Here is a 144,179-nt window from a genome sequence, read left to right on the forward strand (position 1 = left end):
AATTGACATCAGACTCAGAGAGAGGCCCTTTTCAAGGAGCGCTTGTGGAAGCCTATTGTTCCGTTGTCTCTTATGAGTTCGTTCCCACCAATGCCTCCCTCTCCTCCCATGCCTCCTGGTCCCGAGTCACCAGGTACTGCTGAGCCGATGCAGTTGGGATTCACGTGTCTCTCCACGGCGGAGAGGGCCTTTAGGAGGAGGGAGGGGCTCTGCCTCTATTGTGGGTTACAGGGCCACCTTTTGAAGTCTTGTCCTACACGGCTTGGAAATGCTCACAAATAAGGTCCTGTCGGGGGCAGAGTTAAGACCATGCATCAATTATAGTGGTCTTAATCGTCTTACCATTAAGAATGCTTACCCTATTCCGCTCATTACGGAACTCTTTGACCGCCTCAAGGGAGCTACGGTCTTTACTAAACTTGATTTGAGAGGAGCGTACAATCTTGTTAGGATTCAGGAGGGCCACGAATGGAAAACGGCATTTAACACCAGGAGTGGGCATTATGAGTATCTTGTAATGGCCTTTGGCCTATGTAATGCTCCTGCTGTTTTTCAGGAATTTATTAATGATGTCCTACAAGATATGTTGCAACAGTGTGTTGTGGTGTACTTAGATGACATCCTCAAACACTCACCCACACTTGAGGCTCATCGTTCTGATGTTACACGGGTTCTTCAGAGACTATGTGAGAACGGCCTGTTTGTAAACTCAAGAAATGTGAGTTCCATCAGACTCAAGTAACCTTCCTAGGTTATGTTATCTCCATTGCAGGGTTCTCCATGGATCCTGACAAGTTATCTGCAGTTCTGCAGTGGCCTCGCCCAGTTGGTCTTCGGTCTATTCAACGTTTTTTGGGGTTCGCCAATTACTATAGAAAGTTTATTAAAAACATTTCTTCCTTGGTCAAACCTATCACAGACATGACCCGTAAAGAGAATGATCCACTCCATTGGTCACCTACTGCCATTAAGGCCTTTGATAGTCTTAAGACTGCCTTTGCCTCTGCTCCAGTTCTGGCTCATCCTAACCGTGTCCTGCCTTTCGTTCTTGAGGTCGATGCGTCTGAGACTGGAGTAAGTGCCCTCTTGTCTCAATGCCTGACGGTTCCTTGCATCCGTGTGGTTTCTTCTCTAAGAAATTGTCTCCAGTGGAGTGCAATTATGAAATTTACGACAGGGAATTACTGGCCATAATTTTGGCACTCAAGGAATGGAGGCATCTTCTCAAGGGTACTAGCGTGCCAGTGCTCATTCTTACTGACCACAAGAATTTAACTTATCTATCTGAAGCAAAACGTTTGTCGCCCCGACAGGCCAGATGGGCACTATTTTTGTCTCAGTTTAATTATGTGGTCTCCTACCTGCCTGGTAGAAAGAATGTTAGGGCTGATGCCCTCTCTCGACAATTTTCGCCTCTGTCCAAGGAGGAGTCTGTACCTACTCCTGTTATACCTCCTGACCATATTTTGGCTACCATACATAATAATTTGTCTTCTCCCTTGGGGGAAAAGATCCTGGCTGCCAAACCAATGCACCTGCTGAGAAACCTAGTGGTAAGTGTTTTGTTCCTGAGAATCTTCGAACTAAACTTTTGCACACTTACCACTATCCTAAAGCCGCAGGTCACACAGGCAAGAACCAAATGTTTTGGTCTGTTACTCGACAATTCTGGTGGCCAGGTCTTCATTCTGATGTTGCTGCGTATGTTGCCTCCTGCTCAGTTTGTGCACAGAATAAGACTCCTCAAAATCCTCCTGTGGGTCTTCTTCAACCTATCGCTAATGGTGAGTGTCCTTGGACACATCTTTCCATGGATTTCATTGTCGAGCTCCCTGTTTCCAATGGCAATACTGTTATCCTTATGGTGGTTGAACGTTTTTCTAAAATGTCACATTGCATTCCCTTGATGAAACTGCCTACCGCTCAGGAGCTTGCTTCAATTTCTGCCCGGGAGTTCTTCCGTTTACATGGGTTACCCAAGGAGATAGCGTCGGACCGGGGTAGCCAGTTTGTCTCTAGATTTTGGCGTCTCTTTTGTGCTCAAATGGGGATCCAGCTTTCCTTCTCCTCGGCATATCACCCTCAATCCAATGGGGCTGCGGAACGGTCTAATCAAGCTCTGGAACAGTTCCTCCGTTGCTATGTCTCAGATCACCACAATAATTGGTCTGAACTGTTACCTTGGGCAGAGTTTGCTTGTAATAGGGCTATTAATGCTTCGTCCAAGTTTTCCCCGTGCATGGCGAATTATGGGTTTCAACCATCCTTGTTGCCTGATTCATTCATGTCTCAGGGTATTCTGGCTTTGGAGGAGCATCTCCAGCAACTCCGTTCCACGTGGGTGCAGATTCAGGATTGCCTTCATCGTTCTATGCAGCGCCAAAAGTTCCAGGCTGATTATAGGCGTCTGCCCGCACCTTCCTACCAGGTTGGTGAGAGAGTTTGGCTGTTCTCACGCAACTGGAACCTTCGTGTGCCTTCCAATAAATTGGCTCCCTGTTATGTTCGTCCTTTTCGAATACTCAGACGGGTTAATCCTGTGGCCTACGCTCTTGACCTTCCTCCTGCTATGCGCATCTCCAATGTTTTTCATGTCTCCCGCTTGAAACCATTGGTTTGTAATCAGTTTACCACTATGTTGCCTCGTCCCCATCCTATCTTTGCTGACAACCATGAGGAGTATGAGGTCAGCAGCATTATTGACTCTCGTATGTCCAGGGGCCGTGTACAATATTTGGTTCACTGGAGGGGCTACGGTCCATAGGAGCGTTCTTGGGTTCCCTCCTCTGATGTTCATGTTCCCGCCCTCCTCCTTGCCTTCCATGCCCATTTCCCCAATAAGCCTTTTGTCCTCCCTTGGGGGAGGGGTCGTTGAGGGTAGGGTACTGTCAGGGTTTTTTCCCTGTTTTGTTTGCCATGTGCTGCTGGCAGTCATTTTACTCACCTCTCTTGCTGCCTATGGTGCATTGTGGGGGATGCTGCTCATTTCCTGCACTTCCTTTTATGGCCAGACTGGTGTGCATCATCCGTGTGAGACAGGATGCAGTCTCAGAATTGTGATGTCATCACTTATTATTTAAGGGGCCTCTGTTCAGTATGTTTTGCCTTTGCATTGTCTCAGACCTGTTTGTGAGAGTTCCTGTGTATTACCTGGCTGCCTGACGTCCTTTCTGGTTCCTGATCCCTGGCTTGTTCCTGACTCTGCTGTTTTCCTTATTCCTGATTCCGGCTCGTCTGACTATTCGCTTTGGCTCCTGACTCGGCTCGTCTGACAACCAGCTCTGGTTTTGACTCCTGGCTTGTTATATGACTTGTGGACTTTTTATTATTTTTTGCTATTAATAAAGGTGTGATTGTTTTTGCACTTCTCATCTCAGTCTGATTCCTGGCACCCTGACACTTCTATATTCAGATCAAGAAAAACAATTTTTTTCTGTAATGATTGTATATGTGAAGTTTACACCTATGTCATTGATAATCATATTGGACAGAAAGCAATCGAGATCCGTAAGATTCCCCTTCCAGATAAAGAAAATGTCATCAATATATCTTCTATATAGTACAAGTACCCAGTCTATGTGGGAGGATAGATTCCTCCTCCCATTTCCCCAGGAATAGATTCACATAGCTGGACAATGCACTGCACAATGAATAGAAGAAACAATTTGAGTTTGAATTCAAGAAAGGTTGCACTGAGATCCATATAAGTCCACCTTAAACTAGAATATGTACTAACCTTTTATATGTATATTAATGTATTTGCACTTTTTGTTATTAAGGAATAACTTGTATTATGAATCTATCTATACCTGGAAAGTATATAATGCACTACATAAACAACAGAAGATATCAACTGAGACTAAATTTGTGAAAGGTTGCATTAAGATCAACATAACTCCACCTTAAATAATAAGAGGCTTGCTAACCAATGAGGAAGAGAAAAGAGCTATTTAAAAGCAAGATAAATGGAAATTTATTATGTCTTGATAAAGCCCATGACGTGGCGAAACACGTTAACAATGCTATAATTTCCCTGCTGACATTTGCTACAACCCTGTGTAGTTCATACAGTGAACTAAGGGTAAAAAGAACTATTACTACAACGGTCATTGTAATTGTGTATCTTTCACACGCTTGATGCGTGCAACTGAGTAGTCGATCAGTACTCTCGGCACGTAGTGACATCACGAGTCACACTTGATTGCCCATTGCGATCGAGTAACCGTCACGGACGGAGCACATCAGATAGACCCCAGTGTGATCTGGTAAATACAAGGCTACAAAATTTAACTGGACCCTACCAAAGTAGCGGTGGAGCTTTAGAGATATAAGGAAGACATTTTAAAAGGAGCTGGTAACCATAAGTCTGATGATACTTTAAGATACAAAAGAAACAGCTGGTAAGCTACCTGTTTTTCCTAATTTATATGGTGAAGTGTGGCTATATCTCCTACAATCTACTCTATCTAAGTGCTTTGAAGTGACACACACTACCGCATTTAAGGTGCAAACAAAGCAGAAACTGCTATTCCGTGGATATGCTATACACTCATGACTCACCTGTGTATTTTATTTACAGAAATTAAGACTTGACTTTTATTTGTGGATATCTGGAATCTGTAGTTTATTCAAATCCACTATATTATTTAAAGGGAGGCATCCCTATATGCATCTTTAAAGGGTTTTATTTTTAAACTTGTGTATGCAAATTGTATATTCATTTTTTATTTTTTTTACTTGATTCATTCTCCCGGTATTCGTGCTGTTTTAGCGCTCCATCTCACCTCCTTTCATTTGCTCGTACAATGCTGCCCCTGCTCACTGGTGACCAATTGGCTGCATGCAAGGGTCTTATGACCCCTGCTTCTTAACTTTCTTTTCAGATGGCCTCTGAAGCAGCATACGCTGCTTGATAAATGGACCCCAATAGGTCAGAAATAAATAGACATTTATTGAGAAATTCTCCACAAACCACTTTAAATTTTCTAAAAATGTGTGAACATATATTAAACATGATCAAACTGTTCACAAATAATGACCATCAAACATGAATATTTAATAGACATCATTAACTTAGATCAACATTTAACACAATAAAATAAGGTTTAATAAAATTAATAAGAAACTGTATAAAGGATTAGTATTTTGTTCAAACACCTGTGAAATAATCATACTTAAGCTTCCAACTGAGATAATTTATTGCTTCCTAATTTTAATTGGTAAATCAATAAATGCAGTTTGGGTTTTTAATTGCAATTACAACTTGTTATAATTTAATAAAGGGGATTTAAAGGTACTAAGGGCTTTAAAAATAATGTTTGCAACAGAAAATAGATTGTCTTTGAAGCTGAGAAATTAAATTAAAAAAATGCTCTATAGTTAACATAGTTGTGCATATGATCGTAATTAAATTGTTAACTTTTCAACATTGCTATTAACTTGAAAACCATTAAAAAAAGAGATAAAAAACACAATATTGGGAAAATTAGTGTAAATATTGGAAATTTTTAATATTTTTTTTCTTTTGATTTCAAATTAAGTTTACATACCAGTGGTATGAGGGTGAGAGATACAGTATGGCAGACGCTAGGAAGAGGGCAAGAGACACCGTAGAGGTGTAGAGTGGGAATAAAAGAGAGTTTTGTAAAGAACACTGATGAACAAAATATCTAAACATTTTTGTGCAGAAACACATCTAACACTCCGTCCCACATATAAATTATATTTACCATCTGTTCCTATTTTTTTTAGATAGTCACAGTTTTTGGCCTCCAGACCTATGTTATAATTGTCCCAGGAATCTGCCCCACTTTTTACAAATCTGTTCTGATGTGTAGGCTTGGCCTCAAGGTCAGATTGTGGGAATCAGACATAAACTCTTTGTTAGGCTTTTGTACATATTTGTTTCAAGGGACATTATACAAAAGATTTTTCTTTGCATACATGTTTTGTAGATGATCCATTTAAATAGCCCATCTGGAAGTGTTTATGTAAAAATGTATAGTTTTGCTTATTTTTTAGATAACATTGTGCTGATTTTCAGACTCCTAACCAAGCTCTACAGGTTTTAGATGTATACTGATGTCTACAGATTCCTGAGGCTCCTGTTTGTATAATCTGGGGAGGGGGGAGGTGGAAGTGTCTGCTGTTCCTGTTTCCCCAGTCCATTTTACTGGGTGTCACAGCCTTACCTCATAAGCAGTGCTATACTGGGAGCTTCCAAATAAGTTTTTAAAAGGTTTTATACTGGACTTTTAGTTCAGTTTCTGTGCATATTCTTCTTTATAGTAGTGTCTATTACATGCATATATATATGATAATTGGTGTATGCTGTCCCTTTAAATATAGAGGCATCTGGGTCCCCAGTATTTTAGAACAGCAAACAGGCATAAGTAAATCCAAAATAAACATAATACAATATGTCATATATTTCTGCATATTGTGAACAATTGTTTCTTTAGGCTAAACGTGTGAAAGCAGGGCTTGTCAATTATCCCAGCCAGATCTGACCAGGATTATTTAAATCCTCCACCCTTCAGGGGCTTTTTACTTCTTAAGACCATTGCTACATAACTAACGTAGCAGGCTCGCGCTTTAAAGCTGCGTCTGTATCTTCATAAATGGAGCCCTATCAGTTTAGGTGATAAAGGTATATGAAGCATATGTATATATGCCATGGAAATCCCAGGAGGGAAACGCAAGAGTTTGCTCCTTAAATCTAAACATGAACATCCACTTGAGTCACTTTTTTATGTCAATGAGCCAACATTTTTTTGAATGATTGGTAACAAGCAACTTTTTCTCACTGCACATGTTGCCACTGATATTTTATATTCAGGCATCTTATTTTTCCCACTCGTGACACATCCCCCTGAAAATTGTGTCCTTTGAAATGAAATAAAATTTAACATTGTAAACAGGCTTCTTAAATCAGTTCAAGAGCTTGTTTACATCTGGCCAATGATTGGACCCAGCAAAAAAAAAAAAAAAAACTATTTAACATCTGGACTGCTCTTAAATAACAAAAACTTGATTTTTTTCCTAATAAAGTGACAGTTTTTTATGTTCATAAACCAAATACTTTTAACACATATCTGTTGTAATATAGTGCTTAATTATTGATATATGTTATGCAAAGGGACAGTCTAGTCAAAAAATGTAACTTTCATGATTCAGATAGAGCATGCAATTTTAAACCACTTTTCAATTTACTTGTATCATCAAATGTGATTTGTTCCCTTGGTATTCTTTGTTGAAAGCTAAACGTTGGTAGGCCTATATGCTAATTTCTAAGTACTTGAAGGCCACCAGTTTACAGGTGCGCGATAAAAAAAACAGCTATTACAAGTGGCTGGTTATTGCTACTGCAAGCTCGCTGTACCAATTAGCGTTCCGAAAATTAAACAGAGATCAGATTTCTGGTTAATTTTCTAAATGTGCCCCAATTGCCACAAAATTTAAGTGTAAGGTTTGTTTTAAATAAATAAAAAATTTAGCTTTTTTTGTTTAAATAACTGCACAAAGCAGTTTTTAAGACTTAAAGGACCAGTAAAAACAGTAGATTTGCAACAAATGCAAGATAACAAGAAAATGCAATAGCACTTAGTCTGAACTTCAAATGAGTAGTAGACTTTTTTCTGACAATTTTAAAAGTGATGTCTATTTCCACTCCCCCTGTACCATGTGACAGCCATCAGCCAATCACAAATGCATACACGTACCATATGAAAGCCATCAGCCAATCACAAATATATATACGTTTATTCTGTGAATTCTTGCACATGCCCAGTAGGAGCTGATTACTAAAAAAGTTTAAATATAAAAAGACTGTGCACATTCTGTTAATGGAAGTAAATTTAAAAGTTGCTTACAATTGCTACTCTATCTGAATCATGAACGTTTAATTTTGACTTGAGTGTCCCTTTAAAGTGAGTAGGTGTGGTGTGTTAAAAAAACGGCACTGCCTTTACATTGTGGTCTATTTGGATCTGTGTGTTCTCTATAAATATATATGTATATACTTATATACATATATATGTATATGTTAATATCTGCATATACACATATAAATACATATATATATATATTTATATATTCATATACATATATATTTTAATTTGCTGCCCATCACTGCGCGACTTACCCCCTTCGCTGTGCTAGGTTCTCATGCCGTGTCTCACGGATTGAGAACGAGGCTCCCATTGAAGCCTATGAAAATGAGCTCTTGTGAGTGCAATAGCTTTTATGCAATGCAAACACAAGGCCGCGTTCGCATTGCGGCTAACTTGTAATACCAGCGCACCAGCATGCTCTGGTATTAATAAGTAGAGCACAAATATCGCCCTTGTGAAAGTAATATTTTGCACTCCACTTGTAATCTAGTCAGCACTGATTGGCTAAAATGCATGTCTTTCAAAAGAACTGAAATAAGGTGGCAGTGTGCAGAGACTTAGATATAAGGTAATCACACAGGTAAAAAGTGTATTGATATAACTGTGTTGTCATGAGATTTTTTGGTTAACTACATTTGGGAATTATAAAACATACTCAATGGTCTGTGCTGAAAAATACTTTTCAGGCAAAAATATTCAGCCTGATAATCCAACTGGCAGATTCTACGAAAAGGGAATTCTGATTAGTACAGTAAGTCTCCATAATTATTAAACCCAAACAAGCTGTAGATATGCAAGGGCCAAGAAATCATAATAGAACATCTGGTAAATTATGGTAAATAATATTTTATGTGGGTCTAAATGTATTTTTTTTTTAGTTCAGCAGGTTTTTGAAGTACTAGAATAACCTATTTGTCTTTCTGATATAAAAAAAATATAATATTGTATGTTTACAAAGTACTGACATATAGAAAGGAAACTTAATCTGATCTTTTAAAATGTTATGTATGCCCTGAAACAAATTCACAACAATTTATGGCAGTTTGCTTGCTTATGTATTTTTTCTAGATATGTTCAGCCTTAGGGAAAATGCTGATGCTTTATGAATAATAATTACAAATGATTTTAAGTAATATTAATAAAAAAATATTTATAAAAATATTGTTAAAATTGGTGAGTAGGGAAAAATGTGATCTTGAGTCAGTGGCAGCGGGACACTTATCAAAAAAGCAATGTTGAAATTTTTTGCAAAATTTGTAAGAATCTGAATATTTCTTAAAGGGATAGTAAACACCAAAAAAATTTATTGTTTAAAAAGATAGATAATCCTTTTATTTACCAATTTCTAGTTTTGCATAACCAACACAGTTATATTAAAATACGTTTTACCTCTGTAAATACCTTGTATCTAAGCTTCTGCAGACTGCCCCCTTATCTCAGATCTTTTGACAGACTTGCATTTCAGGCAGTTAGTGCTGACTCTTAAATAACTGCGTGCGTGAGCACAATAATATCTATATGAAACACATGAACTAATGCCCTCTATCTGTGAAAAATGTAAAATGCATTCATTTAAGAGGTGGCCTTCAAGGACAGAAATTAGTATATGAGCCTACCTAGGTTTAGCTTTCAACTAAGAAAAACAAGAGAACAAAGCAAATTTGATTATAAAAGTAAATTAGAAAGTTGATTAAAATTACATGCCCTATCTGAATCATGAAAGTTTAATTTGGACTTTACTATCTCTTTAACATTAAAGTAACAGCACCCATATTATAGGGTGTAAATGACCCATACGACACTAACCTAGATAAAAATAAAAAAAAACTTCATAAATATATTTGGGAAATTCTACAATTAGGATTGTTTTTTCTGGTGCAAGTATTTTACTGAGTATGAACAGGGGAAGGGTTGCACATTCATAGTAAAAATCTAAAATGTTTTTGGTTAGTTTTTTTTCTGTTTATCATTTTTTATTGAAAATCATAGGTATATAATACTTTAGTACTACGGATATTGGGACTGCACTATCTCCTTCTCCCCATAGACTTCTATGTTGCGCTCTTAGAAATTGCCTATTAGTTGAAGTTTGTGATATAACCCCACACTGCGCTAGAGCAGCTCTGCTAAAACAGAAGGTGTGTTAGGAATATTTCACATTCTTTATATTGTTAAATAAAAATTAAAAAAAAACAATATATATTTGTATATATATATATATATATATATATGATTATTTTTTGTAAAATGTATATCTATATGAATATTTATATATATATATATATATATATATAAACCTGTATATATATATATATATATATCACTGGGGGATTACACTCCAAGCAAACGAACAATCCAGTGCCCTGGGTGCAGCAAACAAACAGGCATATGGAAAGAAGCGCACTCCAAGGGATCCTTAAACAGGCACTTTTATTTAGTGAACGTTTTCGGACATAATATAATCCGTCCTCAGACCAAAAAGTGTTACAAATTACTTACCAAACACCCCTTAAATACAGCAAACCACCAAGTGAACTGGCCGGGCATCCCCGCTCTCCCGGGTAGCTCCGCCCCCTACAGGTGACGTCATCATCCCGGGCAACGTCCGGTCAGCAAAAGATAATTATGTGCACGCTAGAAATAAAAACAAACAAACATGGCCAAATAAAGCAGATGCTCAGAAGCAGGACATTTAAACAAAGGAAAAGCAAAGATCGCTGTAATAATGTATCGTATGAGCCACACTAAGTTGCCATAGCAACCAATACAAACAATAGAGCGTGCAGGTCATGTGGTACAAAAACAGCCAATAAGAGGAGACCAAAACAGAAAAAGCAAATATACGCTGAATCTAAGTATCGCACGAACCACACTCAGTTGTTATAGCAACATATGCGTGTAGCTCATGCGGTACTAGACCAATCAAGAAAAGACCTAAGTCGGGAAGACTGTTGATGACTTGCGTACCTGGATGGCAAACCATCGCTCAGCCATTAGGTTGGCATTAAAGAATGGAGGTTCAGAACAACCTGTCGCCAGATATTTCCAGCTTCTACAGCACAAGGTGTCTGACTTAAAATACACAATTATCGACCATATTCCCCCTCTTTCCAGGGGGGGAGACCACAATAAAGCACTCCTACAGAAGGAGGCCAGATGGACATATCATCTGCAGACATTAGTACCAAAGGGTCTGAACACCCATCTGGATTGGCAGGCTTTCCTTTAAACAAATCTTCCACTGGATTAACTCTAGCAGTTTTTTCTGTGGGCATAATACCCCAAATGTATTTTAGTTGATGAGAGTCATTTGATCTAGATACTGTGAGGGTCCTGATCCATTTGCTTATGCTTTGCTCATGGTTTATGAAGTTTATTTTGCACTATTTTTGTGTTTGATCATTTCCTCTTTTTTTGCTTGCTTTTTTTGCTTTCATTTACTTTTTTTGTGAATTGATTAATATTTATTTTTATCATGTTTTGTCACCATTGATGTGTGCCACTTGATTTAGCCTGTTTGCCTTTTGCAGCTTTTGATATGCAGGTTGTCATTCAATGCCACTATCTATTTTTGTGACATACTCACCTTTCGTGACAATTTTATGATTTTAAGATTTATATTATTACACTTCAAATTATCTTTATTGTTTCTATTTTGCATTTTTCTATTCTGTATCATTGTTGAGAGGCTTCCATTTGACAGATACTGCTCAATGCTGCGATGGCTATATAGCCTTTTGCGTCATTTCTTTATGGCTATTTTTGTCCGTATTGGGTGATATAGGTACAATGGTAACACCACTAATGTTTTGTACTTATTTATGGACTTAATACCTATGCAGCTTGTATATTATGCCTTTGTGCCTCTTGCTAGGTCTTTTCTTGATTGGTCTAGTACCGCATGAGCTACACGCTTTTTTGTTTGCATATGTTGCTATGGCAACTGAGTGTGGTTTGTGCAATACATAGATTCAGCGTATATTTGCTTTTTCTGTTTTGGTCTCCTCTTATTGGCTGTTTTGGTACCACATGACCTGCACGCTCTATTGTTTGTATTGGTTGCTATGGCAACTTAGTGTGGCTCATACGATACATTATTACAGCGATCTTTGCTTTTCCTTTGTTTAAATGTCCTGCTTCTGAGCATCTGCTTTATTTGGCCATGTTTGTTTGTTTTTATTTCTAGTGTGCACATAATTGTCTTTTGCTGACCGGACTCATGTTGCCCGGGATGATGACGTCAGCTGTAGGGGGCGGAGCTACCCGGGAGAGCGTGGATGCCCGGCCAGTTCACTTGGTGGTTTGCTGTATTTAAGGGGTGTTTGGTAAGTAATTTGTAACACTTTTTGGTCTGAGGACGGACTATATTATGTCCGAAAACGTTCACTAAATAAAAGTGCCTGTTTAAGGATCCCTTGGACTGCGCTTCTTTCCATATATATATATATATATATATATATATATATATATAAGATATCCAAAAAGAGGAGTAGCAAAAAACCGGAGACAGGAAACTTTTCAATGCTTGTGTTTATTCAGCAATGTTGCCAAGTATCAGGTGAATAGGCAAACTGAAGATTCAAAGTACAAAGAGGCTAAAGATTCAAAGTACAAGAAAGCCTATATACGGACCAGCAGCTAATCAACTACTCAAAAGACTAATGTATGAAAACCACAGAAGTCAGGTAACCAAGGGGCAGGCTGTTCGTTCGTACATAGGTTTATAAATCCTATATTCATATGCAGCTAAATACAGCATTATGAGCAACATGTGCAATAGAAATGTATAAACTTATATTAATGTGAATCCAAAAACATAAAACAATAAATACATAATGCAAATTTCCTTTATAGTGAATAGGGCACTTAAACTAATAGGTAAGTATCATAACAGCCTAAATGAAATATAGTTTATAAATACTCTAACTCTTAAAATTAAGGATGAAATTATAGTTTGACTAGTGTATACGCCCTACTTCTAAAAAAGGAACATTCCACAAAAGAAATTTTATAACACAAATGTATAGCCAGGAAGGCACCCACCTTAGGAGATATCACTAGAAAGAACTTTACAGGGAAGCCTACACCTAAAACAAATTGGTTGAATTAAAAAATGGGCTTTTTCTTTTTTTCCTTTATTTTTAGATATTTAATTTTTAATAAATAAATTCATTTTATAATAAGCTTAGGAGAATTAAATTTTAAGACTCAGAGGAAGGCTGCAAGGTCAATATCTGTGTTTATACCCTTTGGTCTTAGAGCCTTTAGTTTATGGATCCAGAAAGGTTCTCTTCTTCTGAGTTCTTTTAACCTATCAGGTCATTGGAAGCTGGTATTTGTTCCACTGTTTTAATTGTAAAGTCCTTTGGATTTTTGTTATGTACTTCAAGGAAATATCTGGATACTCCATATTATGTTAATGTGCTCCAAACATCTGTTTTTTAAAATTATTTTCGTACGATCCACATAGATCAAATTACATGTACATTGGAGAATGTATATGACAAGATCAGATTTGCAGTTTAAAAAGGGTGATGGGCAACCTTTCATCCCCAATATTTGTGATTATTTTATTGTGTTCTTTATTCTTATCTGTGTGTTCGCAGCACACGCAACTTTTTCTCCCACACTTATAGAAGCCTTTAACTGAAAGGAATTCTCTATTGGTTTCCTCCTGAGTTTAGTTAGGGCTAGGATATTTTTCATATTGATTGATTTTAAATTTGACCATAGGCTTGTTGTTTAGTTCCTTGCCCAATAGGGTCTCTTTCTGTAATACTCCCCAGTGTTTTTCTACTATTTTCCTTATTTTGTTCGCTTCACAGTTGTAGGTAGTAATGAATCTGTTGTTTATCTTTCTTTCTTGATTTTCTGTTTCTCTTTGGTTTTCTATTTTTACTTGTATTAAGTCCTTCCTGTTGCTTTATTTAGCTCTTGTGTTTGATTGTTCAATGACATGTTTGGAGAAATTCTTCTCTCTAAATCTGTCTTTTAGGATGTCCGCCGCAGCTTCAAAGTCTCTTTCCTTCATGCAGTTTTTTTTTCAACCTCTGAAATTGGCCAAACAGTTTTTAATCTATCTGGGATGATGATTACTTGCTGCGTGAAGGTATCCGTTGGTGTCCATTGTTTTCATATAGTTCTTAGTGCATACTTTATTGTCCTTTATAAAGACAGTAATGCCTAGAAAATGAATGTTCATTTTGTTCCATTCATAAGTACATTTTAGGTTGTTTTATCATTAAGAAGATTGACGAACTCTAATAACTGGTTCTCAGTCCCTTTCCAGATTAGAAACATGTTGTCTATAAATCTTTTCCAAAGTACTATATTGTTCTGATTTATATTGTCTCTCCATACTTTTTCATCTTCAAAAATCCCCATGTATATATTGGCAAAGATGGGGGCGAATTCCGTGCCCATGGCTGTCCCCCACTTCTGCAGATACATTTTCTTTTCAAATGAAAAATAATTTCTAGTTAGAACAAACATGATACAATTTTTCATGAATTCAACTTGATCTTTACACATGTTGGGGTTTTTGTTCATTACTCTTTCCCAGTCTTCCACCCCCTTTGTATGGGGAATCGAGGTGTAAAGTGCGGTAACGTCTAAAGTGACTAGCATATATGAGGGATCCCACTTTTCATCATCCAGGATGTTCAGAAGATGTAGTGTGTCTTGTAGGTAGAAAGAGAGATCAATTACTATTGGTTGCAGGAAGCTATCTATATAATCAGATAGGTTACTAGTTAAACATTTAATCCCAGATATTATGGGTCTCCCTGGGGGTCTTTTATCATCTTTATGAATCTTGGGAAGATGATAAAATATAGCAGTCTTTGGTTGGTCTTTGTGAAGAACTGTATATTCATTGTTGTTTAGCAAGTTGTTATTTTTGGCTTGTCTTAGAAGATCCAAGTATTCATTGGTAAAGGAATTAGTAGGGTCTTTGCTCATAACCTCGTATGTGTCTTTGTCCTTCAATAGGTTGTAAGCTTCTTGTAGATAATCCACTTTATTCTGTATGACAATTGCCCCACCTTTGTCCGCTTCTCTGAACACAAGGTCATAATTTTTACTTAATTCTTTTAAAGCCTCCTTTTCTTTCAGACTCAAATTGTGTTTAGTTTATTTGTAGTTACTGCATAGGTTATCCACATACCTATTACGTTTTTTGCTTTTGTGTTTGTTTCTTCTGCTAACTTACCTTTTCTGCCTCACACTGACTACAGGAACTTTGTGAGTTCAGGATCTCAAAACGTACCTATCATTGCCTATAACTTTGTGTGCCCATCATTACGTTTTTTGCTTTTATGTGTTTTAAGCTACACCATTTTTAAACCTAGACTTTATTTTTATACAGACTACAGGAACATTGTGGGTTCAGGATAATTTATCGAACCCCCCACACACACACACTACTTACAACTCTCTTTTTTATGTTTTTGGGATTGCAAACACGGTTTTGAACTTGTGTGTTTCAAATCATACATTTTAAATATTATATTTTCTTTACCATAATCTTTGCAGTGTTTATAGTGCTACTTTTCAACACTTCACCACACAGGTGTCTTGGTTTGAATACTTCAGAGCTGGAATATCAACTTCTGATTCATTGTAATCTATTATTTGCATGCAGCATAAAGGATACAATTCATCATATCCATTGTTTATTAGGATCTACAGATGAAATAATTTACTGACACCTTTAAATTTACTATGGAGACATTCCCCTTACAGGCTTTGATTATACCTCATATTTTCTGAGGGTTGGCAAGGTGAGCATAACCACTCACATTTTTTCTCATACGTATCTTTTATCAGATTACTCTATGTTGTTTTGTCTTTTTGTTTTGCTATTTCTTTCCTTTACTTTTAATCCTCTGGCTATTGGCGAACATCTTGAGAGCGCTGTCTAATCTTCCTTTTTAGCATTGTTTTTTGTATAGACTTCCTTTATTGCAGTGACCTTAAAGGTTCAGTCTTTTTTTCTGATAGCAGCACTTGAGCATTGTTTTGCAAGTTTGTCACTTTCTAGCTTATTATATTCTTGTCCCTGACCTTCTTTTTATGTTATTGCAGCATAAGGGTATTATAGCGCTTACATATATCCATATCCCTTTGTTATATATATATATATATATATATATATATATATATATATATACTGTATATATATATATATATATATATATATATATATATATATATGTATATATATATATATATATATATATGTATATATATATATATATATGTGGGGTAGCCGGTGGCCCAGCACTCCTTCCACATCAATGTTTCCAGTGCCTGGGTGCAATCCTCAAGTGGTATGCATAGAATAATAGTAGAGACGGAGGGCACTCACAGGACTTCATACATAAGATAACCTTTTATTGTAGTAGTAACATAAATACAGTGTCGACGTTTCGGCCTTTTCTTAGGCCTTCTTCAAGACAAATTTCATAGTGTAAAAGCATAAACAAAAAGAATATGATAAAAAACATTACCTAAATGCAATGTCCAAGTATACACCAAAGTGTGACCCTCCACCAGAAGAGACCATAATAGCCCAAGTCTTGAAGAAGGCCTAAGAAAAGGCCGAAACGTTGACACTGTATTTATGTTACTACTACAATAAAAGGTTATCTTATGTATGAAGTCCTGTGAGTGCCCTCCGTCTCTACTATTATTCTATATATATATATATATATATATATATATATATATATATATATATATATAAACAATATTGAATTATGGGAAGAGACCTATAATCTTTATATATTATATTGAATACACCCCTAAAGTAAATTCCCAGTTAAGGAAAATACTGCTGCAGACCCTTAAAATAATTATGAATAAGACCTTGAAAGAAAGATATGGATAAAACAGATAATCTTCTTTATATCCAAAAGTAAGGAAATTCAGCACTCTTTTTATTTGAAAAAAGAGGGCTTTTTATTTTGTGATTTAAATATCAAGCCTGTTTGCAAGATAGCCTCCTGACAGAGGTTACTACAAACCCATCACAACATAAAAGTCAGAATATTCAACATTTGTTACATAATCATCATACCATAACATCCTAAAATAATCTAAACTGCTAACAAACCTAATGCCCTTAAAAAGTGTATGCATATTGATACTAAAAAAATCTACTTTGTTGCAAGCAATATTAGCATACTGTCACTTTAAGGAAAGAAAATTTTTTAATATATATATATATTTATATATATACCTATACCTGCATATCTATTCCTATTTTTAGTTGTTTTTATTTTTTTATTCATGAAACTTTGGCCACAGTGACAAATCTTATTAAATTCATATTTAATTGATTTTAACAGGTTGATTTCAACTTTTTCTCGGGAAACTCTACTTATGGAGTAAGTACTTTGGATCTATTTGAGTTAGTGATTGCAGTTATTGATGATTGATAGAAAGAAGCAGCCTTGCAGCCAAATCAGTATTGGACCCCATGACATAATTGTCCAATACTTTTACAAATACAGTATTTATCAAATTAAATACTAGACTGTCTGGTTAAAAATGGGAGCCTGGATACCTTTAATGGGTGGGACTGAGATTTAATATTGGTAATAGCCCTTTCTATGTCAACAACTTTGCAGAGGCCAAGGGACCTATCTATCAAGCTCCGTATGGAGCTTGACGGTTCGTGTTTCTGGCGAGTCTTCAGACTCGCCAGAAACGCAAGTTATGGAGCAGCGGTCTAAAGCTCTGAGCAGGCGGACAGAAATTGCCGGAATTCAACCCGATCGAGTACGATCGGGTTGATTGACACCTCTCTTCTGGCGATTGGCCGCGAGTCTGTAGGGGGTGGCGTTGCACCAGCAGCTCTTGTGAGCTGCTGGTGCAATGCTGAATATGGAGAGCGTATTGCTCTATTCATTCAGCGATGTCTTGCGGACCTGTTCCGCACTGTCGGATCAGGTCCGCAAGACATTTGTTAAATAGGCCCCAAATTGTAGCCACATGGGCAACATTCTGGGCGAACTTATGTTTTCCAAACAGGATACATTTCTCTCTCTTGAAACAATATTACCTTTCATGTGGTGTTCTATAAAATCCTGATTCCTAATTATTTTTTAATAGAGCAGAGGTGAATGTGATTATCTTCTAATGACCCACAACTACGTAATCTATTCTAAGCCTTTTCCACCCTAGGCTGGAGCTCTAATTAAGCTTTATTTTAGTTTATAAATATATAAATTTAGAAATGACTTCCTCAAGTGAATGTATAAATAAAATCATAACACTGAGTTGTACATAACTAATTATTTCTTTCATGATTTGCTTTGTTTGGACCAACATAAATGATGCAATTTTTGTGTGCCTAAGGCTTTAAGGTTTCAGAGGTCCCCTCTCCTGATACAGCTTTAAAACTGGAAACAACAATAAGGGAATTCTCTTTAAACTCTAGCTGCAACTTATTGTTGTATTGTTCTCATTTTAAACATCAGAAGCATATAGTTCATTTAAAAGTGCAGGTCAAATGGACTCAACTAATGACTAACCAATTATTAAACCATTGCAAAACCAAGTAGCTGGGGAAAAGAATGAAAACAAATTAGCAATTAGCAGTAGGATTACAAGCCTGATTAAAAACTGGATGCTGCCTAAGGAAAACAAAATATCTTAGCTGCTAAATATTTCAATATTTATTATCCTTGTGTCAACTGCTGTATCTGTGTTAGTGAGAAATGGAATACACAGGAATAAGGGTGTTATGTGCACTTAGAAGAAGGCTGAGGTTGGAGGTATAAAAGGACATTATGGCCCATTTCTGAGGGTGTGTCAACAATTATGCTTAAGAAATATATTACACTAAATATTTATTAAAAAAGGCAATAGTATGTGTTTTGAGCATACAAAACACTCAAAGATTTTTATCCCATGTTTTATATTATGGATCAGCACCTATGCAGAGCAGCTAACTGTATTGTGTGATTGTAATTGTTTGGGAGCGCAGCCTCACTGTCCCTCACGTAACCCACTGCTACATTGCCAATGGTCCACCAAAACCATGCACAAAACACCTGCAAAAAATTCTGACCCCACACGTCATGGCTCCACACACAGAACACCATGATTCTCTTACTCAGTCTAGGCCTCCCAGTCCCAGAACCTAACTGACAAATGTTGGTGAGTATCTATATTTCTTCCTCTCATCCAATATGGAATCTGGGTGCCTGTGCAATAGGTGCTGTTTAGAAAGAGTTTTCATTCATACTTTTAAATGAAATTGACTATCACTAAAAAGACAGCATTCTGAAATCAATGCAAACAACTTCTTGTTAAAAAAAACTTTTCCTCCTATTACTAGTGATGTCGCGAACTGTTCGCCGGAGAACAGTTCCCGGCGAACATGACTTGTTCGCGTTCGCCGCTGCGGGCGAACATATGCGATGTTCGATCCGCCCCCTATATGTCATCATTGAGGAAACTTTGACTCTGTATCTCACAGCCTTCTGACACATTTGAGCCAATCAGCAGCAGACACTCCCTCACAGACCCTCCCAGCGCAGCCATTTTAGATTCATTACGATCTTGCTTTCTTAGTGAGAGGAGCTTTATTGTTGCTGCTGCTGACATTATAGGGAAATAGATAGCTAGGCTAGTGTATTTTGTGTCCACTACAGTCCTGAAGGACTCTAATCTCTGCTGTAAGGACAGCACCCCAAAAAGCCCTTTTTAGGGCTATAACTTCAGTCTTTTTTTTTTTTTTTATTTGTAATTTTATTTGCATTTGCCTGGCTTTCAGCCTGTGTGTTAGGCTCACAGCATATACTCTGATTAGTGCCACCACTGATATCTGCTTAACATTAGTGTAAATTTAACCAACAAAACTTTTAAATCATTTTGCTAGTGTAATCTAATTTCATTTTCTATCAGGCCTGTGTCTCATGCTCACACAGCATATACTGTAGTTAATTGCTCTGTGCCAGCCACCACTCATATCTGCTTAACATTAGTGTAAATTTAAACAACAAAACTTTTAAATCATTTTGCTAGTGTAATCTAATTTCATTTTCTATCAGGCCTGTGTGTCAGGCTTACACAGCATATACTTTGGTTAATTGCTGTGCCAGCCACCACTCATATCTGCTTAACATTATTGTAATTTTTTTTAAAAAAACTTTTAAATCATTTTGCTAGTGTAATCTAATTTCCTTTTCCATCAGGCCTGTGTGCCAGGCCCACATCATATAGTGTGATTAATAGCTCTTTTTTTCCACCACTTATATCTGGTGTAACATTAGTGTAAATTTAAAAAAAAAAAATTTTTTACATCAGTCTTCTAGTGTTATTTAATTTTAGTTGCCAGGCCAGCCTGCCACTAGTGCCAGCCTGTGTGTCAGGCTGCCAGCACATACTGTGCCTACTTCTATCCTGAGTGCCATCACTCCTATTTGTTGTAACATTAGTGTAACTTTAAAAAAAAAAAAACTTTTAAATCAGTCTGCTATTGTTATTTAATTGCAGTTGCCTGTCTGCTAGCGTGTGTGCCAGGCCCACTTTCCAACTAGTGCCACAAATCATATTTGTTATAACAGTAGTGTAAATATTTTAAATAAAAACTTTTTTGACTGTGAATCATCAGTCTGCTAGTGCAATTGAATTGCAGTTGCCTGCCTGCCAGCGTGTGTTTCAGGCCCACTTGCCAACTAGTGCCACCAATCATATTTGTTATAACAGTATTGTAAATATTTAAAATAAAAACTTTTTTGACTGAGAAACATCAGTCATCTAGTGTAATCTAATTGCAGTTGCCTGCCTGCCAGAGTGTGTGCCAGGCCCACTTGCCAACTAGTGCCACCAATCATATTTGTTATAACAGTATTGTAAATATTTAAAATAAAAACTTTTTTGACTGAGAAACATCAGTCATCTAGTGTAATCTAATTGCAGTTGCCTTCCTCCCAGCGTGTGTGCCAGGCCCACTTGCCAACTAGTGCCACCAATCATATTTGTTATAACAGTAGTGTAAATATTTAAAAAAAATATTTTTTGACTGTGAAACATCAGTCTGCTAGTGTAATCTAATTGAAGTTGCCTTCAATGTATCTATCTATCTATCTATCTATCAAATCTATCTATCTCGTGGTTGTGCAAATGGACTGTTTGCGGTTGTTTGCGGTGCGTTACACGGGGAGTTTGGTCTGTCACTGTGAAGCGGGCGTAACCCTTACACTACCTGATCGATACAACATCATACCTGATGTTTTAAAGCATGTTATTCCAAACAATTTAGGAATGTTAGGTGATTTAGGCCCTTTATGGGTTAAAACCAGACTCTGCATCAACTATGTAATTTTCCGCGGGAGTTTTGCCATGGATCCCCCTCCGGCATGCCACAGTCCAGGTGTTAGTCCCCTTGAAACAACTTTTCCATCACTATTGTGGCCAGAAAGAGTCCTTGTGGGTTTTAAAGTTCGCCTGCCTATTGAAGTCAATGGCGGTTCGCCCGGTTCGCGAACATTTGCGGAAGTTCGAGTCCGCCGTTCGCAAACCTAAATTTTTAGGTTCGCGACATCACTACCTATTACTACAATCCACTTGCACCAGTTTTGGAAGAGATGACAGAGCATGGATTTGGTATATACTTCTCTTTTTCATCTGCAAGATTACATTACCTCTTAACATAATATCATACACAAGTTTGTTGCCTTCAGTTCAAAAGGTCAAATCAAGTTCAACCAAATCTTCTCCCTCAGAAAAGCACTATACAACAGATATGTGCATTTGCATTTAGACAAATACAAAAAAGTCACTAATTTGGAGATATTCTTTGGATTTATTTAAAAATGCAGTTAAAACAATTCAGGTGGGAAAAGTTAAAAAAGTTCAGAATTACAATATATAATAATTATATTTAGCAATTTCCTTGTCAGTTAAATAATCCCTGTGTCAGTCAACAAGCATATTAATTTCACTTTTTGTTCTTGGCCAGTCCTGACCCTTAAAAAACTACTGGGCCAGATTACAAGTGGTGTGCTATTTAGCACTTTTGCTTGAGCGTAAACTTCATTAGAAGTAAGCTTTGTGTGTGCATAGGGTTGCGTGCAAATTATAAATTCAAAGTAAAAGGTTTGTGCGTGAGCTAAACCGGTCACACGCTAACCAAATATCTCCACAATGTTAATGTATTCTACCCACAGAAGTCAAAGGAGAGTGAAGAAGAAAAAACACATATCGCTTGCGCTTTAACCCAACAGGAGTTAGGAATAATTCACATTCCAATGTTCTTCACATACAGGATAATGTTATTTTTATTGCAAATACATTTCTCTATATACGGTATATATATATATATATATATATATATATATATATATATATATGTATGTACATCTATTCCGATAGGTATATAGGTATAGATATCTTTTTTACATTATCAGAAATATATGGAAATACATACAGCTAGATTTAGAGTTTTGTCGGTAAAGACCCGCGTAGCTAACGCAGCTTTTTTTCCCAACGCACCTTTCCAACAACGCTGGTATTTAGAGTTGTCTGAGGGGCTGCGTTAGGCTCAAAAAAGGGTGCGTTGAGCCTAACTTAGCTCCACTTCAACTCTCAATACCAGCGTTGCCTATGGTAGCGGTAAGCTGGGAAAAAGTGCTCGTGCACGATATCCCCATAGGGAACAATGGGGCTGAGCTGGCTGAAAAAAAACCTAACACCTGCAAACGCAGCCCCATTGTTTGAGTCTAAACACCCCTAACCTTACACTTATTAACCCCTAATCTGCCGCCCCCGCTATCACTGACCCCTGCATATTATTATTAACCCCTAATCTTCCTCTCCAGACACCGCCGCAACCTACATTATCCCTATGAACCCCTAATCTGTTGCCCCTAACACCGCTGACCCCTATATTATATTTATTAACCCCTAATCTGCCCCCCCCAACATCGCCACTACCTTACCTACACTTATTAACCCCTAATCTGCCGACCGGACCTCGCCGCCATTATAATAAATGTATTAACCCCTTAAACCGCCACACTCCTGCCTCGCAAACACTATAATAAATTGTATTAACCCCTAATCTGCCCTCCCTAACATCGCCGCCACCTACCTACAATTATTAACCCCTAATCTCCCGCCCGCACAGTTGCCGCTACTATAATAAAGTTATTAACCCCTAAACATAACTCTAACCCTAACCCTAACACCCCTCTAACATAAATATAATTTATATTAAACTAAATAATATTTCTAAAATTAACTAAATTATTCCTATTTAAAACTAAATACTTACCTATGAAATAAACCCTAATATAGCTACAATATAATTAATAATTACATTGTAGCTATTTTTGGATTTATATTTATTTTACAGGCAACTTTGTATTTATTTTAACTAGGTACAAAAGCTATTAAATAGTTAATAACTATTTAATAGCTACCTAGTTAAAATAAATACAAAATGAAATGTAAAATAAATCCTAACCTAAGTTACAATTAAACCTAACACTACACTATCATTAAATTCATTAAATAAATTACCTACAATTAAATACAATTAAATAAACTATTCTAAAATACAAAAAAACCCCACTAAATTACAAAAAATAAAAAAGAATTACAAGCAGTTTAAACTAATTACACCTAATCTAAGCCCCCTAATAAAATAAAAAAGCCCCCCAAAATAAAAAATTCCCTACCCTATTCTAAAATACAAAAGTAATCAGCTCTTTTACCAGCTCTTAAAAGGGCTTTTTGCGGGACATGCCCTAAAGTAATCAGCTCTTTTGCCTGTAAAAAAAAATACAACCCCCCCAACATTAAAACCCACCACCCACATACCCCTACTCTAACCCACCCAAACCCCCCTTAAATAAACCTAACACTATCCCCCTGAAGATCTCCCTACCTTGAGTCATCTTCACCCAGCCGGGCCGAAGTCTTCATCCGATGGGGCAGAAGAGGACATCCAGACCGGCAGACAGCCAATAGAATGATCGGAACAGCCAACAGAATGCGAGTTCAACACGATTGGCTTATTCGATCAGCCAATCGGAATTCGAGGGACACCATCTTGGATGACGTCATTTAAAGGAACCTTCATTCGGCAAGTAGGCGTCGGTTGAAGAGGATGGATCCGCGTCGGCTGGGAAGAAGATGGCTCCGCTCCGGATGGATGAAGATAGAAGATGCCGCTTGGATGAAGATGTCTGCCGGTCCGGATGTCCTCTTCTGCCTGGATAGGATGAAGTCTTCTGCCGGTCTGGATGTCCTCTTCTGCCCCATCAGATGAAGACTTCGGCCCGGCTGGGTGAAGACGACTTAAGGTAGGGAAGTCTTCAGGGGGGTAGTGTTAGATTTATTTAAGGGGGGTTTGGGTGGGTTAGAGTAGGGGTATGTGGGTGGTGGGTTTTAATGTTGGGGGGGTGGTATTTTTTTTTACAGGCAAAAGAGCTGATTACTTTGGGGCATGCCCCGCAAAAAGTCCTTTTAAGGGCTGGTAAAAGAGCTGATTACTTTTGTATTTTAGAATAGGGTAGGGAATTTTTTTTATTTTGGGGGGCTTTTTTATTTTATTAGGGGGCTTAGATTAGGTGTAATTAGTTTAAACTGCTTGTAATTCTTTTTTATTTTTTGTAATTTAGTGTTTGTTTTTTTTGTATTATAGAATAGTTTATTTAATTGTATTTAATTGTAGGTAATTTATTTAATTAATTTAATGATAGTGTAGTGTTAGGTTTAATTGTAACTTAGGTTAGGATTTATTTTACATGTAATTTTGTATTTATTTTAACTAGGTAGCTATTAAATAGTTATTAACTATTTAATAGCTTTTGTACATAGTTAAAATAAATACAAAGTTGGCTGTAAAATAAATATAAATCCTAAAATAGCTACAATGTAATTATTAATTATATTGTAGCTATATTAGGGTTTATTTCATAGGTAAGTATTTAGTTTTAAATAGGAAAAATTTAGTTAATTTTAGAAATATTATTTAGTTTAATACAAATTATATTTATGTTAGAGGGGTGTTAGGGTTAGGGTTAGAGTTATGTTTAGGGGTTAATAGGTATTATAGTAGCGGCGACGGTGCGGGCGGGAGATTAGGGGTTAATAGATTTATTATAGTGGCGGCGAGGTCCAGTCGGCAGATTAGGGGTTAATAAGTGTAGGTAAGGTAGCGGCGATGTTGGGGGGGCAGATTAGGGGTTAATAAATATAATATAGGGGTCGGCGGTGTTAGGGGCAGCAGATTAGGGGTTCATAGGTATAACGTAGGTGGCGGCGATGTCCGGTCGGCAGATTAGGGGTTAAAAAATGTATTAGAGTGGCGGCGATGTGGGGGGGCCTCGGTTTAGGGGTACATAGGTAGTTTATGGGTGTTAGTATACTTTAGAGCACAGTAGTTAGGAGCTTTATATTCCGGCGTTAGCCCATAAAGCTCTTAACTACTGACTTTCTTTTGCGGCTGGAGTCTTGTCGGTAGAGGCTCTACCGCACACTTCTCCCAAGACTCCAAATACCCGCGTTAGGCAAATCCCATAGAAAAGATAGGATACGCAATTGGCGTAAGGGGATCTGCGGTAGCCTGGAATCGCGGTAGGGAAGTGAGCGTTAGACCCTTTCCTGCCTGACTCTAAATACCAGCGGGCAGCCAAAAGCAGCGTTAGGACCCCTAAACGCTGCTTTTGACGGCTAACGCAGAACTCTAAATCTAGGCAATATTTAATAAAAAAATCAATTTTTTTTATGTGAAGAACATAGTAATATAAAATATGGATATCATGCTTCGTGTTTTGCGATTTAGGTCTAAAGTGGTGTCGGGTTAGCGCACATAAAGTAATGCTAACCTTAATGTTTGTTATTGAAACATTTAACATAAAATATTAAAAATATTAATGAAAATTATGAAAAATGATTATGCATGCTGTAAAAATTCTAAATAATCCATAGAATATATATATATATATATATATATATATATATTATATATATATATATATATATATATATATATATATATATATATTGTGACCTGTGATCTTGGAAACACACAGTCCTCAAAGCTGGAAACACCACACAAGGTTGTAGCTTTATAAAATACAGTCTGTTTATTATCAGGTCTGGCAAAAACAGTCAAAATAAACATAAACAAAACAAAAGAGGCTTGCTCCACTGAGCACTTACTTACAAGTACAACTGTCTGCACTAAGTAGCTTTTCACAAAAGTAATAATGCACAGACCTTTCAAACTTTGTTTGTCCTTTAGAGATAAATCCTCTCAGTCTCTCAGGAGAGTTGCAGTTTCCCTTTACTACTGGCTAATCTACCTCTCAAACCGTGACTGGGGATTTTATTAGCACCTGCTGTCAATTACCAGATGCAGGTGAGTAGCTAGCTGAGTCAGACAGAATTCCTGGACTGGACTTTTTGACATGATGTGCTACCTGCAAACTGCGGGGTGAAGCACTGGCCCGCCCTACTCTCCAAATGCTGCACCCCAAGGACCCAGAAATAAATCACATATTTTCTCTATGTGGTAAACAAACATAACAATTCTCCCTGGGGTTGTCAGACGATACCCCGCACTGCAGCACTTTTGAGGGAATATAGACACCTTCCATTACTATGCCTTGGGTTGGGTTCTGTCACACATCCTCTCCCCCAGCTAAGACCTAGTGGGGTGAGTGATCATTGCCAAAAGCGTATGCATACGCCCTGTGTTCTACTGAGAAGTGATAGGGTTGCGAACTAAGGAACCTTTTGTAGTAGCCAACAAGCCCAAGAAATGTTCTGATCTGTTTCTTCATCATAGGTCGTGGCCAATTCCTTATGACTTCAACTTTAGCAAGTTGTGGCTTCACTATTCCTCTTCCAATGGAATAGCCAAGATACTTGGCCTGTTCCAAGAAAATGATACATTTACTAGGATTTGCTGTCAGACCGGCATTTCTTATGGAATTAAGGAGAGCTTGCACTTTTGGCAAGTGAGACTCCCAATCTTCGCTATGTATAACCACGTCATTTAAGTAAGCTGCGGCATAATGAGCATGTGGACTTAAAATCCAGTCCATCATTCTTTGAAATGTTGGAGCACCATGTAGGCCAAAAGGTAACACCTTGTATTGGAAGAACCCATCTGGAGTAGAGAAGGCAGTCTTTTCCTTTGCCCGTCCTGTAAGTGGCACTTGCCAATAACCCTTGGTCAAATCCAATGTAGTAAGGTACCTGGCTCTCCTGAGTTTCTCCACAAGTTCATCAACCCTTGGCATGGGGTATGCATCAAACTTAGATATTGCATTCAGCTTCTGGTAATCATTATAAAACCTGATTGTGCCATCAGGCTTTGGTACAAGCACAATTGGGCTACTCCAGTCACTTTGGGATTCTTCGATTACCAAGGTCCAGTATTTTCTTTACTTTCGATTTGATTGCTTCCCTCTGGGCTTCAGGTATTCTATATGGCTTTAGATTTATCCTTTTTCCTGGTTCAGTGACAATGTCCTGCTCTATTATCGTAGTTCTTCCTGGGACTGAGGAGAAAACATCTTTATTTTATCTGATGAAGTCTTTTACCTCCCTCTTCTGGTGGATAGTGAGGGTTTCTAGATATTGACTACGGGTTCATTATTCTCCATTGTAGGGAGGTCTGCTGTTTTTATAGCCACAAGTGTTTCTCTTTCTTTCGACGGTTTAAGTAAATTCACATAGTAAATCTGTACCTCCTTTTGCCTCCCAGGCTGTCTTACTTTGCAATTTACTTCCCCAACTCTGTCAATGACTTCATATGGCCCATGCCATGTTGCCAAAAAATTTTCTCTACAGTGGGAACCAGGATTTGTACTCTGTCTCCTGGGTTAAACACACAAACCCTGGCATTTCTATTATAACTGTTCTGCTGGTGCTGTTGGGCATTTTCCATGTGTTCTCTAACTATGGGCATAATGGCTGTCATCCGATCCTGCATCTGAGTTATATGCTCTATCACACTTCTGTGAGGGGTTGACTCCTGTTCCCAAGTCTCCTTAGCTATGTCTAGCAATCCTCTGGGGTGTCTTCCATACAAATGTTCAAAGGGCGAAAACCCAGTAGAAGCTTGAGGGACCTCTCGGATAAAAAAAACATTAAATAAGGCAAAAGGAAGTCCCAGTTTTTCCCATATTTACCATTTACTTTTTTTGAGCATAGCCTTTAGTGTTTTATTAAATCGTTCTACCAGACCATCAGTTTGTGGGTGATATACTGATGTTTTCAGATGCTTTATATGAAGGAGATTACACAGCTCCTTTGTAATTCTCGACATAAATGGAGTGCCTTGGTCCGTTAATATTTCTTTGGGAATCCCAACATGGCTTAACATTAACATTAACTCCTTAGCAATTGCTTTTGCTGAAGTAGTACGCATGGTTATTGCCTCAGGATAATGTGTAGCATAGTCTACTATTACCAATATATACTGGTGTCCCCTTGCCGACTTTACAAGAGGACCCACAAAATCCATAGCAATGCGTTCAAATGGGACCTCAATTATGGGTAAGGGCACCATGGGGCTACGGTTGTAAGAGGGGCAGTTAATTGGCAAGAAGAACAATAATTTGTGATAGATGCCATTACACCTGGCCAATAAAACCTCCTAAGAATTCTCTCTCTGTTTTTTTCAGTCCCCAAGTGTCCCGCAAGTATGTGGCTATGTGCCAGGTTTAATACAGTGTGTCTATATGCCTGGGGTACTAACAGCTGTTTGACAGACTCCTTTTTCCCAACTCTGTACAATAAATAATTTTCCACTTGAAAGTATGGATAGGTGAGGGCTTTATCAGTATTAATGGGGGTACCATTTTTTATGGAAATATAGTTTCTAGCCACAGCTAAAGTTGGATCCTCCCATTGTGCAGCCCTAAAGTTACTTGGGCTAACCTCTAGGTCAGTTATTTCTGCATCATGTTCAGATCTATTAGATTGACCTGTATTTTCCTGTTCAGTGTTACTTCCAACTAGGGTTTCCATAGGGGTTGAGTGTTTCCCTCTAGCAGGAGTTATTTTGTCTAAGTCATCCCCCAAAAAAATCAGAAAAGGGAAAGTCACAAACAGCACCCTCTACTGAATCTGGTGAATTTTCCTCAGCAGCATCCCATAGATTCAAAAAATGTGGAAAATCTCTGACTATTATCATTTCATGGACTAATTAATCCACTAAACCAACTCTATGATTTATAGGGCCATTTTGTGTTTCAGTAAGTACTTTAGCAGTTGGATACTTGTGTCTGTCCCGATGGACACAAGTAATATCTAGGTTCTGGTAATTATCAATAGGAGTATTTCTCAACAGACCCCTGTCTATAAGCGTAACCATGCTACCAGAGTCCAGCAAAGCTTTAATTTAATTTCCCTCCACCCTTACAGTGCACCAAGGGTGGCCATTTAAACAATCATTTTTGGTAATTACATATACTGAGCGAGAGTATAATGAATAATTGTTTCTCATATTGCCAACATTCCATTCCATAGCAACATCATTCTCAGGGCAGTCCTTGGCAAAATGTCCATACTCTTTACATTGAAAACATTTAATATTAGCATTAGACAACATCTTTGAGGCTATTGTGGACTCTTCCTGCCTCACAAAACTCTTGCCTCTTGCTGTAATGTCCCTCGGGTTGTAAAAACCATTTAAACAATCATTTTTGGTAATTACATATACTGAACGAGAGTATAATGAATAATTGTCTCTCATATTGCCAACATTACATTCCATAGCAACATCATTCTCAGGGCAGTCCTTGGCAAAATGTCCATACTCTTTACATTGAAAACATTTAATATTAGCATTAGACATCTTTGAGGCTATTGTGGACTCTTCCTGCCTCCCAAAACTCTTGCCTCTTGCTGTAATGTACCTCAGGTTGTAAAAACCCATCTGCTCCTCCTGATACCCCCTTTTCCTTGGAACAGTCTTACCCAATTTATTGGTACTCTGGATATTCAGGGTTCTAGGTCTTTCCTGGTTGGTGATTTGTAGAAACTCTCCAGCAGTCAAAAAGCATTCCACCAGGGCAACTAGACCGTCAGCAGTTTTAGGTTCACACTGGCTGACCCACCGCCGCAGGGAAACAGGCAATCCTCGCAGGAACCGGTCCATCATGAGCTGTTCCACAATGTGACTAGCTGAGTTGACCTCTGAATGTAGCCATTTCCTGGCAAGATGTATCAAGTCAAACATCTGTGACCACACTGCTTTGCCTTGACTGTAAGTCCAGGAGTGAAATTGCTGGGCCCCCACTGCTGTCGTTAATCCCAGGCAGGCCAAGATTTCTGTTTTTAACTTTTTTATAGTCACTGTCCTGCTCAGGCTCCAAATCATAATATGCCTTCTGAGGTTCTCCACTCAGAAATGGTGCAAGGAGGCTTGCCCATTCAGGCGCAAGCTACCCTTCTCTTTCGGCTGTCCTTTCAAAAGCCATCAGGTAAGCCTCCACATCATCTGTAGCCACCATCTTTTGCAAATAGTTACTCACTCTCAGTCTTAGAACTGTGTGGTATTTCTGCAGCACACCTGCCCAGTCTTTCAGATAGGCCTTGAATCTCCTGCTGCATGGTACGTGTGATATTCTGCTGTTCCTCTCTTTGTGTTAATACCACTTGTTGTAGTACTGCAATATTTTCTTGCTGGCTGGCAGTAGCTTGCTGCTGTGTGGCAGTGGCCTGTTGCTGTGAGGCCGTAGCCTGTAGTAAAGCCTTTTCAACTTCCTCCATTTTGTGTGGTATTGTTCCCTTAACAGACTATCATTGTGTTCGACCACTGCCTCCACCATATGTGACCTGGGATCTTGGAAACACACAGTCCTCAAAGCTGAAAACACCACACAAGGTTGTAGCTTTATAAAATACAGTCTGTTTATTATCAGGTCTGGCAAAAACAGGCAAAATAAACATAAACAAAACAAAAAGAGGCTTGCTCCACTGAGCACTTACTAACAAGTACAACTGTCTGCACTAAGTAGCTTTTCACAAAAGTAATAATGCACAGACCTTTCAAACTTTGTCCTTTAGAGATAAATCCTCTCAGTCTCTCAGGAGAGTGTTTGCAGTTTCCCTTTACTGCTGGCAAATCTACCTCTCAACCCCTAACTGGGGATTTTATTAGCACCTGCTGTCAATTACCAGATGCAGGTGAGTAGCTAGCTGAGTCAGACAGAATTCCTGGACTGGACTTTTTGACATTATGTGCTACCTGCAAACTGCGGGGTGAAGCACTGGCCTGCCCTACTCTCAAAATGCTCCACCCCAGAGACCCAGAAATAAATCACATATTTTCTCTATGTGGTAAACAAACATAACAATTCTCCCTGGGGTTGTCAGACCATACCCCGCACTGCATCACTTTTGAGGGAATATAGACACCTTCCATTACTATGCCTTGGGTTCTGTCACAATATATATATATATATATATATATATATATATATATATATACATACATACAGTATACAACAGAAGTGAGTACACCCCAGTGCAATAACACTTAAATGTCAAATGATTCAAAATTATATAACCTAACAATAACTGCATTACGTCTAAGTTTTACAGTAGGGTATTTGCTCTTATGTAAAATTAAAAACTAGCATTTTAGATTTATTTATCACCCCCAAAGCAGAAAATCAATTGGGTTGTGTTGCTCTACCATTCTCTTTAAAATACCCCAAAGGTGTTCTACTGGATTCAAGTCAGGTGACATACTTGGCCAGGCCATAGTTTTCACTTGTTTCTCCTTTAGAAACTCCTTTGTGATTTTGGCAGTGCGCTTTGTATCGTTATCATGCTGGAATATTCATCCTCTGCCAATATTCTGGAGAGTGGGAGTCATCGTGTCAGCCAGTATTTTGGTATATTGCAGGCATTCATGGTGCCATCTATAAATGACACCTTTTGCAGTCATGCAGCCCCATATCGTCACAATCCCACCTCCATGATTCACAGTTGGGACTATTACTGTGATAATCCTGATCAGGTTCACACCAAACATGCTGCACTCCATCTGAGTCGAAAAATTGTATCTTGGTCTTGGCCATCTTACCAAATAATGTGCTCCAAGTATTCATCAGGCTTTTCATGTTTAGCAAAGTTTAATCTTGCAGTTTTGTGCCGAAGAGCAAGCAAGAGTTTTTTCCTTGGATGCTGTCCATAGAAGTTGACATTATGCAATGTCTTTAGTACTGTCTAAGCTGTCACAGAAACTCCAATTTCTAATAATCCCTGAGCTAAATCTGAAGCACTTGCCTTGATGTAAATCTGAAGCACTTGCCTGTTGCCTGTTTTTCAAAGTTATATTGTGCAAGTAGCGCACTGTCCATGGCGTCATTTTAGGAAGACAGCCACTGCGGCTCTGATTTTTGGCACTGTGTATCGATCTACACCTCCTGATTACTGCTGCAACTGCGTTTTGACTGATTTTCAGATGGTCACCAATCTTCCTGTATCCTTTTCCATCTTTGTGAAGTCTCACAATCAGATTTTTCAATTCCTCTGGCAATTCTTTTCCATGTGGAGACATGATGCAAACTTGCAGATAGACACAGCCCATTGGTCAAAAAAAATAGACTGTTCTGGTAACTATGCTCATGCAATTAGGCATATTAACGCATATAACACATATAACACATATTTTACATTCTTTCACATACAAAATTTATTTTTTATTATTAAATATAAATTTATATACATAACTGAAAATGTTAATGTAAAATAGATATCAACCCAAAACGTCTGTTCTCCAATTTCAATACTCTTCTCCGCCCTCCCCCACCTCCTAATACAACTTCTCTGTCAGCTCAAGACTTTGCCAGCCAATTCCTTTACAAAATCGACTCCATCAGAAACAAAATCAGCTCTCAACATAATTCCATGCTCTCACCCCCTCAAATGCTCTCAATCAACCACAACCCACATAACCTTAAACTTAGCTCATTCTCCCCTGTTACTGAGGAAGAAGTTTCGGCACTTATACTGCACTCTCACCTCACTACCTGTCGCCTTGACCCTATCCCCTCACAGCTACTACCCTCCCTCTCTGCTACCATTACCCCTATACTCACACACATTTTCAACTTCTCCCTCAGCACCAGTATATTTCCCTCATCTCTGAAACATGCACTAGTCACACTTATCCTCAAAAAATCCTACCCTTGATCCTACCTCCTCATCCAACTACCACCCTATTTCCCTCCTCCCTCTTGCCTCAAAGCTTCTCAAAAAACTAGCATATCTCATTTTCTTACATCAAACTCCCTCCTTGACCCACTGCAATCTAGATTTCGTACCTATCACTCCACAGAGACAGCAATTGTTAAGGTTACCAACGACCTACTTACAGCAAAATCAAAAGGCCACTCCGGTTATACTCCTTGATCTGTCCACAGCCTTTGACACTGTTGACCACCCTCTTTTGCTCCAAACCCTCCAATCCTTCGGCATCTGTGACACAGCCCTCTCGTGGCTCTCTTCCTACCTGTCAAACCGTTCTTTTAATGTACCCTTCTCTGGGGCCTCCTCTGCCCCGTCACCACTTTCTGTCAAAATACCGCAAGGCTCTGTCCTCGGTCCCCTTCTCTTCTCAATCTACACGTCATCACTAGGTTCCCTAATAAAGTCCCACTGTTTCCAATATCATTTGTATGCCGATGACACCCAAATCTACTTCTCTGCACCTGAACTATCTCCTTCCTTGCTAACCCGTGTCACTAACTGTCTTTCTCACATCTCTTCCTGGATGTCCTCTCACTACATCAAGCTAAATCTCTCCAAAACTGAGCTCCTTATCCCCCCCCCCTTCTTCCAAAATCTCCACCCCCAATCTCTCTATAACTGTTGACAACTCCATCATTACCCCTACCCCGCATGCCCGATGTCTCTAGGTCACATTTGACACATATCTTTCTGTCACTCCTCACATTCAGTCCTTGGCTAAAGCCTGCCACTTCCACCTTAAAAACCTTAAAATTAGCCACTTCCTTACACAAGACACAACTAAGATTTTAATCCACTCTCTCATCCTTTCCCACCTTGATTACTGCAACTTTGTCCTCTCTGGTCTCCCCACCTGCGCCTAGCTCCTTTACAATCCATAATGAATGCCTCTGCTAGGCTCATCTTCCTTACACGTCACTCTTCATCTGCTGCACATTTCTGCCCTCAACTGCACTGCTCCCCCCTATATCCCAGACCTTGTCTCCAGATACTCTCCCCCCCCCATCCCCTTCGCTCTGCTCATGACCTCCTACTCTCCTCCTCTCTTGTTACCTCATCACACTCCTGTTTACAGGACTTCTCCAGACTGGCTCCCATCTTGTGGAACTCTTTGCCTCGCTCCAAAAGATTCTCCCCTAGTTTTGAAAGCTTCAAGCGCTCCCTAAAGACTCTACTGTTCAGGGATGCATACAATCTATGCTAACTTTTCTTTATACCAGTTCCTCTCCTCCATTGCTATCCCCTGAACCCCCTTAGCATGTAAGCGTAAGAGTCCAGCTGTTTGTAGATCACCTTCTTAAGAGCTGACTACAACAGTGAAACTCTTGGCAGGGCCCTCTACCCATTTGATCCATATAATTGTTTTGTTGTACACCGCATTTGTTTATAGTGCTGCGGAATCTGTTGGCGCTCTACAAATAACCGATAATAATAATAATAAATAATAAATAGATATCTATACCTATATATCTATATGAATAGATATACAGGTATAGTTATATATATATATAGTTATATATATTTTTACAATAAAAATTACATTATCATGCCTGTGAAGAACATTGGAATGTTAAACATGTACAGTATACCTACAGTTAAACACATAAACACATAACTACATATATACACACATCTATACAGCCAAAAAATGTTAATAAATTTCCATTAACAAAAGAATACTGTTTTCAAAATGCAGGTACCCCATGAGCAAATCTAAACTAAACAAATGTGGGGGGGGGGGGGGTTTCAGCAAAAGTAAATAGCCATGGAAGAATGGGAAATCTTATATTTACTATGGGGCCTAATTCTCTCTGGTGAGATTCTATAAGATTCCTTTTTAGTATTACAAGGCCACACAGGGATCGTTTTAAAGGCAATTTTGCCCTTTGGATCTGTGAATCTCATTAAAGGGAGATCACTATTTTGCTTTATATTAAGGAGAAATACTGATTTCACAATATGGTAAATAAATGGATGATTTTTCTCCATGCCAGTAAGTTTTTGAGAATCATGTCTTGCAATAGAAGTATAGAGAATCAGAGGAGTCGATGTTGAGGAAAGGCGTAGAAAGAGAGGCAGGGCTTCCACCCCATGAGAAAGGCCACCAATGGGACACGGGTGAGGCTAGCGTATGTTGTTTGTAGAAGGGATAGTAAGACCAAGGCAACATTGAAAAACAAGGAGGATAGAAAGAAGTCACAGGTTGGAGGACAAGGTACTGCTTGATGCTCCCTTGAGAATGGTAGGAATCAGAGATAAGAGAAACTTCAGTTAGGACAGGCTTATGTAGAGAAAGTACCTCAATTAAATGATATAAAAAGAGAGGCCCTAGGAAAACTGTTTGTGAAGAAATCATGCAGTTTGTACTATCTTATTGCAAGTATGAAGGTTTGGTATAATGTATTCACACAAGGAGTAGAGAGGCAGGTTACATGCAAGAAATAAATGATGGACCTGACACATCATTGTTCTGCAGATAAAATAAACTAATAAGGGACAGGACATCATCCCTTACTCTAAAGCTGATATTCAATACAGCTGCTACAAAATCACCTCAGCAACAAAGCCAATACTGTTATAAATGACCTAAAATGCTATACTTTTTCCTCTATGCTACTGGCTGTTCATGGCCTATTCAACAGACATTTCATACACCTCCATGACACATCTGTTGCCCAGTTAGCTCCTGCCAACATCAGCACCTATGCTAGATCCAGGGCAGTGCTAGTCATCTGCCAGTGTTATGTATGCTAGCACAGCTATTGGTTTAGAGGTGGAAATGTCACCTCATTGAAAAAGAGCTGACAGAAAGGGGGAGTTAAGCACCTTCTTTTACAAACTCATCACTGAAAGTCTAGTTTATTTTTAGTGATGGTAAATTCTAGCATTTTTTTAAACGCTTGGATTTACCATCAGACTCTTTGTTTTCATTTGCCTTAATACATACTTTTGAGCTGAACTGCATTCTGCAGTTGAATAGCAATGCATGCTTGTGATCTGTAAAGCAAGGAATAATCTAAATATTTAATAGTTTTTTAAGAACCTTACATTTAGGTAGATTACGAGTTGTGCGTTCATGTTTTAATGCTGAAAAAATGGTACTTTCAGCGTTAAAACAGCAACGCAGCCATTACAAGTCTTGTCGGTATAGCTGTACCGCAAGCATTTTAGCCTATAACGCAACGTCAGTGCCGCACTCGTAAAAATTACGTTTTTTTTCATTGGACTTCCATAGCACAGCCATTACGAGTTTTGCGGTAAGGTTAAAAAGCTTGCGTTCCAGCCTATACCGACAAGATCCGTACCGCCATCTGAGAGCAGTAGTTATGAGTTTTACGCAACAAAACTGTTACATAAAACTCATAATTAAAGTGTTACAAAGTACACTAACACCCATAAACTACCTATTAACCCCTAAATCCAGGTCCTCCCGCATCACAAACTCTATATTAAATTTATTAACCCCTAATTTGCCACTTCCGACATCTCCACTACTAATAAAATGAATTAACCCCTATTTCTCCACTCCCTGACATCGTCACCACTATAATAAAGTTATTAACCCCTAAACCGCCACCCTCCTACATCATAAACACTATTTAAATATTATTAACCCCTAATCTGCCGTCTGCCCACATCACCCCCACACTATACTAACCCCTATTCCACAGCTCCCCGACACCGCCGCCACTATAATAAACCTATTAACTCCTTAACCACAAGCCCCCACAACAAAATATACTAAATTAAATTATAACCCCTAAACCGAAAGCCCCCACATCGCAATAAACTAATTTAAACTAGTAACCCCTAAACCTAACGCACCCTAATTTTATATTAAAATTACAATTTCCCTATCATAAATTAAATTAAAACTTACCTGTCAAATTAAAAGTTTAAACTAACAATTAAACTAATATAACTATTAAACTAAAATTAAGCTAACTACCAATTAAAAAAAAACTAAAATACACATTAAAAAAATCCTAACACTACTATAAAAATTACAAAGTATCTAATTACAAAAAAATACTAAAATCCAAAAAATAACAAACACTAAATTATGAAAAATAACAAACGAAATTATCAAAAATAAAAAACAATTACACCTAATCTTATAGCCCTATGAAAATAAAATATCAGCCAATAGGATGAGAGCTACTGAAATTCTATTGGCTGTTTATAGGATTTCAGTAGCTCTCATCCTATTGGCTGATTTGAATTTCCAAAATCAAATCAGCCAATAGGAATGCAAGGGACGACATTTTGAAAAGGCTCCCTTGCATTGGAGATTCAGTGTACGGCGGCGACCGAATGATTAGGATGCTCCGCGCTGGATGTCTTCAGGATGGACCCACTCCGCGCCGCCAAGATGAAGATAGAAGATTCCGTCTGGATGAAGATGGAGCTGCCGGGATGAAGATCCTTCAAGTGGGACTTCAGCAACTGTGAGTACCTAAAGAGGGGTTAGTGTTAGTTTTTTTTTAAGGTTTTTTGGGTGGTTTTTTTTAGATTAGGGGTTGTGCATTTCTTAAAAGAGCTAAATGCAAGGGCAATGCAAAAGAGCTTTTAGATAGTTTTTTTTATTTTGTGGGTTGGGGGGTGGGGGTTTGTAATGTTAGTGGGTCTTTGTATTTTTTTTTTCAGGTAAAAGAGCTGTTTAACTTAGGGCAATGCCCTACAAAAGGCCCTTTTAAGGGTTATTGGTAGTATATTATAGATTAGGTTTATTTTATTTTGTGGTGTTTTTTTGTTTTTTTTTAAATGGGTGTTAGAATAGGAATAATTGTTATTATTTTGGATAATTAATTTGTTATTTTGTGTAATTTTTTGTTTTTTTGTTTTGGGTTGGGTTTTTCTTTTTAGAATAGCCATTTAAGGGCCCTTGGTAGTTTATTATAGATTAGGGTTTTTTTATTTTGGGGTGGTATTTTAAAAAAATTTTTTGAAGGGTATTAGAATAGGAATCATTTTTATTGTTTTGGATAATTTTGTTTGTTATTTTTTTGTAATGATAGTTTTTATTTTTTTATTTTAGTGTTTTTTATTTTTTGTAATGTTAGGTTTTAGTGTAAGGCAGCTTAGGTTTTATTTCACAGGTAAGCTTGTATTTATTTTAACTAGGTAGTTAGTAAATAGTTAATAACTATTTACTAACTAGTCTACCTAGTTAAAATGAATACAAACTTACCTGTGAAATAAAAATAAAACCTAAGCTAGCTACAATATAACTATTAGTAATATTGTAGCTAGCTTAGGTTTTATTTCACAGGTAAGTATGTATTTAGTTTTAAATAGGTATTATTTAGTTAATAATTGTAACTTTAATTTAGCTCTATTTAATTATGTTAAAGTTAGGGGGTGTTAGGGTTAGAGTTACGTTAGGGTTGGGTTTAGAGGTTAATATAGTTTATTTTAGGTTGTTGCGATGTGGGGGCTGGCGGTTTAGGGGTTAATATGTTTATTTTGCGGTAGTGATGTGGGAGGCCAGAGGTTTAGGGTTTAATAACTTTATTTAGTGGTGGCTATGTCGGGGAGCGGCGGAATAAGGGTTAATAGATTTATTATAGTGTGGGCGATGTTGGGGAATAGGAGTTAATAACTTTAGTATAGTGGCGGCGATATCGGGAGCAGCAGATTAGGGGTTAATAGTTTTATTTTGGTGGCGGCAATATCGGGATTCAGAGTTAATAACATTATGTAGGTGTCGGTGATGTCAGGGGCAGCAGATAAGGGGTGTTTAGACATGGGGTTTATATTAGGGTGTTAGGTTTAAAAATAACTTTTTTTTCCCCATAGACATCAATGGGGCTGCGTTACAGAGCTTTTCATTCCGCGATTGCAGGTGTTGGGTTTTTTTCTATCCCGCTCTTCACATTGATGTATATGGGGAAAGCGTGCACGAACACGTCAAAACAGCGCTTGCATTTTGTGCGGTATGGAGCTCATCGCCACCATATCGCATGCACAAGCCGGCTGTTTCAAAACTTGTAATGGCAGCGCTATAGAGGGTGAAATAACGCAACTCGTAATCTATCTGTATATTAATAAATGTACAAAAGACACCGGATTTATCTATACATACTCAGGAATATTCATACTGAATATGCTCTTCTTTAAAGAAAATAACATCTAAAACATATTTTGCTAATCAATAAATTAGGTTTCAAATGTAATAAAAATCGTTTTTTTTTTTCAAACTTCACATTTAAAGAAAACATTACATGAACTGTATGAATCCTCGCTTTTACTATGCAGATATATTTTTATATTTTTATAGATTTTTATAGATTTTTTATAGATTGGTATAAGATTTATAGATTTATATATCGTAATATATTTGCAAATCACTATTGTGTGATTTTAATAATTTTATAACACATACTGTGTACTTGACCTATTGTTGTTTATTATTATTATTATTATTATTAAATTGTCTACACACTATACTTTGCGCCAATCCACAAACCTCTTGAACTCACACACAGTAAATGGATTTTGGCAGCATATTTTAGATTTAGAGCAGTCACTTCTCAGCGCCTTGGCCACACTACTTTCTTTATATATATATACAGGGAGTGCAGAATTATTAGGCAAGTTGTATTTTTGAGGATTAATTTTATTATTGAACAACAACCATGTTCTCAATGAACCCAAAAAACTCATTAATATCAAAGCTGAATATTTTTGGAAGTAGTTTTTAGTTTGTTTTTAGTTATAGCTATTTTAGGGGGATATCTGTGTGTGCAGGTGACTATTACTGTGCATAATTATTAGGCAACTTAACAAAAAACAAATATATACCCATTTCAATTATTTATTTTTACCAGTGAAACCAATATAACATCTCAACATTCACAAATATACATTTCTGACATTCAAAAACAAAACAAAAACAAATCAGTGACCAATATAGCCACCTTTCTTTGCAAGGACACTCAAAAGCCTGCCATCCATGGATTCTGTCAGTGTTTTGATCTGTTCACCATCAACATTGCGTGCAGCAGCAACCACAGCCTCCCAGACACTGTTCAGACAGGTGTACTGTTTTCCCTCCTTGTAAATCTCACATTTGATGATGGACCACAGGTTCTCAATGGGGTTCAGATCAGGTGAACAAGGAGGCCATGTCATTAGATTTTCTTCTTTTATACCCTTTCTTGCCAGCCACGCTGTGGAGTACTTGGACGCGTGTGATGGAGCATTGTCCTGCATGAAAATCATGTTTTTCTTGAAGGATGCAGACTTCTTCCTGTACCACTGCTTGAAGAAGGTGTCTTCCAGAACCTGTCAGTAGGACTGGGAGTTGAGCTTGACTCCATCCTCAACCCGAAAAGGCCCCACAAGCTCATCTTTGATGATACCAGCCCAAACCAGTACTCCACCTCCACCTTGCTGGCGTCTGAGTCGGACTGGAGCTCTCTGCCCTTTACCAATCCAGCCACGGGCCCATCCATCTGGCCCATCAAGACTCACTCTCATTTCATCAGTCCATAAAACCTTAGAAAAATCAGTCTTGAGATATTTCTTGGCCCAGTCTTGACGTTTCAGCTTGTATGTCTTGTTCAGTGGTGGTCGTCTTTCAGCCTTTCTTACCTTGGCCATGTCTCTGAGTATTGCACACCTTGTGCTTTTTGGCACTCCAGTGATGTTGCAGCTCTGAAATATGGCCAAACTAGTGGCAAGTGGCATCTTGGCAGCTGCACGCTTGACTTTTCTCAGTTCATGGGCAGTTATTTTGCGCCTTGGTTTTTCCACACGTTTCTTGCGACCCTGTTGACTATTTTGAATGAAACGCTTGATTGTTCGATGATCACGCTTCAGAAGCTTTGCAATTTTAAGAGTGCTGCATCCCTCTGCAAGATATCTCACTATTTTTTACTTTTCTGAGCCTGTCAAGTCCTTCTTTTGACCCATTTTGCTAAAGGAAAGGAAGTTGCCTAATAATTATGCACACCTGATATAGGGTGTTGATGTCATTAGACCACACCCCTTCTCATTACAGAGATGCACATCACCTAATATGCTTAATTGGTAGTAGGCTTTTGAGCCTATACAGCTTGGAGTAAGACAACATGCATAAAGAGGATGATGTGGTCAAAATACTCATTTGCCTAATAATTCTGCACTCCCTGTACATACATACTGTACATATACACCTTTTAGCCCTTCCCAGTACAGTACCTTGTCATAAAACATATCCCATGAAATCAGCGTTAAAACATTTTTTCCACAAAAAAACCCCCACTTTATTTTACATTTAATATATAAAAATAAGTTAAATTCTTTTATATATTTATGTGTTTTGTTATGTATATTGTGCACTATTCTGTGTGCAAAGTTGTGAAATTGATAACACATCCTCAAGTATTGATTGTGCTTGACTTGTAATGTAGGACTAAATGGTTTAAAACCATGATATACATTTGGCACATTGCAATGCATTTAGCATAAGTGTTCATAATATTCATGGTAAGTTTATATATAATAGCAAACGTAGAAAATATACCATAATCTACAAAGCTCTTCATGCTAATAACTCTTTAATTTTGGCACTTTACAAATTATTATTTTAGTTTAATCAAAAATTGTTCAAAGCTCAATATTCCAATTAAGAAAAAAGAATTTTGATTTATATAAGCAATGACAAAGTACAATAACTTTATTGTATTACTTTTGTGATGCAGAATTAATCTTTTTATTCATCCAGCTTATTGAAGGGCTCAAATGAATAAACATCCTACTGTTTCAAATGGTTACTTGGTTTATATACTCTGAATACTCCTAAATATGACACAGGCAAATATACATGAAAACAAAGTAAATTTTTTGTGCAATTTGCACTGCCTTCAAACTCAATGAATTTCAAAGTAAGAAATCTTAATTTAAAGAAAGTAGCCAACTTTTATTTATGGAAATTATTTTTATTTAGAAGTCTTTATTATGTTTTATATATGCGGGGAACAGTGGAAAGCTGTAAGTAATTTTCTGATACCATGGGTCATGCCACAAGGCCGGAAGATTACAGCCTCTACTAAGTGGAAGCTTGAGGGTGGTAACTCCACTTACCCAGTTCCTCCTAGCAGAGAGGTTAATCGTAATAAGTGAACTTTTGCTGCTACTCAAGACCTGATTGCAGCTAGTCTCTAGAAAATTCTAGAATGCCTGAGGTTCTGTCTAGGTCTTCCCATACATCAAAGAATGGCCATCTAAGCTCTTCAAACTGAGCTAATGAGCTTTCAACGATATTTCAAGAAATACAGCCCTAGCTGCAGCTCAGCTCCATCAATGCAATCTCTGCACCTGATCTGTTCTCACTTTTTCCATCATGCAAAAATAATTAATAAGCATTTTTTTTTGTGTGTGTGGGGATATATATATATATATATATATATATATATTCATATATATATATATATATGTAGATCTGGGGTCCAAGCACTCACTGTGTGTATTGCCTGGGTGCACTCTATGGTAGATAGGTAGAAACTTCAAGGAAAGAAGAGGCACTCACAGGACTTGGTAAACATAAATTTTATTAGTTTTTCCTCAATAAGGGTTCAGTCAACATTTCGGTCCTCACAGGGACCTTTGCCAAGACTGTTTCTCAATACAAGCGTGTTTGATACACATACAAACACGCTTGTATTGAGAAACAGTCTTGACAAAGGTCCCTGTGAGGACCGAAACGTTAACTGAACCCTTATTGATGAAAAACTAATAAAATTTATGTTAACCAAGTCCTGTGAGTGCCTCTTCTTTCCTTGAAGTTTCTATATACAGATGAAACTCGAAAAATTAGAATATCGTGCAAAAGTTAATTTATTTCACTAATGCAACTTAAAAGGTGAAACTAATATATGAGATAGACTCATTACATGCAAAGCAAGATAGTTCAAGCTGTGATTTGTCATAATTGTGATGATTATGGCTTACAGCTCATGAAAACCCCAAATCCACAATCTCAGAAAATTAGAATATTGTGAAAAGGTCCCACTCTAATCAGCTAATTAAGCCATAACACCTGCAAAGGGTTCCTGAGCCTTTAAATGGTCTCTCAGTCTGTTTCAGTAGGAATCACAATCATGGGAAAGACTGCTGACCTGACAGTTGTGCAGAAAACCATCATTTGACACCCTGCATAAGGAGGGAAAGCCTCAAAAGGTAATAAGTTGGATGTTCCCAAAGTGCTGTATCAATGCACATTAATAGAAAGTTATGTGGAAGGAAAAAGTGTGGAAGAAAAAGGTGCACAAGCAGCAGGGATAATCGCAGCCTGGAGAGGATTGTCAGGAAAAGGCCATTCAAAAGTGTTGGGGACTTTCACAAGAGCCACCACACACAGACGGATCCTGGACATTGGCTTCAAATGTCCTATTCCTCTTGTCAAGCCACTCCTGAACAACAAACAACAACAGAAGCGTCTTACCTGGGCTAAAGAAAAACAGACCTGGTCTGTTTCTCAGTGGTCCAAAGTCCTCTTTTCTGATGAGAGCAAATTTTGAATCTCATTTGGAAACCAAGGACCCAGAGTATGGAGGAAGAATGGAGAGGCACACACTGCAAGATGCTTAAGTCCAGTGTGAAGTTTCCACAGTCTGTGTTGATTTGGGGAGCCATGTCATCTGCTGGTGTTGGTCCACTGTGCTTCATTAAGTCCAGGGTCAACACAGCCGTCTACCAGGAGATTTTGGAGCACTTCATGCTTCCTTCTGCAGACGAGCTCTATGGGGATGCTGACTTCATTTTCCAGCAGGACTTGGCACCTGCCCACACTGCCAAAAGCAACAAAACCTGGTTCAATGACCGTGGAATTACTGTGCTTGATTGGCCAGCAAACTTGCCTGACCTGAACCCCATAGAAAATCTATGGGGCATTGCCAAGAGAAAGATGAGAGACATGAGACCGGACAATGCAGAAGAGCTGAAGGCCGCTATTGAAGCATCCTCGTCTTCCATAACACCTCAGCAGTGCCACAGGCTGAAAGCTTCCATGCCATGCCGCATTGAGACAGTAAATGCTGCAAAAGGGGCCCAAACCAAGTATGTACAATCCTTGTTTTATTGATTGCATGTAATATTCTAATTTTCTGAGATTGTGGATTTGGGGTTTTCATGAGCTGTAAGCCATAATCATCACAATTATGACAAATCACGGCTTGAACTATCTTGCTTTGCATGTAATGAGTCTATCTCATATATTAGTTTCACCTTTTAAGTTGCATTAGTGAAATAAATTAACTTTTGCACGATATTCTAATTTTTTGAGTTTCACCTGTATATATATATACAGGTAGCCCTCAGTTCACGCTGGGGTTAGGTTCCAGGAGGAATGGTTGTAAATCGAAACCGTTGTAAATTGAAACACCTAATACATTATTTTTAAAGCTTTGAAATGAAGACTTTAAATGCTAAACAGCATTATAAACCTAATAATATAGATTGTATCATCATCAAACTAAGTTTAATGAACAAAATCATTTGCTAAACATCACCTAATAAAATAATTACACAACAGATTGCATCATCATCAATCTAAGTTTAATAAACAAAAAGTTTTTTTACTTGCATTTTCCTGCAATCAATTCTCTACATTGTTAGCATGTTAGATAATATTGGGTCTGCACCTATTCTATGCATTTCAATCTGGACTGATTAAGCAGTTAGGCACCCTCACCTCAAGCTGCTGGACAGGAAGATAATAGGGAAGTGGCTGCTAAATCTTCTTGCTCGATAGATAATTTCTGCTCTGTGTACACAGATAATTTTCAGGCTGTTAAGTTGCATAACTTTGCTGCAAAACAAGTGGACAGCTCCACCTACTGGCTATTTTAATTAGTGCACTTTGCTTTCCAAAGCTTTTCAATAGCAGTCACATGACTGAAAAAAAAGGTTGTTATTCTGAAACGGCGTAAACCGAGGGCCACCTGTATATATATATATATATATATATATATATATATATATATATATATATATATATATATATATATATAGCCCAAACATTTGCACCCAAGCGATAAGGGATTTATCGCAGGGTTTTGCATGCGTTGGCTTAACACTGGTATTACAAGTTTACATTTGCATTTAAATTCTTGGACAAAAGCCATACTTTCACATGCTTGCCTCAAGGATTTCATAATTCACTCTCCCTGTTCCATGCAAAAATGAGAGACATTCTGACTAATTTTTCTTCACCTAAGAATCTCTTGCAGTATGTAGATGATTTGCTAACAAGCACTAAGGAGCAGCACCTATAGCTACTATAGGAACTCTTGAGCATCCTCAAAGACAAAGGTAATCCATCAAAGGCACAGATACTCAGGGAATGAGTTTCCTTCATGGGAATGAAGGTCACCTGTGACGGGAGAACCATAGCAGCAGATAAGGTAACAACCATCCTTCGAATACCCCTCCCAGTCAGTGTATCGACTCTGAGGTCCTTCCTAGGACTGGTAAATTACTCAAGGAATTTCATTCCCCAGTTCGCTAAGATAGCTGCACCCATTTATGATCTCTTCAAAAAGGATGTTGTTTGGGAATGGAAAAAAAATCACACAACTGCAGTACACACACTAAAGGAATCAATCACTAAAGCACCAGCACTAGCCAATCCCAACCCTCTGTTACCATACCATATAGAGACAACATTATCAAAAACCTTGATGTCTGTTGTTTTGTCTCAGGAAGTACATGGACATCAGAGGCCCATTGCATATGCCTCCCAAGTCCCTGTCTCCTGTTGAACAAATATATTCTGTTCTTGAAAAACACCTTTTGGGCAGTTAAAAACTTCACATACATCATAGGGCTAAATACAATAATTTTATATTCTACCCACACACCAACCAGATTCCTTCTGACAGATAGAATCAAAGATGGTAATGTGTCTAATGCCAGACTAGCACATTGGGCCCTATTACTGCAGGATAGGGATATAACTGTAAAAGCAAGCACAAACCCATCAGTCCCTGCCCATGGTCTTCTTTACCAGGGTGTGCCATGTGAATGTGACATTATTCCCATTACTGCCTCAGAATATTTTTTTAAACTATTCTCCCTAGATGCCTCTGTCCCAACACAAGCCACCCAAGCATTCACTGACGGCTCATGTTTCTATGATCAGGGGTCCCCAGTTGCTGGCTTTTGTATATACATTATTGGGGAGGAGCTGACACAGTCTGTGTACAGGTCATGTAATGTTAAATCAGCACCATATGCTGAACTAGCAGCAATCGCACATACTCTACCTTGGTTTGCAATCCTTTAACTGAATTTCTGCCCTTCTGGCATACATATCACTACATGTCCTCTGATGCAACCCCTCTAAAATATGTGCACCTCCTACAATACATTGTTTATTTAACCAAGAGTGTAGCACAACAACCATGGGTATGTACACTAAAAAGTTATTCACCTCACTCACCTTATTATGAATACAATTATTCTGCAGACCAGTTAGTTAAACAAGGGACACAAGGTGGTGGTGGTGGTGGGGGGGGGAGATATGACACATTCCAGAGACAAATATAATAAACACATGTGCCCCTGTATGTGCATTTACAAAAACTTCAGAAACTGACACACCAGACATATCATAAATACAAAATCAGGACACAGAGATCAATGAAATCATTCAGAAATTAAAAATTGAGGTATTGGACATTTCAGAAGAAAACACATTATCTAGACACATAAAATCACAACAGTTGTCCAGGGATCAAAACATTCTGCTTAACAATGGAGACAAAGTCACTTGGGTAGTTCTAAAAGATTACAGAAAAGAGATGATCTACCTAGTTCATGATCTTCCAATAGGTGGCCATCACGGAGTAGAGAAAACTGGTCAGAGACTAAAAACAGTAGGATAGTAGCCAAATATGTTTAAGGATATACAGGAATATTGTGACAATTATATTGTCTGTGCCCAAGAAAACTCACCAACCAGAAAAGTAAATGTCCCTCATAGGTTAAAAAGAAGAGAACGCCCATGGAATGCCCTCCAAATTGACTAAATGTGTCCTCTGCCTGTGACAGCTAGGAACAACAAATATATACTAGTAGTTACAGACCTCTTCTCAAAATGTAAAAAACAACACTGCCCAGGCAACAGCTAAAATATTAGTAGAACAGATATTCACTAGATGGGGTTGCCCACATCTTCGGAAGCAGATCAGGGATTACACTTCTCTGGGAAAGTAATGCAAACTTTTTACAGATGTTAGGGGTGAAACAAAACTTCCACATCCCATATCACCCAGAATCCTCAGGGCAAGTAGAAAGAGCCAATAGACAGATCAAAACAATGCTTAGGAAATTTGTACACATAAACCAAAAAAAAATGGGATAATCTGTTACCTCTAGTGTCAATGGCTTTCAGGGGCGGGCTACAATATGCTCAGCTACACAGTTAACTCCTTTTAATTACAAACAGACAAATGAGATTACCACAACACCTATGTGTAGATTTGCATACCCCTACTATTGACAGATTATCATTAGACTAGTATTTAATCAAATTAGAAGGGGCCCTTAAGGAAATTCATTTGTTTGCAGCACAGCAGCAAGGAAAAGCGCATCAAAAAGCTAAGGCCCAGTTCAATAAAGGAGTGAGGGAAAGTTGCTGGGAAGTTGGTGACAAGGTCATGCTTCTTGAATTTCAACCTGCTGATCATTATCTCTGTAAGAAATGGAGAGTGACATTTTTAATCATAAACAAGCTAAGCCTCTCAGTGTACAAAGTGAGAATCCCAGACAATAATAAATCACAGGATAAATGGGTCCATGCCAACCAGCTCAAAACATTCAGAGGGGAGGAGGCAAACAACTAATTTTGTTTATTTCTTTTTCTGCTTTAACAGAATGACAAGAACACTAATCCTGTTTCTGCTGGTGCTCATAAACATGTCCATGCTGACAAACAGCAAAGCAATTATCTCAATCCAAAAGCCTCAAAATATAATTGAGTGTAATGATGGTGATTCTGTTATTCTTCCCATTGCCGTGCAGGGTACTGGAGGTGAGCAGGTATCCTGGTGGGGTCCTGCTGACAAAGACAACACAGCTTGGGACAATGGTAAACCTGTAAACTCAATGGAATACAAGAACAGAATAGAAGTTTTCCAAAACGGTTTCATAATGCTTAAAGAAGCTAAAATAACAGACAACGGCAGATGGGCCTATACTTTTATTCTTTCTATACCCAGTTTTATTAACCCTTCAACAACAATGGATTTATATGTTCCAGGTATCTTCACTCTCAGGGTCTCCCCAAGAGTTTTATCCACCAGTGCCATAACTACAACTCAAATTCATGAACTATCTTCCCCTACCAACACCATTTTCCCTGACTGCCCAAAAACCAAGGAAGGACCAACCAGTGAGCTACTGCCACCTCAATCCCTGGAAGTCTATTGCATAATGTATAGTTCGTCCATGAGCTAATTGTTTTAAATTTGTCTACAGGGCCGGCCTTAGGGCAAGGTGAGTGAGGCGGCCACCTCGGTGGCTGCAGTTAGGGGGTCCCGTCGCACCGGTTCAAACAAAAAAATTATAATTTTTTTTAAAAAAATTTGGCGCCATTTTTTTAAAAAGAATTGCCCGTCCGGGCCTAGGTGAGTGACAGGCACTGTCTCCGATCGATCTCGCTGCGATCGTGCGGTCAGGGCAGGCAGTGACATCAGCATGTGACGTCACGTGACCCACTTGCCACTCATACTGAGCACGACCACAGCCTTCATAAATGCGGCGCCGACGGGAGCACTCACCGACACCTAACTCTGAACTGCAGAGGCTGTCTTAGCCAGATCGCACTGCAGATAGGCGGTAAGTAAGCAGAGCTTATGCGTGCAATGCTCACCTCAGTGACCTCAGATGTTCCACTCACTATAAACTACCCCTGCATCCTCCATATTCTGTTACAGTACAGAGTATGGAGGATGCAGCGCAGGGGTAGTTTATAGTGAGTGGAACATCTCACATCATCATGGGCAACAACCAACCAATTCATAGGTGGAAATGTCTACTAATTGTACAAATGTGCTTGGTTATCATACAAATTATATTCATTATTCATCTTAGGTATATTATGAGGAAACAGTGGAGAAAATTAAGAATGTTAACAGAGATGAGACATAAGCAATTACTCTCATAAAGTGTGGCCAATAAAAAAAATGTTATGGCCACAAGGATACGACTGTTACAATATGAGTAATTGCTAAATATAATCAAATTATATAAATATGTATATGTGTGTGTATGTATATATATATATATATATATATATATATATATATATATGTGTGTGTGTGTGTGTATGTAATTCAACTACGGTTCCCAAGAACACGAACACACCTGTTCATATACAAGAATAAAGCGATAAATTATTTTAGTTAAAAAGTCCATGGCAGGAACATAATTAATAGCCAAACTGTTATCTTAACAAGCAGCTGTCCAAAAGTCAGAAATAGCTAGAGAATAGGTAAGTGCAGAGGTACAAATTATACATTCAGACCTCTCAACCATTATACCAGCCAATCACACTCTTAGCCATTTGAAATAGTAACAAAAACATCCATTTTGGGACGTGTTAACGTGAGGAAGTCTGTCTCTAAGATTTCCAGAAAATGTATGTAAGTTATAGGGATGGAGAGGAGGAGTTAAGATGGAGGAGAGGAGAAGAAAGCAGGAGAGAACCAGAAGAGAGGCAGACTTTTTACTGGGGCCTCAGGTAATTTATTCTTATGATCTTATGCACTTACTGATTTTTTAGCTATAAAAGTTTGTTTCATGTCTGTTTGGATTTGATGTAAGAAATTGTATGCAGTTATGTCAATGTGTTTTGTGTAATGTATTTAATGTAACTCATTTTAATGGTATCAAACAAGGAAGCATAAAATGTTTGTATTGTTTGATCTAAGATTTTGGGTGCTGTGACTAATAAACTTGTGTATGCATGTTTATATGTGTATAAATATGTGTGATTTGTAATTCTATGTATATTTGAGTGAGATCTTCCCTCAAATACCTGAAAACATAAAAAATCATTTTTATTCAATTTGAATATTTAATAATGTGTTTTACAGTGTATGTAATATATTTTTAAATAGACATTTCTATAATATATTCATTTATATATCTGTTTATACATATACATATATATTTCACACAAAAATTATCATATATATATAAAAATAGAAAATGTTATCCTTTGTGAAGAACATTGAAATGTTAAATTTTCTTAACTACCTTTGGGTTAGCGCTATAGGTTTAACTCCTGTTGGGTTAGCATGCATGCGATAAGTGTGTTAGTTTTTTTCATGTTTTCGATCTCCATTGAAGTCTATGGGAAGGAGAATTTAGCGCGGTCACAATATCCGAAGTCCTGAAGTTATTTTACTAGCAACTTGTAATACACGCGCTAACCTGTCCGTTTCAAAAGTTTACTTCTGGCAGTTTTTGCCAGTGAAAGCACTTAATAGCGCGCCATTTGTAATATGGCCCCCAGTGTCTTAACAGAGATATATTCAGTTGTGGAACATGGAATTCTATATTTTTGCAAAACTTAAAACTGTTAACTTGCAATTGCAAAAGTTTGTATTGTTTGTTTTTTGTTTTTAACAAAAGTCATTTTATAAAAGTGCTTATTAGACAAAACTTGCTAGTAGAAAATGCCACAACATTTACTGATTAAAGTTATAATCAAAAAATAATTTTGCATTTACAAAATGCCAAGATATGTTATTTTTTTACACTAGAGTTTGGATTTCAGAATAATATTTAGAGAAAATAATATATGATTATAAAGTTGAAATACTGGTAATATCCTATATGTGAGAACAGCGCCCATTAACAAGTAAGCTAATGTGGGTAATAATTAATATTGCCCATGTCTATAGAAGTTAAATCAAGCATAATCATAGTAAATACATTTGAAATATATTATTAGTTTAATGTTGTTATAGCATATGCCAGCATGTTTTATTTTACAAGTTATCCTTACAACTAAAGTCAGTAGCTAGATATATGAGCTTGAATATTGATGTTCAGAGTTAAAATATCAGTAATACATCAAGCTGCAGGCACTAAGCTTCTAGCACTACATCAGTAGACCAAAGAATCAGTCCTCTTATCAGCTTACTCCAATGATTTGTGGACTGGGAAAGCATCCACCTAATTCATAGCAACATCATCTGCCAAAGACGAATATCGTATGTACTGGGCAGGGTAGGGTGATCTCAGCAGCAGCTGGAAACCCTGAAGCTACTAATGAATTCTGTTCTCATCAGCAGGTGCCTTTGCACTAAATTGAAATCACTCCAAGAAGTTCCAGGGACACCAAGACAATTACAAGAGCCAACAGAAAGCATACAAAAATGATGAAGAAAGAGAAATGTTAAATCCCAACTAGGAAACATGAAAGGTTGGGGACTCCTTCCTCTCATTAGACTAAGTGAATGTGACATATGGGTCCCTGGGATGCAATGTGCCATGCATAATTGTGTTGATAGTGAGTGATAGCTCTTTCCAGATTTCTTGCCATCAGGAGATACATGGAGGTCATTAAACATATATTTATAATCCTCAATATAATTTTCTGGAGTATATTTTAGCCTGTTTTTAATCAGAAATTAAACAAAAGTCCTAAATATTGAATATCTTGACATCACAAATTCAGTAATACATTTTAATGTCTATATTATATATGTTTATATCAGGCTTGTCCAGTCTATGTCATAGGGACCACAAAGTGGCCCTCCATTGGCTTTTATGTGGACCTCAGATATTTAATTCTTTATCCGAACCATTAAGAAAGTTTTTAGTACTTTGCTATTTTAATAGCAATATTCTTCAAGTTTTAAATCTACATGTTGGAGACAGGACATTGAGGTCACATATTTGCATGCCTTGGACTGTACAATAACTTTACTTTACCATATTGTTATGCAGAAATTGGCACTTGTGTAAGCCAGAATGTTTAGCTAAGCATTGCTAATTTAAAGTGTGTTAATATATGAGTAATAAATACATATTTGTGTCTCAAATAATATTATGTGTATTATATATATATGTATATATATATATATATATATATATATATATATATATATATATATATATATAGAGAGAGAGAGAGAGAGAGAGAGAGAGAGAGAGAGAGAGAGAGAGAGAGAGAGAGAGAGAGAGAGTATCTATACATAATATGGCCAAAGTATGTTAACAACTGGCTATTGACCATCACACCTATATGATCTTGCTGGACATCCTATTTCAAAACCATGGGCATTAATATGGATTTGCCCCCATAACACCCGTCACTGTTCTGTGAAGACTTTCCACAAGATCGTGCCTGTTGGAATTTGCCAGTTCAGCCAAAAGAACATTTGTGAGGTCAGGCACTGATGTTGGACAAAAAGGTCTGTCTCGCTATCTGCTTTCCAGTTCATCAAAAAAGGTGTTAAGTGGGGTTGAGGTCAGTGCAGGCCACTCAAGTCCCTACACAGCAAATTCAGCAAACTATGTCTTCATGGGCCTCACTTTGTTCACAGTCATGCTGGAACATGAAAGACCCTTTCCTAAAATCTTTCCATAAATTTGGTAGCAACAATTGTCTAAAATGTCTTTTCATCCTGTAGCATTAAGATAACCCTTAACAGGGACTAAAGAGCTTACCCCAAACCATAAAAACAGCCCCCCTGCTTCCATCAAACTCCCAGGTAGTGCAGCAGGATTCATCACTCCAGAGAACATGTTTCCACTGCTCCAGAGCCCAGTCACTTCATGCTTTATACCACTCAAGCCAATGCTGGGCATTGTGCATGTTGACGTGAGACTTGTGAACAGCTGAACGGCTAAATAAACCCATTTTATGAAGCTCCCAATGCACAGTTCTTCCAAAGGCAGTTTGGAACTCTGTAGTGAGTGATGCAACAAATGATGGGAGATTTTTGCGCAATACATGCAGAAAAGACAGGATAACATAGGATTACAGTTCTTGTACATTATTCAGTAATCTAAATACTTGACTTTAATAGGGGTTGCATGTAATACGAGTTCAGCTGGTGCTTCCACTTTGCTTGTATATTTTTCCTTATTTAACTTTTACACAAGGGCCTCTATTTATCAAGCCGTCAACCGCAAATACGCTGGAATTCCACAGCGTATTTGTGGCGAGGCTGATTCGCCTTAGTTATCAACCCCTACTGCCTGGCAAAAGTAGAATATAGTGACGTAAACTTCGATCCGCCGGACTCAGTCCGACACAGATCGATGCTTACGTCACTCCAGATGTTCCAAACGCAAGTTCGGCACAATCTGACTACTTTTGGTAGTTATCAAACTACTACCAGGTACGCTCGCCACTATTCTGGGCCAGCGTACCTGGATTTCAATCCACCGCCCTGGAGGCGGCGGATCCCATAGGAATCAATGGGAGTCTGACCATAGTGAAAGCTCATGTTCGCTGCTGCCCGATATCCCATTGATTCCTATGGGAGATGTCTGCACCTAACACCCTAACGTGTACCCCGGGTCTAAACACCCCTAATCTGTCCCCCCCTACACTGCCACAACTAAATAAATTTATTACCCCTAAACCGCCACTCCCGGACCCCGCCGCAACTATAATAAATATGTTAACCCTAAACCGCCGCTCCCGGAGCCCACCGCAACTATAATAAATATGTTAACCCCTAAACCGCCGCTCCCGGACCCTGCCGCAACTATAATAAATATGTGAACCCCTAAACCGCCGCTCCTGGACCCCGCCGCCACCTACATAATACCTATTAACCCCTATCCTGCCCCCCCATACCGCCGCCACCTATAATAAATTTATTAACCCCTATCTTGCCCCCCTATACCGCCACCACCTATAATAAATTTATTAACCCCTATCCTGCCCCCCCTACGCCGCCACCACTATAATAAAATTATTAACCCCTAAACCTAAGTCTAACACTAACCCTAACACCCCCCTAACTTAAATATTAATTAAATAAATATAAATAATATTACTCTTATTAACTAAATTAATCCTATTTAAAACTAAATACTTACCTATAAAATAAACCCTAATATAGCTACAATATAACTAATAATTACATTGTAACTATTTTAGGATTTATTTTTATTTTACAGGCAACTTTGTATATATTTTAACTAGGTACAATAGCTATTAAATAGTTATTAACTATTTAATAGCTACCTAGTTAAAATAAATACAAAATTACCTGTAAAATATATCCTAACCTAAGTTACAATTAAACCTAACACTACATTAAATTAATTAATCCAATTTAAAACTAAATACTTAGCTACCAATACCTACAATTAAATACAATTAAATAAACTAAACTAAATTACAAAAAAAAAACATTAAATTACAGAAAATAAAAAAATTACAAGAATTTTAAACTAATTACACCTAATCTAAGCCCCCTAATAAAATAAAATTAAAAAAAATTATAAAAGGCCCTACCCTATTCTAGACTGGCAGAAGTCTTCATCCTATCCAGACAGAAGAGGACATCCGGCAGACATCTTCATCCAAGCGGCATCTTCTATCTTCATCCATCCGACAAGTAGCGGCTCCATCTTCAAGACATCCGGCACGGAACATCCTTCTTGCACGACGACTACTCGACGAATGGCTGGTCCTTTAAATGACGTCATCCAAGATGGCGTCCCTCAAATTCTGATTGGCTGATAGGATTCTATCAGCCAATCGTGATTAAGGTAGGAAAAATCTGATTGGCTGATGCAATCAGCCAATCAGATTGAAGTTCAATCCGATTGGCTGATCCAATGAGCCAATCGGATTGAACTTCAATCTGATTGGCTGATAGCATCAGCCAATCAGATTTTTCCTACCTTAATTCCGATTGGCTGATAGAATCCTATCAGCCAATCGGAATTCGAGGGACTCCATCTTGGATGACGTCATTTAAAGGACCAGCCATTTGTCGGGTAGTCGTCGTGCAAGAAGGATGTTCCGCGCCGGAGGTCTTGAATATGGAGCCGCTCCTCGTCAGATGGATGAAGATAGAAGATGCCACTTGGATGAAGATGTCTGCCGGTCCGGATGTCCTCTTCTGCCCGGATAGGACGAAGACTTCTGCCGGTCTGGATGTCCTCTTCTGCCCCATCGGATGAAGACTTCGACCCGGCTGGGTGAAGACGACTCAAGGTAGGGAGATCTTCAGGGGGGTAGTGTTAGGTTTTTTTTAAGGGGGTTTGGGTGGGTTAGAGTAGGGGTATGTGGGTGGTGGGTTTTAATGTTGGGGGGTTGTATTTTTTTTTACAGGCAAAAGAGCTGATTACTTTGGGGCATGCCCCGCAAAAAGCCCTTTTAAGGACTGGTAAAAGAGCTGATTACCTTGTAATGTAGAATAGGGTAGGGACTTTTAGTATTTTGGTTTTTTTTTATTTTATTAGGGGGCTTAGATTAGGTGTAATTAGTTTAAAATTCTTGTAATTTTTTTTATTTTCTGTAATTTAGTGTTTGTTTATTTTTGTAATTTAGTTTAGTTTATTTAATTGTATTTAATTGTAGGTATTGGTAGCTAATTTATTTAATTAATTTAATGATAGTGTAGTGCTAGGTTTAATTGTAACTTAGGTTAGGATTTATTTTACAGGTAATTTTGTATTTCTTTTAGCTAGGTAGTTATTAAATAGTTAATACCTATTTAATAACTATTGTACCTAGTTAAAATAAATACAAAGTTGCCTGTAAAATAAATATAAATCCTAAGATAGCTACAATGTAATTATTAATTACATTGTAGCTATCTTAGGGTTTATTTTACAGGTAAGTATTTAGTTTTAAATTGGAATAATTAATTTAATGATAGTGTAGTGTTAGGTTTGATTGTAACTTAGGTTAGGATTTATTTTACAGGTAATTTTGTATTTATTTTAACTAGGTAGCTATTAAATAGTTAATAACTATTTAATAGCTATTGTACCCAGTTAAAATATATACAAAGTTGCCTGTAAAATAAAAATAAATCCTAAAATAGTTACAATGTAATTATTAGTTATATTGTAGCTATATTAGGGTTTATTTTATAGGTAAGTATTTAGTTTTAAATAGGAATAATTTAGTTAATAAGAGTAATATTATTTAGATTTATTTAATTAATATTTAAGTTAGGGGGGTGTTAGGGTTAGTGTTAGGTTTAAGGGTTAATAATTTTATTATAGTGGAGGCGGTGTAGGGGGGCAGAATAGGGTTTAATACATTTATTATAGGTGGCAGCGGTATAGGGGGGGCAGGATAGGGGTTAATAATTTTATTATAGGTGGCGGCGGTATAGGGGGGGAAGGATAGGGGTTAATAGGTATTATGTAGGTGGCGGCGGGGTCCGGGAGCAGCGGTTTAGGGGTTAACATATTTATTATAGTTGCGGCGGGGTCTAGGAGTGGCGGTTTAGGGGTTCACATATTTATTATGGTTGCGGTGGGGTCCGGGAGCGGCAGTTTAGGGGTTAATATATTTATTATAGTTGCCGCGGGGTCCGGGAGTGGCGGTTTAGGGGTTAATATATTTATTATAGTTGCGGCGGGTCTAGGAGCGGCGGTTTAGGGGTTAATAACTTTATTTAGTTGAGGGGGGCTCCGGGGCGCCGGTATAGGGGGTAGAACAGTATAGTTTAGTGTGAGTGCTTAGTGACAGGGGTATCAATAAAGCTGTAAAAAAGCCGAAGAGCAGCGAGATTGATGATTGATAAGTATCACAGTCCGCTGCTCATCGCCCCGTACTTGGTGCACGGCTTTTTGACAGATTTATTGATAACTTTGGCCAGAGTATTCAGGTCCGCGGCGGTGATGTGAGGTGAGCTTAGACGAGCGTATTGGGGCCGGTGAAGGCAGGTACGTACGGAGCTTCATAACTAGAGGCCATGGTGTACAGTGGACAGCTCCACTCCATGCCTCCACAGCTCCGCACCAACGGGATGAAGATAGAAGATGGTTCCGCGATGGAGGAAGATGATGCCACCTGGATGAAAAGTTCTCACCACCTGGATGAGGATGGATGACCAGACTTCAGGAACCATGAGTAGATATTCTGGGGTTAGTGTTATTGTTTTTCATTTTTTGGGGTGTTTTTTTTTTGTAGATTAAGGCTTTGGGCAGTAAAAGAGCTGAATGCCCTTTTAAAGGGCAATGCCCACATAAATGCCTATTTAGGGGTAATGGGTATGGGTATCTTAGGATTTTTAAACTAAGGTTTTTTATTTTGGGGGGATGGTTGGTGGGGTGTTTTTACTTTTGGGGGGACTTTGTATTTTTTTTAATGTAAAAGAGCTGTTTAACTTAGGGCAGTGCCCTTACAAAAGGCCCCTTTAAGGGCTATTGGTAGTTTATTGTTAGGTTAGGGGGTGTTTTTACTTTTGGGGGGACTTTGTATTTTTTTTAATGTAAAAGAGCTGTTTAACTTAGGGCAGTGCCCTTACAAAAGGCCCCTTTAAGGGCTATTGGTAGTTTATTGTTAGGTTAGGGGGTGTTTTTATTTTGGGGGGCTTTTTATTTTATAGGGTTATTAGATTAGGTTTAATTGTTTTAATTTTTTATAATTTCATTTATTATTTTTCGTATTTTTTGTAAGGTTAGATTTTTATTTTTTTTTCGTAGTATTAGGTTTATTTAAATTTGTAATTTAGGTTTTTAAATTGGTATTTTTTTTAAATGTTATTAGAATAGTTATGTTAGGTTAATCTATAGTTTTTTTTTATTATTTCACCGGTAAGTTTTTATTTATTTTAAGATAGTTATATTGTAACTTTTAATTTAAAGTTAGGGGGTGTTAGTTTTAGGGGTTAATAGTTTAATTGAGTGTTTTGCGATATGGGGGGCAGTTTAGGGGTTAATACTTTATTACAGTGATTAAGGTTTAATAGGTTTTAATAGTGTTGGCGATGTGGGTGGGCAGTGGATTAAGGGGTTAATAGGTTTATTTAATAGTCGCGATGTGGGTGGGTGACAGATTAGGAGTTAATAGGTATTTTTTGGGTGTTAGCATAACATTTTAGTTATGAGTTTTGTGAAACATTTTTGTTTCGCCAAATCCATAACTACTGGTTTCAGATTGTGGAATGGCTCGTGTCGGTATAGGCTGTAACACAAGCATTTTAGCGTTATGGAAAATCACGCACTCAAACGTCATTTTTTGAGTGAGGAATGGAGGGTTGCGTTAAGGCTAAAATGCTTGTGTTATAGCCTATGCCGCCGCAACTCGTAACATGCATTACCGGCCATTCCACGCGCAATGGCCAATTTTTCAGTGGTATAGCCGTACCACAAAACTCGTAATTAAACCATCAATCTTTATCAATGCTAACAGTTTTCAAAAGACAATTGTTTTGCAAGCACAGCTCAAGGAAAAGTCTACATGTGTGCCTTCTAAAATATTAACAAACGTGGGCAACACAGACTGGATTAAGTGGGAATTTTTAATTTCCAGACATCAAGGCTTAGATTGTATAAGACCTAATACTGATAGTGACAGTTGTATAATGATGCTGCAGTAGTAAGTGTTGCCATTAGCTGCAGGTCAGAAGCCATTTTACATGAGCCACTCATTAATTAAAAGGCTCAAGCAATATAGCAGCTCCCATTTAATAGCTATTGCTTTAGAAGGAAGCCACTATTATATAAAAACAACAGTATTCTATGACTGTATGGGGCAGCCCACAAACCTGATGACAAACACTGTTGTAAACACTGCCACCATAATAGTGCTCAAGCAGTGCATGCTCCTAAGCATGCACCAGTGTGCTCTTGTAGAAAGATTGGAAATATTTTTTTCTTTTTTTATCTGAATCATGAATGTTTAATTTTGACTTCCATGTCCCATTTAGAGATTTAAACTAGGTTAAGGCAAGAATCATTTAAAAAATTGTTAAGATTATGCTGACAGGTAGTAGCAGCCAGCAATGATACTGGTTGGTGTTATTTTTTTTATGAACTATTTTCTGATCTTATATTAAAACCTTCCTTCTCCTATTATTTATTCTCTGTTTGCTTTATGTTGTTTTTTGCTTACAATCATTTTCCTAACTCTTCAGCTTTAACATTCCCCTGGTACTGAGAGGTGCCAGATTACTATTTGTTACTCATACTAATCTTTCTGAAACTCTTGTTCAATAGTGGAAAAATGTGATTGTCCCTTATTTTATTTTTATTTATTTTTTAATTTTTTTTAGCAAAACAATCATAGGGGCTTATTTATCAAAGGTCTTGCGGACCTGATCCGACAGTGCGGATCAGGTCCGCAAGACCTCGCTGAATGCAGAAAGCAATACACTCTCCGTATTTAACATTGCACCGGCAGCTCACAAGAGCTGCTGGTGCAACGCCGCCCCCTGCAGACTCGCCGCCAGCAGGGAGGTGTCAATCAACCCGATCGTACTCGATCGGGTTGGATTCCAGCAATTCCTGTCCGCCTCATCAGAGCAGGAGGACAGGGTTATGGAGCAGCGGTCTTTAGACCGCTGCTTCATAACTGCTGTTTCTGGCGAGTCTGAAGACTCGCCAGAAACACGGGCCCACAAGCTCCGTTCAGAGCTTGATAAATGGGCCCCATAGTCTTATTCAATCTCATTTTCCCCATAACGACTGCTGATCACAGAAAATGAAAATGGGTTAATTGAGGTAATGGGGTGTACTTTGCAATTGAATAGAGTCGTGTTTCTAATAAGTAAATTATTTTTTTAGCATTTTTTGTAGAAAACCGTGTTTTTCAATTTAATGAGATTTTTTATCCAAAATCAAAAAAGAACACTGCAGGAAATTCATGTACGTGTGGTATAATATTTATTCATATGCAAGCATGACTAAATACGTTACTATTGTAACTCTGCAATACTGGATTCATAGTTTTTACATTTTCATTGCAGTATTTAGCAATAAAACATTTTTATTTTTGTACTATATTACTGCATATTTGTAACAATAAAATACACATTTGTATATATTTTTTTCTCTCACGCCATTTTCTTATATATAGTGGGGCCTATCTATCAAGCTCCGAAAGGAGCTTGACGGCCCGTGTTTCTGGCGAGTCTTCAGAAACAGCAGTTATGAAGCAGTGGTCACAAAGACCACTGCTTCATAACCCTGTCCGCCTGCTCTGAGCAGGCGGACAGGAATCGCAACAATTCAACCCGATCGAGTACGATCGGGTTGATTGACAGCCCCTGCTGGTGGCCCATTGGCCTTGAGTTTGCAGGGGGGCGGCGTTGCACCAGCAGCTCTGTGTATTGCTCTCCGCATTCAGCGATGTCTTGCGGACCTGATCCGCACTGTCGGATCAGGTCCGCAAGACATTACTTAAATATGCCTCATTGTATTCAAAGTCTTTCAAAAGATATAAGATATTTTTTAGTCATATAATATTAAAGGTAGTTGGCTGGAATTTAGATTTCAGAATAACATCTCTTTAAGTCATTATAAGGGGGAAAAAGGTAAGAACCGTTACACCTAAGTTATGAGATTTATAATATCAAGTCTCTTTATGTGTTGAATTTGATAAGTGTAACATGGCCCCAAAAACCTGATTAAAAATATGGAAACAATGGATTGTGCTTGCTTAAGTCAATGTTCTTCATACATCACATGCGTGAATTTCCTGATATTAGTAAAAAAAATTCCAATAAGAAAATTGTGTTATTGTTTGCATTGTTGGAAAAGGTATCAGGATTTGAAAAACAACCGATTGAGAAGATTGGAAAAACTACATAATGGGCTAGATTAAAAGTGGTGCACTAAAAAGGTTACACAAAACACATAAAAAATACATTTAAAAGTACAGTTACACTCATAATAACACTGTCTAATAAAAATGTTTAAGAGCTCAAAGGTATTAGGTCTCAGGTGTCAGACATGCAAAGGGATTTAATATAGAAATACATAAATATACATGTCTAAATATATCTAAATATGTATATGTATGTATTTATTTATATATATGTGTGTGTGTACATATGTATTTATATGTGTGTATTTGTATTTACAGACATGTTTACACATATAAACACATAAATACATATATAGACATATTATGATATATAACTGCATTGGATTCCTTTGCAATCAAGTATCTGAAAACATGAAATATTTATGTAATCATATTTAATTGTTTAACTGTGTATTTACTGTAACTATTTCACATTCTGATGTTCTTCACAAAGGGGAATATTTACTAAGTATATTTAAATAGATATTCCTATATTTATAAATATAAATATATAACATTATATATATATATATATATATATATATATATATATATGTATATATATATATATATATATATATAGAGAGAGAGAGAGAGAGAGATTTTATCAAAAAAAACATAAGAATAATAAAAAAATGTTCTGCTTTATGAAGGACATTGGAATGTGAATTAAAGGGACATTCAAGTCCAATTTTTTTTTTCATGATTTAAATAGAGCATGCAATTTTAAACAACTTCCCAATTTACTTTTGTCACCAATTTTGCTTTGTTCTCTTGGTATTCTTAGTTGAAAGCTAAACCTAGGAGTTTCATATGCTAATTTCTTAGACCTTGAAGACTGCCTCTAATCTGAATACATTTTGACCCCTAGAGGGCATTAGTTCACATGTTTCATATAGATAACATTGAGCTCATGCACGTAAAGTGACCTAGGAGTGAGCACTGATTGGCTAACCTGCATGTCTGTCAAAAGAACTGAAATAAGGGGGCAGTCAGCAGAAGCTTAGATACAAGATAATTACAGAGGTAAAACATGTATTATTATAACTGTGTTGGTTATGCAAAACTGGGGAATGGGTAATAAAGGGATTATCTTTCTTTTTAAACAACAAAAATTCTGGTGTTGACTGTCCCTTTAATTCAAATTTCATGCGGTTTAGAGCACTTGGTTAACACTCCATTGAAGTCTATGGAGCAATACGCTGACGCGTTCGTAATATTTGAAGTTCGACTTTTCGCGCAAGTCAGGTTAGTCTGTGTGCAAAATTTTTACTTTCAACTTGTAAGACGAGCGCAAAAAGATTACTTCTAGTGAAGTTAATGCGTGAGCGGAAGCACTAATTTGTGCTCTACTCGTAATCTACCCCAATATGAGGAGCACCCCTAACCAGTATTTGAAACATCACTAATCCACAGTGGAAAAGCCCAAATTAAATACTTATGACATACTAAAAATTGTACTTTTATCATTATCCCTGCTATAAAAATAGCAGCACAAACTGAACTGAACAGAAAAAAAACCACAGACTTTTTCACTCAACTGCTTCAATTGCCATCTAACTTACTACAGGTAGCCTTCTGGAAAACAGCTTTTATTGTATCATGGATCCATGAACTATATGTTTTAATATATGTTTTTACATACTTGTTATTAAATATTTTTTGTATATATCTCTGTTGGACTGCACTTGCACTTTTTATTGACCTGGCCTTTTTTCTTAGGCGCTCCTTACATCAACTATAGTTTACAATATGATAGCGCCCACTGCTTTATGGCCATTTTAATGTTACCATTATTCTTTCAATATTTAAAAAACGTATGTAATTTAAGTATGTATAGTATATATTGTTCTTAGGCTATTTTCTGCTCTGAATACATCATTCTATCAATGAGTTGAATGTCCGTTTAAACTTACTATTCAGATAAAGGGGCCGATTTATCAATGTCTGTCAGACATGATACGCTGTAGACCGTTGCTTCATAACTGCTGTTTCCGGCGAGCCTGAAGGCTCGCGCAGAAACAGGCGCATCAAGCTCCATTTGGAGCTTGATCATTCGGCCCCATGGCATACAATTGTGAACAACTTTCGATTTTACTTCTATTATCTGATTTCCATCATTCTCTTAGTATCCTTAGATCAAAAGCATACCTAGGTAGGTTTACTAGCAGCAATGCACTACTGGGAGCTAGCTGCTGATTAGTGGCTGCACATATATGCCTCTTGTCATTGGCTCACCTGATGTATTCAGTTAGCTACTATTAATGCATCTTTGCTTCTTTCACAAAGGATACCAAGAGAATGAAACAAATTTGAGGAAGGTAGCAAAATGGAAAGCTGTTTAAAATGTTATGCTCTACCTGAACAATTGAGGACAACTTTGGGTTTCATGTCCCTTTATTGAAAAACATATTAGGTTTTAGACACAATTTTTCAATATATTAAAAAATATTCTTCCAAATTTGTTTATTTTAGTATATAAAACTAGGACACATTAGCTAAATTGTAACTTTGGGCACATTACATAATTTCTTATGTACAATTTATTTTTCTTCTTGTTGCGTCTTAATATGGCACTATGTATACAAACAACAGGTAAGATTAATAGAGTAACATGTCGTAATCTTTTTTGGCAGTTGACATCTACAGTTGGGGACATGAAAACCTCTGAACTAAACACACAGCTCTGGCTGTGCTAAATGTGCTTACTTGTCAACACCACTTGCAACAACAGAAACGATGCTGGAATCAATCACAGCTGTAAGAATACAGCATCCATTTGCGCTTTTCTCTCCTCTCAATATGTTGTTGCTGGGAGTTCAAAGTTCATATTGAATGTCATTAATCATCTCCCACAGTGCTGTGTGCTTATTGGACAGTTCTATTAATCAGAGTCCTATCAGACCTACAACCTGGTTAGGTCTCCATTGTCCTGTTGCCTACCTATCATAGAAAGATAAGATTATCAGTGACAACTGAGACACCCATTGAGCAACAGCAGACTTGGGGGGGAAAAAGAGGATTTTTTTCTTTATTTATACTCCTGTCTTGAAGATGAGCTGTTCCTTGTCTTGTCAAACGACATCCTTTTCTTTAAAGAATCAGCTTTAGGAAACCAATTTGTCAAACCAGACAATCATTTGAGATTCCATAAAAGCCTCACAGCTTTATCAAAAAAAATAAATCAGAAAGCTTTAAACGGAGACAGAATGGGTTCTGAAATCTAGTTGAGTGGCCAATATCAATTAATCTTTAGGATACAGGGGATTGTAAGGATGGACTGCTAGCAGAGTGTCAAAGGATTTAGATGAAAGAAAGTACTGATATTTTTCTTGCCTTTTGTTGCTTTGTTCCTGTCTGATAGAGCTTAACCCCTTAGCTGACAGAGGGGGCTGCAAGTGTTTCTATCAATATGGTAGAGCATTCTTCAGCAGTCAAATGGTTAAATAATTATTATTATTATGCTGAGCTTGCAAAGGTGTGAAACAGTAATGTACAACGAGAATCTGTGGTCCCTATGCTGTGAGTCATCCCTTCGTATTATATGTTAAATTTAAACAAGAAAAAAACCTTTAGCCTTTTTTTTCTAATTTGTATGTTGTAATCTAATTCTGTATTGTTTTATATCATATTCTAAAAAATCTGTTTGATTACTGTTGTATTACTAGGGTAGGTACATTTGTTGCATGCAAGGAAGGGCAGTTCTTATGTGTAACAATTTGAGAGGCATAAAGGTGAACAAAAAGGATCCTGGGATACTTATTACAATTATTATAATTGAAACTGCTTTTTCCTTTTGTCTTTCTACTTGTTCTGCATTGAGCACTGGACACGTAATAAGAAAGTACAATGCATATTAAGGGCGGATGACACTGATTCAGGTTACAGATACATCCAAAACCACTAAGATATATCCATAACATGTTTAACACAAGATAATCTGTTTATTCTGAGAGTCATCTACACTTTTTCTTTAAACAAATATTTACTATGACATTGACTATGTACAAAAATAACATAGAGGGATATATTCAATAAAGCTCTTTGTCCCTGAGAGTTGCCCTTGCATGATCACCTGGGTCAGAATTCCTTGTTAGACGCAGTAGAGTAAATCTTGTTAGTGGAAGCCCTGTACCCTTATAAGGGGTGGTAATGCTTTGTTTTTTCCTGACAAAGTAACAGAAAAATGAACTAATTCTATACTAGAAACAAAGACACACGCATCACAATTTGATTTATATTTAGATCAAACTAAGCAGATTTATCATTGCTAGCTGACTCCATATTGAACTTAGCAGTTCCCTGCAAGAAACTGCTAACACAGAAGACCACTACTTACAGTATATGGGAAACAGCATGCAGCTAATATGGAACTCACGATTTAGCCCCCTATTTTATTGACTTCCATAGGCATTGCCTGGGGGAGATTTGTAAGATTATAGCTCACTGTCCCAGAGGGTTTTACTGAATCTAAACTACTGACATTTAAATATATAAGTAATGACAAAAGAACCCAAAGCATGTGAGAGGTGGTTATCAAACACTTCTAAAGGTCGCCCATTGATTGAAATTCTGAAAGTGTATTTGTTTTGTTTGTTGAATGAACCATCTGAATACACTATAGAGTTTGTAAGTTATAGCAAGTTTGGCAAAAAGTCTGTATGATTCCTAATGCATTTGTAAATGGGAAAAAAATATAATGTTTGCATTTGTTTTTATTTATAATATATTTATTAAAATTACGTTGATGGTTACCTCAATGTAAATAAGAAAACAATAATCATGAATATATACATAATGTATTAATAACTGAATTGTACTTTAACACTGTTTTGGTTAAATACAATGGCTGTTTTTTTCTATATATTAATAAAATGTTTACACTCACTTATAGGGCTAGAATACGCTTATTATTGGTTACTACTGCTACAGGTATCCTCCTATAAGCTTAAAGAAGGAGGTATATATTGCGGCTGCAATGGAAACCAGCATCCGCTTTTGCCCTGAGGAAACCCCTGTGCTCTCTGGTTGTCACGTGGGGGGTGAAACGTACGTCGGCAGTGACGTAAGAAGTGGAGACGGACATGCACGAAGGACAGATCGCTGTGGCGTCTACGCTGTGCTAGAATGTAGCATGTTTGATTTGAAATCTATCTACACACGGAAACCATTTGGAAGTTCTTTTACAGAAAGCAAAGACACGGTTGTATAATTAACTGAACGTTTACCATCTGAATTTTCAGCTCATTTACCTGGACATCCGAAGGTGTTTTAAATGCACCATCTGTACACACAGATCCTAGTAATGGGACATGCCTAAGCCCTGAAAAGGGTGACCACTACCTGTGTACACGTTTGTTTATGCTATTCAGACACTGTCATGTATTAAATGAGTTGTAATGCGCTGTAATTCATTTCCATTCTCTATACAACTGTAACAGACCGAAAAAGAGTTATTTTGGGGTAGTTTTAACATAGATCCAGAATCAATATCATTCATGACACCGGATACCTTTATATTTGGTGGTGCCCGCTGAATACTGGAGTTGTTATATACTATCCCCATAACCTCTATTGGTCTTTGGAAATACTGTTCAACTAGTACATGTATAGTATATACTGCTTAATGCTATTAAGTTTTCAACAATTAGTCTGTATACACTGGGGTTAAGAAACATAGATCCTGATATGTGATAACATGACACCTGATACCTCTCATTCAGTTGGTGGTGCCCGCTGTTACAGGTGTTGCTTTCTCTAGCCCCCTACAGACTATATTGTCCTCTATCAGTAATAATTTTGAGGACAATTCCTGCACAATTTGGCCAAATTTAGGTATAGTGCACATGACTTAAGCATTACATTTTTTCATCTTTAAAGTAATATTGGTTGTATAAATTCACTGTTTGTTTATCTATATACATGTGTTGTTTTGACAAAGATCCTCAATGATCACTATGGTGGCGGATTTTACGCCTACACGTAACCACCCTCTAGTGGAGGTGTTGTCAATTTAAACAGTCGATACCTGTTTGCTCTTCTGGTTTCATTCTGTGTGAACTAAAATAAAATTGCACAGCCAATCTGTGCTTGTGCATTTGTCCAAACACGCTTCTTGACCCATCGATTCATGTGTTCTTTAATTTAGTGGTTACCTTCTATTCAACTTTAAACGCTGGGTGGCATATGTGAATGTGGGGAATGAGTATATATCTACACACACCGCTATTTTAGCGGAGCTTTAGAATTTTACAAAGCTAATTAAAAATTATATAAAAAAATATGTGCTGCAATCCCTGTCTATGCATTATAACAATCTAATTGCGGTTGTTGTAGTATCTCCCTTTTTGATAATAATTATCTAGATTATAAATTACTCACTAATGTTAGCAAGGGTGATGATGATAAGCAATATTGTAACGGCGCTAACTAGCACGCATAATGCAAGTTGAGAGTAAATGGTTGTACTGAAGCACAAACAAATCTGAGCTCAAAATATTAGCGTGACTGGAGACCGAGGCAGTGATTTATCAATGTCTGTCCGACATGGTACGCTGTAGCGTATCATGTCCCACAGACATTACTGAATACGCTGTTGGCATTTAAAGGGACACTGAACCCAAATTTTTTCTTTTGTGATTCAGATAGAGCATGAAATTTTAAGCAACTTTGTAATTTACTCCTATTATCAAATGTTCCTCTTGGTATCTTTATTTGAAATGCAAGAATGTAAGTTTAGATGCCGGCCCATTTTTTGGTGAACAACCTAGGTTGTCCTTGCTGATTGGTGGATAAATTCATCCACCAATCAAAAACTGCTGTCCAGAGTGCTGAACCAAGAAAAAAGCTTAGATGCTTTCTTTTTTATATAAAGATAGCAAGAGAACGAAGAAACATTGATAATAAGAGTAAATTAAAAAGTTGCTTAAAATTGCATGCTCTATCTGAATCACAAAAGAAAACATTTGGGTTCAGTGTCCCTTTAACATTGCACTATATATCTATAGTAACAAACAGGCTTGCACTCTGCTCCTCGTGAAAAGATGCTTTAATGTAACATTTTGGGGACAAAAAACTTCCCTTCCTCAGACAAAGTGACAAACAGAATATGCAACAATATATACTCTGCAAACAAATGAAAACCCCTCCCCCTCATAAAAAATTGCCAATTGTCATGGCAACAGTGATAAACAATATTGTTCACAATAACAGGGTGAAACCACCTGTAATAACAATTACCTAGATTACGAGCTGTGGGTTTGTGTTTTAACGCTGAAAAAAATGTTCATTTCAGTGTTAAAACAGCACTGCAGCCATTACAAGTCTTGTCGGTATAGCTGTACCGCAAGCCTTTTAGCCTGTACCGCAATTACGTTTTTTTCATGGGACTTCCATAGCGCTGCCATTACGAGTTTTGCGGTGAGGCTAAAAAACCTGCGTTACAGCCTAAAACGACAAGATGCGTACCGCCATCTAAAAGCAGTAGTTATGAGTTTTACTCTATAAATCTGTTACATAAAACTCATAACTAAAATGTTACAAAGTACACTAACACCCATAAACTATCGATTAACCCCTAAACTGAGGCCCTCCCGCATCGCAAACACTATAATAAAGTTATTAACCCCTAATCTGCCGCTCCCGACATCGCCGCCACTAATAAAAAATATTAACCCCTATTCCGCCACTCCCCGACATCGTCACCACTATCATAAAGTTATTAACCCCTAAACCGCCGCCCTCCCGCATCGCAAACATTATAAAATTAAATTAAATATTATTAACCCCTAATCTGTCATCCACCCACATCGTCCCCACTGTACTAAAGTACTACACCGCCGCCACTATAATAAACCTATTAACCCTTAAACCGCAAGCCCCCCACAATGAAATATACTAAAGTAAACTATTAACCCCTAAACCGAAAGCCCCCCACAACAAAATATACTAAAGTAAACTATTAACCCCTAAACTGAAAAGCCCCCACATCGCACTAAACTAAGTTAAACTAGTAACCCCTAAACCTAACCATAACCCTAACCCTAACGTAACCCTAACCCTAAAACCTCCTAACTTTATATTAAAATTACAATTTCCCTATCTTAAATTAAATTAAAACTTACCTGTCAAATTAAAAAAACTAAGTTTAAACTAACAATTAAACTAATATAATTATTAAACTAAAATTAAACTAACTACCAATTAAATAAAACTAAACTACACATTAAAAAAATCCTAACACTACACTAAAAATTACAAACTAAAAAAAGACTAAATTACAAAAATAACAAACAAAATTATCCAAAATAAAAAAGAATTACACCTAATCTAATAGCCCTATAAAAATAAAAAAGCCCACCCAAAATAAAAAAAAACCTAGCCTATAATAAGCTACCAATGGCCCTTAAAAGGGCCTTTTGTAGGGCATTGTCCTAAGTTAAACTGCTCTTTTACCTGTAAAAATAATACAAAGACCCCCCCAACAGTAAAACCCACCACCCAACCAACCCCCCAAAATAAAAAACCTAACTCTTACAAAAACCTAAGCTACCCATTTCCCTGAAAAGGGCATTTGTATAGGCATTACCCTTAAAAGGGCATTTAGCTTGTTTAGGAATAGCCCAAACCCTAATCTAAAAAAAATCCCACCCAAAAAAACCTTAAAACCCCCCTAAAACTAACCCCTAATGATCCACTTACAGTTTTTGAAGTCCCGCTTGAACGATCTTCATTCAGGCGGCGAGAAGTCTTCATCCAGGCGGCCTCTTCTATCTTCATCCAGGCGGCGAGAAGTCTTCATCCAGGCGGCCTCTTCTATCTTCATCCAGGCGGTGAGAAGTTTTCTTCCAGGGGGCCTCTTCAATCTTCATCCATGCGGCATCTTCTATCTTGATTCCGGCGGAGCGGGTCCATCCTGAAGACATCTGGCGCGGAGCATCTTCTTCATATGGTCACCGCTGTACACTGAATCTTCAATGTAAGGTACGCGATTCAAGATGGTGTCCCTTGCATTCCTATTGGCTGAAATATTTGAATCAGCCAATAGGAATTAGAGCTGCTTAAATCCTATTGGATGATTTAAACAGCCAATAGGATTTTAGCAGCTCTAATTCCTATTGTCTTATTCACATTTTTCATCCATTAGGAATGCAAGAAATGGCATCTTGAATCGTGTTTTTTTTTTAGATTAGGGTCTGGGCTATTCATAAACAATCTAAATGCCCTTTTAAGGGCAATGCCCATACAAATGCCCTTTTCAGGGCAATGGGTAGCTTAGGTTTTTTTAGATAGTTTTTTTAATTTTTGGGGGGTGGGGTTTTTTATTGTTAGTGGGTCTTTGTAAACAGGTAAAAGAGCTGTTTAATTTAGGACAATGCCCTACAAAAGGCCCTTTTAAGGGCTATTGGTAGTTTATTCTAGACTAGGTTTTTAATTTTGGGGTGTTTTTTTTTTTAATGGGTATTAGAATAGGAATACTTTTTATTATTTTTGATAATTTGTTTGTTATTTTGTGTAATGTATTTTTTTCGTTTTGGGTGGGTTTTTATTTATAGATTAAGGCTTGGGCAGCAAAAGAGCTAAATGTACTTTTAAGGCCAATGCCCATACAAATGCCCTTTTCAGGGCAATGGGTAGATTAGGTTTTACTTTATTTTTATTTTGTGGGTTTCGGGGTGGGGATTTGTATACTGTTAGGGGGTGTTTGTTTTGTTTTGTAGCAAAAGAGCTGTTAACTTTAGTGCAATGCCCTACGAAACGCCCTTTTTAAGGGCCCACAAAAGACCCTTTTAAGGGCCCTTGGTAGTTTGGGGGGTGGAGGTTTGTATACTGTTAGAGGGTGTTTGTTTTCATTTGTAGCAAAAGAGCTGTTAACTTTAAGGTAATGTCCTACAAAAGGCTCTTTTAAGGGCCCTTGGTAGTTTATTCTAGATTAGGCTTTTTATTTTGGGGTGTTTTTTTTATATTTTTAAAGGGTATAAGAATAGGAATAATTTTTATTTTTTTGGATAATTTCGTTTGTTATTTTTTGTAATGGTAGTTTTTTTTACTTTTTGTAATGGTAGTTGTTTTTATTTTTTTAATATAATTTTAGGTTTTAGTGTAAGGCAGATTAGATTTTATTTCACAGGTAAGTTTGTATTTATTTTAACTAGGTAGTTAGTAAATAGTTATAACTATTTACTAACTAGTCTACCTAGTTGAAGTAAATACAAACTTACCTGTGAAATAAATATAAAACATAAGATAGCTACAATATAACTATTAGTTATATTGTAGCTATCTTAGGTTTTATTTCACAGATAAGTATGCATTTAGTTTTAAATGTGTATTATTTAGTTAATAATTGTAACTTTAGTTTAGCTTTAGTTTAATTATGTTAAAGTTAGGGGGTGCTAGGTTTAGGGGTTAATGTAGTTTAATTTAGGTTGTTACAACGTGGGGGGCTGGCGGTTTAGGGGTTAATAGGTTTATTTAGTGGTGATGATGTGGGAGGCCAGAGGTTTAGGGGTTAATACCTTTAGTGGCGGCGATGTTGGGATGCGGCTGAATAGGGGTTAATAACTTTAATATAGTGGCGGCGATGTTGGGGTGCGGCGGAATAGGGGTTAATACCTTTATTTAGTGGCGGTGATGTCGGGGAGCGGCTGAATATCGGTTAATAACTTTAGTATAGTGGCGGTGATGTTGGGGGCGGCAGATTAGGGGTTAATAACTTTATTTAGGTGGTGGCGATATCAGGGGCTGCAGATGTCAAGGGCGGCAGATTAGGGGTGTTTAGAAAAGGCCTTTATGTTAGGGTGTTAGGTTTAAACGTAACTTTTATTTTCCCCATAGACATCAATTGGGCTGAGTTACAGAGCTTTTCTTTCGATCGCAGGTGTTAGACTTTTTTCTGACCCGCTCTCCCCATTGATGTCTATGGGGAAAGTGTGCATGAGCACGTCAAAACAGCGCTTGTTTTTTGTGCGGTATAGAGCTTAAAAGCACCATATCGCACAACCAACCCCCCAAAATAAAAAAACCTAACTCTAAAAAAAACCTAAGCTGCCCATTGCCCCTAAAGGGTCATTTGTTTGGGCATTGCCCTTAAAAGGGCATTTAGCTCTTTTGCATTTCCCTTAAAAGGGCATTTAGCTCTTTTTCAAAGCCCAAACCCTAATATAAAAAAAAGACCCTAATTTTTAAAAAAAAAACCTAACACTGGGGGGCGGAGTTAACTGCCAGAGTGAGAGGACGTGCTGTATGGGAGCTCCTCTCTATTTTTAAATAGTAGATATTTTACACACAGAACATTCTGAGACATCAGTAGGAGCAAACTGAGGATTTTGCACAACTTTATTTGGCCTGAGAACGGAGCTGGCGTGTGCGCATTTTATTTTTGCTGAGAGGAGCGACTGGCCTAGGCAAGATCTCCACACCACTGGGAGCTAACTTTGTGGCTTATCTTCACTCCGGAGGGTTGGGGCTCCGCTCCGGAGTGTTAGGACAACATCCATAAAGAACCGGTGCTGTGATCGCCAGAACTGGAGGTACCTTAGCTGCCAAATACTTAGGCGCTCACCCGCAACTTTGGCCGAGACTTTCCGGTTCAACCCACAGGCCCTAGTGTTAGCCGTGGACCGGTGACTTGAACCAAGCTTGTTGTCAAGGGGAGACATAGGTCAGTCGCAAGTAATAGCCTGATAGCCTGCAAGTGCGACATCACATTTTTGGCACGAACATCCGCCATTTTCTGCATCTCAGGCTGTCTGGAGGAGGAAAAAAAAAAAAAAGTAATACACCACTGGCACCGCACCAAGAAGATTAACCTCTGCTGGTCCTTAGCTCTGCACGGAGGGTAAGATCGATATATAACAATTGTTTGCTAGACATAATAAATACTCTCCTGGTAGGCTCAGTGTGCCCTCTCATTAGACTTTGAGGCCTATAAGTGTTAGACGGAGACTGCTGTTTCTCTCACTGATAAAGGAACATACAAGAGGGGCCTAAGCTTATTGCTTAAATATAGCAGCCACATTTTTGGCACGAACATCCGCCATTTTCTGCATCTCAGGCTGTCTGGAGGAGGAAAAAAAAAAAAGTAATACACCACTGGCACCGCACCAAGAAGATTAACCTCTGCTGGTCCTTAGCTCTGCACGGAGGGTAAGATCGATATATAACCATTGTTTGCTAGACATAATAAATACTCTCCTGGTAGGCTCAGTGTGCCCTCTCATTAGACTTTGAGGCCTATAAGTGTTAGACGGAGACTGCTGTTTCTCTCACTGATAAAGGAACATACAAGAGGGGCCTAAGCTTATCGCTTAAATATAGCAGCTTACGGTCTTAATATTCTGTGGACCATAAGGGACTGTGCATTAACTAGTATTGTCAGTGCTTAGTCGCATCAGTTGGATAATAAACTGAGGAACAGAAAGTGTAAGCAGTGTGAGGAGGTGTCTGCTGCAAAGTTTATCAGCCTTTTTGTGAGACTCTGGAATAGCCCTAGGACTGTGAGGTATACCAGAAAGGGCATAAGAAATATTATCTTGTTAGTGGTATAGGTCACCACGATTGCTCTATATACCATAAAAAGAATTGTCTTGAACATTCTAACTGCAGCGCTGTATGTTTCCAGAATTGTTTTCCAGAATTGCACTACAGATAAAGCCACAGAAACACATTGTATATTAAATAAAGATCTACAATCAAGCTTGTTTTCAAAGGGAGCTCCTTATGAGTACTGATATCTAGGGAGCACACTAATAAAGGCAATAGTGGATCATAATCCCTGTGTTATCTACTAAATTTACTGATATAATATCACCCTCTGTCAGCAATAAGGCTCTCTTCTCCCTTTCCTGTTGACCCACGTGCCCACAGGTCATACCTACTCTCCTTATCCCTAAATGGTTCAGAAGGAACACCTCCCCAGGAGAGAGACCTCAGCTTGTCATATTAGAGAGATCTGTAATCAAGTACTACTTCTGCTGAGAAGCAGCTTCATCAACATCTGAGATACTTTTCACACAAGGAGTTCCTCTAAACTGATTTCCATGCATAGTACCCCACCTGTCCTACACCCCCCTTCTGTGAGAGAAATTGTTTATTACTGAACTGTTTGATTGCATATCATCTGCAAATGGGGTGCTAGAGCACTAATGCTTGGGGGGGGGGGGGGCTATGAACCACTAAGCTCCCTTTTTGCCTTTTTCCCTTTTTGTTTTTTACGTTTTGCATATAATTTCATTCTCCATAGCAACCCAGCCTTGTTAAAGAGCCAATAACTGCTGTTGGTAAGCCTCCATTGTGGACTTTGTTATACGAAAAGATTCTGCACCCATGGCACATCTCAACAAAAGGAAGCCCAAAACTCCAGCTGCTGGGCCTAAAAGGACAGTGGCAGACCATTTTAATACTATTTCTCCCTCATCTCCAGAAGATCAACAGGAGAATCCAACTATGTCTCAAACTGAATCTGATGCCATTGCCTCTACTTTTCAAGCCCTACAAGAGGCAGCTCCAGCCACAGTGACTCCTAATTTCATTTTGGATTCCCTCAAATCCTTGCTGGCTGCCCATCACTCTGCTTTCCAAACTCAAATCACAGCCTCTTTAGCTGACCTGCGGAGGGATCTTACCTCCACCTTGGAGCGGGTTGATACAGTGGAGAGGAAACAGGAGGACATGGCTGTAGATCAAGCCAACATTTTATCCTATGCTCAAAGCCTAGCAGAGCAACTAACCAACTTGGAAGATAAGCTAGCGGACATGGAGGACCAAATTGGCGGCTGCGAGGCATTCCAGAGAATATAGCCCCTGGGGATCTAATCTCATTTCTGACGGAGTTCTTTGGGTATCTGGCCCGCCCTACTGATACAACTGAGGGCCTTATTGATAGAGCTCATAGAGCTTTACGGCCTAGAAGTTTGTCATCTGAAAAACCTAGAGATGTTATAGTGAGACTGCACTTTTAGACATACAAAGAATGGCTGGTGCGAGCATCTCTTGCTAAACCTATTCTCCCGGCTCAATTTTAGGACATTCATGTGTTTGCAGATCTTTCATACCACACGCTTCAACAGAGGAAACTGTATGGAGACTTTACCAAGTTCTTGAGAATCCATAACATCAAATACAAGTGGGGACATCCCACCAGGCTTATAGTTCACAGAGACAATCAACAACATACCATCACTACTCTGGACCAAAGCCAAAGACTAATGAAACTTTGGGACACTCAAACTTCAACAAATTGTCCTCCAAAGACTTCCTTGGACCCATCAGCTCCACTCTGGGTCTCCTCTTTGCAGGGAGCTTCTGATAACTCAAACTCTTCTACTTCTGCACAAGAAGTTGGTGGTGATTGAACATAGATTGTTTGTAAGGGTAATATGTTCACTAACCTTTCTTTATATTCTAGGTACCCTTAGGAGAACTAAGGGCAAAGAGGAACAGAGTAAAGGATATGAGTGACTGTTTTAAATACGTTCTTTTCCAATTATCCTTTGTTCCTGCTGGGTTAAACTGTAATATGTGTATTTAATTTCCCCCCCCCCCCTTTTTTTTTTTTTATGTATGGATGCTTACGATTACTATATGCCATGGAATGTACACAACTTGTATAAATATACCCTACTATAGGTAAGTCAGGTTGTACGTAAGATATACTAATGCTCATTATTAAGTAGAGGTTTACTTAATGTATTTCTATTAGTTTCTGAGTTTACATGTTTATTGTTGTAATATGCCTTGTTTGAGTGTGGAGAGCCGTAACTAAGGGTATATACTCATGCTTTCTAGTTTGCCTGTATTTTATATGAGGTTGCCCTGGATGTATCTAATTAAAGGTAGACAGATCGCTACCCACTGTTACACGAATGACCACTATATTCTTTCTCTCCTACGCCCCTCATCCAAGTTAGTGCTCACTATATTGCACCATTTATATGTAAGTTGATTGTATACATTAAGTTCCCCCTTTTTTTTTTTTTTATATATATAATGGATGTTTACCATTACTATATGTCATGGAATGTACGCAACTTGTGTAAGTATACCCTACTATAGATACGTTAGGTTGTATATGATATATTTCTGCTCATTATACAGTAGAGGTTCATTTAATTTATTTTTATTATTTTTTTGAGTTTACATGTTTATTGATGTAATATGCCTTGTCTGGGTATAGGGAATCGCAGTTAAGGGTATATACTCATGCGTCATAATTTGCTTATATCTTATGTGAGTTTGTCCTAGACATATCTAGTTAAATATAGACAGATTGCTACCCACTGTTACATGAATGACCACCATACTCTTTCTCTTCTACACTCCTCATCTGAGTTGTTGCTTGCTACATTGCACCAACTATCTATAATTTGATTGTATGCGTTAAACCCCTCTTTTTTTTTTTTCTCTCTCTCTCTTCTCTGTCCCTTTGAGTGTGTATGTTCACGTTAAAAGTGGTTCCCCCCCCCTCTCATCTCTTCTCTGGTGCTCCCTGCTACTTACTCTCAACTGACAGCCAACTTACGTTGGCTTAGGTTATTTCCCCCCCCCCTTAAGGTACTCTGAATATTGCTTTCAGAGGCTAACAAAGCGGTTTATCTCTTTTCAATACCACACAACCCTGTCACATGTTATCAGGTTAACACTTTTTCACAAGATCTTCATTGAGCGATCTCTCATCTCTCTTCCTTTCTAAACCTTTTTCTTGACCTCTTCCGCTCCCTTTTACTTCTCTTTCTTCTAACCGTTTTTTTTTTCTTTCTGTTCCCCTTTCTTGTTAAATTCAGAAGACATTTGCTATAATGCCATACAATTGTGTTACCCAAAACATTAGGGGGTTGAACTCCCCGACCAAGCGGAGCATATTTCTGAGGTCTCTCTATAAGAGTAAGGCCCATTTGGTATTTCTACAAGAGACTCATTGGTTGCGAGACACAAAGGTTCCCTTGCAATCCAGGTTGTTCCCAGTGGTGGAGATGGCAAGCTTTTCTCAAAAATCGAGAGGGGTTGCTATTCTTATTCACAAGGATATAGCGTATGAACCTATCCATAGTGAAGTTGATCTGGAGGGTAGGTACCTAATTCTCATTTGTAAGTTGGATGGGGTGGTCTATACGTTAGCTTCTTATTATGGCCCTAATAAACAACATATAAGGATGCTCCGCAAGTTTTTGAATAAACTGGACAGCCTGCGACAGGGTTTTCTCCTTATTGCAGGGGATTTTAATACTGTTTGGGATCCAGCTTTAGATAAAAAATCTGACAAATCCCGTAAGTCTGATAAAGCCTTAGTTGATCTGTCATACAAATTCAAGAATCTCATATCTCAATTTAATCTGTTCGATGTTTGGCGAGCTCTTAATACGGCTCGCGGGATTATACTTACTTTTCGTCGGTTCATCACTCTTATTCGCGAATAGATTTTTTCTTTTGCGAACCAAGACTCCTAGACAGTATTTCCAGATCATGGATCCCCCAATGTCCTTGGACTGACTGTGACCCGGTACATATTACTCTCAAATCACCATTGGAACTACAAAGCATACCAGTGTGGCGACTCTCACCAAATGTCTTTTCGGATCCTAATACAGTAACTCGTATTACCTCAGATATAACTGAGTTCCTTCAAATTAATGACAATGGAGAAGTAGATGATTTCACCTTATGGGCATCATTGAAGGCGTACGTGAGGGGGTCTCTTATTAAAATTGCAGCGGCACAAAGAAAGGTAGGGGCGAAACGCTAGCCCAGTTAATAGTAACTCTCCGTAAGCTTACCGTCGAACATAAAAATGACCCAACACCATGCTTGTACGAACAACTTGTAAACCTCAAGGCAAAAATAGTTCAACTGGAAACCAAGAGATCAGCAGGTAGACTTCTTAGACTCAAGGAGATCTTTTATTACAAAGGCAATAAAGCCGATAGGCTTTTAGCCAATCGGTTACGCCAACGAATAGCGGCGGCTATCATTCATTCCTTGAAGATAAAAGGCCAACACATAACTCACCCGAGAGAGATAGGTGCGGCTTTCGCGGATTACTATGCGTCCCTTTATAATCTATCTAAAGATAGTGCGACCCCCCTCCGACTTTGGATACTATAGGTGACTTTCTCTCCACACTTGATCTCCCCACTGTATCTGCAGCTCAGATTGAGGCATTACAGGCCCCTATTTCCAGTTCCGAGATCAAAACTGCTATCCTTTCTCTTAAGACCCTCAAATCGCCAGGGCCTGATGGTTTCTCAGACCTCTTCTATAAAAAATTTCAATCAGTGCTTATTCCCCCTTTGTTAAGGTTTTTCACGAGGGCAAGTTCCTGTGGCACCTTCCCTGCCGAGTTTTTGCAGGCCACCATTATTACACTCCCTAAACAAGGGAAAGATCCTACTGAATGCTCAAGCTACAGACCTATCTCATTATTAAATTTAGACGTTAAGCTATATGCAAAGATTTTGGCCGCACATCTCAACCTTATATTGCCATCTCTAGTCAATTGTGACCAGGTGGGTTTTGTCAAAGGCCGCCAGGGGCCTGACAATACCAGGAGATTGTTAAATATATATTTCGAGGCTAATAGATTAGGTCTGCCCTGTGTCACCCTGTCGTTGGATGCTGAAAAGGCCTTCGACAGGGTGAACTGGGACTATATGTTCGCGGTCCTGAGATGGTTTGGCTTACCCGCTTCTTTCATAACAACTATAGCAGCCCTGTATTCTAATCCTTCTGCTACAGTTAGAGGACTTGGGTTCTGTTCTGATCCCTTCGGGATCACAAATGGGACAAGACAAGGCTGCCCCTTATCGCCACTTATATTTACACTTGTCATGGAGCCGTTAGCCACTGCCATTAGGTCATCCCCCCAAATACATCACACAACCCAGACTACAGCACTATTTGCTGATGACTTGACGGTGTTACTTTCAGACCCAGTTAAGTCTCTACCACATCTCTTCTCCCTACTAGAGAGGTTTGCGCTAATCAGCTGTTATAAGCTCAACGTCTCTAAAACAGAGGCTTATGCTATCCATATTCCTGAGAACACCCTAATTGAACTGAAGAGGCGATACAAATTTCGCTGGTCCACTTCACATATCAAACACCTGGGTGTATTTCTATCACATAGTATTCCCACTATTCTCTCCATGAATTTCTCTCCCTTACTGTCTGAAATTGTAATGTCCACAGAAGCCTGGAATGTACCATCATTGTCATGGATGGGTCGCATAGCCGCATTTAAGATGAGTCTTTTGCCTAAGCTGACCTATCTATTTAGATCTCTACCTATTCCAATATCTAAGTCCCTGATTTGTAAATTTTAGCAACAATGTAATAAATTTATCTGGCGTAATAAGGTTCCTAGAATTGCTGCCCCTAATATTCTTTACTATCATGAGGCTGCTCGCCTTTCCCACGTGACACAATGGGGTGTGCCAGCAAACAGTAGATGGGCAGAACTGGAACAGGCCTCGCTCCCATCGGGGGTCTCCCTCGAGGACCTGATTTGGCTTCCTAAACACGCTAGGCCGCAAACTATTTTAGTTAATCCAATTATAGTTTCCAATTTGAAATTTTGGCACAAAATTCATAACCTAACCACAGTTACACCTCATCCATCTCCATCCCACAAGATCAAAGGGCTTCTTTTAGCACTGCCGGATACTCATCCATCCTTGTGGTCAGACCTGGATATTATCAATGTATCTGATCTATTTGAGGGGACCCAATTACTCTCATATCAGGCTTTTCTTCAAAAGTACAATCCACCCTTACTCTTACATTTCGAGTTTTGGAGATTACAGAGCTTCCTGAAATCATGGGGTTTTGACAAAGACCCGCTACGATCTAAAACTAAGTGGGAAATGAAATGGGACTTAAAGATCCCATTTAAAAAACTACTGTCGTCCTCTTATCAAGATATTCTGCACCCCCCAGCTTTCTATAATTCTTCGCCGATAAATCATTGGGAATCCTCCTTGAATACAACCCATGAACCACTAGCATGGCACTTAGCAACTCGATTAACTAAAAGAGCAGCCCATTGTGTTACCCTCTATGAGCTATTTCTTAAATTTATATTGCAGTGGCACATGACACCGGTCCGCCTATTCAAAATATCACACACCAACTCCCCCAAATGCTGGAGGGGTTGTGATGCTCTGGGCACCCCAGCCCACATTTGGTGGTCCTGCCCGGTTATTGCACCATTATGGCAAAAAGCAGTTCAATATTGTAATATGAAGGGCATTCTAATAACAGCAACACCCAGTGTGGGCTTGTTTCACATCCTTCCTCTAAAATTACCCCTTCCACAGAAGCTGTTCTGCGTTTACCTATTCCTAGCGATCAAGTTATCTATTGCCAAAATGTGGCTTCAACCGACCTCTCCACTCTGGGAACAAATCACGGATACTTTAAGATATATCAAATCAATGGAAACATATTTCTCTCACATTCATAGTTCTGAAGACCTCCATGTCTTGGTTTGGGATTATAGCCCTGTGTAGTCTTCTCTAGACTTAGCGGCCTCTACCCCAGCCGTTGGGGATACTGAACCATAGTGATTTATGGCTATATTGCCAGAATTCCCACTCTCTATGGAATGGTATTTCTGCCTTATCCACCCACCCTTAATAGTGTACCGCCCCCCCTTTTTTTTTCTCTCTCTCCCCTCTCTTTCTTCTACTTAAATTCTTACTTCATCTTTCTCTTCACATCTATTTGGAGATATTGTACTCCTTGAGGATCTTTTAAATATAAAACAATTTGCTGAGTTGATCTCATTTGTTACTTCATATTTGCTTATCATGAGTTAACCTTGAAATATATTAATTATATATTGGTTTTATGATTGTTATTTTGTCATAACTGCATATTATTGTTGAACACTGACGCTGTCTTCCTGTTTGCACTAAAAGTCATTAGACTTTGATGGGACTTGTGAGGTTTAAGCGCCTATATCATGCAACAAGGACTATATTGAGACCATCTCATTACTATAAAAGCTCTATTAGATGTTGTTACTGTTCACATAATACTGATGTGCAATGTTTCTCATTATGACTGTATTACATATGTCCTAATAAAAATTTATTTAAAAAAAAAAAACTAACACTAACCCCAGAAGAGCTACTCACCGTTTCTAAAGTCCGGACATCCATCTCCATCCAGACTGCAAGGTCTTCATCCAGACGGCAAGGTCTTCATCCATCCCGGCGACGTCTTCTATCTTAATCCTGGTTGCATAGAGCGGAGCTATCCTGGAAGCTGATCCCACCCTGCGCGGAGCATCCTCTTCATACGGTTGCCGCCGTACACTGAAGTTGAATGCAAGCTAGCCGTTTCAAAATGTCATCCCTTGCATTCCTATTGGCTGATTTGATTCTTCAAATTCAAATCAGCCAATAGGATGAGAGCTTCTGAAATCCTACTGGTTGTTCAAAACAGCCAATAGGATGAGAGCTACTAAAATCCTGTTGGCTGATTTCAACAACAAATAGGATTTCAGTAGCTCTCATCCTATTGGCTGTTTTGAACAGCCAATAGGATTTCAGATGCTCTCATCCTATTGGCTGATTTGAATTTGAAGAATCAAATCAGCCAATAGGAATGCAAGGATTGTCATTTTGAAACGGCTACCTGGCATTCAATTTCAGTGTATGGTGGCGACCATATAAAGAGGACACTCCACGCAGGATGGGATTAGCTTCCAGGATGGCTCCCCTCTGCACCGCTGCGATGAAGATAGAAGACTCTCCCGGGATGGAGGAAGACCTTGCCGTCTGAATGAAGACATCCCCGCCTGGAGGAAGATGGATATCCGGACTTCAGGAACCATGAGTAGATCTTGTGGGGTTAGTGTTAGTTTTTTTAAAAAAAAAAAAATGTGGGTGTTTTTTTTTTTTTAGATTAGGGTTTGGGCTTTGAAAAAGAGCTAAATGCTCTTTTAAGGGTAATGCAAAAGAGCTAAATGCCCTTTTAAGGGCAATGCCCATGCAAATTCCACTTTATGGGCAATGGGTAGCTTAGGTTTTTTTAGAGTTAGGTTTTTTATTTTGGGGGGCTGGTTGGGTTATGGGTTTTACTGTTGGGGGCACTTTGTATTTTTTTTTTACAGGTAAAGAAGTTGATTTCTTTAGGGCAATGCACTACAAAAGGCCCTTTTAAGGGCTATTGGTAGTTTATTGTAGGGGGGGGGCTTTTTGATTTTTATAGGGCTATTATTTTATTTTTGATAATTTCGTTTATTTTTTGTAATCTTAGTGTTTATTATTTTTGGTAAACGTAGATTGTTTAAATTTTTCGTAGGGTTTGTTTTTTAGTTGTAATTTAGATTTTTTTTAATTTTTTTCGTAGTGTTAGGTTTTTTAAATTTGTAAAATAGATATTTTAATTGGTATTTTTTTTATTTTTATTAGAATAGTAATGTTAGTTTAATTTATAATTTGATGTTAAGTTTATATTTATTTCACAGGTAAGTTTTTATTTATTTAAAGATAGTTATATATGTAATTTTAATTTAAAGTCAGGAGGGTGTTAGGTTTAGGGGTTAATAGTTTAATTTAGTGTTTTGCAATATGGGGGGCTGGCGGTTTAGAGGTTAATAGGTTTATTTAGTGGCAGAGATGTTGGGGACGGCGGAATAGGGGTTAATAGCTTTTATTAGTGTCAGTGATGTCGGGGGCGGCAGATTAAGGGTTAATAACTTTATTATAGTGGCGGCAATGTCGGGGAGTGGTGGAATAGGGGGTTAATAACTTTATTATAGTGGCAGCGTTGTCGGGGAGCGGCAGAATAGGGGTTAATAACTTTTATTAGTGTCGGCGATGTCGGGGGCGGCAGATTAGGGTTTAGTAACTTTATTATAGTGGCGGCGATGTTGGGGAGCAGCGGAATAAGGGTTAATAACTTTATTATAGTGTCGGCGATGTCGGTGAGCGGTCGGAATAGGGGTTAATAACTTTTATTAGTGTTGGCGATGTCAGGAGCGGCAGATTAGGGGTTAATACCTTTATTTAGTGTCGGCGATATCGGGGGCAGCATATTAGGGGTGTTTAGACTTGCTTTTTTTTCCCCCATAGACATCAATGGGGTTGCGTTACGTAGATTTTTTATTCCGCGATCGCAGGTGTTGTTTTTTTTTTTAACACCTTCTCCCCTTTGATGTCTATGGGGGAAAGCGTGCACGAGCATGTCAAAGCAGCCTTTGGCTTTTGTGTGGTATGGAGCTTATCGCCACCATATGGCACGCACAAGGAAGCTTTTCAGAAACTCGTAATAGCAGAGCTATGGAGGGTGAAAAAAATGCAACTTTTGTTGCATTCGTTTCACACCCTGTTTAGTGCAAAACTCGTAATCTAGGTGAGTGTGAGTTTGTGAATGAGGATTAAAAAGGGACATTGAATAAATCTTAACATAATAATCCACCTTGTTAGCATCAGCACCTACGGTATAGACATATATTTATTTTACATGTGATCGCAACCTACATTTACATTGCAGTATAAAGTGTGAGCTACCATGTATATAGATAGTGTCATGTAAAGTTACCATTAGAGTTAAAGGAGAATGGATGTGTGTTCAATATAATGCTGACATGATCATAACAGTTAACTGCCTGTCAGAACTGCTGCAAAACGATCAGTGTGGATCAGTGTACTAGTTGCATCATCCACTTATAGTAGTCACCTACTTTACTGGCAATGGCATTAGGCTGATGGTAGTGTAACATCGTAGCTAAGGTGATGTATCATCCAATCAGGGGGCTGAATAAAGTGTTTTCCTGTCAGTGTAAAGCTGGCCCTAAATTAAATCATATTGATCCAGGGAATATAACTCATTTGACTATCAAGCGCTGTCATGTTAGCAAAATACTGTGCCCTGACATTCTTTTCTGCTGGTTAGTCACTGTGCATAATCTTACATACCTCCGTTATGGTGTATACAATGCTACCTTGTACAATGAATCACTGGGGGCTGTGCACTCAAGTGGCTGATGCCCTTTTTCATGGTATCATAATTCCCCAATCACTGTATCAGAAAAAATGACATAGCTGAAACACTGTTATATCATGTCGAGTAATGTACAGAAATCTATTTTAACACAATGGGTGGATGATGCAACTAGTACACTGATCCACACTGATCGCTTCGCGACAGTTCTGACAGACAGGTAACTGTTATGATCATGTCAGTGTTATATTGAACACACATCCATTATCCTTTAACTCTAATAGTCACTTTACATGAAGCTATCTATATACGTGATATTTGGCACTTTAGGTTGCGACCACATGGAAAATGAATATACAGTATCCCACAAAAGTGAGTACACCCCTCACATTATTGTAAATATTTTATTATATCTTTTCATGTGACAACACTGAAGAAATGACACTTTGCTACAATGTAAAGTAGCGAGTGTATAACAGTGAACCTGTATAACAGTCTAAATTTGCTGTCCCCTCAAAATAACTCAACACACAGCCATTAATGTCTAAACTGTTGACAACAAAAAAGAGTACACACCTAAGTGGAAATGTCTAAATTGGGCCCAATTAGCCATTTTCCCTCCCCGGTGTCATGTGACTCCTTAGTGTTACAAGGTCTCAGGTGTAAATGGGGAGCAAGTGTGTTAAATTTGGTGTTATTGCTCTCACACTCTCTCATACTGGTCACTGGAAGTTCAACATGGCACCTCATGGCAAAGAGCTCTCTGAGGATCGTAAAAAAAGAATTGTTGCTCTACATAAAGATGGCCTAGGCTATAACAAGATTGGCAAGACCCTGAAACTGAGCTGCAGCACGGTGGGCAAGACCATACAGTGGTTTCACAGGACAGGTTTCACTCAGAACAGGCCTCGCCATGGTCGACCAAAGAAGTTGAGTGCACGTGCTCAGCGTCATATCCAGAGGTTGTATTTGGGAAATAGACATATGAGTGCTGCCAGCATTGCTGTAGAGGTTGAAGGGGTGAGGGGTCAGCCTGTCAGTGCTCAGACCATACGGCGCACACTGCATCAAATTGGTCTGCATGGCTGTTGTCCCAGAAGGGAGCCTCTTCTAAAGATGATGCACAAGAAAGCCTGCAAACAGTTTGCTGAAGACAAGCAGACTAAGGACATGGATTACTGGAACCATGTCCTGTGGTCCGATAAGACCAAGATAAACTAATTTGGTTTAGATTGTGTCAAGCGTGTGTCACGGCAACCAGGTGAGGCGTACAAAGACAAGTGTGTCTTGCCTACAGTCAAGCATGGTGGTGGGAGTGTCATGGTCTGGGCCTGCATGAGTGCTACTTGCACTGCGGAGCTACAGTTCATTGAGGGAACCATGAGTGCCAACATGTACTGTGACATACTGAAGCAGAGCATTATTCACAAGCTCGCATTGTTATTAGTAGCTCACATTGTTATTACAGGTGGTTTCACCGTGGTATTGTGAACAATATTGTTTATCACTCTTGCCATGACAATTGGCGGTTTCTCTTATGAGGGGGTAGGATCTTCATTTTGGGAAATAGCTGTGGGGGAGAGTAAAGTTTGGCGTAGTGTGCTAGCACCAATTGTGTGCTCATGAGCTGTAAAGGTATATTCAACTAACAGTTATGCAGTGCTCTCTTGAAGCAATCCTGAGCACATAAATATATATGAATAGGAGGAGTGGGGTTCCGTCCGTTCCCTTATCAGACCGGTGCCCCTTATCCACTGTCTCACCGGCGGTATAGAGGTATGTATATATGCATGCAAAAGTTCACAACGTGGTTAGCTAGATACAGAACTGTGGGATAAGAAGCAAACTTGTACCTTTAATCCTGCTGTTACCCACCGGAGATCCTCCTCTGTCTGCTGCTTGCTGCTTACTGCCGTGTGACTTATGTCTCCACTGGTGAACAATGCCGTGTAGCCCCCAGGGCAGCTTCCTCTCTGTGTGCGATGTGTGTGTCGCCTCCTTGCCAAACGTCCCTGACAACGAGCAGGCTGTGCGGTCAGGTATTGCGCTCACTTCCTGCCTGTGCTCACTCCGGGCGGCCAATAGAAACAATGTGAAAGTGATTGAGGAGCACAGGAGTGAATGAGTTGCAACAAAAAGGTTTATTTGAAACGGCTTGCAATGTTACAACGCAAATGAGTGAAACAAATATACAAAGATTAGTATTGAACTAACCAAAAAACAAACAGTGTGAGGGGAGAAAAAACATACTCCCCGGGGCTAATACATGACTGAACAGAATCTACTGTTAGGAAGCAGACTACAAAAAGGACAGGTATACGCGTTTCAGCAGATTGCCTTACTCATTACCTGGTTAAAAGTATATGTGTGTGCTCTTTAAAAAGACTAGTAGGCAGCTTCCTATTGGTTACTAGGGACCCACCCCCTGTTGCTAGGTGTAAACAACAGACCAATCACGATGTTCTGTAGATACACAGAAAATCACTACCAGTGTTTACATTGAAACTCCTAAAGTGTTATATGATAATCTGATAAACAAACAAACTAACAAACTAATCATTACTGCATAAGTTAAATTAAAGGGGCACCAATTTATCCGAGTTATTTCAACTATCTAGGTAAGGGTGACCAAATGCAGGAAATTACAGATGAAGGTTTGTAATCTAACTATGTCATGTGTTTCATGGGTAATATGCAGTTCATCATTTCTCTTTAATTTAAAATAGAACTTCTGCTTCCATACACTCTAAAACATAATATAGAAAATTATATAAGACATGTTATAAAAGACATTATGCAGATTATCATAAAATTAAATGAGGAATAGTTATTAAATTCTAAATATTTTGAATGCACAGATTGGAAACAACACTAATCAGTCCTAGATAAAGTTCCTAGAAGGGAAGGTAAAATTCTGGTTATTCCAGTGTAAACATGTATCCATTTGCAAATAGTAGATATTGAATCAATAACAATTGTGGTCTAGATAACCTTGCTAATGGAAATTTTACGGGAACAGGGGGTCAAGAGGATAGTGAAAATACGTGGGCAGTAAGCTATAGTTCCACTTACATAAAGCAAACCCAAGATGTTACTTACTCGGTTTTGGATAAAGAGGCATAAAGAGGTGAGCAGGACCTTGGGCTGGGAGAGAAATAAGTAACAACAAGGGAGAATATATTCTCACCAAAAGTTTATTAGGTCATATTCAGAATTAAGACCTTCCGGAACTCTTGTCCTGAGTTTGAAAATCCAAAATACTTCTCTCTCCCCCAGCCTTCGGTCCCTATCTTGTCCTCTCTTCAGTGGGGGGACCTTTTCTATGATGGTCCAAGAGAAGTTAGAGGTATCTTTAGCATGTATACCTGCAAAATGTTGTACCAGAGGGGTGGATAATACTCCCGCCCTAATATCTGCTAGATGTTCTTTTATTCGGACCCTGGCTTCCCTGGTCGTGAGACCCACATATTGAAGGGAACAATTCCTACAGCTAATGACATATATCACATAGGTAGATCTACAATTTAGACATGTGTCCATTCCAAATACTTGGCCAGTTGTTAGTGAATTGAACTGATTTCCTGTTGTCACTTTCTCGCATGCCACACAAGTTCGATGGTGGCAGCGGAAAGTGCCCTTACAGCTCAACCATGATGACACATTTTGGCCTTGTGTTTTCAACCTAGTGGATGCTATTAGGTTGCCTATAGTTTTATTCTTCTTGTAGGATACTCTCAAGCCTCTCTCTACTACCTCCTTCAATCTGTCATCAGCAGACAGCATGCAGAAGTTTCTTTTGATGATTTGACAAATATCATCATATTGTTTAGAGTATTCTGTTAGAAAAATGATCTTGTCATCTGTCCTCTGTTGCGGACTCAGTCTTTCCCTTGAAGCTCTAGATGGTCCAAGGAGTTTGTCCCTAGGTATACTCTCTACAATATTCCTAGCCTTAGAAATGACCGAATTCTTATAGCCTCTCTCCCTAAGCCTTCTCTCTAGGTCATCCGCCTGTTTATTGTAAACTGCTGCATCGCTGCAGTTTCTCTTCAGGCGGATGAACTGTCCCTTTGCAACCCCCTTGAATACTCCTTGCGGGTGACAACTTTTTGCATGTAGAAGGGAGTTTCCCGAGATTGGCTTCCGATAGGTTTCTGAGGCTATTGTCTGTCCTGGCTCACCTTCCAATGTTACATCTAGAAAGTTGATACTCCTACTCTGTACTTCATGGGTAAAGTGGATTCCCATGGCGTCATCATCAAGGCTGTCCAGAAAGATCTGTAGGTCAGACCTATTGCCCCTCCATATGAACAAGAGGTCATCTATAAAACGGCCATACCAAATAATACATCCTTTGTGGGGATTGCCATCTCCAAAGACGTGGGACAGCTCCCACCAACCCATGAACAGGTTGGCATAAGAGGGGGCAAACTTCGCCCCCATCGCTGTCCCACGCCTTTGGAGAAAGAAATCCCCCCCAAATTCAAAATAATTGTGGCTCAATAAAAAATGTGTTACCTCTACTACATAGTCCACAAAGGCAGAGTCTGACCCCCAGTATCTTTCCATAAAGAAGCGAATGGCCTCCAATCCCCTCTCATGTGGAATGGAGGTATAGAGTGACCTTACGTCAGCTGTTACCCATAAGAAATCTTCAGCCCACTTCACACGTGAGAGGAGATTAAGGACATGCTTAGTGTCTAAAAGGAAGCTCCAAAGTGAGCTCACCATTGGTTGCAGCACCTGATCAAGCCACTCTGACAGGTGCTCCAGGAGGGAGCCAATTCCACTTACAATTGGCCTCCCCTGTACATTCTGGACAGACTTGTGTACTTTGGGCAAGTGATTGAAGGTAGGTATTGCTGGGTTGGACACCAACAGGTAATCCCTTGTGTTGTCATCAATAATGCCCATCTCTACTCCATTATCTACAAGGGAGGCCAACTGCCGCCGATAGAGCCTTGTAGGGTCACCTGCCAGAGTGGCATAATCATCCTGATTACTCAGTTGTCTATAAGCCTCATCCTTGAACTCCTCTGTACTGAGTACTACTATTGTACCCCCCTTATCGGCGGCCCTCACCACAATACTATCATTGTTAGCCAAGCTATCCAACGCTTTCTTGTGGTTAATAGAAATGTTTCGTTTTTGACCTCTTGTAGAGCTATAATATAACCTGGTGAGGTCTTGCTCTACCCTTTGCTGGAATTTCTCAAGAATTGATCCCCTATTATGTAGGGGATAAAAAGTTGACTTACATTTGAAGGATGGTGCTCGAATTGACATCCCAGTAGTGTGATCACCCCCTGTTGCCCCCAATGTTTCCAGGGCTCTAATATCACAATACTCCTGAAACTCAAGGTCCCCTCCATCCCCATCCCCCCTGATTTCCAGAGGCCTATACATAGGAATGGATTCGGGACTCTCACAAACTCCAGCCTGTTGGGAGTGGTAGAACTTTTTTAATGTTAACTTCCTTATTAACTTGTTCACATCAAGCAAAGTTCTAAACAGATCAAAGTCCACATCTGGTGTGAATGATAGTCCCAGACTGAGTACCTCTAGTTCGTACTTATTAAGTACCTGGTCTGACAGATTCAGAACATTCTGTAGTTGCCCCTTCGTCGGCCCTTTCTCTGGGGGTATCTCCTCTGTTCTTTGAACTGGACGCTTGGTTCCATTCTTTCTCCTCCCCCCCCCGTCTGGTGTTCTTTGGGGGGCCCGAAAAACCTGTTCCAATTGGGCATTTTCCGTCTCTCTGGTATCCCTTGAGGTTGCTCCTACACATTCTTGTTCTTCTCTGTAGTGTGAATGTGACTGGACTGTCTGGGTCTTGAGTATAGGGGGTGGGAGCACCGTTGCTATTGTGCTCTCTTTGGGTCTTGTTGCCTGTTCTTTTGGTGGTATCTCTTCCCCACCAGATCCAGAACCCTCGTCATATGACTCCCCCTCACTCTCATAGAAATTGACCCTTCTTCCTCTGTTTCGCCTTTGCTTATTCCTTCCCCTCTGTTGGTTTGGAAAGTAAGAATTTTTGTTATGATCCTTTTTCAAAAGGTACCTATCCCTCTTGTTCCAAATATATACCCGATTCAAATCATAATCTGATTGATCCCGCAGGTATTTATTGTGTTTCACTTCTAGAAGTAAGGTTTTAGCCTCCGCTATGACTTGTTGTAGTGTCGTATCAAACTTAATATAGCTTGCCTCTTTGCTTCTGTTGTTGAGTTCCCTTTGGATTTCCTTTATTTTGGTTGCTAGTTCATCCAATGATTTCCTCTTAAACTCACATATTAAGTCCATTAATTTAAGTGAGCAAGTGGTCAAATGGCCATTCCAAAGCTCAATGAATACCTTATCATCCGTTATGAATGTGGGGAACTTGTTCAGACGTAACCCCCTAGGTATAATACCCAGTTCTTGATATTTTATCAGGGTTTTTATGTCCCAACTCAATTTATTCTCTTTTAATAGAAGGAACTCCAGTTCCTCAAACAGAGCAGCTAAGCTATAGTGAGATTTATCAGTCGAGAAAACTTTATTGTAATCCCCTTGGATCGTATCTCTTTCCTGTGCATTCCTTAGAGAGAATAATAACTTTGGAGTTTCATCATTATTAGCCCCCTCACTCATGCCTGACCGTTACAGCACTGATATTATTTGAAAAATAATGATTCAAAAATAGTGATTCAAAAATAGTGATTCGAAAAAAGATATGCAGAGAATGTGGTCACTCTTCCCCAGGGCCTTGCTTCTTATCCCACAGTTCTGTATCTAGCTAACCACGTTGTGAACTTTTGCATGCATATATACATACCTCTATACCGCCGGTGAGACAGTGGATAAGGGGCACCGGTCTGATAAGGGAACGGACGGAACCCCACTCCTCCTATTCATATATATTTATGTGCTCAGGATTGCTTCAAGAGAGCACTGCATAACTGTTAGTTGAATATACCTTTACAGCTCATGAGCACACAATTGGTGCTAGCACACTACGCCAAACTTTACTCTCCCCCACAGCTATTTCCCTGAATCTGACTTTTTTCATACATTGATTGAAGGGTCTGGGCCAGGCCCTGGGGAAGAGTGACCACATTCTCTGCATATCTTTTTTCGAATCACTATTTTTGAATCATTATTTTTCAAATAATATCAGTGCTGTAACGGTCAGGCATGAGTGAGGGGGCTAATAATGATGAAACTCCAAAGTTATTATTCTCTCTAAGGAATGCACAGGAAAGAGATACGATCCAAGGGGATTACAATAAAGTTTTCTCGACTGATAAATCTCACTATAGCTTAGCTGCTCTGTTTGAGGAACTGGAGTTCCTTCTATTAAAAGAGAATAAATTGAGTTGGGACATAAAAACCCTGATAAAATATCAAGAACTGGGTATTATACCTAGGGGGTTACGTCTGAACAAGTTCCGCACATTCATAACGGATGATAAGGTATTCATTGAGCTTTGGAATGGCCATTTGACCACTTGCTCACTTAAATTAATGGACTTAATATGTGAGTTTAAGAGGAAATCATTGGATGAACTAGCAACCAAAATAAAGGAAATCCAAAGGGAACTCAACAACAGAAGCAAAGAGGCAAGCTATATTAAGTTTGATACGACACTACAACAAGTCATAGCGGAGGCTAAAACCTTACTTCTAGAAGTGAAACACAATAAATACCTGCGGGATCAATCAGATTATGATTTGAATCGGGTATATATTTGGAACAAGAGGGATAGGTACCTTTTGAAAAAGGATCATAACAAAAATTCTTACTTTCCAAACCAACAGAGGGGAAGGAATAAGCAAAGGCGAAACAGAGGAAGAAGGGTCAATTTCTATGAGAGTGAGGGGGAGTCATATGACGAGGGTTCTGGATCTGGTGGGGAAGAGCTACCACCAAAAGAACAGGCAACAAGACCCAAAGAGAGCACAATAGCAACGGTGCTCCCACCCCCTATACTCAAGACCCAGACAGTCCAGTCACATTCACACTACAGAGAAGAACAAGAATGTGTAGGAGCAACCTCAAGGGATACCAGAGAGACGGAAAATGCCCAATTGGAACAGGTTTTTCGGGCCCCCCAAAGAACACCAGACGGGGGGGGAGGAGAAAGAATGGAACCAAGCGTCCAGTTCAAAGAACAGAGGAGATACCCCCAGAGAAAGGGCCGACGAAGGGGCAACTACAGAATGTTCTGAATCTGTCAGACCAGGTACTTAATAAGTACGAACTAGAGGTACTCAGTCTGGGACTATCATTCACACCAGATGTGGACTTTGATCTGTTTAGAACTTTGCTTGATGTGAACAAGTTAATAAGGAAGTTAACATTAAAAAAGTTCTACCACTCCCAACAGGCTGGAGTTTGTGAGAGTCCCGAATCCATTCCTATGTATAGGCCTCTGGAAATCAGGGGGGATGGGGATGGAGGGGACCTTGAGTTTCAGGAGTATTGTGATATTAGAGCCCTGGAAACATTGGGGGCAACAGGGGGTGATCACACTACTGGGATGTCAATTCGAGCACCATCCTTCAAATGTAAGTCAACTTTTTATCCCCTACATAATAGGGGATCAATTCTTGAGAAATTCCAGCAAAGGGTAGAGCAAGACCTCACCAGGTTATATTATAGCTCTACAAGAGGTCAAAAACGAAACATTTCTATTAACCACAAGAAAGCGTTGGATAGCTTGGCTAACAATGATAGTATTGTGGTGAGGGCCGCCGATAAGGGGGGTACAATAGTAGTACTCAGTACAGAGGAGTTCAAGGATGAGGCTTATAGACAACTGAGTAATCAGGATGATTATGCCACTCTGGCAGGTGACCCTACAAGGCTCTATCGGCGGCAGTTGGCCTCCCTTGTAGATAATGGAGTAGAGATGGGCATTATTGATGACAACACAAGGGATTACCTGTTGGTGTCCAACCCAGCAATACCTACCTTCAATCACTTGCCCAAAGTACACAAGTCTGTCCAGAATGTACAGGGGAGGCCAATTGTAAGTGGAATTGGCTCCCTCCTGGAGCACCTGTCAGAGTGGCTTGATCAGGTGCTGCAACCAATGGTGAGCTCACTTTGGAGCTTCCTTTTAGACACTAAGCATGTCCTTAATCTCCTCTCACGTGTGAAGTGGGCTGAAGATTTCTTATGGGTAACAGCTGACGTAAGGTCACTCTATACCTCCATTCCACATGAGAGGGGATTGGAGGCCATTCGCTTCTTTATGGAAAGATACTGGGGGTCAGACTCTGCCTTTGTGGACTATGTAGTAGAGGTAACACATTTTTTATTGAGCCACAATTATTTTGAATTTGGGGGGGATTTCTTTCTCCAAAGGCGTGGGACAGCGATGGGGGCGAAGTTTGCCCCCTCTTATGCCAACCTGTTCATGGGTTGGTGGGAGCTGTCCCACGTCTTTGGAGATGGCAATCCCCACAAAGGATGTATTATTTGGTATGGCCGTTTTATAGATGACCTCTTGTTCATATGGAGGGGCAATAGGTCTGACCTACAGATCTTTCTGGACAGCCTTGATGATGACGCCATGGGAATCCACTTTACCCATGAAGTACAGAGTAGGAGTATCAACTTTCTAGATGTAACATTGGTAGGTGAGCCAGGACAGACAATAGCCTCAGAAACCTATCGGAAGCCAATCTCGGGAAACTCCCTTCTACATGCAAAAAGTTGTCACCCGCAAGGAGTATTCAAGGGGGTTGCAAAGGGACAGTTCATCCGCCTGAAGAGAAACTGCAGCGATGCAGCAGTTTACAATAAACAGGCGGATGACCTAGAGAGAAGGCTTAGGGAGAGAGGCTATAAGAATTCGGTCATTTCTAAGGCTAGGAATATTGTAGAGAGTATACCTAGGGACAAACTCCTTGGACCATCTAGAGCTTCAAGGGAAAGACTGAGTCCGCAACAGAGGACAGATGACAAGATCATTTTTCTAACAGAATACTCTAAACAATATGATGATATTTGTCAAATCATCAAAAGAAACTTCTGCATGCTGTCTGCTGATGACAGATTGAAGGAGGTAGTAGAGAGAGGCTTGAGAGTATCCTACAAGAAGAATAAAACTATAGGCAACCTAATAGCATCCACTAGGTTGAAAACACAAGGCCAAAATGTGTCATCATGGTTGAGCTGTAAGGGCACTTTCCGCTGCCACCATCGAACTTGTGTGGCATGCGAGAAAGTGACAACAGGAAATCAGTTCAATTCACTAACAACTGGCCAAGTATTTGGAATGGACACATGTCTAAATTGTAGATCTACCTATGTGATATATGTCATTAGCTGTAGGAATTGTTCCCTTCAATATGTGGGTCTCACGACCAGGGAAGCCAGGGTCCGAATAAAAGAACATCTAGCAGATATTAGGGCGGGAGTATTATCCACCCCTCTGGTACAACATTTTGCAGGTATACATGCTAAAGATACCTCTAACTTCTCTTGGACCATCATAGAAAAGGTCCCCCCACTGAAGAGAGGACAAGATAGGGACCGAAGGCTGGGGGAGAGAGAAGTATTTTGGATTTTCAAACTCAGGACAAGAGTTCCGGAAGGTCTTAATTCTGAATATGACCTAATAAACTTTTGGTGAGAATATATTCTCCCTTGTTGTTACTTATTTCTCTCCCAGCCCAAGGTCCTGCTCACCTCTTTATGCCTCTTTATCCAAAACCGAGTAAGTAACATCTTGGGTTTGCTTTATGTAAGTGGAACTATAGCTTACTGCCCACGTATTTTCACTATCCTCTTGACCCCCTGTTCCCGTAAAATTTCCATTAGCAAGGTTATCTAGACCACAAATGTTATTGATTCAATATCTACTATTTGCAAATGGATACATGTTTACACTGGAATAACCAGAATTTTACCTTCCCTTCTAGGAACTTTATCTAGGACTGATTAGTGTTGTTTCCAATCTGTGCATTCAATATATTTAGAATTTAGAATTTAATAACTATTCCTCATTTAATTTTATGATAATCTGCATAATGTCTTTTATAACATGTCTTATATCATTTTCTATATTATGTTTTAGAGTGTATGGAAGCAGAAGTTCTATTTTAAATTAAAGAGAAATGATGAACTGCATATTACCCATGAAACACATGACATAGTTAGATTACAAACCTTCATCTGTAATTTCCTGCATTTGGTCACCCTTACCTAGATAGTTGAAATAACTCGGATAAATTGGTGCCCCTTTAATTTAACTTATGCAGTAATGATTAGTTTGTTAGTTTGTTTGTTTATCAGATTATCATATAACACTTTAGGAGTTTCAATGTAAACACTGGTAGTGATTTTCTGTGTATCTACAGAACATCGTGATTGGTCTGTTGTTTACACCTAGCAACAGGGGGTGGGTCCCTAGTAACCAATAGGAAGCTGCCTACTAGTCTTTTTAAAGAGCACACACATATACTTTTAACCAGGTAATGAGTAAGGCAATCTGCTGAAACGCGTATACCTGTCCTTTTTGTAGTCTGCTTCCTAACAGTAGATTCTGTTCAGTCATGTATTAGCCCCGGGGAGTATGTTTTTTCTCCCCTCACACTGTTTGTTTTTTGGTTAGTTCAATACTAATCTTTGTATATTTGTTTCACTCATTTGCGTTGTAACATTGCAAGCCGTTTCAAATAAACCTTTTTGTTGCAACTCATTCACTCCTGTGCTCCTCAATCACTTTCACATAGGATCTTCATTTGTTTGCAGTGTATATATTGTTGCATTTTCTGTTTGTCACTTTGTCTGAGGAAGGGGAGATTTTTGTCCCCGAAACCTTACATTAAAGCATCTTTTCACAAGGGCCAGAGAGTGAAAGCCTGTTACTATGGATTTATCTTTTGCCTGCACCCTGGCAGTTGGAATTCATTAAGCAAGAGTACACTTCCTGAAAACTTTTTGGTATATATATATTGGTATATATATATATATATATATATATATATATATAGGTATATATATTAAAAATGAATTTCCTTCTATTTGAAGAACATTGAAATTTATCTTTGGCTTTAGTGCTGTTGATCTAATGCAGTGTTGGGTTAGTGCATGAGCGATAAGTGTTAGTTTTTTTTTTTAACAGGGTGCCCCATTTAAGTCGATTGGGAGAAATTAATGTAGTCGCAATATCCAAAGTCCTGAAGTTAGCCCGCATTGAACGTTTGCTCTCATACTGAGGGGTCAATTTACTAAAGTCCGAGCGGACATGATACAATATAGCGTATCATGTCTGCCGCACATCGATAGATGCCGACAGCATACGCTGTCTGCATTTATCATTGCACCAGCAGTTCTTGTGAACTGTTGCTGCAATACCACCCCCTGCAGATTTGCAGCCAATCGGCCGCTAGCAGGGGGTGTCAATCAATCCGATCGTATTCAATTGGGTTGATTTCTGTCCACCGCCTCAGAGCAGGCGGACAAGTTATGGAGCAGCGGTCTTTAGACCTCTGCTTCATAACTTCTGTTTCCAGCGAGTCTTCAGGCCCGCCGGAAACACGGGGCATCAAGCTCTGTATAGAGCTTGATAAATTGACCCCTAACTTTTTACTTTCAACTCTTAATACGTGGGCTAACCCGACCACCTTAAATTTTTACTTTGAGTGCAGTTAGCCAGGGCCAGATTACAAGTGACACGCTAACAGTTACGCTTGAACGAAAAGGGGTTTATCGCTACTGTGCATGTCGGGATGTAGCTCTTGTATTACAAGTTGAAAGTAAACATGAAAGGCAGAAAAAGGGCTTTAACATAGAGATACACACATATACATGTCTAAAGATGTATATGTATATATATATATATATTTGTACATATGTATTTATATGTGTATATATGTATTTAGAGAGATATATACACATATAAACACATAAATACATATGTATACATATATAGACATATATAAGCGAATTGGAGCCCTTTGCCGTTAAGTAGATGAAAACATGTAAAACAAATGTATGCAGTATTTATGCAATATTCATATTTAATAAAGTGTTATACTGTGTTTGTACTGTTAATATTTCACATTCCAATGTTCTGCACATAGCAGAATATGTTCTAATTTTTTATAAATAGATATTACTATATATCTGGATAATATCTATACCTATATATAATTATATATATATATATATATATATATATATATATATATATATATATATATATACGTATATATTGTACCAAAATACCATCAGATATATGATGAAATATGTATTTATGAATAAATAGAACATATTCTGCTATGCAAAACCTTTTTACTTTTAACTAGTATTACGAGCGCTACCCAATGCATACAAAAAGCTTACTTATAGCGGAGTAAGCATGCAAGCAGGGAGCCCTTGCTGATGGAAGGAGGTTTGCACTCAAAACCTCACGATACATGGCCCCATTCATTCTTTCATGTACACGGATCAGTCGTCCTGTTCCCTTTGCAGAGAAACAACCCCAAAGCATGATGTTGCCACCCCCATGCTTCACAGTAGGTATGGTGTTCTTTGGTTGCAACTCAGCATTCTCTCTCCTCGACGATTTGTGTTTCTACCAAACAGTTCTACTTTGATTTCATCTGACCATATGACCATATGACATTCTCCCAATCCGCTTCTGGATCATCCAAATGCTCTCTAGCATACTTCAGATGGGCCCGGACATGTACTGGCTTAAGCAGGGGGACACGTCTGGCACTGCAGGATCTGAGTCCCTGGCGGCATAGTGTGTTACTGATGGTAGCCTTTGTTACATTGGTCCCAGCTCTCTGCAGGTCATTCACTAGGTCCCCCCATGTGGTTCTGGGATGTTTGCTCACCATTCTTGTGATCATTTTGACCCCACGGGGTGAGATCTTGCGTGGAGCCCCAGATCGAGGGAGATTATCAGTGGTCTTGTATGTTTTACATTTTCTAATTATTGCTGCCACAGTTGATTTCTTCACACCAAGCTGCTTGCCTATTGCAGATTCAGTCTTCCCAGCCTGGTGCAGGTCTACAATTTTGTTTCTGGCGTCCTTCGACAGCTCTTTGGTCTTCACCATAGTGGAGTTTGGAGTGTGACTGTTTGAAGTTGTGGACAGGTGTCTTTTATACTGATAACAAGTTCAAACAGGTGCCATTAATACAGGTAATGAGTGGAGGACAGAGGAGCCTCTTAAAGAAGAAGATACAGGTCTGTGAGAGCCAGAAATCTTGCTTGTTTGTAGGTGACCAAATACTTATTTTCCACCATAATATGCAAATAAATTATTTCCAAATCAGACAATGTGTTTGTCTGGATTTGTTTCCACATTTTGTCTCTCATAGCTGAGGTATACCTATGATGAAAATTACAGGCCTCTCTCATCTTCTTAAGTGGGAGAACTTGCACAATTGGTGGCTGACTAAATACTTTTTTGCCCCACTATATATATATATATATATATATATATATATATATATATATATATATATATATATATATATATATATATATATCTAGAGAGAGAGAGAGAGAGAGAGAGAGAGAGAGGGGGGGGGGGATATTTATTTAAAAATACATAGAACGTATTCTGCTATGTGCAGAATATTGGAATGTGACATGTTTACAGCAAATACACAGTATAACACTTAAAGGGACAGTCAACACCAGAATTTTTGTTGTTTTATTTTTATTTATTTATTATAAAATATTTTACCAGGAAGGATACATTGAGATTTCTCTCGTTTTCAAGTATGTCCTGGGTACACAAAACATTGCATTGTTACAATAGGGTACAAGAAAATACAGAAACAATATTAAAACATAATAAAATACAAAATTTAACATAGTACAGGTAGGAAATATATAATCAACCATGACAGGTGCATTCTGTTTTGAGATATGTAGAGAGGGATCTCTTAAAGGATTTTAGGCTTGGGGAAGGTTTTAAAGTATGCGGGAGGTCGTTCCATAATTGTGGTGCTCTGTAGGAAAAGGAGGATCGAGCTGCTTTCTTTTTGTATTGTGGAAAACTAAATAATGTGCTGGTACTGGATCGGAGGTTATAGGAGGTGGGAACAGCCGGTTAGATAATCCCTTAATTACCTATTCCCCTGTTTTGCATAGCCAACACAGTTATAATTATACACGTTTTACCTCTGTAATTACCTTGTATCTAAGCCTCAGCAGACTGCCCCCTTATTTCAGTTCTTTTGACAGACTTGCATTTTAGCCAATCAGAGCTGACTCCATGGCAAATTCACGTGCATGAGCTCAATGTTATCTATATGAAACAAATGAACTAATGCCCTCTAGTGGTGAAAAACTATCAAAATGCATTTAGATTAGAGGTGGCCTTCAAGGTCTAAGAAATTAGCATATGAACCTCCTAGGTTTAGCGTTTAACTAAGAATACCAAGAGAACAAAGCAAAATTGGTGTTCAAAGTGAACTGGAAAGTTTTTTAAAATTACATGCCCTATTTGAATCATGAAAGGTTTTTTTGGACTTGACTGTCCCTTTAAATATGAATATTGCATAAATATGATTTTTCATGTTTTTATCTACTTAACTGCAAACGGCTCCAATGCACTTCTATACATATCTATATGTGTGTACATATGTAATTATGTGTTTATATGTGTATATATGTCTGTAAATACATTTATACACATATAAATACATAAATACATATGTAACACATATAAATATCAATATATATATATATAGGTGAAACTCGAAAAATTAGAATATAGTGCAAAAGTTCATTTATTTCACTAATGCAACTTAAAAGGTAAAACTAATATATGAGATAGACTCATTACATGCAAAGCAAGATAGTTCAAGCCGTGATTTGTCATAATTGTGATGATTATGGCTTACAGCGCATGAAAACCTCAAATCCACAACTCAGAAAATTAGAATATTACATGCAATCAATAAAATAAGGATTGTACATACCTGTAGAACAATATCGGACCTCTGAAAAGTATAAGCATGCATACTGTATGTACTCAGTACTTGGTTGGGCCCCTTTTGCAGCAAATACTGCCTCAATGCGGCGTGGCATGGAAGCTATCAGTCTGTGGCACTGCTGAGTTGTTATGGAAGACCAGGATGCTTCAATAGTGGCCTTCAGCTCTTCTGCATTGTTCGGTCTCATGACTCTCATCTTTCTCTTGGCAATGCCCCATAGATTCTCTATGGGGTTCAGGTCAGGCAAGTTTGCTGGCCAATCAAGCACAGTAATCCCACGGTCATTGAACCAGGTTTTGGTGCTTTTGGCAGTGTGGGCAGGTGCCTAGTCCTGCTGGAAAATGAAGTCAGCATCCCCATAGAGCTCGTCTGTGGAAGGAAGCATGAAGTGCTCCAATATCTCCTGGTAGACGGCTGCGTTGACCCTGGACTTAATGAAGCACAGTGGACCAACATCAGCAGATGACATGGCTCCCCAAATCTACACAGACTGTGGAAACTTCACACTGGACTTCAAGCATCTTGCAGTGTGTGCCTCTCCATTCTTCCTCCATACTCTGGGTCCTTGGTTTCCACAAATGAGATGCAAAATTTGCTCTCATCAGAAAAGAGAACTTTGGACCACTGAGCAACAGACCAGGTCTGTTTTTCTTAAGCCCAGGTAAGACGCTTCTGACGTTGTTTGTTGTTCAGGAGTGGCTTGACAAGAGGAATACAACATTTGAAGCCCATATCAAGGATTCGTCTGTGTGTGGTGGCTCTTGTGAAAGTCGCCAACACTTTTAAATGGCCTTTTGCTGACAATCCTCTCCAGGCTGCAGTCATCCCTGCTGCTTGTGCACCTTTTTCTTCCACACTTTTCCCTTCCACATAACTTTCTATTAATGTGCTTTGATACAGCACTTTGGGAATATCCAACTTCTTTTGCAATTACCTTTTGAGGCTTTCCCTCCTTATGGAGGGTGTCAATGATGGTTTTCTGCACAACTGTCAGGTCAGCAGTATTTCCCATGATTGTGATTCCTACTGAACCAGACTGAGAGACCATTTAAAGGCTCAGGAACCCTTTGCAGGTGTTATGGCTTAATTAGCTTATTAGAGTGGGACACTTTGAGCCTAGAATATTTCACCTTTTCACAATATTCTAATTTTCTGAGATTATGGATTTGGGGTTTTCATGAGCTGTAAGCCATAATCATCACAATTATGACAAATCACAGCTTGAACTATCTTGCTTTGCATGTAATGAGTCTATCTCATATATTAGTTTCACCTTTTAAGTTGCATTATTGAAATAAATTAACTTTTGCACAATGTTAAAATTTTTCGAGTTTCACCTGTAAACAGTATATGTATATATATATATATATGTAAAAATATTAAGACTAAGATTAGATGGACTAATCCAGCACCAACTTATTAAAGAACAAACGTTACAAATGTTTAAAGTACTATATTATTGTACATAAATTCACGAGGAGCCCTAAAATTCTCAGCAAAACAAACATATTATTTATTATTGATAAGCACAAATAATGCAGAATGGCCTGCCATACCAAAAGGAAAGGAAAAATAATAAAGTTAACAAGATGTGAGCAATCCTAAATAATAGATCAATAAAAAACCCTTAATAAACATATACTGGAATATAAGTCCAGAATTATGCCACCTTGATACAAATGGATAGTAAGTCCACAAAGATATATTTGTAGTGAAGTGAACTGTATCCAGCCGATATCCACATAAGTGTATAATTAAGTCATTTGTCGACAAAGCAAAAGCACATGTTAGTCAGTTGTGCAATGGTAATCCGTGATTAACGTAAGCAAGCAAGCAGAGCCAAAGCGTATATTAACAGTCCTGCGTCAGGTATTAGTAAATAACATAAGATCGGGTTAGAAAAGGCACATAACAGCCCACAGCTCATCAGACCATATATATGTTTAGATACAGTTCCACAGTCCTCCCAGAGCTGCCCCTTCGTCTTAGCACTCACTTTCAAAATCCACCGCTTATTCGGCTTTGTACCCAGCTCACAGTTACTTGCACAGCGTTTTCAGAAGCTAAACTTAAACACTCTGTGGAAACTTCAGTGTACATCAAAGAGAGCGTGGCTCCGTTATCGTCTACAACCTGGCATAGCAGGCCACCTTACAAGCAGGGGCGTGACTTCCATGCTACGCACGTTTCACCCTTCTCATTTGTCTAGGGCTTTTTCAAGAATCATACTTTACTAACAATGTAGACAACCTTTATACCCTCCTTAAAATGGGCTTGGAGAAATAAACCAATAGGATTGCTCAACTGCTCACAAATGTCATCATACATATACAAAGTATAACATATTAGTAACTATATACAGGTAAATTCATACACATCTTAAATATCATAAGGTTACATAGTAGAGAGAGAGTGGAATCATCATACACACATACTATATTCAGTGTACTTGAAAGCAAGCGATACCCTTAATATGCGGTTTATTTGCAAATAAAAAATATAACAGTGGATAAATACCAATTTCAAAATTTTGCAAAATCGCTCAATTTTAACAGGTAATACCATAGACACCAGACTGACCCTAATTACTTACATATATACAGCCTGATCAAAGGAAAAATTCATAGATATATTAGTTTACATTGCATTTATAAATAATATACCATTTTATTCATGTTAGGGGTTGAAAACATTCAAATAAGAAACATAGAAACATAGAAACATAGATATTGACGGCAGATAAGAGCCATAGGCCCAGCAAGTCTGCCCGACCTTACCTAACAGTATAAACTTATCTAGTTCGTAGGATAGCCCTATGCTTGTCCCATGCATTTTTAAAGTCCCCCACAGTGTTTGTTGCTACTACCTCTTGAGGTAGTGCTTCCTCAAATTACTCCTGAATCTACTACCCTTTGAAAAGGGGGCATCATTTATTTCTTCATTAAGACCAGCAGGTTTTGGGGAATTAAAAATGTAAATCCATTTACACTCCGCTTTAAAAGCAAATTATCTATATTACCACCTCTCTCTTTTAAATCTATTAGTTCTAATCCCATCCATCTTAAATCTGTATCTTCACTGTTGTGATGTTCGAGGAAATGTCTAGCAACCTTTTTGTCTATGTCTAGCACTACTTTTTATTTTTTCATTAAGAATATCCCTCCTATGCTCTTTTATTCTCTCATGGAGTTCTCTATAGGTTTTCCCTATGTAAAATGTGGGGCATGTACAGGTCACTAGGTATATTACACCGCTACTTTTACAGGTTATGTGTCCCTTCACTTTAAAACATTTGCCTTCCAGATTAGTAATTTTATTACCTTTAAGCATACATTTACAAATAATGCATTTCTTGCATATAAAGGACCCATTTTTCTTACTCTTTTTAGCTAACCAATTTACATTTTTAACTACTTTATCTTTGAGCAAAGGTGCTCTTTTTGCTGTAAGTGATGGGTAATCACCTACTATTTCTCTTAAACCTGAATCTAAACTAAGGAGATCCCAATGATTTCTAAGTATAGCTCTAATATCCTTCCATCTATCATTATAAGTTGAAGTATATCTAACTATGGGTCTCTTCCATTCTTTAGCTTTGTACCGATTCTCTAGCTCTCTTATAGCCTTCTGTAATAAATCTATTAGGGTATCCCCTGGCTTTGAATCTCTTTGTCTGAGCCATGGCATGAAATCTGAATCCCTCAACTGTGGAGCAGTTTCTACGATGCCTTAAAAAATGCCCCACAGGAATAGATTCAATTTGATTCTTTGGTTGATAACTACTGGCTAAAAGCAGTGTGTTTGCTGCAGTGTGTTTCCTATATGATTCAGTGATAATTATATTTTCTTCTTCTTTAATAATTTTTAAATCAAGGAAAGTTAATTCTTTATCACTGTACTCATAGGTGAAATTTAAATTCCAGGTATTATTATTGAGGATTTTCATGAAAGCATGTAGGTCATTAATCGTGCCATTCCACAAAAGGAGGACATTGTCTATATAGTGTGCCCATAAATAAATCATTGGTTCAAACTCTGTTGATATGTCAATAATATTATGGGCTTCCCACATACCCAAAAATAGGCGCACGTTCTTGGGGGCACAGCATGCCCCCATTGCCGTACCCATTAATTGCCTATAAAATTTCCTATTAAAAACAAAATAATTATGTTGCAACAGGAAACAGAATAGCAGAAGTACAAAGTTCGTATGTTTCTCATACTGATGCCCTCTTTGCATTAGATAATATTTACATGTCTCAATTCCTAAATTATGTGGGATGCAGGAATATAGAGCTTCCACATCTATTGATACCAACAGTGTCGATGAAGTAACACTCATATTGTCAAGTTTTTTCAAAACATCCCTAGTGTCCATGACATAAGATGATAAAGACAGCAGATGCGGGCGTAAACACCAATCAACATATTTGCCAATATTTTCACATAAACCATTAATCCCTGAGACGATGGGCCTTCCAAGAGTTTTATTTTTTATTTTTATGCAACTTGGAGATTGTATAAAAAGTAGGGACAACTGGAAATTAAATTTTCATATATCTATATTTATTATTATTGATAGTACCTTCCTTAAATGCTTCCAATAGAAATTTGTCAAGTATGATCTTATAAGATATTGTAGGGTCATTCCTGAGTACCTCATATTCGGCTGGATTACGAGTTTTGCGTTATAGTGAAAAAGCAGCTTTATCAGGTTATAACGCTGCTTTTTCACTACCGCTGCTATTATGAGTCTTGCAGATTTAGGGGCACTGCACACTTTTTTGGCCTTACCGCAAATCAACTTATGCAAATTGCATATAGTCTTTTTTCTATGGGACTTCCATAGCGCTGGTATTACAAGCTTATCCTATTCCCTAAATTAAATACAATTAACTGAATTCAAAACAATTAGCTAAATTACAAAAAAAAAACTAAATTACGGAAAATAAAAAACAAATTGCAAGATCTTTAAACTAATTACACATAATCTAATAGCCCTAACAAAATAAAAAAAGCCCACCCAAAATAAAAAAAAACCTAGCCTAAACTAAACTAAACTACCAATAGCCCTTAAAAGGGCCTTTAGTGGGGCATTGCCCCAAAGAAATCAGCTCTTTTACCTGTAAAAAGAAATACACACAATCCCCCCAACAGTAAAACCCATCACCCACACAACCAACCCCCCAAATAAAACCCTAACTAAAAAAACCTAAGCTCCCCATTGCCCTGAAAAGGGCATTTGGATGGGCATTGCCCTTAAAAGGGCATTTAGCTCTATTGCGGCCCAAAGCCCTAACCTAAAAATAAAACCCACCCAATACACCCTTAAAAAATCCTAACACTAACCCCCGAAGATCCACTTACCGGGATAAGTCTTCATCCAAGCGGCAAGATGTCCTCAACGAAGCCAGCAGAAGTGGTCCTCCAGACGGGCAGAAGTGGTCCTCCAGACGGGAAGAAGTCTTCACCCAGACGGCATCTTCTATCTTCATCTTTCCGGCGCGGAGCGGCTCCATCTTTAAGACATCCGGCGCGGAGCATCCTCTTCAATTGATGTCATCTTGCTGAATGAAGGTTCCTTTAAATGACATCATCCAAGATGGCGTCCCTTAGATTCCGATTGGCTGACAGAATTCTATCAGCCAATCAGAATTAAGGTTAAGAAAATCCTATTGGCTGATGCAATCAGCCAATGGGATTGAACTTCAATCCTATTGGCTGATCCAATCAGCCAATAGGATTGAGCTCGCATTCTATTGGCTGTTCCAATCAGCCAATAGAATGCAATCTCAATCCTATTGGCTGTTAATATGTTTATTATAGTGGCGGCGACGTTGGGGGGCGGAAGATTAGGGGTTAATAACATTATGTAGGTGTCGGCGATGTTGTGGGCAGCAGATTAGGCGTTAATAAATATAATGTAGGTGGCGGCGATGTCCGTAGCGGCAGATTAGGGGTTAATAAGTATAATGTAGGTGTCGGCGATGTCGGAGGCAGCAGATTAGGGGTTAATAAGTGTAAGATTAGGGGTGTTTAGACTCGGGTTCATGTTAGGGTGTTAGGTGTAAACATAAAATGTGTTTCCCCATAGGAATCAATGGGGCTACGTTACTGAGATTTACGCTGCTTTATTGAAGGTGTTAGACTTTTTCTCAGCCGGCTCTCCCCATTGATGTCTATGGGGAAATCGTGCATGAGCACGTACAACCAGCTCACCGCTGACTTAAGCAGCGCTGGTATTGGAGTGCGGTATGGAGCACAATTTTGCTCTGCGCTCACTTCTTGCCTTTTAACGCCGGGTTTGTAAAAACCTGTAACACCAGCGCTGTAGGAAAGTGAGAGGTGAGAATAAAGTGCACGTTAGTACCGCACAGCTCATAACGCAAAACTCGTAATCTAGCCGAGTGATTTTTAATGTTTAATTGTCTTACACATTCATAATATATATATATATATATATATATATATATATATATATATACTGTATATATATACATACTTATACATCTTTAGAAATATATATGTATGTATCTCTATGTTAAAGCCCTTTGCCTGCCTTTTTTTTCTAACACCAGAGACCTCATATCTTTGAGGCCTTGTAACTTTTTGTGCATTTTTTACAAATAATTTTTATTAGGTAGTGTTATTATGAGTGTAAGTAGAACAGGGAGTGCAGGTACTCATGGATAGTAAAAAAATCAAGTTTATTGAAAAAAGTTAAAAAATACAGCAAAGGAAACGCTGTAGGCACAAAGGAAAGCCAGATAGGCAGGCAGACTAACAAACATAATGGTCTGACATGTTTCATGCCCCCTAGTGGCACTTATTTATAGACTTATTGAATACCTGTAGCAAAGACCTTTTTAAAGGGAGTACAACATTATGATTGGCTTAACAAGGAAACACCTATTAACATTCAGCCAAATAAAGGTACATACAAAATCCAATAATAGAAGCTTAAAGGTAAACAAATAATAAATAAAACAGATCCTACTAATATCTATAATAATGTGCGTAAACAAAATACAAATTCAAAAACAAACAATTATTTAGATACTAACTACGTACTAAAAAAAAAATCCAAAAAATACATCTTAATCAAAAAAATTAATCTTAATACAAAATTTTTTATTTGTCAATGAAAAAATAATATAACAATAAAAAGATGAAAAAAAGTAAGAAAATTAATTATTAATAAAAAATTAATTATCAATGAAAAAATGAATATCACATTCTCGGTTCATACCACAAGGAGATCTGGTTTTTAATTTTAACATCCAAAATAATTCCTTTTTTCAAGGATTTTAAATATATTTCCTCCTCTGATAGGGATTTTTACAATGTCAATTATTTTAATATTGATATCGGCGATGTTAGTAAAATGATAGCCATTAAAATGATTGGCTACTGCAGAATCTTTATTAAAATTCTTGACATCCCTCATGTGTTCACCAAATCTTGTACGGATAGTTCTGGATGTTTCGCCAGTGTATTGGAATTTACAAAGATTACATGTAAGTAGGTAAATTACAGCAGTGGCACCACAGTTGGCATAAAAGTCTAAAACAAACTTTTGGCCTGTATAGGTACTGCAAAAAGTATTGCCTGTAGAGACATATGGGCACATCTCACAACTGCACTTACCGCATTTGTAGTTACCATTTTTTAGTTAGCCAATTAGATTTGTGTACACTATTTTTTGTGACCATACTTTGAGCCAAACTGGAACCTAATGTCCTTGTTTTTTTAGGAACAAATCTAACGTTGCTTAAAAAGGGTTTCAACGTATCATCTCCTGAAAGAATATGAAGATGTTTTTTAAGGACTTTAGTAACAGCTTCATACAGTGAGGAATGGTCTGTAGTGAATACTATGGATTCCCTAGGGTCTATGTCCTTAGTCTTATCCATACTCTTAGTATGTTTGTCCCCTGTGTTTTTGACATACCTTTTAATTTCTTTGCAACATTTTTCAAGTGAAACTGGTTCATAACCTCTTAAAATAAGTCTGTCCCTCAGTTAAGCTGATTGAATATCATAAATTTCATCAGACTAAGTATTTCTTCTAAGTCTGATGAACTGACTTTGAGTGTAACTGTACTTTGTAATGTATTTTTTATGTGTTTTGTTAACCAGAGCTCTGAGGACACGTTATCCTGATGTGTGTTTACTTATAATGTGCTCAATCGATTGCGTTTACTTTAAACTTGTAATATTAGCACTACACCTGATTTGCGCAAACAGTCGCAATAACCCCTTTTTACTTACACATAACTGTTTGTGCTCCACTCGTAATTTGGCCCTGTGTTAGTGTGTTATTTGCAATGCTTGAGGTTTCCCCACTATCCCTGTCTCTATTATCCTCACACTGCTGCTGTGCTGCATCAGAGGTCCAGAGTTCTTACAGCTTTTACTTACTATGGGTACCTCTTATCATATGAGGTCTGCATATTAGAAGTCTATTAGCTACTTATTAAGGTATTTTGCTTTTTCTGTCACCTGTGCAAACTTTGTAGTTCTGTTATACTTGACTAAACTTATACTAAAGTGTTTATATATATATATATATATATATATATATATATATATATATATATATATATATATAAAAAAAAGGCTCTTTACCTTATAAACTAAATTACATCAAGAAAATACAAACTATGATGAATTTCAATACAGAATCTGTCAATATGGACAGAAATATGTTGTTATACTAATTATAGCAAAAAACACATCTCTATCATTTGTAGAGCATTCAGGAAACTAACTAGACCACCTGCTAAATAATCTGTCTTTTCAACTCTCCTATTTACATGACAATATCTCAAACTTGGCAACATTGTGGGTGAAAACAGAGGTCCCAGTGCTAGCATTGCTATATCTAGACTTGTGCATGATCAAAAAATTTGTTTCGGTTCGGATCGATTCGGATTTTTTCTAATTTCGGTTCGGATCGATTTGAATTTGGAAAAATTTGAATGAATTAGTTTCGGATTCGTTTCGATTAATTCGGATTCGAATAAATTCAGCTGGATTCGGTTCAATTCGGTTCAGTTCGATTCTGAATTTCGGTATGTGTTAGGTGGGATATGCTGTGTATTAGACTAGTATTATGTACTGTTTATTAGGTGTAACCCATAGCAGAGTGATATAACCTAATATACTGTACAATACTAGTGTACTCCATGGCCATCCGAATCTACCGAATAAATCCGAACTAATTTGGATTTATTCGGTAGATTCAGCACTATTTGGATTCGGAAATTCGAATCGATCCGAATCTCCGAATTTAAGAAATTCTGACAAATTTCCGAATCGATCCGAAACGAATCGCACATTTCTAGCTATATCCTCCTCAGAAAATGTGTAGTTGGGCTTTAAACTAGTTATATGCAATTAAAGGTTCTATACAGTACCTCTGATTCTCAGAAGGTGGGCACCTTTAATGGAGCTTACAAATAAATTAAAGAGAGTCCCCATAGAATCATGAAACTGTTAAAAAAAAAAAAAAAAACAACAAAAAGGGAGCCAACGCCGGGAGAAACTGATCGCACTCATAGTGAGCTCCTGCTCTAATTTTCCTATTTCCCTCTGATATCCTAAAGTTTTTGCCCTTTGTTTTACCTTTATATTTAGTTCTACCAATTCTGTTATCCCTCCCGCTACACCAACTTGCCGGGACTGGCAACTTCAGCCGACGGAGTAACAGCTGTATGACCCTAGAACCAGGAGCCCTCACACCAGGGGCTCTAAGGAGACTAACACACCCCAGAGCCCACTGAGAATACTGGAGCTGGTCTCCTCCATTGCACGGCAACTCTGAGTATACTCCTGGTCTGACTGCCCAACTTACCCGCAGGTGAACTAACTTACCGCTCCGAGACTGCAAGCCGCTCGGAGGCGGCGCCATCTTGGTTCTTCACCGTCAGCCACATGGAGACTGCAGGGAGACATTCCCGGAGCGACAGCTCTTAACTGTCCTCTTACCTGGGTTGACGATTCATCTGTTCTCAACAGGGAGGTCTCCCTCGAAGTCCAAAGAAGTACAGGGGTGAGATACTGTTTCTAATTGTAAGCACCACAGCTTTGTTTATACATAATAGCCTATGACACTGGGGCTTTGGCCTGTGCTGACAATGCTATATTCAATCCCAAAACATCAACTCACTCGGCAGTGTGGGCCAACAAAATCTATTCAATAGACTGTTGCCTATGGGTGGTGTATTGACCCCTTACAAAATACACAAAATATTCATTTCTGGACACAAAGGCACATTTGGGACTGCAGCTTCTGCTTGAAAGGCCTCATTTCAACTATATACAGCACCTCAGCAACTAGTTAGAATAATCTATCATAAGCCTACTCTAACTATTTCCCACCCGGTCCCCTCAGACCCTGGCTGCAAAAAACAACATAAGGCTCATAGACTGATACCATATAAATATCCTGAACAGGAGTGCTACCCTAACTTGAAATATCTGTACTTGGTGTCCCAACCTTGATAAAGCCTAGTGCTAAAAGGAGAGACTAAAATTATACACAGCTAAAAGAAGGTGAATACAGTGGTATTAAGAAATACAACATTCTATTCTGGGGGGAAAATTGTATTCAGCAAAACACTCAGTATATACTTGTGGTCTCAACTTTCAACTAGGCTGCTATCTACACCTGGCTTTATATTTCAACATTAGCCCTAGCTTTTTCACTATGGAACAAGACTAAAATTACTATTAGGCCGTAAAGAAAAGCCCACCTTACAACTAGTGTTTTGAACCCCTCAGAACAGCTTGACTTCCTACGCTTAAGAGAGTTACCTTTCTGAGAAGAACCCATTCATTACAACTTAAACTTGGGGTAGATACCGCAAGCTGAGATCTACTTTTCATCACGTCTGCATAATTATGTCGCAATCACAGAGGAGGAAAAATAAACCACAATACCCCCCTAAAAAGACTGTGATGAATCATTTCAGTCCCCTTCCATCAGATCCCCATACTTTGTCTGAACCCCCTGACTCCCCTGGCTCTGACTCAGCCGAATTCCCTCTTTCAGCATTGAAGAATATACAACAAGGTCCTGGAGAAACAGTGACACCTACTTTCATACTATATTCCTTGAAGAGTATGTTGGATGATCATCACTCATCATTTGCTGCTAAGTTATCCGCTTCTACAGCAGAACTCAAGAGGGAAATCTCTTCCACCAACGAATGCATTGATACGCTCGAGAGGCGCTGTGAAGATTTAGCTACAGAACAATCCAACTGTCTAACGTATGCTCAACATCTATCGGAATATATGGACTCTGTTGAAGATAAGATCGCAGACCTTGAAGACAGATCCCGGCGAAACAACCTGAGGATCTGGGGGGTGCTGGAGTTTGTTTCTTCCAATGATCTCCAGATCTTCTTGAAGGACCTTTTCCAACAATTGGCCCCAGTGTCTTCTGAATAAAAAAATTTAATAGACAGAGCCCATCGCTCTCTAAGACCTAAAGGCCTATCTGAAGAACAGCCACGGGATGTCATAGTACATCTACATTATTTTACCTATAAAGAAAGGGTTCAAAGGGCCCATTTTCAGAAACCCTCATTACCAGAGAAGTTTTGCAATCTGCAAATATTCCCAGACTTTTCCTCAAGAACTCTCCAACAAAGACGGACATACATAGACGTTACTACCATGCTGAGAAGGAAGAACATTCGATACCGTTGGGGTTACCCGATCAAGTGCTGGTATTTAAGAATAATCAAACATTCACTATCCACAGTGTCACCCAGGGCTTAGCCCTACTCAAGTCTTGGAACTTAACCGCTAATCCTGATGATGATTCTACCAACGCACCCCATCAATCTCAACAACTGAATGCCAAGGCACCTTAATGGGTGTCTCCTCTCCCTAAAAGGCCCACTATAAATGACTCTTAAATCATATACAGATGGTATTACACCTGGCATTTTCCTAAATTTTCCAGTTCCTGATGGACTATGAACAGAGTAATGATGTTTTTTCAGGTGATACTACCCTATGGGCTCTGCTACCCTCCCTGAGACGGAACCTCGTTGAAAAGACTGATAAGTATTTGTAGAACTATGTAATTCTCTTATTTGTTATATAATGTTATTCTAAATGTTCAGATCTGTTTTGATATACAGTATATAAGCCCACCTCGGATCTCTAGCTTCTACCAAGCCTCTACACACATATCGTCCATCTAAGCAATAACCACGCCTCCCATATGTACCAAGTAGGCCCGACCTTCTCTTCCACATCAGTCTATACACAACACAATTCCAATTCTAATTCTTAACATATATGCTGTTCATCTAAGTAACCACCATACCTCTATATGTGTCAGGGTAATCCTAACTTCTTTGCCTTAGCAGATCTCACCTCATGATCTTGACAGATAGTGTTCACACCCTATCATGCATGACACAGAGGGACATTTTTTCTCACCTTAGATGTATATTTCGCCTTATGAACTATTCAACACTATAGCCGATAAATGCTATACCTACAAACAAAAATTATGTCGAAGTGATCTAGCAGGTTTGCATACCTTGCTACCCTGTAGACTTGTCCTATCTAACACACATTACCCTTCTTCACTAGTCCTATTTACAATATATATGCTTCTAAGTTATGCAGTCAATCTCAATTTGTAGTTTGGGTTGCTTCACATTCACACAACCCACTTATCTAAGTCCTAACTTAACCTTAACATTTAGACCTCCTTCTACATATAAGATTATTAACTTACTACATCTAAGTCCCTTATAGATTTACACCCAGCCGTTGAGGTTACCCCCTGTCTACTTTCCACTAAAAACACTGCAGAATTTTACCAATGTGGTCTATGGCCACACTACATACTGATCATAGGTCGGCGATCCTTTGCGGCCGTTCACTCCCCTTTACTTTTCTAATACTCAAACCTACCACTATAATTTCAAATTTTTTTCTCTTGCGACCACTCTCCCAGAAGAATATACATGTTAGGCACTTAGTGCCTCTCCCTAGTTCACATACATCCCCCCCCCACCCATAACGTGCTCCTTTTTCAGAGGAGACTACCCAAGCGGTTTATCTTGTCTATACCGCAACCCTGTTAACCTAATACAGGAACTGTCCCTTTTTTTTGGATAAGCACTGAATATCTTGTACCCCTCCCCCCTCCTTTTTTTTCTCTCCCCTTCTTTCCCTTCTTTGCTCTTTCCCCCTTATTCCCCATTCTCTCTTTTCTCCCTCTTTCTTTATAACAAACTCTCATAAACTATGGCTTTATCATTCACTTCCCACAATGTTAGGGGCCTCAACACTCCTAACAAGCGAAGCAGACTTCCTTAATAATACAAAATCCAAGGTGGCATTTCTGCAGGAGACTCACTGGGTGGATGACACTCCAGTCCCACTCAAATCCAAGCAGTACCCAGTGGTTGAGACTGCATCTTTCACAAGCAAATCCAGAGCGGTAGCGATTCTTATACTCAAGAGCGTTCTCTTCGAAAAATTGAACGTCCATGCAGACCCCCAAGGAAGATTTCTGATTCTAAATTGTAAGCTCGAGGGCACTCTATATACATTAGCATCGTATTATGGACCTAACTCTGGCCAAAACCAATCCCTCAGAAAATTCCTACGCCTTTTAGATTCCCATAAGTCAGGTAACCTATTACTTGCTGGGGACTTCAATATGGTCTTAGACACCCTTTTAGATAGACACTCCCCTAGAAACAGAGCCTTTGATCCCTCTCTATTTAAGATCACAAAGCAATTCAATACTTTGATCACACACCATAATTTATATGATATTTGGCGTTTGCTAGAGACTATTCATACTTTTCTACAGTGCACAACTCTTACTCACGTATCGACTTCATTTTCTGTGAGCCCCAACTGCTAGACCCTATTCAGTCCGCACAGATCCCAAACGGCACCTGGTTGGACCATTCTCCCGTACATATAACGATGCATATCCCTAACACTCCGACTTCCAGACCTCCTTGGAAGCTACCTGAATATTTGTTTGCCGAGATCGATAATATCAATCTAATTAGGGAAGAAATCAAGCAATTTATATCAATTAACGACAATGGGGCAGTTAATGACCACTGTCTATGGGGCTCACTTAAGGCTTATATTAGAGGCATTTTTCTCAAGCTAGCATCCAAACATAAACGGAAACAGGGAGAGACACTTTCACAACTTCATATAAAACTTCGCTCTTTAGTTCTTCAACATAAAAACACACTTGACCCAAATTTCCTACTGCAACTAGAGGAGGTGAAAGCCCAAATCACCAATATAGAAAACACCAGACTACAATGGCAGGTGCAAAAAATATTATGCAAAAGGGAACAAGGCAGACCCCCTCTTGGCCAATAAATTGAAGCAAAAAGCTGCTGGTGCCCGAATACTGTACCTCAAAACACAGAATGGCCCAGTCCAACTACCGGCAGATATCGACAAAGCGTTTGCTAAGTATTACCAGGATCTTTATAATCTGAAAGACTCCCCAGATTGCCCCATACCTATGTCTGCAAAAATTAAGGCCTTTTTTGACCCAGTCTCTCTCCCGACACTTACAGAAGACCAGAAAGCATATATGGACGCAACTCTCACTTCACGAGAGATAAAATTAGCTATTAAGTCACTAAAACACCATAAGGCCCCAGGCCCGGATGGCTTTACTGCTATTTTTTACAAACAATTTAGTCCCCTCATTGTTCCTCTACTCGATAGAGTCTTTTCTCTGGCAGGTGAAAAAGGTTCTTTCCCCCCTGAATTCCTGACCGCTACAATAGTAACCATCCTGAAACCTGGTAAAGATCCCAATACTTGCGAAAACTTTCACCCCATATCCCTCTTAAATGTAGACACAAAGTTATTTGCTAAAGTACTGACCAATCGGCTTAACTATATCCTCCCCTCCTTAATAGATTGGGATCAGGTAGGATTCACGCCGGGCAAAGAAGGACCCAACAACACTAGACGTCTTTTAAATATATTTCTTGAGGCCAAATGATGGAAAATACCGTGCACCACCCTGGCCCTTGATGCGGAAAAGGCCTTCGACCGCGTACATTTGCTATACCTTTTTGAAGTTCTCAACAAATTTGACTTTCCGTCCCACTTTCTCACTTGGGTAAAAGCCCTTTACACATTTCCCTCAGCGTCAGTCAAAGACCTGGGGTTTCTATCCCCATCCTTCCCGATCACTAATGGCACGAGACAAGGCTGCCCCTTGTCCCAATTGATTTTCGCATTCGCAATGGAACCACTGGCTACAGCTCTTCGTTCCAATGATGACATCAAAGGAATAAATCTAGATGGGTGTACGCAAAAGACCGCTCTATTTGCTGATGATCTTACAGTCCTCCTAAGTGACTCTACTCTCTCCCAGTCCTATTTGACCTTCTACAAACCTTTGGTACAGTTAGCTATTATAAACTTAATGTGAACAAAACAGATGCTTACGCTATTAACATGCCTGATGTAGAATACTCTACTCTCAAAAGGAGATACACTTTAAACTGGTCACGACAGCGCCTCAAACATCTAGGAGTCTTCCTCTCCTGTAATATTTCGACTGTTGTCGAATCTAATTTTTATCCTCTTCTCCACTCTTTCCAAAACTCTGCAGATCGATGGAATGTTCCCAGCATTTCATGGTTGGGCAGAGTGGCGGCCTTCAAGATGACCCTCCTTCCTAAACTTACTTATCTGTTTCACACGTTGCCGATACCTATTCCCAAATCCCTTATTGGGAAATTCCAACTCCTTTGTAACAAATTTATTTGGAAGAATAAACACCCGAGAGTGGCTACCAGAATTTTACAACAACGATTACTAAGTGGGGGTGCTGGCGCTCCTAACTTGGCATACTACCATGAAGCTTCTAGATTGGCTCATATCCTCCCATGGACCTCTGAAACTTCTGATTGCAAGTGGTGGATTCTAGAGCAAGCTACCTTACCTCATCCACTTACACTTTCAGACCTATTATGGATCGCTAAACATATCAGAGCCTCTCTTGATATTCAAAACTTCATTGTTCTTTCAGCCTTGAAATTCTGGGATAAAACTCGCTCACTTCCCCAAATAGCTCCCCACCCATCCCTGGTTCACATGCTTTCGGGCCTGCTATGTGCCCTTCAAGATTCACACCCCTCAATATGGCACTCCAATGGAATTATTAGCATACAAGACCTATTCCCTAATGGAAAACTTATGACCCTCGCAAGCTTCTGTTCCACATTTCAGCCCTCTCAACTATTACAGTTCGAGTTTTGGAGACTGAAGAGTCTCTTACATTCATGGGAATTTACGGCTCTTCCTCTGCGACCCCCTACAGGTTGAGAAAAGAGATGGCGTACTGCCAAAAAAATCCCCAAAGCTTTATCAATATCTTACCAAGTTATCCTGAACCCTCCAATCTATCTTAAATCATCCTATATTATTGTATGGGAAAGAGATTTGCAGTTTAAAGTTACACAAGAAGAATGGTCTAGAGCCATGACGGTGACTAAATGGACTCTCCATTGCGTCACGCTGTTGGAATTATACCTTAAGATATGCATGCAATGGCACATGACCCCACTAAGACTCTTTAAAATATCTCCCATGAATTCCCCGCTCTGCTGGAGAAGTTGCAGTCAGATAGGTTCCCCAGCACACATATGGTTGGAATGCCCTGTCCTACAACCCCTATGGGCCATGCTTTCCTATAGATGTTCTGACGTGGATCCGACCCTTTGGTTGGACCCACAGAAAGTACTGTTTCACTTGGACGTGGGGTGTCCTCTCTCCCCTGTAGGTCTCTTCTACATCTATCTATTGATGGCTGTCAAACTTGCTATTGCTCGCTTGTGGAAACAAACCAATATTCCCAACTGGCATGATTTGACCAAAATCATGGATTATCTAGAAGTAATGGAAAGCCCCATCTTTACCGCAAATAACAAGGTCTCCTTACACTGTCAGACTTGGGAACTGTGGAGGAGACTTAGGTCCCCTTAAACTTAAAATTAAAGAAGAGCCTAATAGACCCCTTGATCCTCAATCTCTCTCCTCTCCCTCCTATCTCAATTTCCTCCCTTTACCCCCCCCCCCTTTTTTTCCCCTTCTTCTTTTCGGTGCGCCTCCTCCAGCTGTTGCATTACATCATATTCATAAGTTCTTTTTTTCAACAACCAAATACTCATACGCACACTTAGCGCAATCATTCACCTATACATTGTACACACTAAACTCATCATAGCCCCATGAATACATCAATATTTTCTTCACCTATTAGTAAACACTGGTTCTGTGTGTTCAATGTTTGGTCACAATTTATGCCTCTAAAAGTTTTTTTTGCATGAGACAAAAAACAAAGAGGAATTACAAAAGAAAAAGAGGTTATGACTTTATTTTGTGATATACCATCTATATTACTTTAATCTTCTCTTGTTAGCAAACTTCACATTGTGATAGTTGATTCAATGCTATCTGAAGTATATGAGTGTTCTCATTGTTTGTATTGTAAACTTCAATAAATAAAAAAATAAAAAATAAAACAAAATAAAATAAAAACACAATATAATTAATCAAGTAGTATCACTAGATCATTAAATAAAGTAGAATTGCAAAATCAACAAATGCATAATAAAAAGACTTATTTCAGAAAAATTTCAGTTCTATGTTCCTTTACTCCCTGCATCACGTGACAGCCATCAGCCAATCACAAAATGCATTTACGCATATGTTGGGAATTCATGCATATGCTCAGCAAGAACTGGGACCTCTGAAAGTCTGAATATATAAAAAGGCTGTGCACATTTTCATAATGGAAAGTTGTTTACAACTGCATGCTCTATCTGAATCATGAAAGTTAATTTTTTCTTTAGTGCCCCTTTAAATTATTAAATCAAAATCATGTGGAATGTGATGACCATCATCTCTGCTAAAATTTATAGTCAATAGCTGGCTCTGTCCCAATCTCCTCCTTACTGACAAGCCCACTCTTACTGATTCCACCACTCTCATGAGTATGTGCCTATCTCTCTTGCATAACACAGACACTGCCCTCTCACATATTGAGTATGTGCCTATCTCTCTTGGCATAACAAAGACACTGCCCCTCTCACAGGTTGAGTATGTGCCTATCTCTCTTGCATAACACAGACACTGCCCTCTCACATATTGAGTATGTGCCTATCTCTCTTGGCATCACACAGGCACTGCCCCTCTCACAGATTGAGTATGTGCCTATCTCTCTTGGCATAACACAGGCACTGCCCCTCTCACAGGTTGAGTCTGTGCCTACCTCTCTTGGAATCACAAAGGCATTGTCCCTCTCACAGGTGAAGTATATGCCCATCTCTTTTGGCATAACACAGGCACTGCCCCTCTCACAGGTTGAGTCTGTGCCTACCTCTCTTGGAATCACAAAGGCATTGTCCCTCTCACAGGTGAAGTATATGCCCATCTCTTTTGGCATCACACCAGCACTGCCCCTCTCACAGGTTGAGTACGTGCCTATCTCTCTTGGCATCACACCAACACTGCCCCTTTCACAGGTTCAGTATGTGCCTATCTCTCTTGGTATCGCACCAACACTGCCCCTCTCACAGGTTGAGTATGTGCCTATCTCTCTTGGCATCACACAGGCACTGCCCCTTTCACAGGTTCAGCATATGCCTATGTCTCTTGGCATCACACAGACACTTCCCCTATCACAGATTGAGTATGTGCCTATCTCTCTTAGCATCACACAGACACTTCCCCTATCACAGATTGAGTATGTGCCTATCTCTCTTAGCATCACACAGACACTTCCCCTATCACAGATTGAGTATGTGCCTATCTCTCTTAGCATCACACAGACACTTCCCCTATCACAGATTGAGTATGTGCCTATCTCTCTTGGCATCACACAGGCACTGCCCCTTTCACAGGTTCAGCATATGCCTATCTCTTTTGGCATCACACAGGCACTGCCCCTTTCACAGGTTCAGTGTATGCCTCTTGGCATAACACAAGCACTGCCCCTCTCACAGGTTGAGTATGTGCCTATCTCTCTTGGCATCACACAGGCACTGCCCCTTTCACAGGTTCAGCATATGCCTATCTCTCTTGGCATCACACAGACACTTCCCCTATCACAGATTGAGTATGTGCCTATCTCTCTTAGCATCACACAGACACTTCCCCTATCACAGATTGAGTATGTGCCTATCTCTCTTAGCATCACACAGACACTTCCCCTATCACAGATTGAGTATGTGCCTATCTCTCTTAGCATCACACAGACACTTCCCCTATCACAGATTGAGTATGTGCCTATCTCTCTTGGCATCACACAGGCACTGCCCCTTTCACAGGTTCAGCATATGCCTATCTCTTTTGGCATCACACAGGCACTGCCCCTTTCACAGGTTCAGTGTATGCCTCTTGGCATAACACAAGCACTGCCCCTCTCACAGGTTGAGTATGTGCCTATCTCTCTTGGCATCACACAGGCACTGCCCCTTTCACAGGTTCAGCATATGCCTATCTCTCTTGGCATCACACGGACACTTCCCCTATCACAGATTGAGTATGTGCCTATCTCTCTTAGCATCACACAGACACTGCCCCTTTCACAGGTTCAGAGTATGCTTATCTCTCTTGGCATCACACAGACACTGTCACTCTCACAGGTTGAGTATGTGCCTATCTCTCTTGGCATAACACAGACACTGCCCCTCTCACAGGTTGAGTATGTGCCTATCTCTCTTGGCATAACACAGGCACTGCCCCTCTCACAGGTTGAGTATGTGCCTATCTCTCTTAACATCACAAAGGCACTGCCCCTCTCACAGGTTGAGTATGTGCCTATCTCTCTTGGCATCACACAGGCACTGCCCCTCTCACAGGTTGAGTATGTGCCTATCTCTCTTAGCATCACACAGACACTTCCCCTATCACAGATTGAGTATGTGCCTATCTCTCTTAGCATCACACAGACACTTCCCCTATCACAGATTGAGTATGTGCCTATCTCTCTTAGCATCACACAGACACTTCCCCTATCACAGATTGAGTATGTGCCTATCTCTCTTGGCATCACACAGGCACTGCCCCTTTCACAGGTTCAGCATATGCCTATCTCTTTTGGCATCACACAGGCACTGCCCCTTTCACAGGTTCAGTGTATGCCTCTTGGCATAACACAAGCACTGCCCCTCTCACAGGTTGAGTATGTGCCTATCTCTCTTGGCATCACACAGGCACTGCCCCTTTCACAGGTTCAGCATATGCCTATCTCTCTTGGCATCACACAGACACTTCCCCTATCACAGATTGAGTATGTGCCTATCTCTCTTAGCATCACACAGACACTGCCCCTTTCACAGGTTCAGAGTATGCTTATCTCTCTTGGCATCACACAGACACTGTCACTCTCACAGGTTGAGTATGTGCCTATCTCTCTTGGCATAACACAGACACTGCCCCTCTCACAGGTTGAGTATGTGCCTATCTCTCTTGGCATAACACAGGCACTGCCCCTCTCACAGGTTGAGTATGTGCCTATCTCTCTTAACATCACAAAGGCACTGCCCCTCTCACAGGTTGAGTATGTGCCTATCTCTCTTGGCATCACACAGGCACTGCCCCTCTCACAGGTTGAGTATGTGCCTATCTCTCTTAGCATCACACAGACACTTCCCCTATCACAGATTGAGTATGTGCCTATCTCTCTTAGCATCACACAGACACTTCCCCTATCACAGATTGAGTATGTGCCTATCTCTCTTAGCATCACACAGACACTTCCCCTATCACAGATTGAGTATGTGCCTATCTCTCTTGGCATCACACAGGCACTGCCCCTTTCACAGGTTCAGCATATGCCTATCTCTTTTGGCATCACACAGGCACTGCCCCTTTCACAGGTTCAGTGTATGCCTCTTGGCATAACACAAGCACTGCCCCTCTCACAGGTTGAGTATGTGCCTATCTCTCTTGGCATCACACAGGCACTGCCCCTTTCACAGGTTCAGCATATGCCTATCTCTCTTGGCATCACACAGACACTTCCCCTATCACAGATTGAGTATGTGCCTATCTCTCTTAGCATCACACAGACACTGCCCCTTTCACAGGTTCAGAGTATGCTTATCTCTCTTGGCATCACACAGACACTGTCACTCTCACAGGTTGAGTATGTGCCTATCTCTCTTGGCATAACACAGACACTGCCCTTCTCACAGGTTGAGTATGTGCCTATCTCTCTTGGCATAACACAGGCACTGCCCCTCTCACAGGTTGAGTATGTGCCTATCTCTCTTAACATCACAAAGGCACTGCCCCTCTCACAGGTTGAGTATGTGCCTATCTCTCTTGGCATCACACAGGCACTGCCCCTCTCACAGGTTGAGTATGTGCCTATCTCTCTTGGCATCACACAGACACTGCCCCTCTCACAGGTTGAGTATGTGCCTATTTCTCTTGGCATAACGCAGGCACTGCCCCTCTCACAGGTTGAGTATGTGCCAATCTCTCTTAACATCACAAAGGTACTGCCCCTCTCACAGGTTGAGTATGTGCCTATCTCTCTTGGCATCACACAGGCACTGCCCCTCTCACAGGTTGAGACCCTCCCATTATACTTACAATCACATAATGATTAATCATTACTGGATCTACAGTATCTAGGTAGTGATGTCGCAAACTTAAAATTTTCCATTCGCGAACAGCGAACGCGAACTTCCGCAAATGTTCGCGAACGGGCGAACCGGGCGAACCGCCATTGACTTCAATAGGCAGGCAAATTTTAAAACCCACATGGACTCTTTCTGGCCACAATAGTGATGGAAAAGTTGTTTCAAGGGTACTAACACCTGGACTGTGGCATGCCGGAGGGAGATCCATGGCAAAACTCCCACGTAAAATTACATAGTTGATGCAGAGTCTGGTTTTAATCCATAAAAGGCATAAATCACCTAACATTCCTAAATTGTTTGGAATAACGTGCTTTAAAACATCAGGTATGATGTTGTATCGATCAGGTAGTGTAAGGGTTACGCCCACTTCACAGTGACAGACCAAACTCCCCGTTTAACGCACTGCAAACAACCGCAAACAGTCCATTTGCACAACCGCAAACTCCCCATTTGTACAAGGTTGGATACCAAGCTAGCCATGTCCTGTTCCTTGTCCTCACTGATGTCATTGAAGGTCTCTTCCTCCATCCGGCCGCGTACAACACCAAGGGTCCCCGAAAGGTGACAACAAGCCCCCTGGGAGGCCTGCTGTGTTTGGTCTTCCACCTCCTCAAAGCCACGTTCCTCCTCTGACTCCTCTTCTTCAGAATACTCTCTCTGCGTTGCCTCTCTCTGCGTTATTATAAGGTGTGTTAAGTAGTACTATTCCTATCAGTTTAATCCCTGTTACGTCCTGGAGGAGGATGGTGCGTCAAGGTTCGGAGCGGAAGCTATAGAAGATTGGGTGTCCTGTGTTAAAAAGTCAACTATGTCCTCAGAACTTTTCGAGTTCATGGTACGTGGCCTCTGAACACTGGGCATTATTCTAGGGCCAAAGGGAATCACAGCACCACGACCACGACGGCACCTGTGGGGTGGCCTGCCTCTGCCTGTCATTTTTTTTTAAATGTACACTTACACTACTATTAAACAAGATATGAGTGGTGCCACTGGGCAAGTGGGCACAGTATACGCTGTGAGCCTGACACAAAAAAGCAGACTGATGTTTCACAGTCCAAAAAGTTTTTTTGTTTTAAATGTACACTTACACTACTATTAAACAAGATATGAGTGGTGGCACTGGGAAAGTGGGCACAGTATACGCTGTGAGCCTGACACAAAAAAGCAGACTGATGTTTCACAGTCCAAAATTATTTTTTTTTTAAATGTACACTTAGACTACTATTAAACAAGATATGAGTGGTGGAACTGGGCAAGTGGGCACAGTACACGCTGTGAGCCTGACACAAAAAAGCAGACTGATGTATACGCTGTGAGCCTGGCATACACGCTGGCAGGCAGGCAACTGCAATTACATTACACAAGCAGACTGATGTTTCACAATCAAAAAAGTTTTTTTTTTTTAAATTTACACTACTGTTACACCAGATATGAGTGGTGGCACTGGGCAAGTGGGCACAATATACGCTGTGAGCCTGGCACACACGCTGGCAGGCAGGCAACTGCAATTAGATTACACAAGCAGACTGATGTTTCACAGTCAAAAAAGTTTTTTTTTTAAAAATTACACTACTGTTACACCAGATATGAGTGGTGGCACTGGGCAAGTGGGCCTGGCACACACGCTGACAGGCAGGCAACTGCAATTAGATTACACTAGCAGACTGATGTTTCACAGTCAAAAAAGTTTTTTTTTTTTTAAATTTACACAACTGTTACACCAGATATGAGTGGTGGCACTGGGCAAGTGGGCCTGGCACACACGCTGACAGGCAGGCAACTGCAATTAGATTACACTAGCAGACTGATGTTTCACAGTCAAAAAAGTTTTTTTTTTTAAATTTACACTACTGTTACACCAGATATGAGTGGTGGCACTGGGCAAGTGGGCCTGGCACACACGCTGGCAGGCAGGCAACTGCAATAAGATTACACAAGCAGACTGATGTTTCACAGTCAAAAAAGTTTTTTTTTTTTAAATTTACACTACTGTTACACCAGATATGAGTGGTGGCACTGGGCAAATGGGCCTGGCACACACGCTGGCAGGCAGGCAACTGCAATAAGATTACACAAGCAGACTGATGTTTCAGTCAAAAAAGTTTTTTTTTTTTTAAATTTACACTACTGTTACACCAGATATGAGTGGTGGCACTGGGCAAGTGGGCCTGGCACACACGCTGGCAGGCAAGCAACTGCAATAAGATTACACAAGCAGACTGATGTTTCAGTCAAAAAAGTTTTTTTTTTTTTAAATTTACACTACTGTTACACCAGATATGAGTGGTGGCACTGAGCAAGTGGGCCTGGCACACACGCTGGCAGGCAGGCAACTGCAATTAGATTACACAAGCAGACTGATGTTTCACAGTCAAAAAATATTTTTTTTTTAAATTTACACTACTGCTACACCAGATATGAGTGGTGGCACTGGGCAAGTGGGCACAGTATACGCTGTGAGCCTGGCACACACGCTGGCAGGCAGGCAACTGCAATTAGATTACACAAGCAGACTGATGTTTCACAGTCAAAAAAGTTTTTTTTTAAAAAATTACACTACTGTTACACCAGATATGAGTGGTGGCACTGGGCCAGTGGGCCTGGCACACATGCTGACAGGCAGGCAACTGCAATTAGATTACACTAGCAGACTGATGTTTCACAGTCAAAAAAGTTTTTTTTTTTTTAAATTTACACAACTGTTACACCAGATATGAGTGGTGGCACTGGGCAAGTGGGCCTGGCACACACGCTGGCAGGCAGGCAACTGCAATTAGATTACACTAGCAGACTGATGTTTCACAGTCAAAAAAGTTTTTTTTTTTTAAATTTACACTACTGTTACACCAGATATGAGTGGTGGCACTGGGCAAGTGGGCCTGGCACACACACTGGCAGGCAGGCAACTGCAATAAGATTACACAAGCAGACTGATGTTTCACAGTCAAAAAAGTTTTTTTTTTTTAAATTTACACTACTGTTACACCAGATATGAGTGGTGGCACTGAGCAAGTGGGCCTGGCACACACGCTGGCAGGCAGGCAACTGCAATTAGATTACAGAAGCAGACTGATGTTTCACAGTCAAAAAAATATATATTTTTTAAATTTACACTACTGCTACACCAGATATGAGTGGTGGCACTGGGCAAGTGGGCACAGTATACGCTGTGAGCCTGGCACACACGCTGGCAGGCAGGCAACTGCAATTAGATTACACAAGCAGACTGATGTTTCACAGTCAAAAAAGTTTTTTTTTTTCAAATTTACACTACTGTTACACCAGATATGAGTGGTGGCACTGGGCAAGTGGGCACAGTATGCACTGTGAGCCTGGCACACACGCTGGCAGGCAGGCAACTGCAATTAGATTACACAAGCAGACTGATGTTTCACAGTCAAAAAAGTTTTTTTTTTTAAATTTACACTACTGTTACACCAGATATAAGTGGTGGCACTGGGCAAGTGGGCCTGGCACACACGCTGACAGGCAGGCAACTGCAATTAGATTACACTAGCAGACTGATGTTTCACAGTCAAAAAAGTTTTTTTTTTTTTAATTTACACTACTATTTTTACACCAGATATGAGTGGTGGCACTGGGCAAGTGGGCACAGTATACGCTGTGAGCCTGACACAAAAAAGCAGACTGTTGTTTCACAGTCCAAAAATATTTTTTTTTAAATGTACACTTAGACTACTATTAAACAAGATATGAGTGGTGGCACTGGGCAAGTGGGCACAGTATACGCTGTGAGCCTGGCACACACGCTGGCAGGCAGGCAACTGCAATTAGATTACACAAGCAGACTGATGTTTCACAGTCAAAAAAGTTTTTTTTTTTTTAAATTACACTACTGTTACACCAGATATGAGTGGTGGCACTGGGCAAGTGGGCCTGGCACACATGCTGACAGGCAGGCAACTGCAATTAGATTACACTAGCAGACTGATGTTTCACAGTCAAAAAAGTTTTTTTTTTTTAAATTTACACAACTGTTACACCAGATATGAGTGGTGGCACTGGGCAAGTGGGCCTGGCACACACGCTGGCAGGCAGGCAACTGCAATTAGATTACACTAGCAGACTGATGTTTCACAGTCAAAAAAGTTTTTTTTTTTTAAATTTACACTACTGTTACACCAGATATGAGTGGTGGCACTGGGCAAGTGGGCCTGGCACACACGCTGGCAGGCAGGCAACTGCAATAAGATTACACAAGCAGACTGATGTTTCACAGTCAAAAAAGTTTTTTTTTTTTAAATTTACACTACTGTTACACCAGATATGAGTGGTGGCACTGGGCAAGTGGGCCTGGCACACACGCTGACAGGCAGGCAACTGCAATTAGATTACACTAGCAGACTGATGTTTCACAGTCAAAAAAGTTTTTTTTTTTTTAAATTTACACATCTGTTACACCAGATATGAGTGGTGGCACTGGGCAAGTGGGCCTGGCACACACGCTGGCAGGCAGGCAACTGCAATTAGATTACACTAGCAGACTGATGTTTCAGTCAAAAAAGTTTTTTTGTTTTTAAATTTACACTACTGTTACACCAGATATGAGTGGTGGCACTGGGCCAGTGGGCCTGGCACACATGTTGACAGGCAGGCAACTGCAATTAGATTACACTAGCAGACTGATGTTTCACAGTCAAAAAAGTTTTTTTTTTTTTAAATTTACACAACTGTTACACCAGATATGAGTGGTGGCACTGGGCAAGTGGGCCTGGCACACACGCTGGCAGGCAGGCAACTGCAATTAGATTACACAAGCAGACTGATGTTTCACAGTCAAAAAATATTTTTTTTTTAAATTTACACTACTGCTACACCAGATATGAGTGGTGGCACTGGGCAAGTGGGCACAGTATACGCTGTGAGCCTGGCACACACGCTGGCAGGCAGGCAACTGCAATTAGATTACACAAGCAGACTGATGTTTCACAGTCAAAAAAGTTTTTTTTTTTTAAATTTACACAACTGTTACACCAGATATGAGTGGTGGCACTGGGCAAGTGGGCCTGGCACACACGCTGGCAGGCAGGCAACTGCAATTAGATTACACTAGCAGACTGATGTTTCACAGTCAAAAAAGTTTTTTTTTTTAAATTTACACTACTGTTACACCAGATATGAGTGGTGGCACTGGGCAAGTGGGCCTGGCACACACACTGGCAGGCAGGCAACTGCAATAAGATTACACAAGCAGACTGATGTTTCACAGTCAAAAAAGTTTTTTTTTTTTAAATTTACACTACTGTTACACCAGATATGAGTGGTGGCACTGGGCAAGTGGGCACAGTATGCACTGTGAGCCTGGCACACACGCTGGCAGGCAGGCAACTGCAATTAGATTACACAAGCAGACTGATGTTTCAGTCAAAAAAGTGGTGGCACTGGGCAAGTGGGCACAGTATACGCTGTGAGCCTGACACAAAAAAGCAGACTGATGTTTCACAGTCCAAAAAGCTTTTTTTTTTAAATGTACACTTACACTACTATTAAACAAGATATGAGTGGTGGCACTGGGCCAGTGGGCCTGGCACACATGTTGACAGGCAGGCAACTGCAATTAGATTACACTAGCAGACTGATGTTTCACAGTCAAAAAAGTTTTTTTTTTTAAATTTACACTACTGTTACACCAGATATAAGTGGTGGCACTGGGCAAGTGGGACTGGCACACACGCTGACAGGCAGGCAACTGCAATTAGATTACACTAGCAGACTGATGTTTCACAGTCAAAAAAGTTGTTTTTTTTTAAATTTACACTACTGTTACACCAGATATGAGTGGTGGCACTGAGCAAGTGGGCCTGGCACACACGCTGGCAGGCAGGCAACTGCAATTAGATTACAGAAGCAGACTGATGTTTCACAGTCAAAAAATATATTTTTTTTAAATTTACACTACTGCTACACCAGATATGAGTGGTGGCACTGGGCAAGTGGGCACAGTATACGCTGTGAGCCTGGCACACACGCTGGCAGGCAGGCAACTGCAATTAGATTACACAAGCAGACTGATGTTTCACAGTCAAAAAAGTTTTTTTTTCAAATTTACACTACTGTTACACCAGATATGAGTGGTGGCACTGGGCAAGTGGGCACAGTATGCACTGTGAGCCTGGCACACACGCTGGCAGGCAGGCAACTGCAATTAGATTACACAAGCAGACTGATGTTTCACAGTCAAAAAAGTTTTTTTTTTTAAATTTACACTACTGATACACCAGATATAAGTGGTGGCACTGGGCAAGTGGGACTGGCACACACGCTGACAGGCAGGCAACTGCAATTAGATTACACTAGCAGACTGATGTTTCACAGTCAAAAAAGTTTTTGTTTTTTTTAATTTACACTACTATTTTTACACCAGATATGAGTGGTGGCACTGGGCAAGTGGGCACAGTATACGCTGTGAGCCTGACACAAAAAAGCAGACTGTTGTTTCACAGTCCAAAATTTTTTTTTTTTAAATGTACACTTAGACTACTATTAAACAAGATATGAGTGGTGGCACTGGGCAAGTGGGCACAGTATACGCTGTGAGCCTGACACAAAAAAGCAGACTGATGTTTCACAGTCCAAAAAGCTTTTTTTTTTTAAATGTACACTTACACTACTATTAAACAAGATATGAGTGGTGGCACTGGGCAAGTGGGCACAGTATACGCTGTGAGCCTGGCACACACGCTGGCAGGCAGGCAACTGCAATTAGATTACACAAGCAGACTGATGTTTCACAGTCAAAAAAGTTTTTTTTTTTCAAATTTACACTACTGTTACACCAGATATGAGTGGTGGCACTGGGCAAGTGGGCACAGTATGCACTGTGAGCCTGGCACACACGCTGGCAGGCAGGCAACTGCAATTAGATTACACAAGCAGACTGATGTTTCACAGTCAAAAAAGTTTTTTTTTTTTAAATTTACACTACTGTTACACCAGATATAAGTGGTGGCACTGGGCAAGTGGGCCTGGCACACACGCTGACAGGCAGGCAACTGCAATTAGATTACACTAGCAGACTGATGTTTCACAGTCAAAAAAGTTTTTTTTTTTTTAATTTACACTACTATTTTTACACCAGATATGAGTGGTGGCACTGGGCAAGTGGGCACAGTATACGCTGTGAGCCTGACACAAAAAAGCAGACTGATGTTTCACAGTCCAAAAAGCTTTTTTTTTTTAAATGTACACTTACACTACTATTAAACAAGATATGAGTGGTGGCACTGGGCAAGTGGGCACAGTATACGCTGTGAGCCTGGCACACACGCTGGCAGGCAGGCAACTGCAATTAGATTACACAAGCAGACTGATGTTTCACAGTCAAAAAAGTTTTTTTTTTTTTTAAATTACACTACTGTTACACCAGATATGAGTGGTGGCACTGGGCAAGTGGGCCTGGCACACATGCTGACAGGCAGGCAACTGCAATTAGATTACACTAGCAGACTGATGTTTCACAGTCAAAAAAGTTTTTTTTTTTAAATTTACACAACTGTTACACCAGATATGAGTGGTGGCACTGGGCAAGTGGGCCTGGCACACACGCTGGCAGGCAGGCAACTGCAATTAGATTACACTAGCAGACTGATGTTTCACAGTCAAAAAAGTTTTTTTTTTTTAAATTTACACTACTGTTACACCAGATATGAGTGGTGGCACTGGGCAAGTGGGCCTGGCACACACGCTGGCAGGCAGGCAACTGCAATAAGATTACACAAGCAGACTGATGTTTCACAGTCAAAAAAGTTTTTTTTTTTTAAATTTACACTACTGTTACACCAGATATGAGTGGTGGCACTGGGCAAGTGGGCCTGGCACACACGCTGACAGGCAGGCAACTGCAATTAGATTACACTAGCAGACTGATGTTTCACAGTCAAAAAAGTTTTTTTTTTTTTAAATTTACACAACTGTTACACCAGATATGAGTGGTGGCACTGGGCAAGTGGGCCTGGCACACACGCTGACAGGCAGGCAACTGCAATTAGATTACACTAGCAGACTGATGTTTCACAGTCAAAAAAGTTTTTTTTTTTTTAAATTTACACAACTGTTACACCAGATATGAGTGGTGGCACTGGGCAAGTGGGCCTGGCACACACGCTGGCAGGCAGGCAACTGCAATTAGATTACACTAGCAGACTGATGTTTCACAGTCAAAAAAGTTTTTTTTTTTTTAAATTTACACTACTGTTACACCAGATATGAGTGGTGGCACTGAGCAAGTGGGCCTGGCACACACGCTGGCAGGCAGGCAACTGCAATAAGATTACACAAGCAGACTGATGTTTCAGTCAAAAAAGTTTTTTTTTTTTTAAATTTACACTACTGTTACACCAGATATGAGTGGTGGCACTGGGCCAGTGGGCCTGGCACACATGTTGACAGGCAGGCAACTGCAATTAGATTACACAAGCAGACTGATGTTTCACAGTCAAAAAAGTTTTTTTTTTTTTAAATTTACACAACTGTTACACCAGATATGAGTGGTGGCACTGGGCAAGTGGGCCTGGCACACACGCTGGCAGGCAGGCAACTGCAATTAGATTACACAAGCAGACTGATGTTTCACAGTCAAAAAATATTTTTTTTTTAAATTTACACTACTGCTACACCAGATATGAGTGGTGGCACTGGGCACAGTATACGCTGTGAGCCTGGCACACACGCTGGCAGGCAGGCAACTGCAATTAGATTACACAAGCAGACTGATGTTTCACAGTCAAAAAAAGTTTTTTTTTTTTAAAATTTACACAACTGTTACACCAGATATGAGTGGTGGCACTGGGCAAGTGGGCCTGGCACACACGCTGGCAGGCAGGCAACTGCAATTAGATTACACTAGCAGACTGATGTTTCACAGTCAAAAAAGTTTTTTTTTTTTAAATTTACACTACTGTTACACCAGATATGAGTGGTGGCACTGGGCAAGTGGGCCTGGCACACACACTGGCAGGCAGGCAACTGCAATAAGATTACACAAGCAGACTGATGTTTCACAGTCAAAAAAGTTTTTTTTTTTTAAATTTACACTACTGTTACACCAGATATGAGTGGTGGCACTGGGCAAGTGGGCACAGTATGCACTGTGAGCCTGGCACACATGCTGGCAGGCAGGCAACTGCAATTAGATTACACAAGCAGACTGATGTTTCAGTCAAAAAAGTGGTGGCACTGGGCAAGTGGGCACAGTATACGCTGTGAGCCTGACACAAAAAAGCAGACTGATGTTTCACAGTCCAAAAAGCTTTTTTTTTTAAATGTACACTTACACTACTATTAAACAAGATATGAGTGGTGGCACTGGGCCAGTGGGCCTGGCACACATGTTGACAGGCAGGCAACTGCAATTAGATTACACTAGCAGACTGATGTTTCACAGTCAAAAAAGTTTTTTTTTTTTTAAATTTACACAACTGTTACACCAGATATGAGTGGTGGCACTGGGCAAGTGGGCCTGGCACACACGCTGGCAGGCAGGCAACTGCAATTAGATTACACTAGCAGACTGATGTTTCACAGTCAAAAAAGTTTTTTTTTTTTTAAATTTACACTACTGTTACACCAGATATGAGTGGTGGCACTGAGCAAGTGGGCCTGGCACACACGCTGGCAGGCAGGCAACTGCAATTAGATTACAGAAGCAGACTGATGTTTCACAGTCAAAAAATATATTTTTTTTAAATTTACACTACTGCTACACCAGATATGAGTGGTGGCACTGGGCAAGTGGGCACAGTATACGCTGTGAGCCTGGCACACACGCTGGCAGGCAGGCAACTGCAATTAGATTACACAAGCAGACTGATGTTTCACAGTCAAAAAAGTTTTTTTTTCAAATTTACACTACTGTTACACCAGATATGAGTGGTGGCACTGGGCAAGTGGGCACAGTATGCACTGTGAGCCTGGCACACACGCTGGCAGGCAGGCAACTGCAATTAGATTACACAAGCAGACTGATGTTTCACAGTCAAAAAAGTTTTTTTTTTTAAATTTACACTACTGTTACACCAGATATAAGTGGTGGCACTGGGCAAGTGGGACTGGCACACACGCTGACAGGCAGGCAACTGCAATTAGATTACACTAGCAGACTGATGTTTCACAGTCAAAAAAGTTTTTGTTTTTTTTAATTTACACTACTATTTTTACACCAGATATGAGTGGTGGCACTGGGCAAGTGGGCACAGTATACGCTGTGAGCCTGACACAAAAAAGCAGACTGTTGTTTCACAGTCCAAAATTTTTTTTTTTTTAAATGTACACTTAGACTACTATTAAACAAGATATGAGTGGTGGCACTGGGCAAGTGGGCACAGTATACGCTGTGAGCCTGACACAAAAAAGCAGACTGATGTTTCACAGTCCAAAAAGCTTTTTTTTTTTTAAATGTACACTTACACTACTATTAAACAAGATATGAGTGGTGGCACTGGGCAAGTGGGCACAGTATACGCTGTGAGCCTGGCACACACGCTGGCAGGCAGGCAACTGCAATTAGATTACACAAGCAGATTGATGTTTCACAGTCAAAAAAGTTTTTTTTTTTTAAATTACACTACTGTTACACCAGATATGAGTGGTGGCACTGGGCAAGTGGGCCTGGCACACACGCTGACAGGCAGGCAACTGCAATTAGATTACACTAGCAGACTGATGTTTCACAGTCAAAAAAGTTTTTTTTTTTTTTAAATTTACACAACTGTTACACCAGATATGAGTGGTGGCACTGGGCAAGTGGGCCTGGCAAACACGCTGGCAGGCAGGCAACTGCAATAAGATTACACTAGCAGACTGATGTTTCACAGTCAAAAAAGTTTTTTTTTTTAAATTTACACTACTGTTACACCAGATATGAGTGGTGGCACTGGGCAAGTGGGCCTGGCACACACGCTGGCAGGCAGGCAACTGCAATAAGATTACACAAGCAGACTGATGTTTCAGTCAAAAAAGTTTTTTTTTTTTTTAAATTTACACTACTGTTACACCAGATATGAGTGGTGGCACTGGGCAAGTGGGCCTGGCACACACGCTGGCAGGCAGGCAACTGCAATAAGATTACACAAGCAGACTGATGTTTCAGTCAAAAAAGTTTTTTTTTTTAAATTTACACTACTGTTACACCAGATATGAGTGGTGGCACTGGGCAAGTGGGCCTGGCACACACGCTGGCAGGCAGGCAGCTGCAATAAGATTACACAAGCAGACTGATGTTTCAGTCAAAAAAGTTTTTTTTTTTTTAAATTTACACTACTGTTACACCAGATATGAGTGGTGGCACTGGGCAAGTGGGCCTGGCACACACGCTGGCAGGCAGGCAACTGCAATTAGATTACACAAGCAGACTGATGTTTCACAGTCAAAAAATATATTTTTTTTAAATTTACACTACTGCTACACCAGATATGAGTGGTGGCACTGGGCAAGTGGGCACAGTATACGCTGTGAGCCTGGCACACACGCTGGCAGGCAGGCAGGCAACTGCAATTAGATTACACAAGCAGACTGATGTTTCACAGTCAAAAAAGTTTTTTTTTTAAAAATTACACTACTGTTACACCAGATATGAGTGGTGGCACTGGGCCAGTGGGCCTGGCACACATGTTGACAGGCAGGCAACTGCAATTAGATTACACTAGCAGACTGATGTTTCACAGTCAAAAAAGTTTTTTTTTTTAAATTTACACTACTGTTACACCAGATATGAGTGGTGGCACTGGGCAAGTGGGCCTGGCACACACGCTGGCAGGCAGGCAACTGCAATAAGATTACACAAGCAGACTGATGTTTCACAGTCAAAAAAGTTTTTTTTTTTTAAATTTACACTACTGTTACACCAGATATGAGTGGTGGCACTGGGCAAGTGGGCCTGGCACACACACTGGCAGGCAGGCAACTGCAATAAGATTACACAAGCAGACTGATGTTTCACAGTCAAAAAAGTTTTTTTTTTTAAATTTACACTACTGTTACACCAGATATGAGTGGTGGCACTGAGCAAGTGGGCCTGGCACACACGCTGGCAGGCAGGCAACTGCAATTAGATTACAGAAGCAGACTGATGTTTCACAGTCAAAAAAGTTTTTTTTTTTAAATTTACACTACTGTTACACCAGATATAAGTGGTGGCACTGGGCAAGTGGGCCTGGCACACACGCTGACAGGCAGGCAACTGCAATTAGATTACACTAGCAGACTGATGTTTCACAGTCAAAAAAGTTTTTTTTTTTTTAATTTACACTACTATTTTTACACCAGATATGAGTGGTGGCACTGGGCAAGTGGGCACAGTATACGCTGTGAGCCTGACACAAAAAAGCAGACTGTTGTTTCACAGTCCAAAATTATTTTTTTTTAAATGTACACTTAGACTACTATTAAACAAGATATGAGTGGTGGCACTGGGCAAGTGGGCACAGTATACGCTGTGAGCCTGACACAAAAAAGCAGACTGATGTTTCACAGTCCAAAAAGCTTTTTTTTTTTAAATGTACACTTACACTACTATTAAACAAGATATGAGTGGTGGCACTGGGCAAGTGGGCACAGTATACGCTGTGAGCCTGGCACACACGCTGGCAGGCAGGCAACTGCAATTAGATTACACAAGCAGACTGATGTTTCACAGTCAAAAAAGTTTTTTTTTTTTAAATTACACTACTGTTACACCAGATATGAGTGGTGGCACTGGGCAAGTGGGCCTGGCACACACGCTGACAGGCAGGCAACTGCAATTAGATTACACTAGCAGACTGATGTTTCACAGTCAAAAAAGTTTTTTTTTTTTTAAATTTACACAACTGTTACACCAGATATGAGTGGTGGCACTGGGCAAGTGGGCCTGGCACACACGCTGGCAGGCAGGCAACTGCAATTAGATTACAGTAGCAGACTGATGTTTCACAGTCAAAAAAGTTTTTTTTTTTAAATTTACACTACTGTTACACCAGATATGAGTGGTGGCACTGGGCAAGTGGGCCTGGCACACACGCTGGCAGGCAGGCAACTGCAATAAGATTACACAAGCAGACTGATGTTTCACAGTCAAAAAAGTTTTTTTTTTTTAAATTTACACTACTGTTACACCAGATATGAGTGGTGGCACTGGGCAAGTGGGCCTGGCACACACGCTGACAGGTAGGCAACTGCAATTAGATTACACTAGCAGACTGATGTTTCACAGTCAAAAAAGTTTTTTTTTTTTAAATTTACACAACTGTTACACCAGATATGAGTGGTGGCACTGGGCAAGTGGGCCTGGCACACACGCTGGCAGGCAGGCAACTGCAATTAGATTACAGTAGCAGACTGATGTTTCACAGTCAAAAAAGTTTTTTTTTTTAAATTTACACTACTGTTACACCAGATATGAGTGGTGGCACTGGGCAAGTGGGCCTGGCACACACGCTGGCAGGCAGGCAACTGCAATAAGATTACACAAGCAGACTGATGTTTCACAGTCAAAAAAGTTTTTTTTTTTTAAATTTACACTACTGTTACACCAGATATGAGTGGTGGCACTGGGCAAGTGGGCCTGGCACACACGCTGACAGGCAGGCAACTGCAATTAGATTACACTAGCAGACTGATGTTTCACAGTCAAAAAAGTTTTTTTTTTTGAAATTTACACAACTGTTACACCAGATATGAGTGGTGGCACTGGGCAAGTGGGCCTGGCACACACGCTGGCAGGCAGGCAACTGCAATAAGATTACACAAGCAGACTGATGTTTCAGTCAAAAAAGTTTTTTTTTTTTTAAATTTACACTACTGTTACACCAGATATGAGTGGTGGCACTGGGCAAGTGGGCCTGGCACACACGCTGGCAGGCAGGCAACTGCAATAAGATTACACAAGCAGACTGATGTTTCAGTCAAAAAAGTTTTTTTTTTTTTAAATTTACACTACTGTTACACCAGATATGAGTGGTGGCACTGAGCAAGTGGGCCTGGCACACACGCTGGCAGGCAGGCAACTGCAATTAGATTACACAAGCAGACTGATGTTTCACAGTCAAAAAATATTTTTTTTTTAAATTTACACTACTGCTACACCAGATATGAGTGGTGGCACTGGGCAAGTGGGCACAGTATACGCTGTGAGCCTGGCACACACGCTGGCAGGCAGGCAACTGCAATTAGATTACACAAGCAGACTGATGTTTCACAGTCAAAAAAGTTTTTTTTTTAAATTTACACAACTGTTACACCAGATATGAGTGGTGGCACTGGGCAAGTGGGCCTGGCACACACGCTGGCAGGCAGGCAACTGCAATTAGATTACACTAGCAGACTGATGTTTCACAGTCAAAAAAGTTTTTTTTTTTTAAATTTACACTACTGTTACACCAGATATGAGTGGTGGCACTGGGCAAGTGGGCCTGGCACACACACTGGCAGGCAGGCAACTGCAATAAGATTACACAAGCAGACTGATGTTTCACAGTCAAAAAAGTTTTTTTTTTTTAAATTTACACTACTGTTACACCAGATATGAGTGGTGGCACTGAGCAAGTGGGCCTGGCACACACGCTGGCAGGCAGGCAACTGCAATTAGATTACAGAAGCAGACTGATGTTTCACAGTCAAAAAATATATTTTTTTTAAATTTACACTACTGCTACACCAGATATGTGTGGTGGCACTGGGCAAGTGGGCACAGTATACGCTGTGAGCCTGGCACACACGCTGACAGGCAGGCAACTGCAATTAGATTACACTAGCAGACTGATGTTTCACAGTCAAAAAAGTTTTTTTTTTTTAAATTTACACTACTGTTACACCAGATATGAGTGGTGGCACTGGGCAAGTGGGCCTGGCACACACGCTGGCAGGCAGGCAACTGCAATAAGATTACACAAGCAGACTGATGTTTCAGTCAAAAAAGTTTTTTTTTTTTTTAAATTTACACTACTGTTACACCAGATATGAGTGGTGGCACTGAGCAAGTGGGCCTGGCACACACGCTGGCAGGCAGGCAACTGCAATTAGATTACACAAGCAGACTGATGTTTCACAGTCAAAAAATATATTTTTTTTAAATTTACACTACTGCTACACCAGATATGAGTGGTGGCACTGGGCAAGTGGGCACAGTATACGCTGTGAGCCTGGCACACACGCTGGCAGGCAGGCAACTGCAATTAGATTACACAAGCAGACTGATGTTTCACAGTCAAAAAAGTTTTTTTTTTAAAAATTACACTACTGTTACACCAGATATGAGTGGTGGCACTGGGCCAGTGGGCCTGGCACACATGTTGACAGGCAGGCAACTGCAATTAGATTACACTAGCAGACTGATGTTTCACAGTCAAAAAAGTTGGTTTTTTTTTTAAATTTACACAACTGTTACACCAGATATGAGTGGTGGCACTGGGTAAGTGGGCCTGGCACACACGCTGGCAGGCAGGCAACTGCAATTAGATTACACTAGCAGACTGATGTTTCACAGTCAAAAAAGTTTTTTTTTTTAAAATTTACACTACTGTTACACCAGATATGAGTGGTGGCACTGGGCAAGTGGGCCTGGCACACACACTGGCAGGCAGGCAACTGCAATAAGATTACACAAGCAGACTGATGTTTCACAGTCAAAAAAGTTTTTTTTTTTAAATTTACACTACTGTTACACCAGATATGAGTGGTGGCACTGAGCAAGTGGGCCTGGCACACACGCTGGCAGGCAGGCAACTGCAATTAGATTACAGAAGCAGACTGATGTTTCACAGTCAAAAAATATATTTTTTTTAAATTTACACTACTGCTACACCAGATATGAGTGGTGGCACTGGGCAAGTGGGCACAGTATACGCTGTGAGCCTGGCACACACGCTGGCAGGCAGGCAACTGCAATTAGATTACACAAGCAGACTGATGTTTCACAGTCAAAAAAGTTTTTTTTTTCAAATTTACACTACTGTTACACCAGATATGAGTGGTGGCACTGGGCAAGTGGGCACAGTATGCACTGTGAGCCTGGCACACACGCTGGCAGGCAGGCAACTGCAATTAGATTACACAAGCAGACTGATGTTTCACAGTCAAAAAAGTTTTTTTTTTTAAATTTACACTACTGTTACACCAGATATAAGTGGTGGCACTGGGCAAGTGGGCCTGGCACACACGCTGACAGGCAGGCAACTGCAATTAGATTACACTAGCAGACTGATGTTTCACAGTCAAAAAAGTTTTGTTTTTTTAATTTACACTACTATTTTTACACCAGATATGAGTGGTGGCACTGGGCAAGTGGGCACAGTATACGCTGTGAGCCTGACACAAAAAAGCAGACTGTTGTTTCACAGTCCAAAATTATTTTTTTTTAAATGTACACTTAGACTACTATTAAACAAGATATGAGTGGTGGCACTGGGCAAGTGGGCACAGTATACGCTGTGAGCCTGACACAAAAAAGCAGACTGATGTTTCACAGTCCAAAAAGCTTTTTTTTTTAAATGTACACTTACACTACTATTAAACAAGATATGAGTGGTGGCACTGGGCAAGTGGGCACAGTATACGCTGTGAGCCTGGCACACACGCTGGCAGGCAGGCAACTGCAATTAGATTACACAAGCAGATTGATGTTTCACAGTCAAAAAAGTTTTTTTTTTTTAAATTACACTACTGTTACACCAGATATGAGTGGTGGCACTGGGCAAGTGGGCCTGGCACACACGCTGACAGGCAGGCAACTGCAATTAGATTACACTAGCAGACTGATGTTTCACAGTCAAAAAAGTTTTTTTTTTTTAAATTTACACAACTGTTACACCAGATATGAGTGGTGGCACTGGGCAAGTGGGCCTGGCAAACACGCTGGCAGGCAGGCAACTGCAATTAGATTACACTAGCAGACTGATGTTTCACAGTCAAAAAAGTTTTTTTTTTTTAAATTTACACTACTGTTACACCAGATATGAGTGGTGGCACTGGGCAAGTGGGCCTGGCACACACGCTGGCAGGCAACTGCAATAAGATTACACAAGCAGACTGATGTTTCAGTCAAAAAAGTTTTTTTTTTTTTAAATTTACACTACTGTTACACCAGATATGAGTGGTGGCACTGGGCAAGTGGGCCTGGCACACACGCTGGCAGGCAGGCAACTGCAATAAGATTACACAAGCAGACTGATGTTTCAGTCAAAAAAGTTTTTTTTTTTTAAATTTACACTACTATTACACCAGATATGAGTGGTGGCACTGAGCAAGTGGGCCTGGCACACACGCTGGCAGGCAGGCAGGCAACTGCAATTAGATTACACAAGCAGACTGATGTTTCACAGTCAAAAAAGTTTTTTTTTTTCAAAATTACACTACTGTTACACCAGATATGAGTGGTGGCACTGGGCCAGTGGGCCTGGCACACATGCTGACAGGCAGGCAACTGCAATTAGATTACACTAGCAGACTGATGTTTCACAGTCAAAAAAGTTTTTTTTTTTTTAAATTTACACAACTGTTACACCAGATATGAGTGGTGGCACTGGGCAAGTGGGCCTGGCACACACGCTGGCAGGCAGGCAACTGCAATTAGATTACACTAGCAGACTGATGTTTCACAGTCAAAAAAGTTTTTTTTTTTTAAATTTACACTACTGTTACACCAGATATGAGTGGTGGCACTGGGCAAGTGGGCCTGGCACACACACTGGCAGGCAGGCAACTGCAATAAGATTACAAAAGCAGACTGATGTTTCACAGTCAAAAAAGTTTTTTTTTTTAAATTTACACTACTGTTACACCAGATATGAGTGGTGGCACTGAGCAAGTGGGCCTGGCACACACGCTGGCAGGCAGGCAACTGCAATTAGATTACAGAAGCAGACTGATGTTTCACAGTCAAAAAATATATTTTTTTTAAATTTACACTACTGCTACACCAGATATGAGTGGTGGCACTGGGCAAGTGGGCACAGTATACGCTGTGAGCCTGGCACACACGCTGGCAGGCAGGCAACTGCAATTAGATTACACAAGCAGACTGATGTTTCACCGTCAAAAAAGTTTTTTTTTTCAAATTTACACTACTGTTACACCAGATATGAGTGGTGGCACTGGGCAAGTGGGCACAGTATGCACTGTGAGCCTGGCACACACGCTGGCAGGCAGGCAACTGCAATTAGATTACACAAGCAGACTGATGTTTCAGTCAAAAAAGTTTTTTTTTTTAAATTTACACTACTGTTACACCAGATATAAGTGGTGGCACTGGGCAAGTGGGCCTGGCACACACGCTGACAGGCAGGCAACTGCAATTAGATTACACTAGCAGACTGATGTTTCACAGTCAAAAAAGTTTTTTTTTTTTTAAATTTACACTACTATTTTTACACCAGATATGAGTGGTGGCACTGGGCAAGTGGGCACAGTATACGCTGTGAGCCTGACACAAAAAAGCAGACTGTTGTTTCACAGTCCAAAATTATTTTTTTTTAAATGTACACTTAGACTACTATTAAACAAGATATGAGTGGTGGCACTGGGCAAGTGGGCACAGTATACGCTGTGAGCCTGACACAAAAAAGCAGACTGATGTTTCACAGTCCAAAAAGCTTTTTTTTTTTTAAATGTACACTTACACTACTATTAAACAAGATATGAGTGGTGGCACTGGGCAAGTGGGCACAGTATACGCTGTGAGCCTGGCACACACGCTGGCAGGCAGGCAACTGCAATTAGATTACACAAGCAGACTGATGTTTCACAGTCAAAAAAGTTTTTTTTTTTTAAAATTACACTACTGTTACACCAGATATGAGTGGTGGCACTGGGCAAGTGGGCCTGGCACACACGCTGACAGGCAGGCAACTGCAATTAGATTACACTAGCAGACTGATGTTTCATAGTCAAAAAAGTTTTTTTTTTTTTAAATTTACACAACTGTTACACCAGATATGAGTGGTGGCACTGGGCAAGTGGGCCTGGCACACACGCTGGCAGGCAGGCAACTGCAATTAGATTACACTAGCAGACTGATGTTTCACAGTCAAAAAAGTTTTTTTTTTTTAAATTTACACTACTGTTACACCAGATATGAGTGGTGGCACTGGGCAAGTGGGCCTGGCACACACGCTGGCAGGCAGGCAACTGCAATAAGATTACACAAGCAGACTGATGTTTCACAGTCAAAAAAGTTTTTTTTTTTAAATTTACACTACTGTTACACCAGATATGAGTGGTGGCACTGAGCAAGTGGGCCTGGCACACACGCTGGCAGGCAGGCAACTGCAATTAGATTACAGAAGCAGACTGATGTTTCACAGTCAAAAAATATATATTTTTTAAATTTACACTACTGCTACACCAGATATGAGTGGTGGCACTGGGCAAGTGGGCACAGTATACGCTGTGAGCCTGGCACACACGCTGGCAGGCAGGCAACTGCAATTAGATTACACAAGCAGACTGATGTTTCACAGTCAAAAAAGTTTTTTTTTTCAAATTTACACTACTGTTACATCAGATTTGAGTGGTGGCACTGGGCAAGTGGGCACAGTATGCACTGTGAGCCTGGCACACACGCTGGCAGGCAGGCAGGCAACTAAAATTAGATTACACAAGCAGACTGATGTTTCACAGTCAAAAAAGTTTTTTTTTTTTAAATTTACACTACTGTTACACCAGATATGAGTGGTGGCACTGAGCAAGTCGGCACAGTATACGCTGTGAGCCTGACACAAAAAAGCAGACTGTTGTTTCACAGTCCAAATTTTTTTTTTTTTTTAAATGTACACTTAGACTACTATTAAACAAGATATGAGTGGTGGCACTGGGCAAGTGGGCACAGTATACGCTGTGAGTCTGGCACACACGCTGGCAGGCAGGCAACTGCAATTAGATTACACAAGCAGACTGATGTTTCACAGTCAAAAAAGTTTTTTTTTTTTAATTTACACTACTGTTACACCAGATATGAGTGGTGGCACTGGGCAAGTGGGCACAGTATGCACTGTGAGCCTGGCACACAAGCTGGCAGGCAGGCAACTGCAATTAGATTACACAAGCAGACTGATGTTTCACAGTCAAAAAAGTTTTTTTTTTTTTCAAATGTACACTTACACTACTATTAAACAAGATATGAGTGGTGGCACTGGGCAAGTGGGCACAGTATACGCTGTGAGCCTGGCACACACACTGGCAGGCAGGCAATTGCAATTATATTACACAAGCAGACTGATGTTTCACAGTCAAAAAAGTTTTTTTTTTTAAATTTACACTACTGTTACACCAGATATGAGTGGTGGCACTGGGCAAGTGGGCACAGTATACGCTGTGAGCCTGGCACACACGCTAGCAGGCAGGCAACTGCAATTAGATTACACAAGCAGACTGATGTTTCACAGTCAAAAAAGTTTTTTTTAAAATTTACACTACTGTTACACCAGATATGAGTGGTGGCACTGGGCAAGTGGGCACAGTATACACTGTGAGCCTGACACAAAAAAGCAGACTGTTGTTTCACAGTCCAACATTTTTTTTTTTAAATGTACACTTACACTACTATTAAACAAGATATGAGTGGTGGCACTGGGCAAGTGGGCACAGTATACGCTGTGAGCCTGGCACACACGCTGACAGGCAGGCAACTGCAATTAGATTACACTAGCAGACTGATGTTTCACAGTCAAAAAAGTTTGTTTTTTTTAAATTTACACTACTGTTACACCAGATATGAGTGGTGGCACTGGGCAAGTGGGCACAGTATGCACTGTGAGCCTGGCACACAAGCTGGCAGGCAGGCAACTGCAATTAGATTACACAAGCAGACTGATGTTTCACAGTCAAAAAAGTTTTTTTTTTTCAAATGTACACTTACACTACTATTAAACAAGATATGAGTGGTGGCACTGGGCAAGTGGGCACAGTATACGCTGTGAGCCTTACACACACGCTGACAGGCAGGCAACTGCAATTAGATTACACTAGCAGACTGATGTTTCACAGTCAAAAAAGTTTGTTTTTTTTAAATTTACACTACTGTTACACCAGATATGAATGGTGGCACTGGGCAAGTGGGCCTGGCACACATGCTGGCAGGCAGGCAACTGCAATTAGATTACACTAGCAGACTGATGTTTCACAGTCAAAAAAGTTTTTTTTTTTTTTTTTAATTTACACTACTGTTACACCAGATATGAGTGGTGGCACTGGGCAAGTGGGCCTGGCACACACGCTGGCAGGCAGGCAACTGCAATTAGATTACACTAGCAGATTGATGTTTCACAGTCAAAAAAGTTTTGTTTTTTTAATTTACACTACTGTTACACCAGATATGAGTGGTGGCACTGGGCAAGTGGGCCTGGCACACACGCTGGCAGGCAGGCAACTGCAATTAGATTACACTAGCAGACTGATGTTTCACAGTCAAAAAAGTTTTTTTTTTTTTTAATTTACACTACTGTTACACCAGATATGAGTGGTGGCACTGGGAAAGTGGGCACAGTATACGCTGTGAGCCTGACACAAAAAAGCAGACTGATGTTTCACAGTCCAAAAAGTTTTTTTTTTTTAAATGTACACTTACACTACTATTAAACAAGATATGAGTGGTGGCACTGGGCAAGTGGGCACAGTATACGCTGTGAGCCTGGCACACACGCTGGCAGGCAGGCAACTGCAATTAGATTACACAAGCAGACTGATGTTTCACAGTCAAAAAAGTTTTTTTTTTTAAATTTACACTACTGTTACACCAGATATGAGTGGTGGCACTGGGCAAGTGGGCACCGTATACGCTGTGAGCCTGGCACACACGCTGGCAGGCAGGCAACTGCAATTAGATTACACAAGCAGACTGATGTTTCACAGTCAAAAAAGTTTTTTTTTTAAATTTACACTACTGTTACACCAGATATGAGTGGTGGCACTGGGCAAGTGGGCACAGTATACGCTGTGAGCCTGGCACACACGCTGGCAGGCAGGCAACTGCAATTAGATTACACAAGCAGACTGATGTTTCACCGTCAAAAAAGTTTTTTTTTTCAAATTTACACTACTGTTACACCAGATATGAGTGGTGGCACTGGGCAAGTGGGCACAGTATGCACTGTGAGCCTGGCACACACGCTGGCAGGCAGGCAACTGCAATTAGATTACACAAGCAGACTGATGTTTCAGTCAAAAAAGTTTTTTTTTTTTAAATTTACACTACTGTTACACCAGATATAAGTGGTGGCACTGGGCAAGTGGGCCTGGCACACACGCTGACAGGCAGGCAACTGCAATTAGATTACACTAGCAGACTGATGTTTCACAGTCAAAAAGTTTTTTTTTTTTTAAATTTACACTACTATTTTTACACCAGATATGAGTGGTGGCACTGGGCAAGTGGGCACAGTATACGCTGTGAGCCTGACACAAAAAAGCAGACTGTTGTTTCACAGTCCAAAATTATTTTTTTTTAAATGTACACTTAGACTACTATTAAACAAGATATGAGTGGTGGCACTGGGCAAGTGGGCACAGTATACGCTGTGAGCCTGACACAAAAAAGCAGACTGATGTTTCACAGTCCAAAAAGCTTTTTTTTTTTAAATGTACACTTACACTACTATTAAACAAGATATGAGTGGTGGCACTGGGCAAGTGGGCACAGTATACGCTGTGAGCCTGGCACACACGCTGGCAGGCAGGCAACTGCAATTAGATTACACAAGCAGACTGATGTTTCACAGT

This window comes from Bombina bombina, chromosome 3 (genome assembly GCF_027579735.1).
Source record: "Bombina bombina isolate aBomBom1 chromosome 3, aBomBom1.pri, whole genome shotgun sequence".
Classification (NCBI taxonomy): Eukaryota; Metazoa; Chordata; class Amphibia; order Anura; family Bombinatoridae; genus Bombina; species Bombina bombina.